Genomic DNA, 113,561 nt, shown 5'->3' with positions numbered 1-113,561 from the left:
ACTTTGTGCCTGGTAGGTGAAGGCAACTTCCCTCAAACAAAAGGACTTAAGAGTCTGAGAGACTGGACTTTTTCAGTCAGGAAGAGAAAAAAGGTTGAAAGGAGAGCGTAAGGTACGCTTTCTCAGCTGGGGAGAGTGGCTAACATTAGCTGGGATGGAGGTATGTGGAATCCAAGGGGTCAACTGGGAGCAACCTGAACCAGTGAGGGTAACAGTCAAACCCTAAGAGGAAGCTCTACGTCTGCAAGGAACACAGCAACTAGAGGGCAAGCAAGCCAAAACAGAGTAACCTGATTGTAATAGTGGTTTATGATAAGCTGTGAAGACAAGGATTTCTGTATTTTTCACTGATGATTCCTATCACCTAGAATAGAGCCTGGCCACAGCAGGTGACCAAAACGACATGCAGAGCCACTAGATTACCATGCCTTTCCCATTATACACCCCAAATTCCAGAGCCTGGCTATCCACTGAAACAATGGCACACGCCACTACCACAAAGCGCCTGAAGACTGGGGACACAAAAAGGCCTGGGCTCTATAGTGACTGCACAGAGGAAATTCTTAACATTTGTGGCAAGCTGGAGTGGGAGGCCTTCTGTGGTCCGTTTCTTTCTAGTCACCAGTCTGCTAAGTCTAGATCAGAAACTCAATCCTGTTCTACGTCAGAATGTGCAAGTCAGAATGTCCCCAAGCCCTGTTCAGCTGTGGCCTTGAATTTAACACGCACACACACCAGGAAAGGTTAAGGAATTTTCTTTATTTTTTACAAATTAAGACTATGTAGATTTCATATATTTCTGAATCAAAAACACCTTTGTCTTCACAGTATGAGTTAGAGAATGCAGCCTGAGCTGAAACCAAGGAACTAGAAAAGAAAGTGATAATTACAGTGATTACTGTATTAAAAACCTGTTAGGCATTTTCTTTAAAAGTCATTTTTTAGATCTTGTCATTCTTGGCACTGTTTCTAAAGAAAAACTCCTTTATCCCAAGCAAAAAAGCACAAGAGGTGGAGTCTGGCTTCAAGAGATGCAACTCAGATTCTCAGGCCTTGCAGAGAATCAACAAACGTATGGAGAGTGCTACTGGGCATTTAATGGAAAGTCCCTTTATTAAAAGTTCTCAAGCCAGAGGCTGGAGGCAGCAGCTAGGTCAGAGGGCAGCATCCTCTGCAGATGTCAGCCATTCCTGGCAGCACGGCTCCCCAGAAATACACACACCCTGGGGACAAACTGCTTCACAGGACAGCACGATGACATGGTGCACCGCGAACCAGCAGCCATTCAACCTGCGTGCTGCTTGTGAACAGGAGGAACCAAAAATGGTATCCTACTGGCAACAAGTTTTTGATGGCTCAGTCCCGTTCCACGGAAGCCCTGTGAACAGCCAGAAACATAACTGCTCTCCAGGCTGCCTAACCTTCTGTGCCAGCGGCCTGTGGCAGCTCCCTGGGAAAGCTCCAGGGATCCCTATTAGTACTGGCCTCCCACACAATGACCGAGCTGTAGGGAATCATTTATTTTGCAGGTTTGGTCACCTGTCCCTGGATGGAAGGCTGTGGATTCTGGGAACAGGTTGCAGAGACCAAAAACTAAAGTGCATCTGTAAAATGAACTTTTATCTACTGCCCGGAATCTCTGGCCTGACACTACTGGCATCCAGGCGGGAGAAGACAGAAATGCGCTGGACTGCTCTGAATGCGGCCTCCCAAGTCATCACAACCCAGTTCTGCAGCTCTCAACAAAGAACCATTCAGCTAGCAGCATCTCCTCCTACTTCCCTCACTGCCCCAAACAGGCCAACTAGGTTTGTCAGGCAGGATTAGTTTAAACTTACCCCCAGGCTCAACCATTCCCTTCCATATCCTTCCTGTCCTGGGATCTTCAATCAAGGCCAGGGGGGAGAGGCCACTCAACAACTAAGGTGATAAAAAGTAAAGACCGCACATTCAGGAATTTTATGCTCTGTCTTGCCATACAAAACCAGCCTTTTCGTAAATACCTGACAAGAATCAGTCTTTCCTTTGTGCTGAAATCCTCCAGCCCCAGGGATGGAAAAACCTGCAGATTCCCTGAGGGTGAGACCAGGGACAGGGAAAGGGAACACAACAGTCCACATTCCTTTTGAGACAGCAAGACAGAATGTTTGCCAGACCCGCCACCGCCTGGGCAGCTCAGAGGAAGCAAAGCATCCGCCAGAAGCAGCTCTTCATTTTCTTCACAGGGGTTGACAGCAGCTCAGATGTAACGAGCCTGAGGAACAAGAGGACCACCAAGCTCCTCTCCAACGGAGAACACACAGCCCAGTCCTACCAGGAACTGTGCACAAACCAAACGATGCTGAGGAAAGAGCCAAAGCAGCTTGACTGAAAGTTCAGGCGCACCTGGTGAAGCTTGGGTAGAAAGCGGACTCCTGGAGTTCACTCTGCTGTGGGTCCCACTCCTCATCATGGTGACCGGCTGCCCCAGCAGAGGGAGAAGCTAAGATGGGCTGGACAGACAAGGGAGTGGGGAAGAACCCCAGGAATATGAAGCCAAACTCCAAACTATATTTTGCTAATCAGTTTTTTGATCAAAAAATTCAAAATAGAGAAAACCACAAAGTACAAAAGCTTTTCTGATGCTTTTCATTATCACAGAACACACCACCTGCAATGTGTGCGAAGAGGAAATGAGGGGTGGAGGGAGAGGTCAAAATGGGAAAGGCTGCATGGTCATTTCACTTCTTCTCTTTCTTCTTGTCCTAGAAATGGAGAAAAATTACCCAATTAATTTTTGGCACCTGACATTCAACCTAAAACACTCGAGTGAGCCAACACCTGGCTGCCTTTGTTTAGGGAAAGAAAGGGAACAGGACAATAAAAAGGAAGGAGAAATACTCCCTCGGTGTGGTAGGAACTGAATCTTAACCACCTTCCACTGATGGTCCCTCAAGCTGTTGACAGACCTGACGGGAATAAAAGTTAAGCAGATGCTCCCACTTCGACCCCAAGAACACTCCTGGTTTACTCATAACCACCACAGCTCCAATCCCAAGCCATGAAGGCTCTAGACTGGCAGTCCACCCTAGAACAACTACACAAGAGGCCGAGATCAACTTTCCATTAGCCCAAGAAGTGTAAACCCCGGGCACAAACCAAACCCAGAAATAATCCGGCCCAGTGAACTCTTCATCCCATCCTAGTGGACGCCAAGTTGATTGCTTTGGCTGAAACCTGCTTGGAGCTCTGTCTAGTCATGGCACAGGTGAGACCGAGAGCCACCAATCCCACCTCCTCACCGGCTTCCACCGCCACCACACGGTCTCCTGTTCCCTAAGAAGGTCTGTGAAAAACCCTCATGGTTTCGTTCGTTGACCTGCTGCTGGAGTAGACTATGTGTGACACTCACTAACCATACACAGAATATTCTCTGGAAACAAGACCAACAAACGAATAAAACCAATCTACTTCTGACACATATTTATAAATGCCAGTATTAAACAAGTCCCCTAGAATATCTTTTCCTGAATCATAACTACCTTCACAGCCTTTAAATTCTTCATATACTAGATTGTTCCTTGCTGCCACTTAAGCCCCTTTCCCTTTTGATACTAATCTTAGGATTTGTTTTCGTTTTTTTTCCCCAATACTTTATTTGACAGACAGAGATCACAAGTAGGCAGAGAAGCAGGCGGCGGGGCGGGGGGGAAGCAAGCTCCCTGCTGAGCAGAGAGCCCGATGTGGGGCTTGATCCCAGGACCCTGAGATCATGACCTGAGCCGAAGGCAGAGGCTTAACCCACTGAGAGACTCAGGCACCCCTGGTTTTTTTTGTTTTTGTTTTTTTTTAAAGTAATCTCTACACCCAACGTGGGGCTTGAATTTATAACCCTAAGATTAAAAGTCATATGGTCCACCAACTGACCCAGCCAGGCAGCCCTTGTTTTTTTTTTTGTTTTTTTTTTTTTAAGATTTTTTTTCTTTTACTTGTTCTTTTTTCATCATGGGCTAAAAAAGACTTCTGGTTCACCTCTTACTTGGTGGCCTGCCTTACGGTTAACCTAGACCTACACACTATGTCAGTTTTCAAACCTGCAGTCTACACAGATGCTAAGTTCAGGTGCCATTCTCTCATCCTCAGGAGCAGGTGGACTAACCTTCTCATTCATAGCCAGGATCATCATGAGTTTTCTGAAGAGAGTAATGAAATCTAAGAAGAGGTCAACGCAGTGCCTGAAATAGAAAACCAGATTACCAACTGGCTCGTCCCACCTTCCTTTTCCACAGCCCACGGAGCAGCAGAGCATAAAAATCCCTCTTCCACCCTATGAGAGAGCTTCACCAATACTCCAACACCCACTAAGTAAACCTCTGAGGTCCGAGATTCTTTTGAAATCAACAAAGCCATCAGCCCTGGTAAAAGCAAGGCTGAGCTTTTAGACTCTGCAGGGGCCCGGACTACCATTAACTAGTTAGGAGGCTCAGAGATTACATTTTTTAAAAGTTACATACGAAAAAGAATGTGTATCTTTCATTATTAAAGGTTTAAAGAATATAAAAATACAGAGTAAAAAGGGAAAGATCCTTTCCCTCTCTCATGACTAGAGATAACTACTATTAAAAGTAAGGATAATTAAATGTGTCTTAGTTCAATTTTAAAAAAGAGCTGATGTCTTTCAGGAATTGAGGGAGACTATGCTATTTGGTTCCCATCCAAAACCATGGGCATCCTACCATATATGCTTCCAAAGGCTGGCCATGAAGTCCAGCCAGCACCATCCAGTCCATTCTCAGCCCTCCCGACAGCCACATAAAGGGAGGTGGTAAAGACCAGTTTTCACTCACCAGATGTAATCCTTATCTCCATTTTCAGCCTTTTCAATAATGAGTTGAGTATCAAAAAGGACAAAGCCACACATGACCACCAGCCCCACATACAGGTTTGCCTAGTAAGAGGAGAATGAAATGAGGTTACCATGTGGAAGACACCACAGAGGGGAAAAAGCCAGCTGTGCCTCTTTTTGGCTCCTGGTTGTTTGAAAGCATGACAAATGCTAACCCTACTGGCATTAACGTTCTTGGGAACAGAAGCCTATGGTAAAGACCACATTGCTTCCCTAGGCACAACTCTGCACTGCCAACAAAAGTGAGCATTCTGGAAGATTCTTAGCCACCTTGCTTTAGGGTGGAGCAAGTATAAGATGTGCCAGGCAAATGGCTGCTAGAAAGTTATAGCCAAGTCTCACCTGGAAAAGCCAAATGGATCCAAAGAAAAGGTTCCCCAGGGAAGACAAGAGCATCAGGCTCATGGCTGACATCAAGACACCTGTAAGAGATGACAAAAAGCCATGCTGAGAAAAACAAAAGTGAAGGAAGACAATCCCATTAAAGCCTTTCCTTACTTACCAAGCTTTCCCCGACAAATTAAGGCTTTCAATTTCAAACCAACAATCCCAAGAGAGTAGAAGGTAGGGAAAGAGTCTTAGCACAAATTCTGACTAAAGCAGAGACTCTGATTTCCAATCCACACTTACCTCCCAGAAAGAGGTAGCTCCGGCGCCTGGCATAGAGGGCGCTCAGGGTGAAGCAGGTGAAGATCATTGCTGTGCCCATGAAGGCGGTGGGAAGAATGCTGTGAGAGGAAAACACCATTAGACTGAGGGCTACAGGTCTGCAAAACTATATGGAGGACGTCTATTTGCAACGATAAAGAGACATAAGACGCTACTAGAACACTTACCTGGGGTTGATGGCAATGCACAGCTCCAGAGCAGGGCCCAGGCCAACTCCTAGAAAACAAAAGCCCCAGAACGCAGTATTACTGTCAACTCCTAAAAAGGACCCTCGTCCAAAAGCTGACCATCAAATGCACAGGCATGCCCCCGCTCCTAAAAAACCAAAACATATACACTGAAATAACTAAATCTCCACTCCTCTATCTGCCTTGTTTTCCAGAGAACATACACTTGACTGAATTATTTGTTTACAGACAGAGCTACAAAGCTGTTCTCTGAGCTGAAAATCATGCATGGCCCAGGATGGATACACATTAGGAAAAAGAAAGCAGGCAAGTCAAACATTTTTGAGCAAAGCTGTAAGGCTGCATACTCCAAAGAGGAATGATGTGAGACCATAATGTGGGCCAGATCAGGAATTAGAACAGAAGGATCAAGAGCAAACCAGTGCCTTGTGGCCAGCCTTTTGTAGAAAAGGCCCGAGTGGTTTTGCAGGTGGACGCTTGCCAAGGAGGGTGCAGTGGCAACCTGTTCCAGCCCCAGCATTTCCTCTACTCTTGCTACTCTCTCCTTCTGCTAATTCCACCCCTTAAAGCCTTCAAAAACTAGCTTTCCGTATTTAAAAAATCTTCATCTCCAAATCCCTTCCTTTCTATTTCAACACTACATAGATGAGACACACTCAAAATGAGCTGTACTAAGTCAAATGCTGCTCTGCAAGTATTTTTACTCTGTAGCTTGAGTCCTGTTTTCCTCAACGATAATTCTAGAAGGGTGGTGCTTTTTAATTCTTTTCCTGAGAATCAGCAAAGTGCTCTGCTGGATGGATTTCAATGTATGGCTTTAATTAACTGCCCACAAAGTTGAGAATAAATTCTCACAGGAGTGAGTTGCAGTGTGAGTCCAACTAAGTTAGAGTTTCAGGTCTAGCCCCACGTCGACCATTAACAAGTTATGCTACCTAAGCTCTTGAACCTCATTCATTCAAGAACACAAATGCTTATTTTTGGATACAAAGGTAGAAGTCACAGTCACTAGTCCTAAAGAGAAAATCCCCTGGGCGGAAAAGATGCACCTCTATGAGGTGAGAAAGCAATACCAGGCAAAATACACTCAAATACAAGACTGATTATGATTAGCACAGTGTGCCAGTTGGAGTGAATCAGAATACATACAAATCTGGGGCCCTAAAGAGATGCTAGATACAGTACCCCCTCCCACCCCAAATCAGCCCAATTTCTAACATACCTGTAAGGAAAGCAAATCCAGCAAGAAGTCCCAGTCTTTTTTGCTCGGTTTCATGGCTATGAGGCGTTGTCATCAGCCAGATCATCAACCCCAGAGAGCCCAAGGCAGAGAGCAGGCCAGCCTGTCAAATCCAGAGTTAATAATGAAGTACTGGAAATACCAAATTTATTCTGTAGACCTTACTGGGATCAAATATTCATCTGAACTTCCCAATATTTCCCTCTAACCTGGAGGTAGTGGAAAGGCAGAGAGGGCTAAAGAGAAACTAGAAGTCCTGCAGGACAGGGCTGGGACAACTGTGGTGGATACTAGAGGCTCTTCTTCTTCTTTTTTTTTTTTTTTAAGATTTTTAAAATTTATTTATTTATCTGACAGAGATCACAAGTAGGCAGAGGCAGGCAGAGAAAGAGAGGGAAGCAGGCTCCCTGCTGAGCAGAGAGCCCGATGCGGGACTCGATCCCAGGACCCTGAGATCATGACCTGAGCCGAAGGCAGAGGCTTTAACCCACTGAGCCACGCAGGCGCCCCTAGAGGCTCTTCTGACCCAGGTAGTCCATCAGCCACAACTTCCCAAGTCAAACTACAAATCTTGCCCAAGAAAAAGATGAATCAAAGTGACAAGTGTTTGAAGCACTTTCTAATCTGTAGGACAAGTAGGAACGATCCCTTTTTGATCACTTTAAAACACACACACAAGGGGCGCCTGGGTGGCTCAGTGGATTAAGCCGCTGCCTTCGGCTCAGGTCATGATCTCAGGGTCCTGGGATCGAGTCCCGCATCGGGCTCTCTGCTTGTCGGGGAGCCTGCTTCCCTCTCTCTTTCTGCCTGCCTCTCCATCTACTTGTGATCTCTCTCTGTCAAATAAACAAATAAAATCTTTAAAAAAAAAAAAACAAAAAACACACACACAAATATATATACCCATACAGAGAAAAATGACTGAGAGGCGCTAGAGACTGAATGCTTATGCTCCCCCCAAATTCATGGTTAAATTTTAACCCCCAATGTGCTGATATTTCGAGGTGTGTAGGGGGCGGAGAGGAGGGTCTTTGGAAGGTGATTAGGTCATGAGGGTGCAGCCTTCGTTAGTGTCCTTACAACAGAGATCCTAGAGCTCCCTTGCCCCTTCTGTGAAGATGCAGTGAGAAGACAGGCATTTACACGGGAAGCAGAACCTCCCCATACAACGAATCTGCTGGTGCCATAACCTTGGACATCCAGCCTCCCAAACTGTGATAAACATTTGCTGTTTAAGCTACTCAGCCTAGGTGTTCTGTTAAAGCAGCCTCAATGGACTGAGGCAGAGTAAGAATCAAAATGTTAGGTTATGTCCGGGTGTTTTTATTTCCTTCTCATCACTAGTCTGTTTTCTAAATGCTTTACAATGAACGTGCATTAGTTTTCTAAGAGAAAAAAAAAATTTTTTTAAAGATTTTATTTGTTTATTTGACAGAAAGCAAGACAAGAGAGCACAAGCAGGGGGAATGGCAGAGGGAGAGAGAGAAGCAGGCTCCCCGCCAAGCAGGAAGCCCGATGCAGGGCTTGATCCCAGGATCCTGGGATCACGACCTGAGCCGGAGGCAGACGCTTAATGACTGAGTCAGCCAGGAGCCCCAGGAAAAATATTCTCTAAAAAAAGAAAGAAGAAGAAGGAGGAAGTAGGAAAAGCTATAGGCAATTAGAAAGAGAAGAAAATCATGAAGGAGGTATGTACATACTGAAGTTCCTTCCTTCCTTTAAAAGCACAGCTGGTCTTCATTTCTCACAGTTATGGTCTATAAAGTTACTGTGAATAATGAATTAATAATACTGAACAACTGCTCCTGAGAAAAATAAAGATTTAAATTCTCACATACCTCTGCTTACATTTTATTCAACTGAAAAATACATGTTTTATGTGTGTTTATGTTTCAGGACACTTTATTTGATATATATTGTTGGTTCACCAACCTGTAACTCATGACCAACACACCATAAACTCAAGCCTGAACAAAGCTTACCTAATACACATATTTTCTCTATAAGACACATCACAGTCTCAATGTACTTTTTTTCTTTTTTTAAAGATTTTATTTATTTATTTGACAGACAGAGATCACAAGTAGGCAGAGAGGCAGGCAGAGAGAGAGGAAGGGAAGCAGGCTCCCCACCGAGCAGAGCTTGATCCTAGGATCCTGAGATCATGACCTGAGCTGAAGGCAGAGGCTTTAACCCACTGAGTCACCCAGGCGCTCCTCAGTGTACTTTTTTTTTTTGCGCACTCAGGAACACTAGACAGCACTCTAGCACTATGCCTGGGGTCCATTTTAAATAAAGACATCACCACCAAAATCACAAAAATGCAAAAAATGTAGCACTACATAGACCATGAAAAAGATCCTTGTTTATACTACAAGAGCTTGAAGCAGGACAGTGTGGCACCTTGTTCAACCTCAGCTGGAACAAGGCTGTATACAACTCAAAGTTTTTGCCATTCTGCTTAGGACTGCGAATGTCTGCAAAAGCACCGTAGGTACTGACTTTAGGGTTACAAACAGATTTTAGCAAGTAGCTAAATTCATAAACATAGAATCCATAAAAAATGATGATAACTGCATTTTACTACATTGCTTAAAAACAAAACAACAAAACGAAACCAAAACACACACACAAAAAAACCCCCCGAAAACAAAGAACACCCACAACCAGAAACCAAAATGGCCACTCTTGCCTAGAAATTGGAGTATGTTTTAGTCTAACCTCCAGGGATCAAAGTCTTATTCTCTAAGTATCTAGAGTAATTTTTCATACAACCCTGCCAGGAGATGCCTGAGCACAGGGACAGTCCTCAGTATTGCAAATGCCAACACAGACACACTCTCTGCACTTACACTAAAAAGGACATTTGCAAAGGCCAAGTCGTGGTTAGTGGGAACTTCAAACTTTCTGATTATTCATCAACTGTCCTTTTTATTCCTACTGGCCAACTGAAGGTCTCTTTCAACACAGGAAGGTGAGCTACTGAAGGTTCTCATGCAACCATGCAGATGTAAGTGCATCAGCAAATAAAATTAAGTCAAATCCCTGAAGGTCTCGACCCTGCCTCTCCTGATAATCGTACACTCAGTGGTCTGTATCTAAGAACCCCATAATCACAAGCAAATAGAGAAGGGAGGAAAAGATAAAAAGGCTACTGTGCAAACCCCAGCACACACACCATGCCACAACTTAAAGGGCTGGGGTCTTACGTATTGCCTGCACACCATTCAGTGTCCAGGTTAAGACATTGTTTTCAGCACCTAGAGAGGGCATATCTACCAGAAAATTTAAATGGCTCCGCATGTCCATAGTTACCAGCTGGCTCTGGCTGAGTTCAGATCACAAACTATAGAAAAGGATTATGAAGAGGTACAGGCTTGCACCACCCTGCTGCGCTAGTTTCTACATTTACTAAATTTATGCCACATACATTTGCCATCTACATTTACTAAATTTACTAAATTTATGCCACAGCAACACTACGAGAGAAAGTGCTCTTACCTGAAGGAAGTGAGTGACCACGTGGACATAGGCCCCCGCGGCCGCCACAAACATACAGAGGGCAAAACTGGCATAGACCTTCTTCAGGTGCTGCTGTGTCGATGGGGTTCTGGGAAAGAATGTTAGTAACAGCCATTATTCTAGGACCAATTTCATTTTTAAGCTAATAATCATTTCCCTCTCTTCTTCCCAGGGAGTATGTATAAGTTATAATCTAAAAAAAAGAATGCCTTGAATATAGATGAATTGAGAATCTTAAATGCTGGGTAGGAGCCAAAGGTCCCAAATTATGAATAATAAGTACCCAAACTAGAATATCTAAATGGTTTCTCAGTGACTACAGGCAGCCTTTAGAATCTAGGTGCTTTTTGGGGCGCCTGGGTGGCTCAGTGGGTTAAGTCGCTGCCTTCGGCTCAGGTCATGATCCCAGGGTCCTGGGATCGAGCCCCGCATCGGGCTCTTTGCTCAGCAGGGAGCCTGCTTTCTCCTCTCTCTCTGCCTGCCTCTCTGCCTACTTGTGATCTCTCTCTGTCAAATAAATAAATAAAATCTTTAAAAAAAAAAAAAAAAGAATCTAGGTGCTTTTATTAGATTCTCTGGATTCTAACAAAGTTAATATGGTAGTTAATACATATAAAAACTAATAAACTAGGAAAAAGAACAAGATATGAAAGGAAATATAATAAAGTCAAGATCATAACACTTACATGTGGGAAAATTTTAAGAGTGCATCAAAGTTGATCTTCCGATCAAATATGTTCATGATGCCAGAGTCTGTGGGACACAGCCACCGCTCTGCAGAATTAAGGATAAAAAGAAGGTTATTTTACAGATACAAGGACATACAAAATAACATAAACAACTTTCTCATGAAAAACAGCAACCTCCAAGTTTGGAAAATTAAAGTTACCTAAGTTACCTAAAGTTACCTAAAGTTACCTGACGCAGCCATTTTCATTTTTATGCATTTCCTTCTAGGATACATTTGCAATTATACTCCACCATTTTAAAGGACACAGAAGAAATGAAGCCGTCTTCTTCTCATGAACTATTTTCTTTCTTTTTTTTTTTTTTTTAAGATTTTATTTATTTATTTGACAGAGAGAGATCACAAGTAGATGGAGAGGCAGGCAGAGAGAGAGAGAGAGAGAGAGAGAGAAGCAGACTCCCTGCTGAGCAGAGAGCCCGATGCGGGACTAGATCCCAGGACCCTGAGATCATGACCTGAGCCGAAGGCAGCGGCCCAACCCACGGAGCCACCTAAGCGTCCCTCACGAACTATTTTCTTACTACCATTTGATTTCTATTCCTTCAGAAAGTAACTGTCCCTTTAATAGATAGTTTCTTCCCTTGAGAAATTACCAGTTAGGAGTTAGTTAAAGGAACCCAGTGATTGGAACATAAGGTGATATTTATTTTTATTCTATTTTTTTTTTAAAGATTTTATTTATTTATTTGACAGACAGAGATCACAAGTAGGCAGAGAGGCAGGCAGAGAGAGAGATAGAGGGAAGCAGGCTCCCTGCTGAGCAGAGAGCCCGATGCGGGACTCGATCCCAGGACCCTGAGATCATGACCTATTTTTTGACGGAAGGGAGAGGATGAGGAAGAGGGAGAAAGAGAATCTGCAGCCTCCATCCTGAGATCAAGACCTGAGCCAAAATTAAGACTGGAACTTAATTAAGCACCCCTACAACATAAAGCAACTTTATGTCACTGTATCGAGATGCTACGGAATTCTCTCAGCAAAGACAAAGAACCTTAAAAGGGGATGGAGGGGGGAGGGAGGAAAGAAGGAGCTGGGCCTGGTACTAGGTCCTGAGTTTAATTTTTTTTTTTAATTTTTTAATAGATTTTACTTATTTATTTGACAGAGAGAGAGAGAATGAGCAGGGGGTGCAGCAGAGAGAGAGGGAGAAATATGCCCCCTGCCGAGCAAGGACCACTCCCCACCCCACCTCCACCAACGTGAGGATCCCAGAACCCTGGGATCATGACGAAGGCAGGCACTTAACCGCTTAAGTGACTGAACCACCCATGCGTGCCAGGTCTTGAATTTTAAATATATGCATGTAGAAACTTTCCATCCAACGCATATTAAAACTGAACTGAAAGGGATTTACAATTTAAAAAAAAGAAAAGTTCCTCTGTGAAAAAGTAATTTGTGCAGAAATGAATTTTTTTAGATAATTTCATAAACTTTACCACAGAAGAGTTGGAATAGTACAAAGAATTCCTAGAAACTCTTTACCCAAATTTTCTGTTAATATTTCACCATAGGTGCTTTATCCCCTCTCTATGTAACAGTATATAGAGACTAAAATATTTTTCTCCCAACCTTACAGCACCCCTAAGTATTTGTGTGTACACCTGAAAACCATAATCAAAACCAGGAAATTAACACTGACACAATACTATTATCTGATATACACACCCTATTCAGATCTTGCCAACTGTCCCAATATGTCACAGAAAGGAGGTTTTTAACTGAACTATACCCAGGTTACATGCCATCAATACCATCAAGTTGAGATCTTAAATTTTGTTCCCTCCTCTACTGCACATGCAATCCTAAAAAAACAAAAACAAACAAAAAAACCCACACTCAATCTATAGATTTTAAAAAAAAACCAAAAAACCTAATCAAGAATTTTCATCTTTCCTAAATACCAATCTTCTGCAATCACCCAGATTCTTATTAGACCCATAATGCCTATTCATTTCAAATTGACCAAAAAACGGGAACGGGGTGATATCAAAACACAAAGCTAAGTTATGAGCACCTAGCTATCCTAATGAGCACCTAGCCCAATACTCAGCAAAACTAATCTGGGCAATAAAAGTTACAATCCCAAAATGACTCCTAAGAAATCCTGCGCCAGTGGAAAGATGCCAATCTTTTGGTTCACACACATCATTACCATTTGTTTCCTGAGGCTCGCTCTCTCACAAATGCAACCTTTACAATGGCTAGCTTGCTCTCTCTTGATTTCCTTTTTCCCTTCCCACTAATATCCTACTCACCTCAATTTTTTTTATTAGTTCTGTTCTTAAGGATGGATACAGTGAGAAGCTGCAGAATGTAAGCTGCTCACTCCTCTAAGTCACAGGGCTCCCGGCCCTCCTGATCTAGATGGTGCAATTATTGCAGTCTGTTGCAGGACCGACCAGTCTTTCATAACCATGATGAACTCACATCCTCTAGAGAGCGCACTTACAGGATGGCAGAATCCAGCACCTGGGAAGTGTCTTTGTTCAAGGCTTCCATTAACACCCTTAATGACATCCCTAGACAGAACTTGCAACAATTCTGAAGCAACCTTCAGAGCCAAGTTTCTCAGTATTCACAACAACAACACTGAAGCACCTCTTGCTTCCAATTTCAAGAGTTAAAAAAAAAAAACAAAAGGATTGGGGAGGGGGATTATGAATGGGTTTAGCAGTGTAAATCCTCAAATACCCAGGGGACTGTTAGTCAGAAAGGGGCAACACGCTGAAACCAGACCCCACTGTGTGGAAACAGTGGGAGGGAATAATGTCAGAAAGTCCTCTTTCCCAGTTTGCTCTCTGGCATTTCCCAGGGGGTACTGCCTCTTAAAACTGCTGATGGAGGGGCGCCTGGGTGGCTTAGTGGGTTAAAGCCTCTGCCTTCAGCTCGAGTCGTGATCTCAGGGTCCTGAGATCAAACCCCAGGTAGAGCTCTCTGCTGAGCAAGGAGCCTGCTTCCTCCTCTCTCTCTGCCTACTTGTGATCTCTGTCAAATAAATAAATAAAATCTTTAAAAAAAAAAAAAACAAAAAAAACACTGCTGATGGAAAAACCAAAACTATCAAAAGGTAGTGAGGACAGGAGAGAGTATCAAATAGCAATTTCTCCATGATTTAATATTGCCTTGTGGTATAAAATAAGTAAAAAATAAACCAAATAAAACCAGTTTTCTAACACCAGTACTTGTTCTAAAATTTAAGTGCAATATGTAAGAATCAAATTTTCTAGATACAAAGGCACACAGCAGTTTTTTTTGAGAGTGTGTGCATGTAAACACACAAGTGTTGGGGTAGGGGGAGCACAGAGGGAGAGAAGATTCTAAGCAGGCTCCAAGCTCAGTGTAGAGCCTGATGCAGGGATCAATCCCATGACACTGAACATTATGACCTGAGCCAAAATCAAGAGTCAGATGCTTAACCGAATGAGCCCCCCAAAAGCCCCAAGGCATATAACAATTTTGTAGGGGAAAAACACAATAAAGTATACATTTATTAAATGACATAATATGTACAGGACACAAGTTATTTCAGAACTGTTAAAACATGGGAAGGTGGGCGCCTGGGTGGCTCAGTGGGCTGGGCCTCTGCCTTCAGCTCGGGTCATGATCTCAGGGTCCTGGGATCGAGCCCCGCATCGGGCTCTCTGCTCAGCGAGGAGCCTGCTTCCCATCCTCTCTCTCTGCCTGCCTCTCTGCCTACTTGTGATTTCTCTCTGTCAAATAAATAAATAAAATCTTTAAAAAAAAAAGAAAAAAAAAAAAGAATCAAGGAAATGGGATAGTTCACTCTATGTTCCAAACAGAGAGGAACTACTATACAGATGAGTAAAGAGTCAAAAGGGTTCTTAAAGTTTTGCCAGAGGGATTAAGCTAACCAAGCTTCTATCTTAGCCTCTACTGCTCAACTGAGCCACCCAGGCACCCACAATTTTTTTAAGACTTGATTTATTTATTTGACACAGAGAGAGCATAAGTAGGCAGAGCAGCAAGCAGAGGGAAAGGGAGAAGCAGGCTCTCGGGTGAGCAGGGAGCCTGATGTAGGGCTGGATCCCAGGACCCTGGGATCATAACCTGAGCTGGAGGCAGCCGCTTAATCAACTGAGCCACCCAGGTACCCCAAAACAATCACAATTTTTTAAAAAACCCTTACCTTTGACAGATAAAAGCCTGCTGATTATTGAGCAGCAGGCTGCCTTAATGTATACAATTTAAAAACAAAAGCAGGAAGTCAGGGGCACCTGGGTAGTTCAATTTGTACAGCCTCCAACTCTTGATCTCAGGGTCATGAGTTCAAGACCAATATTAGGTGTGGAGCCTATGTTAAAAAAAAAAGTATTTTTTTTTTAGAAAATACAGCAAGTCAGGGGCACCTGGGTGGCTCAGTGGGTTAAAGCCTCTGCCTTCGGCTCAGGTCACCATCCCAGGGTCCTGGGATCCAGCCCTGTATCAGGCTCTCTGCTCAGCGGGGAGCCTGCTTCCCTTCCTCTCTCTCTGCCTGCCTCTCTGCCAAATAAATAAATAAAATCTTAAAACAAAAAAAGAAATACAGAAAGTCAAAGAAACATTATTCACACATTTAATTAAACATTTAGTTTGTGAATTATATGGTTCCTCATTCCTGTCATAATTCGACCATTTGGAGTCTTCTTCCCACATATCCAGAAGGAACCAACTGATACTTGAGAGAAGAAAAACCCTATATGGTTATTAAAAAGCTTGGGGGGGGTGCGGGAGAGGCAGAATTGTTTTTTTTTTTTTTTTTTGGAAGTTCTTCCTACTGAAAAGCTTTCAGACTCTGTATAACCAAGTATCTAGAATAGTAGGTAAGAGCTTGGCTTGCTGCAAGCTCTTGAATCCTAACTGGTATTTCCTTAGCTGTGTGACCCACACCAAGTTTCTGGCACTTGAACCTCACTGTGCTTTAGTTTCTTCATTTGCAGAGAATAAAATATAATAATCTCTACTTCATAGGGTTGAGATTGATAATACAAATAAAGTGCTTAGAACAGTGCTTCATACAGGGGTGCCTGGGTGGCTCAGCTAGTTAAGCATCTGACTCTTGACTTAGGCTCAGGTCATGATCTCAGGGTTGTGGGATCAAGCCCTGCATCAGGCTCTGTGCCAGGCATGGAATCTGCTTAAGATTCTCTCTGCCCCTACCTCTCCCTCTGCCTATGCCCTTCTTCCCCCCCAGCTACTATCTCATGCATACATGCTTCCTCTCTTAAAAAAAAAAAAAAAGAATAGTGCTTCATACATAAGACTGGCTTCATAAGTTAACTATTGTTGTTACCAGTGTAAATACTCATTACTCTTGTGTCTTCAGTGCATTATTCTCCCCTAGTTTTATAAAATACTTATTGTAGGTCTAATTTTCATATACCCTATATATTAATTTTTTTAAATATTATTTGACCACTAACTCACAGCTAACTATATCCTGAAGGCTTAATATTTACCCAAATAAATAAAATTAAACTGGGGGAGAGGGAAGAGTCTAAGAAACTTATGAACTAGAATTTAAAGGAATTTGATAAATCTTTTTACTAGCTGAAGTTACTTTTGTTTAAATGCCATGTCTCTCCTTGGGCACATTTATACTGCACCTGCTGTCCCACAGGGCACAAGGTGTTTTGAGACACCCTAATAACCACTAAGTGAGAATCCATTGTGAAAGAGAATTTGATGAAGTAAATGGTCATTAGCTTGATGCTTTCCTTGTCATCCCTAAAGGTAGGTCAGTTTGGTTTCAGGAAGTCCAAAGAACTGTTTTGACAGGCCTGGGCTCTGGTGGTCCTAGATATGAACCCTAGATGTCCCAGCCCCTCCCTTAATTTGGGCCCAAACTCCTGGGCTAGCTAGGTTAGCTAGCTAACACTGAATCCCGTCTCTCCACGGTGCTGCCGCAGAACCAAGCCAGTAACTCGAGATGGAATGCCTACAGCCTTCAAAACATTATTGGTTTTTAAAGATTTTATTTATTTATTTGACAGAGAGGGACATAGCAAGAGAGGGAATACAAGCAAGGTGAGTGGAAGTGGGAGAGAAGCAAGCTTCCCGCTGAGCAGGAGCCCCAACGTGGCCCTGGATTCCAAGGACCCTGGCTGGGATCATGACCTGAACTGAAGGAAGATGCTTAACAACTGAGCCACCCAGGGGCCCCAATAAATTATTTTTTTATATTGGGCTTTGACACTACTGAATCTCTCTATAACAAGTGTTTGACAGATTGAATCATAGAGAGGCCCCAGTGTCCTAAATATACTCATTTTCCAGTGTAAGCCAGTAATCCCTCCCTAATAACAACATATTTAGCCCAAGTGAGAGCAAGCATAGATGAAGATAAAGAGCACACCCATTCAATTCTCATTCCTGAAGATCTTTTTAAGTGTTCTGGAATCCAGTTAATTGTGCAGAACCTTGAGAGCAGAGCTTGCATCTGATTCAGCTTCTATCCCCCCATATTTAAGCACAACCAGGAGTCACCAAAGCAAATGCAGACCCCATTACCTAATCAGGAGTGTTGCAACCTCAAATCTACACTTCCCAGCTGGGTCAAAGGGGAACCGATCTTAAGGAGTAACTTGAGTGGCCCTAAAAGCCAATCTCTAGTCTTTCTCTCCGTGGTTTGAACACTGTCTTTGGAAATCAAAAATGTGTTTAATACCAAAGCTACTTCATGAAACTTGGTTAGAAACTCTGGGAGGGTGGGGAGCACCCGTGGCTGAGTTAGTTAAATGTCTTCTTAGTTAAATGCCTTCGGCTCAGGTCGTGATCTCAGGGTAGTGGGACTGAGTCCCACATCTGGCTCCCTGCTCTGCAGGGAGTCTGCTTCTCCCTCTCCCTCTGCCCGTGCTCACTCTCTCAAATAATAAATATATCTTAAAAAAAGAACTCTGGGGGAACAAAACAGGGTGAAGTGGAAGACACTACTAACATCTTCTACAGTCAAGTCAAAGGGGCAAAGGAAAATTTAGCAGACAGAACATCAAGAGAATACTCAGTATTTTCCCAAAGGAGACTAATACCCTTGGGTAGTTTATGAAATAAAGTGAAACTTCAGGTCAGCAGCAGTACTTTCTATAATACGACATTTCTATAAAACTTTACAACTTTTAAAGTGCTTTTATATACACTATCTCCTTTGATCATCACACCAATCCATAAAGAAAGGGCAAAAATGATTAGTCTCACTTTAAAAAGAAAGTTCCAAAAGGCAGTGTTAATAGTGGCAGGAGCACTGGCTTTGGAGTCACAAATCCTACCACTTTCTACCACGTAACTTTGGGAAAATCATTTCACCTAAGGTCATCTGGGCTTTCTTATCTGTATGATAAGGATGATTAAATAACACCAGCTCTACCAAACCTACTGAATGCCAGTAAAAAAAAAAAAAAAATCTGTGGGACAGATAAGAAGTACAGCATAGAGGAAAGCAGTCAACAATATTGTAACAGCCCCATATGGTGGGACCATAGCTACCCCTGCGGTGAGCACAGCATAATGTACAGACTTGTTGAATCACTATGTCCTTCACCTGAAGTAATGGAACACTGTGTCAACTATACCTCAGTTTAAAAAAAAAAAAAAAGAAGAGGAAGAAAGAAAAGCTGTGTGAAATCACTGTGAAGTGCTAAAAAGACATTAGTATCGACTTACCAACACCACAAAATTAAACAGTAGAGCCAGAACCACATTAGGGGCCTTATGACCTCTAACGCCTGGTGCTCTCCCTACTATTATGTCCTATAGTAGAAAAGCAAGTTTTCATGAAGGCAGTTCCAGCCACAGGCCAAGAGAAATTTTAAAAATATTAACACATGCTGATTCTTATTACACTTCTCTGTATTTTTCAGCGCTTCTATGATAAGCTTGAACTATATGCATAACCAGGAAAAAAACAGAAATGCTGACTAATATCTAGACTAATTTCGCCTTTCTTATTCTTAGAAGAGTAAGACTTCAGTCACATCAATAGCAGGGAAAGGAGAGGGGTTCCTGGGTGGCTCAGTCGTTAAGTGTCTGCCTTCAGCTCAGGTCATGATCACAGTGTCCTGGGATCAAGCCCCACACTGGGCTCCCTGCTCAGGGAGAAGCCTGCTTCTTCCTCTGCCCCCCCCCCCCGCCTCCGCTTGTGCTCCCTCTCTCTCTCTCTCTGTGGCAAATAAATAAATAAATATCTTTTAAAAAAAATAGTAGGGAAGGGAGAGAGGAAGAAAAGAGGGTTCACTAAGCCATGTTTCCACAAGATGAATAATGGAAGAAGGAAACTCTGAATACAAATTACAGAGAGTGTTTCTCAAGGATTTCACCACTATGTCCCCACTGGAAGAAAATGGTAGAAAATCTAAGTTACAAACATATTCTTGAAGACAAAACAAGAAATACTGGACAAGAGAAATAAACCACCAAAGAGAATAAACCTAGTAATAATTACAGAAGTAAGTGTTATCTGCAGAAGCCACAAGAACTCGGTTATGCAAGGGGAATACTCTTGCTTGAACTGAATTCTTAAACTACACATTCAACCAGAAGATAAACTAAACCTACATAACAATAAATAACTAGAAAAGTCTATTCACCATTAACTTTCAGCCTTATAATCTTTGTATTTCAGGCACAGTCAGCTCTTGTACTGAGTTACACATTCACAAGTTAACTATTGCTAGAACAGTCTCAAGTTCAAAGAGGTTTTTGTTACTGTTCTTCGGTCAGTGAAAGGCTGAGGGGGTAGGCAATGGGCTGGCACTGAGTAACAATTCCACGCTTGATAAATACACAAAAATACCAAAGCCTACTTACTACCGTAACTCCAACAAGTAGGTCCAAGAAAAAACCGTCCAACGACGCCCTTCCTGTGCTCACTCTGAGAAAGACGCCCACAAGGAGGCTCGGGACCAAGCAAAGCCAAGGCCACCTCACCTGTCCAAAGGTAATCAATCAGACCGGAACGGGGCTGGAAAACCAGGAAGGATCTTCTCACCTCCTGTCTCTGCTTTCGGCTTCCAAGGAACTAAGGAGCTTCGCGTGTCACAGAGGAGTGTGACATCACCCGCCTGGCCGTGACAGGGCAGCCTGCCTGACCAGGCCCTTTGTCCCGGCCCTCGCGGCTCACCCCCAAGGGGCCCAGCCAGAGGGCCCACAGCAGAGAAACAACCAGTCGGGTGAAGCAGGGGTGACCACAAACGCGGGAGGTTTCGCTTTCATTAGCCTCGGAAGGAAGGGGTGGGGGATGTGGCCTGAATTCAAGTAGTCGAGGCTGGGCCAAAGGGCCTCAGCGCCTACTCCTAGAGGGTGGGCGGGGGGAAGGGAAGAAAAGGAACGCAGAGTAGGAGGAAGGAAGACGGACTAACAAGGACCCTTGGCTAGCACTCGCGCTCACAGCGGGAGCCTCGATATCCCCCAAAACCCAGCGGACGCGCCCCAACCCCCCCCCCACCGCCAGCGCTCCGGTACGGTAAGGTTGCGCATGCGCAGTACCAGTTCCCGAGCTTCTCCCCTCCCTGCGCAGTCCAGTCACGGAGCAAGGCCCCATTCCCCGAAGGTGCAGTGCAGTCTGTCCGAAAACCGACACTATTCCCACTCTTGCTCAGACAATAATCGCCAACCCCCTGTCCATTTCTCCCGCCTTAAGCAGTCCCAGCTTCAGACGTACGTTCTTACCAGCCTCCTACGAGCCTACACAGCTCTCCTCACCGGATGTGCTTCTGACTCTCCCAGGGTCCGCTCTAGACTCTTTACCCAAGCGTCTGCCCCTCGAGGGAAGCTCCGCCCCTGCGTTCGGCTTAAGGCCAGTCCTCATTGGCCCCATGCCGCACCTCTGCCTTCCTATTGGATTTACGTGCGTAAACAACGGCCGCTTACTTCAGCACCATTAGCTGATGCTCTTGTCGATCAAGACTCGGGCCACCAACCGGCGTCGTGATAAAAGGTCTCCGCCTCTTCCCCCGTAGTTACGTAGGACCGTGGTCTCAAGCCGCCCCTAGTGGAGAAAGTGAAGAAGGGACAGGCCCCACCCAAGATACCTGGCATGTTACCGAGCCCCCGCGACGCGTGACAGGATAGCGCAACAAAGTCCCGGGATTCTGGTTTTAGCCTTCTCATGGAATGTTAAAGGGAGATAGAGATTCGAATAACGCGTAAAAAAGGCCGATCTACCTTGAATCTAGCGGGCCTGAGGCTTCAGAGCACTTTTGAGTCTCTGCGAATCGTCCGTGAATGCGAGGAGCACATAGCAGTCCCAGTCCTGCACGGGAAACACCGACACCCTCTAGCCCAAGAGGTGGTCTTGGGGCCGCGTTCGGGGCTGTCGGGCTTCCAGGGTCACCTTGCCTGCTTGGAGGAGAAGACAACAACTTCATAGTCACTCCGGCCTGTGGAGTAGGGTGGATGGGAGAGGCAATGAGGGCGGCAACTCGGCAGAACTGCCCAGGCCGCCCGGGAAGAAACTAAACCAAGGGAGATCAAAGGACTGAGCTCCCCAAGAGCTTGTAGGGGCCAAGAAGCACCACGGTGCGAGAACTTCACGTAAGGAGGTGTGAAGCCAATTAAAAAAAAAAAAAAGTTCCTACACTATCAATGTTTTAAATTACTTTTTTACTATTTTACCTAATATCTCTGTAAAAATAGTACAAAATTGACATATGAAGAGGCAAAGAGTATGTAGACCCAAAAAAATGTAGAAAAAGAGAGCTTATAGTGGTTGCCAGATAGTTAAAAATATTTTTGGGGTTTTGTTGCCTTTTTTTTTTCTGAATTGTGTGATGTTTTTCGTTTTGTCAGCATCTTAAAATGGGCAATGCTTCTATTTCTCATTATAAATAAATATTGACTATTATATAACTTCATATTCTATTTCTTTTTTTTTTTTTAAGATTTTATTTATTTGTAAGAGAGCACAAGCAGGGGCAGCAGCAGGTAGAGCAGACAGAGGGAGAAGTAGGCTCCCTGCTGAGCAGGAAGCCTGATGTGAGACTCAATTCCAGGGCTCTGGAATCATGACCTGAGCCAAAGGCAGATGCTTAACCAACACTCAAGCATCCCTCATATTCTATTTCCTGAATACAGCCCCACAATTGCGTATTTTTTAGGCTGCACAGAATACAGATTTACCCCTGCCTCTCATTTTATAGATGAGGAAACAGGCCTCTGACTGAAAAACTTTTGGCAAAGTAAGGGAAGAAATGTAGATTAAGCATTGGATGAATGGAGATGAGATCAGAATCTATCCTCCTAGAAGGATTAGAACAGTTATCCTTTCAGTAAAGAATACAAATGTGCAGGATATGATTCTTGGTACCCAAACTTGGGTATGCAATAAATATACTTCTACTTTCTACAGTACAACCTAATATTTACTCTGAATCTCATTCCATCAGAGTGGGTGAAAATAATTATTGTCTTCCTTAGGGTTTCTCTCCCCACCCCACCCTAATGACTGCTACATTTCTTGGGCTAAAGTGCTTGGGAATGGGGCCTACCTGCTTCTTGGTGGCCAGTCCACACAAGTTGCCGCAGAGGTTTTTAACCTTTATACTAGTGCAGCAGCTCTATTCCATGCCGTAGTTAAGGCATAAGAAACTTTTGTCATGCTAGTGTTGAATTCTCCGCCTAGAAGAATTAAGTTGCTAAGGAATTGTTCTGTTCAGTATTGACCAATAGAGGTTACTCATCCACTGGTGACAGATTATTCATTCCCTTCCAGCTCAGGGTCTCTCATGAAGTTGCAGTCAGCTGTCAGCAGGGGCTGTAGTCATCCAAAGGCTTGAGTGAGGATGGAAGAATTGCTTCCAAGGTAGCTCACTCCTATAGCTGACAGTTAGGTCCTAGCTGTTAACTTGAAGGCTGAGTTCCTCTGCATGTGGGCTCCTCCTTAGGGCTGCTTGAAGGTCCTTATAGCAAGAGAAGTGGCTTCTTCTCTTCCAGAGTGAGAAATCCCAGTAATGAGAATTAGATGGAACCTCTCTTTAAAACTTAGCCTCATAAATCACAGAGCAATCACTTCCTTATAATAACACTCTATTCCCAGGCTCTTGCCCTGGATCCTGTGCCCCAGAGGGCCTCAGTTTTGGAGGGCCTTCCTGTAAATATTCTAGGTGCCCCTTATGTGCCTGGGACCAGCCAGAGCCAGCAGTGCTATTAAGAGGATCCCAGACCAGTCCCTGAAAGAGCCCTGGCCCCACTTTCTCTCCTTCATGGCATTCTCTAATCCCATGTTGCCTGAGAAACTCTGGAACTCCTGTCTATGGGGTCATCCCAAGGCCCTGAGACCACGTCTCAATTTTAACAGGGCGTCCTGATGAACCAACTGCTCTTTCTGGCCAGCACAGTATTCCTTTTGGGGAATCAGGTGAGATTGTCTCTGGGATGGTGCTGATAACCCTATCTGTAGTCACATGGAAGATGAGGTCAGGCCTCTGGGCTACGAACAGAGTTTCCCCAGCCCTTGGATTTGAGTCGTATATGTGGGTCCCTGCCTTGACCCTCTCTTTTCAGTGTTCTGACTGTGGAGCTACTGGTGGTCCATAGTGCCAGAGGACAGTAGAGAGGCACCCGGCATCTTTTCTCTTGTATCACCGCATACCATTGCCCCAATGTCTAATCCACCACTGGCACCCAGGGCAGTAACTCCGTTCCCTCCAAAGGCCCTAGGACACAAATCAGGCAGTCATTTGGGAGCAGCCCCACCTTCTCCTCCAATATCATTTTGAGGTGCTTTTGAGACTGTCACTTCACAGTACCAATAGGCCCTTTCCAATTGATGTCCTCTTTTGTTTCAAAATGATGTGGTGAAAAAAAAAATGATGTGGTGATAAAATGCCCCTCCCATGTCAGTCTTAAGTTGTGCCATATGAGGCATGCACAAATGGCCTCAGCTGTCTTGTTGCACCTGTGGATATCCCCACATATATTCCCTGTTTCTGGTGGTGTATGGAAGATAGGGTTGCGGTCAACATTGAAAGAAATCAGTCTGGAAATGCTATGATTATAGAATACAAGAGAAGACATGGTGGGAATAGGTGTTGGTCTGTGTTTGTGGTATAAAATTCTGAATGAAAATTTAACGTGACCATACAAAAAAATTGTTGTTCAAAATCTCCTCATACTCTGGGTAAGACTTCCATTTGTGATCATCATCAATGGAGCACAGTAATAATTTTTGAGAAAGTCAAGGGCAACATGGTAAGTGATATGGTGTCATATAGTCAGGAGTAAATAAATAGTGTAGAAGAACTACCAAGACAAGAATATATTTATTGGTTCAATATAAAAAGTTTCCAAAGAGCCATGACATCATATTTACAGTATTACTATATCTTCTCCTGGTAGGAGATATAACATTAGCCAGGAATGACATATTTGACAAAGAACATGAAGAACATGGTGGGGGCTAGAAAATAGGTGAAGGGGATTAAAGGGTATAAGCCCGTTTTCCCAATCATCAAGCTGTCATTGTAAAATTGACATGTATTGTTAATATACTTTTGTAAAGTTGTGTGTGTGTATGTGTGTGTTTGTGTGTTAATTTAATAAAACCTTTGAAAGAAAATGACAGTTTCACCTGACTTGCAGCGCTAGGGATGTGTAAGATGATGGGGAGTAAGGTGGGAAGATAGCAATAGGTTCTACATTCCAGAAGTTGGGGAGGAGAATGTGATGGAGTTAAAGAGAGGGAAAGCAGCCTGAATTCCTCAGCCTAGGGCAAGGATGAAGAGGAGAACAGGAAGAGGGGGCAATCTGGGAATGACTTGAGCCCCTTGGTCTAAATTCAACCTTAGGGGAACCACTGTGGTTTCCCAGCAAGTAGAGATAAACATGGCTTCCCTGAAGTCATTTTTTCTGTATCTCACACCTCTCCTTGTCTACTTTTACAGCCTCCATACCTCCTTCTGATCTCAAATGCACCGACCTTCTTCTGCCCAGTGGTTATGAGAATAAGCAGTTCACAGGAATAAGGGACATTAAAATCCACACCATCACTTATAAGTGTGTGAGAGCATTTAATATTCTGTTTAAAATTCAGGAGGAGGCTTTTCACTTCCCAGATCTCATTTGCATATCCATTGACACCTGAAGGACAGGAGTGAAGACAACTGAGTTTTCTTTTTTCCAACCTCAGCATTATGGGCAATTATTACTGAAGACTGGCAGGAGAAAAGAAATGCCTAAAAACATAGCTTGCAATAATTTTTAATATTAATTCAGCCCCTTCTAATTTTGGAAAGCAGTGATAATAAAAGAGTATTAGAAGAATGTTTTACTCTTTTCAAAGTAATTTTCAGGGACGCCTGGGTGGCTCAGTTGGTTAAGCAGCTGCCTTTGGCTCAGGTCATGATCCCCGCGTCCTGGGATCGAGTCCCACATCGGGCTCCTTGCTCAGCAGGGAGCCTGCTTCTCCCTCTACCTCTGCCTGCCATTCTGTCTTCCTGTACTCACTCTCTCCCCACCCTCTGATAAATAAATAAAATCTTAAAAAAAAAAAAAGTAATTTTCAGTGTTTCACTTTGCATAATAGTAAGAAGATAATGTAGACATGATTAATTCCATTTTACAAATGAGGAAACTGGAACCCAGATTAAGTTAGTTTCCTTAAAGACCTATCACAGATGCTTCATTTTTGGAAGTAATTAGCTCTTTCCATATCACTGTGGGCCTCCTGCCTGAGCTTCAGGTCAATTATTTGAGTATTTCCCACCCCTCCAATGTCCACATTTTCCTCTTCTCTTGCTGCTTCCAAGCCACAAATCCTCTGCCAGCCTCTCCATCTGCTTGTCTTGGTCCTCCTCCTGTCACGTAGCACAGATAGGAAAGGTACTACACTTGTATAACAATTGTTCACTGCATTAACTCCTGTGTTGCTATTCACAACTGATGATCAAACCTTTTCTTCATCCTTAAGGCATTGATATACTTTTTTTTCTTGGCCTTATTGTGATGGTGTTTGAGTAGGTCCTGATATTCTTTAAGACTCTTCCCTTCAAGAGGTGAAATCTAATTCTCCTCCCCTTTGGTGTGGGCTAGATAGAAGGACTTGCTTCTAACAAATACAATAAAGTAGAAAAGATGATGGCCAGGAAGACTAAATCATGAAAAACATCATGACATCCTCTCTGCTCTCAGATCACTCATGGCCAGCTGCCATGTCAGGAGGAGACTCAAGCAGCTTGGTGGGATGGCCCAGGTGGTGAGGAACTAAGGCCTTTTGCGGACAAGCTAGCAAGGAACAGAGGCATCGTGCTGACAGCCCTGGGAGGAAGGCTTCTTCAAAGCAGTCCAGACTGCTGAGAACTAGATCCCCAGGCAGGAGTTTTATTGCAACCTTGCGAGAGAGGGTAAGCCAGAAGCACCCAGCTAAGCCTCTCCCAGATGCCTGACTCTCTGAAACTATAAGATCATAAAGTTTTTTGTTTGGTTCAAGCCTCAAAGGTTTGGGTAGTTTATTCGGCAGAAATATATAACTAAGAGTCTTACTCCATCCTCCCCTGATTCCAGCTGACAATTTGACAAATCTTTGAGGGCCTCGGAGTTTGAGCACAGGAGCATATTAACCATGAGCGTACAGGGGGAACTCGAGTCCATGGAAGAACGAGGCACAGGACCCGATTCATGTTTTAACACCATCATTCTAGCTGATCTGTAGCAAATGGATTGTAAGAGAATGGGAGTGGCACCCAAGAAAGAAGAGTCAGGCTATCAGAACAGAACAAGGGACAGAGAATGAGGGCTTGGACGGGAGTCCACTAGTGAAGATGAAGACAGAGTGAAGCAAACTGATACTTTTCACTGTACGAAGAAGTTATTGTTTTGTGTATGGGGAGGGGAGGGGAAGGAAAAACAACCTGGCTTCTGTCCAAAATCATTTTTTTCAAGGCCCCAATCCCTTCTAACTGCCAAAACCAAAAATCAAATGGGCTTTTTCTAATCCTTCTCCTTGAAACTACCACTTTCTTTGGCTTCGCTGCCACAGCACTACTTGGTTCTCCTTCTTCTTCGCCGCTTCCTTTCCATCCTTACGTCTGCTTCCTCCATATCTATCAGCAGCACATTCTCTCCTTTACGCAGGTTAAAACTGAGAAAACTTGGAGGTATTCTCAACTCTTCTCTCTCTCCTTTCTTCAGCAAATATGTGTCAAGTGCCTAATATGCACGAGATTCCATGTTAAACACTGGAGATGTGCTTGTGCAAAGAGGTACAGCCCCTGCCTCCATGGAGTTTTCATGCTAGTGGGAAAGAGACGTCAAACCAAAACTCACATAAGTGAATATATCCACGGAGTGTAGGGGTTTCTTTCCAGTCCAACTGCCTCTGCTTTAATTTTTTTCTTAGGTAAAATTGATACATAACAAATTGCATATATTTGAAGCTTCAAATTTCATGAGTTTTGACATGAAACCATCATCATTTTTTTAAAGATTTTTTATTTCTTTGAGAAAGAGTGAGAGCCAGAGAGCTCACAGAGGGAGAGGAAGAAGCAGACTCGCCGGTGAGCAAAGAGCCCGAAGTGGGGCTCAATTCCAGGACCCTGAGATCATGACCTGAACCAAAGACAGACACTTAACTGACCAAGCCACAGGTGCCCCAAAACCATCATCATAATCAAGATAATGGACATATCCAATAACCCCCCCCAAACTCCTTCATGCTCCTTCATCATCTTTCCTGCCTTTATCCTCCCTTATCCCTAGGCAGCCATTGATCTGGTTTCTATCATTGTAGATTAGTTTTAATTTTCTAGAATTTTATATCTGTATTCCTACTGTATGGTCAAATTGTTTGGCCTCTTTTAATCATCATAATTATTTGAGATTCAACCATCATTATAGTACTGTAGTATCTATTCCAAGAACTAAGAATATTTGTGTACCAATCTTTGTGTGCCCATGTGTTTCCTTTTCTCTGGGGTAAATATCTAAAATGACTGCATCACATGGTAAGTGTATGTTTAACTTTTTAAGAAATGCTAACCTGTTTTCCAAAGTGGTTTTACCATTTTACGCTCCCATCAGTAGTATGTGAGAAGTTAGTTTTCTCCACATAATCACCAACACTCAGATCAGACTTTTTTTTTTTACAATTTTTTTTAAGATTTTATTTATTTTATTTATTTGACAGAGAGAGATCACAGTAGGCAGAGAGGCAGGCAGAGAGAGGGGAAGGGAAGCAGGCTCCCTGCTGAGCAGAGAGCCCCGATGCGGGACTCCATCCCAGGACCCTGAGATCATGACCTGAGCTGAAGGCAGCGGCTTAACCCACTGAGCCACCCAGACGCCCCAGATGAGACTTTTTAATTTTAGGTGTATAGTGGTATCTCATTGTGGTCTTAATTTGCATTTCCCTAATGACTAATGATATTGAATATCTTTTCATGTGTTTATTTGTCATCCACGCATCTTCTTTGGTGAGTGATCTGTTCGATTTTTTTGCCCATTTTTAAATTTTTTAAAAGTTTATTTATTTATGACAGAGAAAGAGATGACATGTAGACAGAGAGCCAGGCAGAGAGAGAGGGGGAAGCAGGCTCCCCGCTGAGCAGAGAACCCAAAGCGGGGCTCGATCCCAGGATCCTGAGATCATGACCTGAGCTGAAGGCAGAGGCTTAACCCACTGAGCCACCCAGGTGCCCCTTGTCCATTTTTTTTAAATTGGGCTGTTTATTTTCTTGTTATTGATTTTTGAGACTTCTTTATATATTCTAGATACAAGTCCTTTGTCAGATATGTGATTTGCAATATTTTCTCCTGGCTCGTGGCTTGTTTTTCTCTTAACAATGCCTTTCAGAGGTACCTAGCTGCCTCACTGAGTAGAGAATGCAACTTTCATCTCAGAGTTGTGAGTTCAAGCCCCACATTGCTCATGGAGCCTCCTTAAAATTCAACAACAAAACAAAAACTAAATATCTTTCAAAGAGCATTGGTTTTTAATTTTAATGAAGCCCAATATGTCAATTTATTCTTTTACAGATTGTGTTTTGGAATCATAGCTAATAATTCACCCACATCACAGAAAAGGGTGAACTATAGCCTGAAGGAGCAGATTAAAGAGAACAAGACCAAAGATTAAACAAACCTTTAGGGTAGGCATTGGGCAAGGTGGGTGGGAAGGAAGGAAAGACCCAGTTGCACACTTTGGGTGAATTTCAGACCAGTAGTAGAATGCTGGATATGGTTATTTCACATTCATCATATATTCCCATCTCTTTCTGGTATGCTTTCCTGCACTGCAGAAGCTGAAAAGCTAAGGATTATATTTCTCAGAAGGCCTCACAGGCAGTCAGATGTATTTAGGTGAGATTTAGAAGGCAGAAGTGAAACAAAGGGCGTTGTACTGCAACTTTGGCTATTTCTCCCGGCAGACAAGTTCATGGAGATGTGATATATTTGTACAGCAGTGATTCAGTGATGTCTCCTGCTTTGTAAATATTGGGAGGTGGTTGCATCAGAGTGTAGCAGCAGCAACGTCCTGATCATCGCTTCCAGATCTCTGGATCACACTTGTAGCCACTTGTTCTTAGACCCAGTCATCGGCGGAGACCTCCAGATATACCACGCTCCCTGACTGTGGCAGAGGGAGCAGCTTCCTTGGCAGAGTTTCGGCTTGCAGTGGGCTCCTCCAAAATTTCCAGTTGATTTTGTAAGCACTGTGTCCTAGTGTCCTCACAATACTTGGAGGAATTTTTGTCTCCTGCATTGAACCCTGAATGATACGAGCAGACAGATTGTATCTGGGAAGAATGGTAAAGAATAAAGGGACTGCCGTTGTGTGGGAAGAATGTGATAATATATGAAGCCATTCATCTGTTCAATGAGCATGTGACAGACATGAAGTGGGTGGTATTGTTAGATAGTAGGAATATCTACCTGCCCTGAAGGAGCTTACACAATTTGATGATTTCATGGGATGATGATAGAAATACGTTGGGACACTATGTACTCATGGACATGTTCTCACTTAAACTTGGGAAGTCATGAAAGAAGTGATCTGTAAGTTTTAGTATTTTTTTTTAAGATTTTATTTATTTATTTGACAGAGATCACAAGTAGGCAGAGAGGCAGGCAGAGAAAGAGAGAGGAGGAAGCAGGCTCTCCTCGGAGCAGACAGCCCGATGCGGGGCTTGATCCCAGGACCCTGGGATCATGACCTGAGCCGAAGGCAGAGGATTTAACCCACTGAGCCACCCTGTAAGCTTTATTTTAATGGATGGGAGGAATTAGCCAGCAAAGAGGGAGGGAAAGAGCATTCTATGTGTAAAAGGGTGAATTATTAAGAAAAACTTTTAAATGTGCTCACATCCCCCTTACCCCCTCCGCACCTTCCCAGGAAAGAGAAGGAGAAAGGAAGTGTGTGTTTCTCAAGACTTGAGAAGAGGAGGCTAGAGATAATGTAGGAAATTCCTCAATGGGGAGGGTGCAGGTGGAAGCAGGAGTTTGAAAGTGTTTTGAGTAAGGAAATGAAAGCATTTGACCTTAGAGAGATTCTCTAATTCTAGAGGTTGTCCCTAAAGATTAAGGATACAACATCCTCAAGCTGGCCTCAACTTTTCAATCTTCTTTATTCCCTCACCTCTCACAAGAGAATCAGAATGGCAGGGGATTCCAAGGTCGAGGTCACGTTCAGCTCCAGGGTCACCACTTACTAGCATATGGCTTTGAACATACTATTTAACTTCATTTAGTCTTTTATTTATCTATGTAATGAGGATAATAATAATATCCCCCTCCTACATTGTTGTAAAGATAAAATCAGATAATGGATGTGAAAAAATATTGTAAATTATAAAGCACTGTAAAAATATTAGTCACTATTATATAATAGGTATAACTAAGTCTTCCTGATTCTGTCTCAGGTGTATCTCTGTTATAGATTGAATTGTGTCCTTCCTAAATCCATATGTTGAAGCCTAACCCCCATGGTGACTGTATTTGGTGATAGGGCCTTTAAGGAGGCAATTAGGGTTAGGAGGTCATAAGGGTGGGGCCTAATGCAATAAGACTGGCATCCTACTAAGAAGAGACTACAACCCTCTTTCTCCAAGTCTGAACAGAGGTTGAGACCATATGAGCACATAGCAAGCAGGTAGCCATCTACAAGTCAGAAGAGAGGTCTAACCAGAAACCAATACCAATGGCACCTTGATCTTGGACTTCTAGCCTCCAGGACTGTGGGAAAAGAAGTTTCTGTTGTTTAAGACAGCAAGTCTACAGTATTTTATTATGGCAACCCAAGCAGGCTAATTAATGTAATCTTTACCCATTGGGGAGGGTATGTGCTATGGTGAGTGCTGTGAAGTGTGTAAACCTGGCGATTCACAGACCTGTACCCCTGGAGCTAATAATACATTATACATTAATTAAAATTTTTTTTTAAATGTAATCTTTACCTACAACTATTTCTCTTCATTCCCCTGCCCTTATTTGGTTCAGGCCCTTCTCTTTTCTATATCATCTCTATAAACCTTTCTGTATTCTCAGTTCTTATAAAGGAACCTTTCCAAAGGGCATACAGTGGAAAACTATCTAGGATACAGAACTATCCACCGCATAGGACAAACTCCTCACTGGAGCACAAGTGTCCTCTTGAACTTGATTTGACATGCCTCTCTAGCTTTGTCTCCTGTCCTCCTGCTACACATACACATCCTATGCTTCAGCCTCACTGAAATCCTTACCATTGCTCAGACATCCATGCACTTTGATAATTCATGAAATTTTGGCCTATAATTTTTCCTCCTTCCTGAAATGCCCCTTCCAGTCCTGACCATCACTCCTTCCGTCACTTTCTCATCAGACTGTCTCAGCTTTCCCTCTGGCACATCTATTTATTTTTCAGCCCTGGCTCAAGTGTCCTCTGCTCTCTGCAGTTCCCCCTTTATAAACCCACCCTCAGTTCTCTTGGGAACATTTGGCACACCCCTCTCTTTCAACATTTATGGCATTGTTTTGTAAATATGTTGAGACTCTTTCCTAGGAGATTGTGAGCACCTGAAAGAAAGAAACCTAGTCATCATTGAATCTCCTGTCATACTTATGAAACAAAGGAGCTACTGGATACATATGTTTCAAATAAGCAAACAAAAAAATCCCACAGTCCAGACAAGACACGGACACAAAATTAAACAACAGAGAGCCGGAGAGGAACAAAGAGTTATGTATCCAGTATCCTCCATAGCACCCAACACAGTGTGTTGCATGTAGTAGACTCTCAGTAAATGTTGATCTAAATAAAAAGTAAAAGTTGTAAATGAAAAGTTAAGAAAATAAGAATCATGATCATTTAAATCTGGGAGAACTCCAGGATAGGACTTAAAAGCTAGTATCCACCACTGATTCCATCTGATGCCTTCAAACTCAGTCCATATTCCTTCTCCTCTCTACTTTGTCTCCCCTGCCTGTCAGCTCTTTTGAAGTCAGGGTGTCTCTTGTTCATCTTTGCATCCTGCTTTCTTTCTCTACTTACTAGTATCTAGCCAGACGCTTTGCACAAGACAGACATCCAGTAGATATTGGTTGCATTTTTGTTAAAAACCGAAGATTATGCTGAGTCTGGGTGAGATTTGAAGAGGCTGAGTAGAAGAAAGCAAGAAATCCAAAGCAGGGACCCAGCTGGGTTATATTCATTCTCTATTACTACTTTAACAAATTGCCACAAACTTAGTGGCCTAAAACAACACAGATTTACTATGTTACAGTTCTAGAGGTTAGATGTCTGAGAATAGGTCTTCTAGAGGTAAAATTGAAGTATTAACAGGGCTGTGTTCCTTCCAGAGGCTCTAGGGAAGAATCTATTTCTTTGCCTTTCCCAGTTTCTAAAGGCTGCTGCATTCCCTGGCCTACGGCCCTGCATCCCTCCAACTTCTGCTTCTGTTGCCGCGGCTCCTCTCATTCGGACCCTTTGCCTCTCTCTTAGAAGGGGCCTGGGGATTACATTGAGCAAACTCAGATAACCCACAATAATCTTCCCATCTCAAGATCCTTAATTTAATCACATCTGTAAAGTCCCTTTTGCCATGTAAAATAACATTCACAGGTTCTGGAGATTAGGGCATGGGCATTTGGGGGAGCCATTATTATGCATAGCACAGAGAGCTAAGCGGAAGACAGAAGAATGAACAACTGATTTTGGGGCTGGATATTTCCAGCTGAAGCAAAAGTTTCATAAAATATTAGAACCAGGTAAGATAAGAAAAATAGATTTGAAGGGGCAATGAGGTAAAGACGATATAGACCCTTGAATATCAGATTAAGTTTTGGCTTTATCTTTTTTATTTTTTAACAAGATCATGGGGTGTTCTTATTGCACATTAAAGTTTGATAACCGTTGTAATGGATACAATTTTCAGGTTTCTGCTTTTTTGTTTGTTTGTTTGTTTGTTTTATTAACATATAATATATTGTTTGCTCAGGGAGTACAGGTCTGTGAATCATCAGGTTTACACATTTCACAGCACTCACCATAGCACATACCCTCCCCAATGTCCATAACCCAACCACCCTATCCCCCACCCCCAGCAACCCTCAGTTTGTTTCCTGAGATTAAGAGTCTCTTATGGTTTGTCTCCCTCCCAACCCCATCTTGTTTCATTTTTTCCCTCCCTACCCCCCATGACCCCCTGCCCTGCCTCTCAAATTTCTCATATAAAAGAGATCATATGATAATTGTCTTTCCCTGATTGACTTATTTCACTTAGCGTAATATCCTCTAGTTCCATCCATGTCCTTGCAAATGGCAAGATTTCATTTTTTGATGGCTGAGTAATAGTCCTTTGTAGACATATATACCACATCTTTTTATCTACTAATCTGTTGATGGACATCTAGGTTCTTTCCATAGTTTGGCTATTGTGGACATTGCTGCTATAAACATTTGGGTGCACATGCCCCTTTGAATCACTACATTTGTATCTTTAGGTTAAGTACCAAGTAGTGCAATTGCTGGGTTGTAGGATAGCTCTATTTTCAACTTTTTGAGGAACCTCCGTATTGTTTTCCAGAGTGGCTGCACCAGCCTGCATTCCCACCAACAGTGTAGGAGGGTTCCCCTTTCTCTGCATCCTCTCTAACATCTGTTGTTTCCTGACTTGTTAATTTTAGCCATTCTGACTGGTATGAGGTGGTATCTCATTGTGGTTTTGATTTGTATTTCCCTGATTTGGCTTTATCTTTTATAAAGTTAGAAACTTTGAAGTTGTGTGACCAAGAGTTAACAGTGAAAACAGTCTCTAGCAGACTCCAGAAGTCCCTAAAGTATATAAATTTGATGGTCAAGCAAAACCAAAAATAAAAGACTGGGGGCCAAAAGACTACACAAAGGTAAATACTCTGCTATTTACTATCCTATTGAGTCTCTTCTTTCTGCTGGATGTTCTTCGAGCAACTGCTAAAGTGATTGATAAGTTATTTCCTCTATTGAATTCTCATTTTTTTGTTTAGTACAAGTCTTCAGTATATTATAACTCTTCTGCTTTAAGAAAGTCTATTATAGCAGTTGGGAAAGCATGTGTTCGGAGTGGAGGGAGAGGAAAAGATGGGATAAGATACGACTTGACTAATTTGTCCAACTGTTTGGAAGGAGCTGAACTTCATAGGAGAGTTTCAGTGGTCTGACGAGACAGGAAAACTCCTCCACTTTTGGGTTGTAAGCAATAGAAACAATGCAGGCTGACTTGCAAAGGAGAATTTACGAGCTTTAAATAGAATTTAACAGCTTTAAATGATGATGATTTCCAAACTGATACTACCACCCTGGATCGCCAGATTCATTTATATCCAATTGCCACGTGACTACCTCTACTTGGACGTCCATCAAATCAAACTCATCACAGCCAACACCCTGTTTCTAATCTTCCCTTTCTGGCTTTCCCTCAACAAACCTACTCCTCTCTCCATTTTGGTTAGTGAAAACTCCACCTTCCTAGTTGCTCAGGTCAAATAAAACCTTTGAATGTGGAGGGTGAATAAAAGATAATTCCAAAGTGCCAAACAATTCTATTGGTTCCACTTTGACCATTTCTGGAGCTCCTGCTTGGTTCAGCGAGTAGAGCATGTGACTCTTCATCTCAGCGTTGTGAGTTCACACCCCAAAGTGGGCATGGAGCTTATGTAAATAAGGAAGTAAGTAAGTAAATAAATAAGTTTAGAGATAACTATGTTTGTATCTATAGACAAAACATGGCAAGAAAAAAAATTAAAAAAAAAAATAATCTGAGCATTGCTCTCCACCTGTACAGCTACCCTGGTTCAAACCACCACCATCTTTTCACCTGATTTGTCTCACACTGGCCTCCTTGCTGTTCCTCTAACACATGACACATAGTATGGACTTGCCATCCTCTCTGTCTGGATCATTCTTCCCTCAGATATCCACCTGGCTTACTCCCTTACTTTCTTCAGATCTTTATCTAAATCCAAATGTGATCTTATTACCGAGGCCTTCTCTAACCATCTTATTGAAAATTTTAACTTCTCTTCCACCTCTGTCCCTTTTTAGTTTTATTTTTATTAACACTGATCATTAATGTTTGTACATTTTACTTGTTTGATTTTAAGTGTGAATTCCAAAAGGGCAAGGTATATGCCTTTTTTGTTTACAAATGTATCTTCAAAGCCGAAAACAATATCTGACATATAATAAGATTTTCAGCAAAAATTTGTTGAATAAGTAAGGCAAAAGTAAAGGTGATAACTTCGGGTGTGGTTAGATTCAGGTTTTCACCTTGTTGGTAGAACTCTGTCCCTGTCTCTAAGCTTTGCTTCCCCCAGCAGGCTTGAGATGTGATGTGTGATGTCATGATGGCTACCAGCAGCTCCAGATTTACATTCCAAAAATCCAGCAGCCCTAATGGAAACAGAGTGTCTCTTTTCTGGATTTGGGTCAAGTGCTGATCCCTAAAACATTCTCTGAGTGTAGGGAAAGAAAATACTGTGACTGGCAGGGCCTAGGACATAGGGCCCCATGGAAAGGGGGTGAAGTTCAGTTCCATTTGGACTAAGAACAGAGGACTGGTGGTTCCCTAAGAGGAAATGGGGTGCTATTACTTGAAGAAAAGGGATGGAAGCTAAGCTAGTAGAAACAACAGATGCTCATCCCATCAGCAGACCTAGCCCAGAATAGCATTCTTCTTCGGCACCTCCATTTTCACAACCAGCCTGATCAAACTCTGAACTTTGGTTAGATTCTCTCCTAAATGCCGTTTCACCTGTCTCTGTCACTTAAGGTCTTCCTCACCTCTCAGTGCCCAATTCAAATGAGTCTAACTCTTAACAGATGTGGTCTCCCTTCCTCTCCTGAGCATCCTAGTTGTTTCTACTACTCTTGTAGCTAGCTTTACTCACCGTGCCCTACATTTTACATATTTATATGTTTTACGAGCTCCTTGTGGAAAGGGTCTGGTCCATTTCCCGGATGTCCAAGCCAGCTCCTCACACCTTCAGCGTCCACGGTGATTCCATTCGCACTGGAGCCGCCAGGGCGCGCTAGGCGCCAGGCGCGAGGCCGCCGGGGGCGGGAGGCACTGTGATTGGCAGGTACGGTCGTCAATCAGGAGCGGGGGGCGGGGCGGAGTTCTCGGGAGGCCTGTAGGCGGGAGGCGGGCCCTGCATGAATGGGGCGCGCGGCGCGCGGGCTGCAGTCGGCGCTGGGGGGGAAGCCAGAGTCTCTGCCGGGAGTGGGTGGGAGGAAGCGAAGGGGTGGGGGGGAGGGAAGGGAAAGAGCGCGAGGGGGCGGGGAGGGGCAGCGCGGGAGCGTAGAGCCGAGAGCTGTGAGACGGCTGGCGTGAGCGAGAGCGGTGGCCGCCGGGTCTGTCGCTTCGGTGCCGCTGTCCGCTGCGCTGCCTCCGCCCTCGCCGCGCGCCACCGCCTGCGGGACCCGGAGGAGCTCCCAGCGCCCCCGACGGGGCAGAGGAGTGGGGACCAGGGGAGCCGACGCTGAGGGAGGAGCCGGGTCGGAGCGGCTGAGCCCAAGGCCCCCGGGCGTGGAGGTGGGGGGCTGAGGCCCCCGAGGGGGCCCCGCCGCGATGGGCAACCTGGAGAGTGCCGAGGGGGGCCCGGGCGAGCCGCCTTCGGTCTCGCTGCTGCCGCCGCCCGGCAAAATGCCGATGCCTGAGCCCTGTGAACTGGAAGAGAGGTTCGCCTTGGTGCTGGTGAGAGCTGAGCCCAGTCCCTTCCCCCCTCCCACCATCCCTGAGTTCCCAGTGCCCGGGGTAAGACTATGCTCGGGTGCCCCTATCCGGCCCCCCTACTTTAGGGAGGCTTCCGATAGACTCAGTGCCTTCTTGGCAACCTCTGAGCAGCCGCTGGCCGCCCGACAGCCCCGTCGGGGACTGGCCGACCACGGCCTCAGCCGCTGGACACTTAGGAGGAGGGGTCCTCAGCCTGGGACCTCCCCAGGATCCACACTTCTTCCTCCTTTCTCCCCCTTCTGCAGCCCTCGCACTTCTCCCTACTTCCCCGCCAGCCTTCCCGGGGCCCTAGAATTTCTAAACCTCTTGCTGGTGCCTGGGGATTCAGAAACTTGGGGCCGGCCCACTCCTCAGCCTAAGTCAGGGTTCTCCGGCTGGGGAGACCGCCTCTCAAGTTAACATGGAGGCTTCCCAGGGAGTGGGACCCACTTCCAGCCCAAACCAGATGTTTGGGGGAGAGGTGGAGGAATGGAGAGGGGGCTGGGAGCTCTTGAAGGGTGTGGAATAAAGAGTGATGCCATTCTACTTATTTTCAGAATGGCCTGCAGGCATCCTGCAAAGTTATAGTGGATTTGTCTAAAAGGCAGAACATGTGGATAAGCCATCTCACTAGTGTATTTTTCCAATTGAAACAATACACAAACCATCCTGCCTCCTCCCTCTTTATGTTAAGCCCTAGTGGCTGGTTTGTGTTCTTTGCCTGTGCTTCTTTTTACTTTCTGTAGGTTCCCAGAAGATCTGTGGAGATTAATTTTAAGCTAACTTTGGGATTCTCCTTTGGTGTGGGAGTTGGGCACTGGTATCAGTGGCCCTGTGGATAGGGAGGATCTGAGCTGGCATCACTGTGATGGAGCCGGGAAATATGTTGGAGGTAAAAATGAAGTTTTGGGAAAAGAAAGTGAACAAGGTGATGGAACATTTGCTGGCAGAGGTAAACCTTTGAGAAACTTGGGGAAATAGTTCCTCATTCCTCAAAGAACTCTCTAAAAGGACTGTGTTAATGCTGCTGTTATTGTTGGTATGGCCTGAAGGGCCCACTTTGCCTTTGCCCATGCGGAGGGAATAGTTGTGGACTTAGCAGGCTTATTGGATTTCATCTGCCTCGGAATAGGGAGATTAGATCTGTTGGCAACAGTGGGACTGTCTAGAGATCCTGGCCTCTCCAATGGTGGAGAGTCTGACATTAGCCCACTGGCACCACAGCCAGCTCAGAGCCTAGCCAAGGGGAAGCGATGTTACTGGAACTTCTCTGCCCACCAGCTCTGCAGAAGGCCAAAGGGATCTGGGCCACACATCCTGTGGCCCTCTGCATTTCCCCTGGCCTCCTCAAGGGGATGGGTGAGTCAGTGATTACTAACGTGCGGTGGCTAACTCAGAGGCTGAGGAGAGAATGGGATTTGATGTCCTTGAGAACAAGAGCTCAACTGTTGGGGAAAAGAGTGGGAGGGAATCTGCACTCCAGTGGGGGTGTGGACCCCCCCACCCCACCGCCACAGTATGTTGTCACGAGGTAGTTACAGAGATTGGAGAGAAAGGGATGGTTTGAGGTGGACTGGGTGGGGGACTGCCTTAGGTAGGGGCTGCCAGGCTTTTGGTCGTGAGAGCTCAGAACCAGAGTTGGTTGTGTCCTCATTGGAGCTTGGTTGACAAGTGTTTAGTTAGTTGGCAAACCGATGGCTTAATATCCACAAAATGCACATGGTGTCCTGATTACTAACCAGAGCACCCAGAGAGCACAGGTCAAGAGACAGCCGGGACCACCCACTTGCAAGTTATACTTTCTGTATAAAGTTTTGATTTGTTTCCTCTTGGCCTTTGTTTTGGTCTTGTTTCTGTGTGTCTGAGCTGCTGCCGATTCCGGGTTGGAACAGGGCAGGCCAGGGCTAGTTAACTGTTTTAGGGGAGGAGGGGATTTTTCCTCACTTTTCCAACACAGGGAAATCATGCTTTCTTGGGGATTTGATTCTTCTCTGCGGGCTCCTTCCTCTGCTTCTGAAACATGCCCTTTTTACTGTCCTCCTTTCTACTGTCCTGCTATTGGGGAACAGTACTGGCTGTTGGATGTTTGAGCCTGAAGCAAGCTCAGGTGTATTTCCTGAACAGTCGGGAGAAGTAGAGTATGTGTAGTAGAAAAAGGCAAGGGCTGTCTTAGTAGCTGTCTTAGCCTCTCTAAGCCTCATCCATACCTAGATTTCCTTACCTAGAAGATAGGGAAATAATTTCTGTCCTAGTAGGCTTATGAGAATTAGATGAGCCATGTATATAAAGCCTTTGGTACCCTGTAGATGCTCCATATAGATTAACTTTTTTTCTTGATAGCATTGAGTCAGACAAGCTGCTCCTTTCTTACTCTTTTCTTTCCCAGATTGTCAGCATCATTATGATTGATTTGGTTTTTGAAAAAGCTGTTTGGAAGTTTGTTGAGGTGACATACTGGTGTCCTGGTTAAGCATATGGACTTTCAAGTCAAAGTGGGGTCAAATACTGGCCTCTCCACAGTCTCTAGTTTAAAAAGTGCTTGGCCTTAAGCAAGTTGCTTCATCTCTTTGAGTCGCAGCTTCTTCTTATAAGTGAAGATAATAATAGTATTTGCCACATGAAGTGGCTGTGTGGATGTAATGAAACTGGAAGTCAAGTACTTAGATAGCAGAGTCTGGCAACTACTTTACGCTCAGTAAATGGTAGCTTTTAAATCTGTAGCTCTCAGCAGTGACTCAGATCTGAGATCCTTTGTATTCCCAAAAAGGATTTTAAGTTTAGCAATATGATGAAACCAATTACCTATCTTGTATAGCTAGTCTCAGGATATGCCTCCTGCTCTCCGATGGAGGGCTTCCCCCAGTTCCAGTGTAACTGTGGAACATCCCCTTCAACCCCGAAAACCACACTGGCTGGGGAAGTTGTATCATAGTGAGTCAAGACCACAGGCTCCCCGAGTTCTGGTAGAGACACATGGTCTGACACACAGCCTGACAGCCGAGGTTGGAGAGCTCAAGGTCTGAGGCCATGAGGTGATTTGTTCAGGACATTGATCCCAAGAGTCCTGATAGGCCCAGTGCCCTAATCCAAGGCTTCCCGGTCCTGTTCTGCTGGGATACTATCCCCTCATCCCGGGGGGCAGCCAAGGTCCCTGATTGGTCACCTCTGACTGGGATCACTTCCACCATTTTTCCTGTGTGCTGTATAAATAGTATTATTTTCTGGTGTGTCCTGATATGAAAAAAGGTTGTGAAGCTGTGTTCTGCTGTCTCTCTGGGATCCTTCCTTATTCCTTGTCTGAGCAGCAGCTCCTATTCTGTTGAGTACTGAGAAGTTTAAGGGATGGTGCAATTATTGGAGCTTCTTTATCAGTATCAGAATGAGCACCCATCTCTGGTCTGATAGAGCCCCAGTCTGGGTTTTGGGTCCAACTAGATTACTACCCACCCTCCATTTATCAGAGCTAATATCTGGACAGTACAGGCCTTTGCCAAGATAGAGACGGGAAGCAGAGGGCTTTAAGGGCTTTGAAAGGATAGCTGTCTGCCCTTGGTGTGTTTGCACCCTCATTTTTCTCTTTGCTGACTTATTATAGACTTGAAATGGAGTCTAAAGGTTCTGATGCTAGAAAAAGCCCTGGTTATCCCTCAGGAGGGGGCTCCCAGGGTGGGGTTGTATGACAGAGCCTGTCCCTGCCATGGGTCCTCCGCTCACATTTCCCTGGGTGATGACTGATGGCTTTGGGTTTTGCTGTAAGTGTAGTGTTGATGTGGGAGCTAAGCTGGTCTGGGTGCTAGCTGTCTAAGAGACTTTGAGGGCCTCCTATTACACAGAAATGGGCTGGGAAAACCTTGAGCTAAATATCAAGTTCCAAATGGCCACGATGGAAATTTTTTCCCAGCCCTGGGGATTGTAGTGAATTAGTTCAGGCTGGAATAGGACATGGGGGAGGGAGAAGACCCTTGATAGCAGCTGGTCAGAGGAACCCCCTTGCTCGGAGACCCCACCGAGAAGACCTGAGGCTACCAGAGAGGAACCTTATTTCCTTGACTTTACCATATGACCCTGCCTTAGCCTGGGGGAGGAGGTGGGGGGTGCATAGGACTGATGAAGTGGGCTTTTTGTCACTTGGGAATGTTTTCATTGCTCAGAGGGAGTTTCACCTTTTTTTCTTTTTTCTCTTAAAGTAATGTTCATTCCCTAAGAAAAGCATGGGCAATTTAGAAAGAAAAGATTAAAGGTTTATATCGAAGAAAAAATCCTTATTTTGTAGTTCCTTTACCAAATGGAGCCAGTGTGTTTTAAAACCTTTCATATTTTTTTTCTCTGCATAAGGTTTTGTACAATGTTGTAATATTGGTATACATTTTATAATCCAGTTTGGGTTTGTTTTTTTTCCCCTCTGGCTTTGTTATTTCACTAGTTTTCCCAAACCAGTCATTGTAAACACTTTTAAATGCTTACACAGTGGCCCCTCCAGTGAATGTACCATTGTGTACTTAACTGTTCTATTGTTGGACATGTATGTTGTTTGCTTCTCTTTGTCATTATAAACAATGCTGTGATGAACATCTTGGTGCACAAAACCTTTTCAATATTTAGAGTTTTCCTTAGGATAGAAACCCCAAATTGAACGTGCTAGGTTGTCGAATATAAAGGTTTTATGGTCCTCAATACATATTTCCAAATGCTTTTAATTTAATTTAATTTAATTTTTTTAGAGATTTATTTATTTTTTTAAGATTTTATTTATCCATTTGTCAGAGAGAGTGAGTGAGCACAAAAGCAGGGGGAGAGGGAGAGGGAGAAGCAGACTCCCCGCTGAGCAGGGAGCCCGATGTGGGACTCGATCCCAGGACCCCGAGACCATGACCCGAGCTGAAGGCAGATGCCTAACCAACTGAGCCACCCAGGTGTCCCTCCAAATGGCCTTTAAAAAGGGAGTCATGTGTGTGAGTATCCTCACAGGAAGGGAAGAGCATTGAGAATAGCTTCTTTTCTCCTGATTATGACAGTAATGCATGTTTATTAAGCAAATTGAGGTTAAACATGTAACAAGTATAATGTATATAGAAAAGTATAAAAAAGAGAATGTCCCCTCTAACCTCATTGTCTACTATTAACATTTTGAGATATATATATATATATATATATATATGAACAGTTAGCATCATACTGGGCACATTGTTTTATAAACTGATTTTTATTTTACTTTCTTAAGCATTTTCTCTTTGGTTAAACATTCTTTGTTTTCATGATTTCACAGCTGGATAATATTCCATCATATAATACTTTATTAGTGCTCTGTCTTTTATTTCTCTCTTTTTTTTTTGCTACTGAAAATAACACTGTGAAGAATATCCCGTGCATAAATATTTGTGTGCATCTCTGCTTATTTATTTAGGATAAATTGCTAGAAGTATAATTATTGGGCCAAAGGGGATATGCTTTTTAAAGTCCTCTGAGAAATATGCTTCTAAAAAAGTTGTACTACTTGGCTTTTTCACTGATAGTATGCATCTCCCCCTTTCTCTGTAAGCTAAACATTATTGAATGGATTAACGTTTTAAAAAACTTTTGCCAATTTCATTAATAAGAAATGGTGTCTTGTTTTGCTTTGCATTTCTTTCAACATTTCTTCATAAATGTTTTGGCCATCTTCTGTTGGCAATCCTTGCTCTCTGTTGGGGATTTATTACATGTACAGATTCCTAGGTAATAAATGTATACATTTCCACATTTTTATTATAAAATTTTTTCACATAGGAAAGAGCATATTATATAAGATTAAAATAATTTAAAAAACGGACGCTGGTATATCTACTGTGGAGTTCTTGGAATTGGCTTCATGTCCTTTAATTTCTTCTCCCTGCTATTTTATCTGGGACGAAGAAACTCTTGAGCTCAGGACTTGCTGGGCCTGGGACAAGTCCGCAGCTGGGACGGTCCAGGTGGCAGCCACAGCAGTGTTTCAGAGCTCTGTCTGGGGGGGAAACAACCGCTGCAGCTGCTGAGAACAGGAACTGGTCGTGGTGGAAATAGCTAATCTTCAATGAAGTGAAAAAAGAAGCCAAGGTGGAGAGGAAATGAGACCACAGATCCTCCCCTGCCCCCCTGAGGTTGCCTGGGAAGGCTGGTTGGAGCCAGGGCCTTGGTTCTGTGGTCAAGACCGGAGTTCCGCTCCAGAATCGGCTGCCGTGAACCCAGGGGACAGCAGCGCTGGCTGCCTGACGTCAGTGAGTTAACTGGTCCACCAGGCTGGTCACCTCCATTCTGGGGGAAACGTTTCTCCCGAATCCGAGCTGAGCTGAAGCAGGGAAAGGCCGGGGGTTCCAGTTCGGAAATGCACTTCAGAGAAGAGGAAGGACCTTTTACTTTGAAGATAAGAGGGGGGTGCCGTCTCCATATGGCAGCCCCACCTCCTGCTCTTTGCTGGGTACTTCAGGGCTCCCTCTTTGAACAGTACCAGTTGGGAACTTGTGGGTTTTAAGATCGTTGTCCATGAAGAAAAGTGTATTCCAGGATAGAGATGACCTGAGCAGCTAGAATTCCCAAGTTCTCAGTTTCAGGCTCTCTTTTGCCTCCCTCAGCAAAGGCACATCTTTGTGTGTTGTTTTCCATCCACATGAATCACCCAAGGAAGACATCCAACTGTCAAGCTTGTCTCTCTGCCCTTGAGATACTCTGGTTGTTTTTGCCTCCTACCTTGCTCTCTACTTCTCTTTTCACCTTTCAGAAATGCCCTCTTTCCAGATTCTCTCACATTTTCTGTCTTCCATCCCCTCCCAGCAAATCCACAGGCTGAGAAGTTGTGTGTTGGGCAGGAGAGGACCTGGGTAGGTAGGGTGTTTTGGAAGGAGCACCCCCCGCCCCCTGACCAGCTTTACGAATTTTCATATTCTTCTCAGTTTATTAAGCACTTTGAGGTCCTTGAATAGTGTTGTAAATAATATTCAGAACCACAAGGGGCTAGCAGAATTATTTACATGATGAATTTTGCCAGGAGAGGAAGGGTTTAGAGTGTTTACGATGTGATGGTTCAGTTCTTGTCCTCATCTCTTCCTCCTATCCACTCCCCATCTCTTTTACCACCTTCCCACCCTTACTCAGAGTTACCACCAGGGGGTCTGGAGTTGGGGCTGGGCATCTTGCCCCTGGGTTCCTAAAACCATGAACAGAGCTGGTATGTATTCTCTTCCTTCCCTACCTGCTCATCTACTCAGGTCTAGACTAGAGAATGTCTTCCCTCCTCCAGTTAACCAGTGCCTCTTTAAGGAAGAGCTGGGGATGAGTGTGGCTCCCTACTTTAGGTGATGGCTATCTTGTTTTAAGAACTAACTGCCTACAAGGGTGCCTGGGTGGCACAGTTGATTAAACATCCCTCTCGATTTTGGTTTATGTCATGATCTCAGGGTCTTGGGATCAGGCCCCATGGCAGACTCTGCACTCAGTGCAGTCGGCTTGAGGTTCTCGATCCCTCTACTTCTGCCTCTCCCTCTGCCCCTCCCCAGGCTCCTGCACACACACTCTATCTCTAAATAAATAAGATTTTTTTTTAAAGATTTTATTTATTTATTTGACAGACAGAGATCACAAGTAGGCAGAGAGGCAGGCAGAGAGAGAGGAAGGGAAACAGGCTCCCTGCTGAGCAGAGGCTGAGGCTGAGCAGATGTGGGGCTCAATCCCAGGACCCTGGGATCATGACCTGAGCCGAAGGCAGAGGCTTTAACCCACTGAGCCACCCAGGTGCCCCAATAAATAAGATCTTTAAAAAATGTTTCTTAGCAAATTTCATTCTTTATGAAATGGGTAATGATGATACCTATCTTACGGGGTTTTGATGATGTTTAAAGTAGAAAACATAGTGAAAATACCTTGTAACTTATAAAGGTTCTACCAATAAATGTTTGTGCCATACACATTATCCATTACACCAACCTGTGTTCCAATAAATAAAAGTGGTTGCTGTGTGGGGGAGGTATGATCCCAGGAGAAAGTTTTTGGAAAGAAGAGAGGGTGTTTTGATTATCATGCTGGCTGAGTGGTGCTGCTGGTACTTTGTGCCTGAGGGCAGGGCATATTAACTATCCTCCTGTGTTTGGGTCAGTCCCACACTGTAAAGAATGGTTCTGTCCACCTGCTGAGAATCATCTCCTACTAATCTGTACCTCCATCGTCCTGTGTCCCAGTTGGGGAACAAGCTCCAGGAGCAGTAAAAGTGAAGGCAGAACCGTCGGTTTTTGGTACTTTCTTGATTTCCCCATTTCCTCTTATACCTTCAGGCAAGAGAGGGACCTCTTTTATGACTTCTGTCTTTAGGTTTAAGGTCTGATTTCCTGATTCCCTCTGTACTTTGGGCCCTACGGTAAATGTTATCAAGGAGCAGTTTGGGGGTTGCATTCTCCACTTCTGGTCTTTACCCACTCCTGGTTAGCTCCTCAGGCCAAGGTAAAAATTCTTTTAGGTTGGGAATATGTTTGAGAGATCTTTGAACAATGCTTCTGAATCTTTCGGGTAAAATAACCTTCTGAAAATCTTTTTTTTTTTAAAGAATTATTTATTTATTTATTTGACAGGCAGAGATCACAAGGAGGCAGAGAGGCAGGCAGAGAGAGAGAGAGAGAGAGAGAGAGGGAGGGAAGCAGGCTCCCTGCAGAGCAGAGAACCCGATGCGGGACTTGATCCTAGGACCCCGAGATCATGACCTGAGCCGAAGGCAGCGGCTTAACCCACTGAGCCACCCAGGTGCCCCAACCTTCTGAAAATCTGATTAGACCTGTGATCCCTAATTCTCCCTGCCCTAATGCATATGTACACACACACACACACACACACACAGTATTTATAAGGGGTTTAAAGCTTATTGCGGGGCGCCTGGGTGGCTCAGTGGGTTAAAGCCTCTGCCTTCGGCTCAGGTCATGATCCCAGGGTCCTGGGATCGAGCCCCACATGGGGTTCTCTGCTCAGCAGGGAGCCTGCTTCCTCCTCTCTCTCTGCCTACTTCTCTGCCTATTTGTGATGTGTCTGTCAAATAAATAAATAAAATCTTTAAAAAAGAAAAAAGCTTGTTCTTGCATCTGCTGAAGAAATTTCTGGCTTTGAGCCTAGAACAGTGAGAAGGTAGAGCTGGGCAAGAAGGTAGCAAGAGCTCCTTGGTATAAGTACTCTCAATATTTTGTAAGGTGAAGCAGCCCTGGTTATCAGTTCAGATAAAATGATGTCTCTTGTTGGTAGTTCCAAACAAGAGAGCTTGTTGAAACCTGGCTGATCCCATTCAGAGGGAGATATTCTGGTCCCTGGTCCCTGGTTCCTGGACATTTTGATTTCATTCTGATTAGGGATACTTTGTGATGGGGTCTGCCCTTTTGAACTACACCCTCAACCTCCAGGAACATCTAGGTAGGGATGACAGGATGTACTTTGACAAGCCAGGGGAACCAGTGGCATCCTTGCAGTGAGACCCAAACGTTAGGTCATATCCTGTGTTTGGAGGTACCACCTCTCTCAAGCGGTAACTGTCTCCTGCAGGCCTAAATTCTCTGGGAATATCCAGGCAGTCCACTTCCCAGGGTGTGCCTGAGAGGGAACTGGGAACAACCAGTCTCTAGCAGTTGCTTTTATGCTTAAATCCTCTTGCTTTCTGCCTTACTGAAAAAAAAAAAAAAAAGTAATAATTTTTAAATGACCTGTATGTTTTTTGACTGCTCAGAATATTTCATACTGAAATTTTTTTTTAAAGGTTTTATTTATGTATTTGACAGAGAGAGATCACAAGTAGGCAGAGAGGTAGGCAGAGAGAAAGAGGAGGAAGCAGGCTCCCTGTTGAGCAGAGAACCCCATGTGGGGCTCGATCCCAGGACCCTGGGATCATGACCTGAGCCGGAGGCAGCGGCTTAACCCACTGAGCCACCCAGGCGCCCTCATACTGAAATTTTTGAAGGAAAATTCAGTTTTTAGGGGCCTTACTACAAAGAAACGTTTTCTTTCAAGACAACATTAAAAATGTTTTTTTCTGAGTGAAGTCTTCTACTTCATCCTTATAGGAATGGGTCAGTTTCCGGTCTCCACCAAATGCCTCAATTTAACTGTAGAGGTTAAGGAAAGAGAATTAACATTTGTTGGGTAGATGCCGCATGCTTCTACGTGTGTTAATCAGTTAACTTGTCAACAACTCTGTGAGGCCTTTGTGCCACTTCTGTTTTATAGGTGAGGAAACCAGGGCTCAGAACAGTTAACTAACCTTGAGAAGGTCTCAACTGAAATGTCACTTACTTAGGCCTTTAGCAAATATTTTCTGTTAGATTTTTTTGCTCATGCTAAAAGGACTGCTAGAAATAAAACTTCAAAAAAATGCTTAATCCTTGATTGCACGTATAGATTTTTTTTTAAAGATTTTATTTATTTATGTGACAGACAGAGATCACAAGTAGGCAGAGAGGCAGGCAGAGAGGGAGAGGAGGAAGCAGGCTCCCTGCTGAGCAGAGAGCCTGATGCGGGGCTTGATCCCAGGACCCTGAGATCATGACCTGAGCAGGAGGCAGAGGCTTTAACCCACTGAGCCACCAAGGCGCCCGCACACATAGATTTTTATTTCATTTCATTTTTAAAGATTTTATTTTATTTTTTTAAAATTTTATTTATTTATTTATTTATTTATTAAAGATTTTATTTATTTATTTGACAGAGAGAGATCACAAGTAGGAAGAGAGGCAGGCAGAGAGAGAGGAGGAAGCAGGCTCCCTGCTGAGCAGAGAGCCTGATGCGGGACTCGATTCCAGGACACTGGGATCATAACCTGAGCCGAAGGCAGCGGCTTAACCCACTGAGCCACCCAGGTCCCCCTAAAGATTTTATTTTTATTTATTTGAGAGAGAGTGAGTGAGAGAGAGAACAAGCAAGGGAAGGAGAAAATGGAGAGGGAGAGGCAGACTCCCCACTGAGCAGGGAGCCCGCTGTGGGGCTCCATTCCCAGGACCCTGGGATCATGACCTGAGCTGAAGGCAGATGCTTAATCAACTGAGCCACCCAGGTGCCCTGCATATATAGATTTTTAAATGCATAGGAAAATTTCTAGAAGTGTACAGCCATTACCTCTGGGATGGAGACTGAAGGAACCATATTTGGAGGAATAGGAAAGTCAAAGGGAATTTAATTTAGCTTTATAAAGTTTACATTTTTTACAAGGAGAAAGTACTTATGTATTAATTATGTAATTAAAAGTTAAAAATTATTTATTATGCAGCCATCAAAAGAAATGAAATCTTGCCTTTTGCAACGACGTGGATGGAACTAGAGGGTATTATGCTGAGCAAAATAAGTCAATTAGAGAAAGACAATTACCATATGATCTCCCTGATATGAAGAATTTGAGAGGCAACGTGGGGGGCTTGGAGGGTTAGGAAGGAAAAAATGAAACAAGATGGGATTGGGAGGGAGACAAACCATAAGAGACTCTTAATCTCACAAAACAAACAGGGTTGCTGGGGGGAGGGGGGAAGGGATAGGGTAATTGGGTTACGGACATGGGGGAGGGTATATGCTATGGTGAGTGCTGTGAAGTGTGTAAACCTGGTGATTCACAGACCTGTACCTCTGGGGCTAATGACACATTATATGTTAATAAAAAATTAAAAATTAAAAAAAAAAGAAAAAATTCTTAATCTCACTAGAAGTTAAGGAAATGAACATTTAAACTATGTACTTTTAATGCTGATCATCTAGGTGAAATTTGAGAGATTGATGTCTCTGGGTGTCTAATCGTACATTAATATACTATTAATAATGGGGCAATTCAGTACAGGCATTGTAGAAGGTATTTTATAGTGTTCAGCAATTTCGAATGTCCATATCCTCTGACCAGGCCATCTTCTAAGAAACTGTCCTACAAAACTGTTAATACACATGCATGGGGTGCATATAAAGGATCCTCAGGGCTGCATTATTCAACAGTAAAAAACTGGGAACAACCTGATAGTCTATTTTGTGCCCAAATACCAATTTCTCTCCATTCACCTACTCAAGGCAAATGCTGGGAGTGATCCTTAATTTTTTCCTTCTCCCTTTACTATGCCCTATTAGCAAGCCCTGCCAATTCCATCTCCAAAAACATATCTCAGATCTACTCATTCTCTCTATCTCTACTACCATAGCTTTAGTCCAAGCAATATCAGTTCTTGCTTCTATTATATCCAACCAACTGGCTTCCTCTATTTCCCCTTTCTCCATCTCCCCATTCATTCTCCACAAAACAAATTCAAAATAGAAATCACATAGCACTTAAAACCGCTTAAAACCTGTGCTTTTTATTTTTTCCACCAGCCTAAAACATTTAATGGCTTCCTTTGGTACATACAGGAGAAAAACAAAAAAAAAAGAGCAAACTCTTGGCCTTTGCCCTTAAGATTGTACATTATTTGGTCCTGCTGACCTCTTCAACCTCACTCACCCTCCTGTTTACCAAGCTCTACATTAGCCTTCTTTCATTTCAATACAGTCTCCTTTCTGTCTCAGGGCCTTTGCACAAGCCATTTCCTCTTCTGGAATGCCTTTTTCCTGGATCTTCAAGTGGCTTTACCCAGCTTACACCTCAGGTCTCGGTTAAAAAAAAAATCCCACCTCTCAGGCCTCCCTCACTTATTATTCTCTATCTTAGCATGCTGTTTATTTCTTTTGTATTATTTTTCTTTTTCTTTTAATGCCTCTCTTTGGAGAAGATAGGTAAGGATAGAGAACAGTTTCAGACATTTTGTAAGTTGTAAAGAGTGAGGACATGTTTGAGGAGAAAGTACTTTCTCAGCTTCCCTTTTTTTTTTTTTTTTAACAAAGATTTTTATTTATTTATTTGACACAGAGAGATCACAAGCAGGCAGAGAGGCAGGAAGGGAAGCAGGCTCCCTGCGCAGGGAGCCCGATGCGGGGCTCAATCCCAGGACCCTGGGATCATGACCCAAGCCGGAAGGCAGGGGCTTAACCCACTGAGCCACCCAGGCGTCCCCATAGGCACTCAGTATTAATGGCTGTGGCTGATGGGAATCTCCAGGACACGTGTGTGTGTGTGTGCGCGTGTGTGTGTGTGCGTGTGTGTGTGTAAATATAATCATCTAAAAAAGCAATTAAAAGAAGAAGTCTACGTATAATGCTTTTTAAGCCATATATGTTTATATGTAAACATATAGGAAAAAGGCCTGGAAGAATCCACAACAAACTGTTATTTGTGGTGACCCTTGGGGGGGGAGCAATGGATAGAGTTGGGGGCTGAAAAGTGACTCATTTTCTATTCTGTAAGCTTTTGCATTGATTGAATTTTTTCTAACAATATATACTCATGTATTTATTCCTCTTCTGAGAGAAAAGGAGGGGAAAAAATAAGAGAGAAGGACTGCATGTTTTTGCGGGGAAGAAAAAAAAAGGCTCCTCTTATTCTCTGCACTGAACCAAGAGAGGAGAGCAAGAGGGAGAAAGGACACCAGTGGGGTCAGCAACTGGCCATAGCCCATTCCCTGCCCTGTGCTGAGCTGGCCCTAGTTTTTGGAGTAGAAAGAATCCTAGGAGATGCTCTTCTGCCCTGAGGCTGCATTTTAAATTCTTTAATGTGGGCATGATCTTGGTCCCCCAGACACAGGTTGTATATTTTTAGCCCCTTTTATTTCTAGGCCGATGAAAGCCACACCTCCAGCCTTAGCAGAGCTGTAGCGGGTCAAGTGAGCAAAGAGAATAAATGTGAGCTCTGGGCTTCACTGCTGTTAAATTTCTCAAAGTCAAGTCCGTTTAGCAGCCCTGATCCCCATGGAAGCCACATTCTCTAGATTCTTATCTCCCAGGAATACAGCTGGCTAATCATTTTCACAGCCAACATTTCCAGTGCTAACGGTATGCCAGGCACCCTGCAAAGCTCTTCACATATTATCTCATTTAATCGTCACAAATTTATCAAAGTAGTTTTATTATCTGCATTTTGTAGATGAGGAAACCGAGGTCCAGGAAGGTTAAGTAGCTCACTTAGGATCACACAGTTAGTAAGCAGTGAAGTCAGGCTGTGAATCCGAGCCATCTGACTCCAAGCCCACATTGTGAGCGAGGGTTTCCTTCCCTCCTCGGGGTCAGCCGCCTTGCTGCTTTGGAGGGGATTGTGTAGGCTATGGCAGAATAGACGGGAGGTTCCAGAACAACTCTTCCTTTGCCAAGAGGTGTGGTAGGAAGATTTGCACTTTGGAGTCAGCCAGATTTACCCCACTAGGACATGGGCTATTCAAGAGTTTTGGTTTTGATTTTCGGTTTTTGGAGGGGTTTTTTTTTTGTTTTGTTTTGTTTTTTACTTACTATGTGCCAGCAATACCACTGGGTATACAATGGTGAAAAAATAAATAATCACCTCCGCCTTTTTGGAGTTTACAGGGAAATACAGATATTAAGCAAATAAATACTTCATCGCAAATTACGATATGTCCTTGGGAGGCAAAGAACAAGTTGTTAGGAGAGAGCATAACAAGGCCTCCCTCTAAAAGAAGGCCAGAAATAGCCTTGGAAGTTTATGAGAGGTTTTCTACTTTCATTTCATTTTTCTTCCTTTCTTGATTTATTAAGGAAATAGGTCTTAGGGGCCTGTTGTAAACATGCCACTTTGCTGAGTACTTGGGAGAATACCAAGAAATAGAAGGCAGTGCTCACTATCTAAGTCGGAGAGACAAAACTATATACTTAGAACTGTACTTTGAACAGCCAGAGAATTAAAACAAGTGTGTGTTTTCAGACTGTCTATGAGACTCCTTGTGTACCTCAGTTATCTTATCCGTAACCTGGGGATGCTCTTTGTCTCACCTCATCCCATGCATTTGGGAAGACCAAATGAGATCCCGAAGTGATGGGGTGTCACGCAGCTATAAGCACAGAAGGACTGGAGAGTTAGGGAAAAATCACTGTGACAGAGGACTGCTGATCAGGCAGTGCTCTAAGGAGGACATGGACTTTCCGTCGGGTCTTAACGGTGGCAGCTGTGGTTGAGGAGGCTGTTGCGGGCCAGAGCATAGGGGAGGGAACTGAAGAGAAGAATGAGCCAGCTAGGGGGGCCTGGATGGCTCAGTGGGTTAAAGCCTTTGCCTTGGGCTCAGGTCATGATCCCAGTGTCCTGGAATCGAGCCCCACATCTGGCTCTCCGCTCAGCAGGGACCCTGCTTTCTCATCTCTCTCTGCCTGCCTCTCTGCCTACTTGTGATCTCTGTCTGTCAAATAAATAAATAAAATCTTAAAAAAAAAAAAAAATGAGCCAGCCATGTAAGGGGCAGCCAGGAGCCCTGCTGCTGGGACAGAGGAGCCCAGGTGCAGACAAGGGAGGTGAGCGTGGATCAGGACAGATGGGCAGTTCACAGAGAGTTTTCTCTGATTGTTAGAAAAGGCCGGGGAGGCCTTCTTGCCCGACTTCCAACACGGAATAGAGATAGGTTGGTAAGAGGTTCATGGCCATTCATGGGTTTGCTCTTTAAATTGAACGATGGTAATATAGGAGAAATAGATGCCAACTCCGTCCTTAAAGGTTACAAAATCAGAATAATTTGATGTAAGCAAAACTGGGTAGATGATCTGGACATTACCCTGAACTGCAGGAGTCCAAACATTTAGGAGACTCTGCTTCTAGTTACCAGGTTCTGGGCTAATTCTTTCCTTTGCCAAGACTGCCTTGCCTTCCTTTAGGGTGAAATATTGTCTTGCACTAAATAATTTGTGTTATTAACAATGCCTTGTTCATGGTAGGGGCTTAATAAATGTCATAGTAATAGTGTCACATAGTAATAGTGTCCAGTGTTTGTGAGCCCCTTTCTACCTGCTACTGGCGTAGAGGGCAGAAGGATGACACTGCACCCTTTTTCAGTGAGTCGTCCAGGCCAGACCCCCAGGAGTCATGCTAGGCTACTGTTCCTCCCACCTTCTCTCCATAGTACTACCACCCCTGTAGTTGGTCCTCGTCACTTGCCTGGGGTATTGTCACAGATCCTTTTGTGGTCTCTCTACTCTGGTTCTGCAGACCCACCTGCCCTGATCTATCATGTAGCCATATGCAAAGACCTCAGGGAAGGGTTTTCTAGGAAGAGAGAACAACCCGTGCAAAGCTGTGGAGTGGGAAGGAGCTTTGCACAGTTCAGGACCTGAGGGAATGCCAGATTGGTTGACAAGGATGCTGGAGAGAGTTGAGCGGGGCCCAGATCATGGGAGATTGTATCAGCTTTGGTAAGGAGTTTGGATATGATTGTCGGGGGAATGACTCTATCTGCTTTATAGTATGAAAAGTTCACTAAGGTCTGTGGCCATACCACCCTGAACGCACGCGATCTCACTGATCTCAGAAGCTAAACAGAGTCAGGCGTGGTTAGTACTTGGATGAGAGAAGAGTTCACTATGGCTGCTGTGTGGGACCCCTGGAATCCTGTTCCCCTCTGGGCAGCACAGTGGCCTAAGCGAGGCCAGGCTCCTCACTCAGCTTAGCACAGCGGAGTGGTCATGCCCTCTGCCTTTTCAGGTTTGACTGGTGCTCAGTCCTCACTCCTCTACCCACCCTCAGGCCAGAAAGGGCAGTGCCTCTACTGGCCCCAGTGTTTGGCGTGCCTACCAGTGGCCCGAGCCTATAATTTGGCGGGTTGGCTGGTTACAAAAATAAAAAGTACGACCTATAACTAAAGCTGAGTGGATTCAGTAAAGAGGGAGCTTTTAATTTGCAGAGGTCCTGGGCTGTATTTAAGTGGAGGAGAAATGTGTCTCCTCCCCACATGCTGTTCCATTTTCTCCCTTTAGTACCTGCTCTGGGCAGGGTTGGGGTTCATAGGCCTGGGCCTGAGCTGTGCGGGACTTTGGGGAGCTCTTTGGGAGGCATGTTAGGATCAAACAAGAGTTTTGTAGGGCTTCCTGTAAAGTCAGTATTATTCAGTCTTGTTATTTATGTAGCCCACTGGGATAGAAGTAGAGTTTTTAAATACTTGTCTTTCCACGGCTCCTCAAGCCTGATGCTCTCAAGATCTCCTGGAGTCACTCTGTGTTCTTGGCTGGTGGAGGAATAAGAAGTCTGGCCTGGGAAACTGCAAGGAGTTCAGGGATTCCTTTTGCGTGTTCAAGAGCTTTGGGACTCTGCGGGTCTGGATTTGAATTCTGGCTCTGCTGTTTATTATCTCTGTGACCTTGGGCCAGTGCCTTCATTTCCCTGAGCCTTAGTTTCTTTATCTGTATAATCAGGATAATAATACTTGGCTTCTAAGGACTTTATAGGATGTAAAAAATCCAGGGCTGTGTCTGGCATAGTGGGCACTTAGTAAATTTTAAGTAGAAATGTTCTAAGACCACTAACCTCTTCAGTCAGGTATCTAGTATCAAGGAGCCCAAAAAGAATAGTCAAGACATATGAATTTGCCATTGATGAGTAGGGACTGGTTTTATGTGGCACAAGTTGTCAGATCACTGAACTAAACACTGCACTGTCGTCCCCTTGTTTTCCCAGTTGACCTACCGACAGGCTTTAGGGCCCTTAGGAACTGGTGTAACCCTTGGCCCACCGTTTAGCACATTTCATTTCTTGTATAGCCGTGGACAGATTGGACGTTAAAGATTTTATTTTAATTGACAGAGAGAGAGAGAGAGCAGCAGAGGGAGAGAAAGAAGCAGACTCCCTGCTAAGCAGGGAGCCGGATGCAGGGCTCAGTCTCAGGACTCTGGGATCATAACTTGAGCCAAAGGCAGACTCTTAACCAACAGAGCCACCTAGGCGCCCCAGAAGGATTGGATGTTAAGAGGCTTCTGGACTGGGGCATTTACCAAGGCCAGAAGAGCTAGCATAGGCCTGCCCAGGTCCAGACGTGTGCTCCTAGACAGTAGTGAATCCTGCGGTGTAGGGGCCACTCTTATATGGGTTCATTTGCAGATTGGAGATCACATACTCCCCTACCCTTGATGCCAGCCTTAGGGTGAGGTCCAGACAATGTCCTAGAAGGGATGGATGGATAAGAGCTAACTGGGGAAGTGTGTCTTTTTTGAACCTTATGTGTCCAGGATATGCCTGAGCCCCTTACTTTGGACAGGCCTCTTGTTTGTGGTTGTGGTTATTTTGTTTTTACTCACTGCTCAGCGGAATCAGCATCACACAAGCGCTCATTATCCTCAGGCCCTTGGCAGCCAGGGCACTTGGTGAATCCCTTGTAAAGTGCTCACGTCTGCAGATTATTTTCCAGTGCATCTGGCACGAGTTCCAGAATGATGGTCCAATAGCAGCTCTTGCTTCTCCCTTTGGGTTGGCTAATTACTACTGGCATCGTGGGTGACTAAGGAATTAAGAATCTGTGCTTTTATGGGGCAGCTGGTCCTGGTGGGCTCCCAGAGCACTTATTTGTCATTGCTCCAGAATATCCTTGTTAGATGTTTAGAGCATAACCTCAGGAGGTGAGGGGTAGCCAGCTAGACAGCGTGTGGTGCCATTTGGCTTCTCAGTTGATTCTTTCCAAGAATCATAAAGAAATCCTCTCGTACCTGTTGCTGCAGAGGCCCAGGGAAATATCACGGTGGTGTCATAACAGTATGAAAACACCACCAGTTGTTTCTGATTGTTCTGGAGGCAAGAGGGCAGACAGTTACTCCCTTCTTACTCTATGGTAGGGCAGGTGACAGTCACGTCAGTACTCTGGAGAGCCTGAGGCTGTGAGCTGAGAATGCTTAAGGTGTCGTCTTCCCTGGCTGGAGAGGGAGAGAAGGACCCAGCGCCAGCCCTCGGAGACTTGCTGACTGCAGCCTAGACCTTCATTCACTCCATAAGCACTTACTGAGCACTTAGAATTATGTTAAGTGCCAGAAAAGTAAAGATGACTAAGACAGTGTCTGCCCCCAGGAGTGTAGTCTAAAGAGGGAGACAAACACACTAAACATGTAATTGCAATCTACAGTTTGGGAAGTGCAGCGGGATCGATAATGCAGGAGCATCTGGGGGCACGAGGAGAGGTGGGGATCGGGGACTCCTGCCTGTGCAAGGAAATCAAGGTTGGCTAAAGGGATAATTAGGAGTTGGAGAGACATGTCGGAGAGAAAAAGCGTTCTGGGTAGAGGGGACAACTTGAGTAGAGGCAGCAAGGTGAGGCAGAGCAGATAGATATGTCAAGAATCCTTGTGCAGTGGCTCAGTGTTGTTGGAGTGTGAGGTGTCAGGCTGAGTGGTGGCGGGAGGGGGGGGTGCGGCGAGAGTGGCCAAGGAGGCCTGGATGTGGTGATGACAGTGGGAGCCTGAACAAGGGCTGGAGTGCATGATGGAGACCGTGCAACACAGTCGCCGGGTGGTTATGAAAAGAAATGTGGGGGACTTGACAACTGATTAGATTTGACCTTGGGAAGATGAACATGAGGCATATGGGGGGAATGAAGGATGGCCCCCCCACCCCACCGCAGGTTTCTATCTTGCTGGGACGAGTTAAATGGAGGTTGAGAATGCAGGAGAGAAAATAACATAGAAGGAAACCCGATGAGGCTGGTTTGAGGCACGTGAGGTCATGGAGATTATGGAAGTCCAAGGGGAATGTCTAATGGGCAGTTGGGTATTTAAAGATTTTATTTATTTAGTTGACACAGAGAGATGGATCATAAGTAGGCATAGAGGCAGGCGGGGTTGGGAGGGGGGAGCAGGTTCCCTGCTGAGCAGAGATTCCCAATGGCAGGGCTCCATCCTAGAACCCCGAGACCATCATCTGAGCCGAAGCAGAGGCTTAGCCCACTGAGCCACCCAGGTGCCCCTGCAGTTGGGTATTTAAAGCTGAAACTCAAAGGAGAAGTCTGGGTTCGAAAGAAATACTTGACAATCATCAGTGTCTATTGGTCAAATAAAATTGGGGGCTGAAGCATTCTCTTGCCTTTTTTTCTGTCCCCACAGACAGCATAGCCCTTCAAGTGACTGGGGGGGCAGGTACAATCTCAAGGAGAGGATAGACTTGCTAGAGGAGTCGTTAGTTGAGGGGGCCAAAAATAGAGATTTGCGGTAGAAATCAGACCTCAGGTTTGCAGGCGCAGATTTAACCTGAGGAAGTCAGGAGACAATGGGGAAATAAGGGATTTGCGATGAGATCCAACACTAAAGACAGCTTAGCAAAATCTATAAAAGGTTAGAGAAGTTGTCCCAGATCACTCAGCAACCCTTCGTCAATGACTCATTTGTGTCTCCCCAAGTTCTAGTCCCAGCTTTCCTGTGAATCTCCTGAGTGGTCGTTGGTATCTCGGTCTGATCTTTCAAAGGGGATGTGTGTGCAATTGCTCTAACCTAGAGAATTAAGAAACATATAAATAAATATATTTAACCTATATTGTTCCACTCTATCAATATACTCTCACCTTGATGTATTTTAAAGGACTATGACACCTCAAGTCAGCTGTGACTCACCCCAGGTGCTGTTTATAGAGCCCTTCTCCCATGCCAGGTGCCATGCAAAATCCTTTTCATTCATTCATCCCTTCACTTAATTCTTATAAGGGGCAGATACCATAATTTGCATTTTTAGATGAAGAAACTTTGGTTCAAAGAAATTCAGTAATGGGCGCCTGTGAGTGGCTCAGTGAGTTAAGCCTCTGCCTTCAGCTCAGGTCATGGTCTCAGGGTCCTGGGATCTTTTGAGCCCTGCATCGGGCTCTCTGCTCAGCAGGGAGCCTGCTCCCCTCTCTCTCTCTGCCTGCCTCTCTGCCTACTTGTGATCTCTGTCAAATAAATAAATAAAATCTTAAAAAAAAAAAAGAAATTCAGTAACTTTCCCACTATCTCTTAAAAAGTACCAGGATTCAAATCTAGGTCATTGTGATTGCAAAGTCCTTGCTGTTACCCATAGTACTCTGAATGCTTAAGATGCTATTTATACGAGGGCATTGTCACCATGTGGTGTTCAAGAAGGCAGTTCCCTTGTCTCTTTGCTCTGCAGGGTCTCCTTCTTACTTTGAGACGGAAGCCGTGAACTTGAGGTGCCTGGCACACCTTGTTTGGCTGGTTTTACCCCAGTTATGCTGGGCAAGGAACCACTGTTTAATGATCAACCAAAGCCAATCTGATGAATCCAGGTGACCTTCCCAAGTTAGAAATGGAGATTTTATTTATTTATTTATTTATTTTGGTAAAGAGATGGCAGGACATGGTAGAAAGAGCCACATTCTGGCAAAAGTTATGTTGGAGGCCATTTATCTGGATTTGAATCTGTGTTCTGCCATGTTCTCTATCATCTCGAACCAGTTTGTTTCAGATTTTACATCCTCTCACCAATTAAACAGGCGTAACAGTTCCCTGCAGAGGTTGTTGAAGGCAGTAAGGGAGATTATGGGAGTAAAAGTGCCTGGTGTGTACGAGATGCTCAGGAATGTTCTCCTCCACATCTGTGGCCCTGAGTGGAAACGGTTCTGAGGGGGCCAGACGTTGTAAAACACAGAGAAGAATCAAGATCTCTTTGGGTCATGGGGTGGTAACTCTCAGAAGGCTAACCCCAGAGAGATGCTGTTGTTGCTGTTTTTCTAGGGGGACGGTCAAACGAGACATAAAAAATCTGGGACACTCAAAGATGGAATTGGGGTGTGGGCACCCATGACACCTGTGTCAAGCTCTCGCTGTCCTTAAAGGCATGAGGGGGACCGTGTTGGGAAGACCGCTCATGGGGAAGAGCAGACTGGGGTCATTATGGTTCCTCCCCTAAGAGGACAGGAATATGGCAGCCCTGAGGACAGACCCACATTTGAGAGCAATTGAGAAAGCAAGGAGACAGAAGACTTGGAGTGCTCTCCCGGGCTCATATCATTTGTGCCCATGCTGGGCCTCAGTTTATCCTTCCATAAAGGAGGAGTCGTGCCTGTCCCACATATCATCTGGAGGTAGGAAGGGATTCATTAAGTTTTATGGTTTGATAATAAGCTCCTGGTTTTATAATGAGACTCCGGGAAAGCCAGAGCTGGGTCCCTCGCCCGTGTACTGGGTGAGATGGCGTGCTGCCCCCCAGCTGGCCTTTGCTGTCCACACGGCTGACCCTCGGTGTCTGTGGAGCTTCCTCTGGGAGCCAGACACTCTTGTCTAGGAAAAGTGTGTTCAAAGCAAAGTCTGTGCCCTCATGGAGCTTACAGCATAGTTTGGGAAATAGCACAAAATATGAAAGGTGAATAACAATATGAGACAGAAGTGATTTTTTCCATGACATCTTGTAATTAAAGGATCTAGTAGAGCACCTGGCCCAGAGCAGGTGTTTATAAACTGCAATTTCCTCTTTCTTTATAAATATATGGGAGTGACCACAAAGCAAAACGTGTCTTCCCGTTGGCACAGTGTGTGATAACATAGCGTTGTTGAAGGTGTGATTGAATACGATTGCCAATAGGAGGTGAAGGGCAGTAAACCTCGTACAAGTTCAAAAGAAGGAGCAAATTCAGAGGAAGGAGCAGCGTGTGAACTCTGGGTGGTTTGTGGGGTGGGGGGAATCCGTGAGTTTGATTGTGTTGATCCTGAAGGGTGCATGCAATTTGAAAAGGCACAGAGAAGGCCTAATATAATTCATTGCCTCATTGTGTTGGGTTACAAGCTCAGGCTTTGAAGTCAGACCTGGGTTCAAATCCCGTCTCCACCCCATATTTGCTCTGTGAATATGGGCAGGTTCCACAGCCTTCCCAAGCCTTTGCTAACTCACCTCTAAAATGGGAGTAATGATAGTCCCAGCTTCATAGGCTTGTTGTGAGAATTCAATGAGATAATTCATGGATAGCTCTTATCACGGTTCTGTGAATAAATGGTAGCTTTTGTCATTATTACTATTTTCATTTTAATAGCGGCATCATTATTCTCTTCATGGCCACCTGATTACCTTAGCTCCTAAGCCCCTTTGTCTTCAGACTGTTCCCCGCCTACAGTAATTTCCTCCTATACACTGTCATTCCATCTCTGCAAATCACTTAGGGCCTTCTGGACTTTTTAGGATGTTTTGCACTTCCATGTCATAGAGATGCTGTCTCCTTGCCTAGAATATCACCATCTTCCCCTCCTTCATTGCCTTTGCCTGACTCCCCTCTGCCTGATGTTTAAGATTAAATCCTCCAGGGCGCCTGGGTGGCTTAGTCGTTAAGTGGCTACCTTCGGCTCAGGTCATGATCCCAGGGTCCTGGGATTGAGGCCCACATCGAGCTCCTTGCTCATGAGGAAGCCTGCTTTTCCCTCTCCCACTCCCCTTCTTGTGTTTCCTCTCTCTCTGTCTCTGTCAAATAAATAACTAAAATCTTAAAAAAAAAAAAAAAAAGATTAAGTCCTCCAGGGTCTCTTCCGGGAAGCCTTCCATGATTCCTCTGTCCAGTTAGATGTTGCCTCCCCAGGTCCCCACAGGGCCATGCACCGCTCTCTCCCAGCAGTGCTACCTACACTCACCCCTGCTTTGCTCATCTACCTTGCTCTCTGGATACAAACTTCCTGAATGGAGGGATCCCACCCTATTTATTTTAATATTTCTAGCTCTTAGCTTAGTGCTTGGTGTATGGTTGTTTTCCAGCTATGTGCCAAATAAAAAAAAAACCCAAGCAAAAACACATTGCTAGCATTCTATGTAACATTTACTACCTAGGTTCTGATTTAAATGCTTTACATATAGTAAATAAATACTTTACATATATTAACAGATTTTATCATCAGAGCAACCATATGAAGGAGATAGTATTTCTACCTCCATTTTATAGATGAGGCAACTGAGGCTCATAGAGGTTAAATGATTCTCTCAAGGCCACATAACTAGTAAATGGTAAAGTCAGGATTCATGCCAGGGTGGTATGGCCCATCAGTCACTGCTTTAACCACACTCAGAGGTTATGATAGGATATTTATTGGATGTCCAAGAAAAGGCAAGAAGACATTAGCCATAAATCACAGCTCTCTGACTACATTTTTAAAGGCTTAGTACGTGTGTGGAGAACTGTTGGGGGTGGGGGTGGGAATCTTACCACTTATGAAAGATTTGCTGGCAAAGGTAGGATCTCACCTATTTTGAATTGAAGGCGAGGCATTGCTGACAGTTGGGAATGATCTCTGGGGTGTCATGGAGCAGAACACTTAAAAATAGGAGGAAGAGGAATATATGCATAGGGAAATTCAACTTGCCCAATATTTATAGAGCACTACTGTGGTAAATAATCTGGTGGTAATCCCAGGGCTGGAGAGCCTAGGGTCTAGCAGGCTCTAAGATGAGGCCGATTAAAAAGAAGGGCAGGAGGGCGCCTGGGTGGCTCAGTGGTTAAGCCGCTGCCTTCGGCTCAGGTCATGATCTCAGGGTCCTGGGATCGAGTCCCGCATCGGGCTCTCTGCTCAGCAGGGAGCCTGCTTCCCTCTCTCTCTCTGCCTGCCTCTCCATCTACTTGTGATTTCTCTCTGTCAAATAAATAAATAAAATCTTTAAAAAAAAAAAAAAAAAGAAGGGCAGGAGAGTGGCTCAGATTTATGGCATGAACTGAAGGACAGAGTTGAAATTCTGAATGAGGAGTGGGAGCTTGCTGAGGGAGATGCAGCATATAAAGAAAGTGATTTGGGCTATATTAAATTAGATGATAGGAGAGAGAGCCCAGAAATAGGAAGGACAATAGTGAGAAACTGGGTACTCCCCTCCAAAAATAACCAGGGGCCAAAAAAGAACTTAGTGGTAGGAGGAGAAGTAGTAGCAGGATAAATCAGTTACTCATTAAGCACCTGCACATGATTCAAAAAGGGATAAGGCATGACCCCTACCCTCAAGGAATTCATGTTCTCGTTGTGAATGAGGAAACACACACATGAATGACACTACAGGGAAGACATTTAATTTGGGCTAAAGTCTATGATATCGGTGACCAAGTATTTTCTTTCTTGTTGCTTCATCTATCTGGACTTCATTTCCAAGGTCACTTCATGGTCCAGAATAGCTATTAAAGTTCCAGCCATTACCTCTGCATTTCAGAGCTCCTTCCCCAGCTGGAAGCAGAAAGGGGAAAAGAAGGGTATGCTCCTTCCCCTTAATGACACCTGTCAGAAATTGTACACACTACTTTTGTTTCTGTCCTATATAGTCACATAGCCGTACCTAAATTCAAGGGAAGATGAGAAATACATTAATTCTGGGCTGCCAAGTACTCAACTGAACATTGGAGGTTCATTACTCAGGAAGATGAGGACAAGAGGGTGAGGGATAACAAGGTCTCTGCCATTTCATTCTTCATGGATGATTAGGCTTTGGAGCTCACAAGAGGGGCTGATGATTTAGGTTGGGTGGTCACAGAGCTGATGAATTTTGAGTCAGTAATAGGTAGGGATTCAGAAGATTGGGGAAACATCAGTTACAAGCAACTCCTATGGCAAGCATGGCTGTTCCAGGAGAAAGTCCAGAAAAGGACAAGTCTGGTCAGAGGACAAGGGGCCAGCCTGCGGGACAATCTTATCTCTGAAGCTCTTTCTTATTTTAAGATGCTAAGACCAGCAGTCCAAGAAGTTCAGACGGTTTTTTGTGTAAATGATTAAGGAGTCAGAAGAGTTCTGTCAGAACTGAGAAGAGAGGTGATTTCTCTTAGAAGCTGAGAAGTTGAGAAATTTCATTATGTGCAGGTTGGTGGGAAAGAGGGCTGGAAGCAGGAAACAGGGATGCTAGCTGGAGGATTATCCTAGAAGATCAGGAGTAAACAATAAGGGCCTATCTGATGGTGACACTGGGAATGGAAGGGAAGGTATGGATGCGAGACCCTGGGAGGGGCACATATTGGGTCTCAGTGAGTAACAGGTGATGGTCTGGGGAGAGAGGAAAATGCTCGTTGTGGGATGTTGTGTCCTCTGAGAGGCAGCGCTGCCTCTCAGGGCTCCCCAGGCAGGAGGGGAAAATATCATGAGGAGAAGGGGGGACCCTGGTTGGCCACAGAGAGAATGGGAGGCTCTGCCCCAAGCCTCCTCAGCTTTGGAAACCCAGCTGCCCCCAGCAGAATAGTTTCCATTTTGCGTAACTGGGGAGTGTGTGGGTCTGGCTAACCGCGAGGAGGGGCTGAGGAGCCAGCAGACAGATCAGGTTGCTGTGGCAGTGGCTGCTCAGCAAGGGCCTGGGGGCTCAGTTGGGAAGAGCTAACATGAGTTCCTCTCTGTGAGCTTGTGTGCATCCTGATGGAGGAGGCCAGAAGGGATGGCCTCACCTGGCGGCTGGGGGCCAGGTTACCTACAGAGGTTATCTGATATCAGGTGTGAGGCCTCCGGTGTGATAGAGGTAGACCTGGGGGTTTTGCTGGCATCCGGGAGATGGCCAGCTTCCTTTGCCTTCTCAGGATCCACTGGAAGGGTCCTCCAGGGTGAAGAAGAGGCCTCCGGGATATGGTCGTATTTGGGAAAAAGCCACCTCTTTGATGCTGGCCTTCAAGGGCCTCTCCTTCCTCGGACTTCCCTGGTGTGAGTTGCAGAGTTCAGCCTGAGACATCTGGTGAATCCATCTCTTTTTCCTCCAGGCTGCTCAGGGACTTGGCCCATAACTGCTCAGCAAGTCATTTCTGGTTATAGAGTCATCAGTGACCACAGAAGCACGTTCTCCAGACAGGGCTCTGAGACTATGCAAGCTGGCTTTCCCCTGGCAGCTTGTCCTGAGTGACAGCTCCAAGTCAACAAAAACAGGAGGCTAGGCATAACCACTGTGGACACTCAAGTCAAGGAGCACCCTCTTGTGATGTCTTCTGTCATACGGTACCCCAGCACCTTTCCCATAAGTGTAACAGGGCAGCTCAGGCCTCGAGGAAGCTGTGTGTGGCTAGAGTTGGGTCCTGTGCAGGGGCTTGCAGCCAGAAGGAGATGAGGAACAGAGGGAGCCCTGCTGCTGATGTTGTGGGGTGCGGCAGCACCGGGGCTGGAGGCCTGGAGCCCATCCCTTTCCATCCTTGAACTGTCTGATGTGCAGGGGCCGAGGGAAGTGTTCGCCCCCACTCCATCTGGATGGGGAGGGCTGCCTCTCCCTCCAGCCAAGTGTCCTAAACCCGGTTTAGGTTGCCTTTCTGCCACAGGATATGGTTCTTCTCCCGGAACCTTTCACAGTTGGCTCCGGTTCATTCCAGGCTGTCTCAAGCGATCATCTCCGAACCGAAGGTCTGGAAAGACGGACCGGAGGGAGGGAGGTCAGGATAGCTGTCCTGAGCCTCATTTTCTGGCTGGCAGGGAAACCTGGCCCCCTCTCGCTCCGCTTCCTCCCCTGCCCGACTCCTGCCAGTCACGGGACTGGGGGAAAAGAGGGGGCGTGTTTGGAGGGCCTGCTCTGCTTCCCAGATCCGGACATAATGAATGTCAGCTATTGGATCTGTGATCAAACTCTCTGATTTTTTTGGTTTCTTTTACACAGGATTACAGTTTGACCCGGGTGGGGGGTGCGGCGGGGCACCAGGAGGAGCTGCGCGGAAAGGAGATAAACAGTGACGCCGAGGCGGCCTGGGCGTAGGCAGTGGGCGGGGCCAGCGACTGCTGTCTGGGCGGGCTGGGCGGAGGACTCCCGCCCTGCACCCTGGCCAGCTGGCTTGTGTTAAAGCGCTGGCTGAAAATAACTCTCATTGTCTGGGAGCTGCTACTGCAGCAGGGCTGGCTGTGGCCACCGAGGGGGCCGAGGCGGCAGGAGCTGGTACCTCCCACCTCCTTGAGCTCTTGCCCTTTGGGAGCAGTGCCCAGCTGGCCACAGCTGTGCCTCCTGCCCACCAGTAAAGATACGTGGAGGGTAGGGCGGGCTGGGCCACTCCCAGTATTCTGTCCTTTTGGCAACTGGGGTCCGGCCTTTGTGCCTGCTGTTGCTCGCTTTGCTGTTGGCTTGGGCAGGACTGTTGGTTTGTGAGGGAACGCAGGGCAGGATCGCAGGGCAGAGACACAGGGCTCCAGCTCCACCTACAGCCATCTCCTGGGCTCCCCAACCTTGTGCCTCCTCACCACATTCTGCTTCTGCCCATCTGTACCATGGGCTGATGTGTAGGTGCCCAAGAGGACTTGATGGCAGCTGTGGCCAGGGCCTCAGCAGCAGGTGGTGCCCAGGACGGCATCTCATTTAGTCTCTGGGGAAGTTCTAGATTCAGCTTTCCAGGCTCACCAACCCCACAGGCTGAGTATGGGGACTGGGCCTACCACACGTGGGAGACATGTTAGCCATAAGGGACCTGGTGGGAAGATGGTTTTGAGGGGGAAAATACGAAGAAAACCAACTCACATTCTGGATTTGCTCAGAATAAACAGTCCCCGCCTGCCTTCCCTAAATCCTCCAGAATCCCCTTCACGGGAAAATTTCACACATCCCTCTTCCTGCCTCTCAGCAGAGCCGTGCCATTTCTGTTCCTAAGACTCATCGTGATTGACTGGGACCAACAGAAACAGTTGGGAGTTTTTGGTGGTTCCTATTTCTGTTGGTTGGGTTTTCCCCAGGCCCAGCCGGAGGAGGCTGACAGTCAAGGTTGAGTTCCAGAGCAGGGACCCACACCTTCTAAGGAAACTCCAACCCCACCGGCATTTCCCTTCCCCTGCGATGGGAAGGAAACGAGGAGGGGCTAACGGGCTATGGGTACAGAGCAGGAAAGGGAAGGGAACCTCTGTGACCAGAGCTACCTTCCTCCTCCTTGACTTCACGGGGTCTGACAGGGCTTGGGTGGGGAGTAAGGAAGCCTTGTTCCCACAGAACCCAGGAGGGGTTTAGGCACTGAGCAAGGCTCTGTGCCTGACCTCAAACTGGCAGTAAACCTAACAGCCCTGCTGGAGAAGCGTCAGATTCTCCCCTTTCTGCTGCTTCCCATTATAGGTTTTTATTATTAGATTTCTGGCTGGTTGTTCTGATGTAGGAATCAGTCTCAGAGTTGCTTTCAGTGTAAGTTCATCTTCCCTTTCACCCCCCCATCTCTCCGGGGTCTCTTTTCTCGAGGATGTTGGTATTTAACTACCTCCTAGTCTTAGGGTTGGTGAGAGGTGTGGGGGTTGGGGGTAGGGGCAATGGGTGGCTGTGTCCTGAGTGGTTGAGAAGCAGCGCTGAAGGAGGGACAGAGGCAGAGACTGAGACAACCCAGAAGCAGGGAAACAAGAACATTACCCGAGATTTTCAGGAGGAAGGGGAAGAAGACAGTGGAACACCCACGGTGTTCCAGACACATCCAGATATAAAATATTTATCATTTAATCCTCATAAACCCCTGTGAAATAGTGAGATTATCTCCATTTTATGGATGAGCTCTGAAGAGCGCACAGTTGATCTTGGGCCCTCTGACTCCCGTTTTCAGTGCCTCTGCTTCAAGACAGTAGCGCCGCCCCCTTCTGGTCAGCAAGGGTCTCAGTGAGCAATTAGCAAGGACTGAGCCTGGCTCCTCCCTTACGAGAGCTCACCATGTCTATGGAACCACTGAACAAAAGTGTCAAGGAAACGCACCTTTGATGGAGACAGGAATGTGTCACGTTTGTCCCCGTGACACTGGCTGTCCCCGGAACTCAGGATGTCAGAACCCTGCTGGGCTCATGCCTGTTATCAGGTAGCTGCAGAAGCCCCAGGGCCCTTGTCTGTCACCGAGAGAAGTCCGTGGCGGGTGGGTACTGACTCTGTGTGCTAGTGCTGGTGGCAGGGGGGAATTCCCCTCCCCACTTCCTTCCCCGTCACACTTGGGCCCCAAAAAAACAGAGAAGCCAGCATCACTGCCCAGAAAGTGCCACCGAAAGCTCGAGCCTGGAGCTTGTGGGCCTGTGGTCAGAGCTGATTCATACTTCTGCCACCCCTGTCCATACTCCTGGAGGGGTGGGCGTCTCTCCTGGGCATCTAAAGGTTGAACCCTGGTATGCCTTTTCCTCTTTTCCGTGCTCTTGGGCTAGGGCTCCCAAAGGGGGTGACTTTGTTCCATCTTCAAAGCCCCTGGGGCACCAGACGTTTTCTCCCCAGTTCGCCTTGTGGGGTAGTGTGAGGCTGCAGCAGCTGACAGCCGGTGGCTGAGGAAGTTGGTGTAGACCGGATGTGATGTCTGCCGCAGCAGCGGCAGGCTTCCCCCTTCTCCGCCAGTCTCTTTCTTCCAGGGGGGACAACTATTTCTCTTTCCATGGCACAGACTTGGGGAGAAATAGGCAGAAGACAACGAAGGGCTTGAGATGTGCACAGAGCCAGATCCAGGCCCGAGGTCTTCTCTGCTCTCACTTGGGCTTAGCCAGCAGCAGCTTGGCTACAGTTGGGAGGGAAACCTTGGTCTGGGCTCACCTTTGACTTTGGGGTCCCTGTTTTGTTGTGGCTTCCTGACCCTGTCCTCTTCTCCACACAGACAGGCTGAGAATGGCCCTTAGCCAAGTAGTTTCAGAGAGAACAGAACATTTGGGATTGTATTTGCCCAACCAGCCATCCCTACTGCATCAGGAGTGGGGGGGATTTGATTAGCCCCTCTTTCCTGCAGGGGTGCAGGCGGACTCACAGGGCAGCAGAAACTGTGAAGAGGGGTGTGATGCAGGATCCTCTTCCCCTTCTTGTCTTCTCTCCCTTGCCCCATTTTGGCTTATACCTAAAAACTGAGCAAAAATCCAACTATTCTCCTTTTTTGAGCTTTAGTGACTGGGTTTCTGGCCCAGAGCTGGGCCCATTCCTCAGAACCAGGATGCCTTAACCGTATATATACCGTCTACTTCCTCGCCACTAGACGACTATCAGAGTATTAGACATCATCAGGGGTTGGAGACCATATGAATAGACACCGTCCTTGGGGGGCTAGATGAGTGTCTAGCTAGTTAATAGAGTGTGTGTAGACAAATGCATAATATGTCTAACAGAAATAAGTGATATTTAAGGTTTGTATCTCAGATTCTTAGAAAATGCAAGGCCTACTCCTAGCATGTTTCCACTTCTGGAATAACACAGGGCTTGTGTGTCTCCTCGGAATCCTGGGTGCACACAATTCATGTCCCCAGGGATGAGAATGTCAAGGAGTGGGCAGATGTAAACATTGGCCATGCTTGGGTGCCCGGGGAGTTAGAGCTGTGAGTAGTGGGGGGAGAGAGAGAGAGAGGAGGGGAAGGCCTTCCAGGTGGTCTGCCGCGGGCTCGGAAGAGAGGCTGGATTTGTGGGAAGTCACATGGGTTATCAGACAGCCATCCTACTTCAGGTAGGAGATCATATTTGATTCAGGAGTATGGGCACTAGGGGCAGGTGCAACAATCCGCCTTTAGAGGCAAAGGCTGTGACCTGCAACGAAGGCAGCCCCAGTGGCTAGAAGAGAAGCTTGGCTGGGTGTGGATCAAGGAGGGGAAGGTAGGGCTGCTGGCCTGCATAGCACTAGCCCATGGGTGCCTTGGGCTTCCCTCACTCATGCCCGCTTTTATTCCTTTATTCATTCAGCAAACAGTAATGAGCAAAATAAGATAACTCTTGGTCTGCCTTCTGTATTCCAGGTTAGAGTGTCTTTCAGGAAGGGATTGGGACACTTTCCTGTGTCTTCATTAATTAGGAAGTATGTCATAAGTAACTTGTTACTAAAAAATTAAAGAAATGAAATTTTGTAAATTATTTCCTTAAAAAAATGAGCTGTTATCTTTATGTCAGTATCCTTCTCATGCACTTGCATCCTGATATGGGGCAAAGGGGTAGACTCGTGGCATCCACATAGGCTGTGGCTGGCTCGACGTCCACCCATGGTCGTGTATGATACAGGAAGGCCAGGCATCCCTCTGGCTGTAGGGGAGAAGCAGATTGAAAGTTGCTGTTCTAGACAAGTAGCTTTCAAACTTTTTTGCTCTGTCCCAAGTTAAGAAACACATTTTATGGCACGACTGGTGTGTGTGCCTATGTATATGTATATACTTAAAACAGAAAAGAAACAAAAGCTTTGTGAAACATTGCATTTCCTACTTGGAGGGATTTCTCCTATCTTCTAGCCTCTTCAGTTTTAATGTTTGTTTTCATTCAAAATAAAGTTAATCTTAACTCACCAAATTGGAAAACACTGCTCAACCAAACTGAACTAAATATGAAGGGGGGAGGCAGGAACGTCGCGTCTCTCGGAGCCCTCCTTATCAGCCACAGAGTGTTAGGGTGAAGCCGAGGGCCCAGGAGGGGAAAGGCCTGCATGCTCTCCCTTTCTCTCCTCTGGGTGTAGGGAGTTTTCAACCCTGTTGACTCAGGTTCTCTCCTCAGAGCTCCATGAACCTGCCTCCCGACAAGGCCCGGCTCCTGCGGCAGTATGACAATGAGAAGAAGTGGGATCTGATCTGTGACCAGGTATGGGGTTTGGGGCGAGGCCCAGGAGTAGGGGTTGTGTCTTGGACTGGACAAGGCAGCAAGGCCAAAGGCACTGACCGCAGCCCTGGGGTCCTTTGAGAAACCCTGGCCTGGGCTTGGCCTCAGTCCGTGCTCACTTCTTGTACCAAGAGGGTTCTCTTCACAGACACAGGGCTGGCAGGCCAAGTTCCCCTCTGAATCCTGCAAAGAGCGGTCCTGGTTTCCTCCTGATGGGCAGCAGCCTGAAGGAAGTTTGTGTAGGTCCTGCTGGCTGTCTGCAGAGGAGTTGGGTGTCTTTCCCAACAGAGCCTGTTTCTGCCTTTCCCCAGGGTGAGGGCCTGGCAGGGTAGACCAAAGGAACTTCTCTCTCTCTCGATCTGCCCCAGCCCTGGCACCTCAGGTTTTTCTCATTATTGACAGGCATCTGAGAATGAGCAGACCGAGTCCTCTGTTATCTTCTGTTCCCAAATCTCAAAATATGAGGATTGGAAGCTTTCCCTACATGAACAGTGTTTCAAGCTGGAAGAGATTACAGAGATTATTACTTAGCTCGGAACTGAGACCCAGGACCCATGGCCTGGCTCTTTACCCTGCATGCATTTGAATTTCACAAGTCATGAGTTTCTGAACTTGGACAGGCCTGTCTGCATAGCTAGGAGAGTCCGCTTTTACTTCCTTACCTCTCTGGAGGCATGGAAACTTCACCTGGCATGCTCACAGATTGATGATTTCTTTTCAAGCCCCGAACAGAACCAGAATAGCTAACATTTATTAAGTACTTACGGGGGACCAAGGACGTATATATACTGAAATATCTCATTTAATCCTCACAAAATCCCCCTGAAGAAAGTGCTGTTACGTTTTATGGATGAAGAACTTGCGGCTCAGTTCTGTGCCTGACACTGGCACCAGGGCAAAGCAGCCAACCCCATCTGTGCTAGCTGTTATGTTCCGCTGCCCCCCAAATCAGGCTGCTTGACCTGAGGTGGAATTATGCTTGAGACCTCCTTGTCCCGTTCCCCACCTCTTCAGGGAAGGCCCGTTTCCTCGTGTTCTGCATTAAGCAGAGCTGGCAAGCTTGATGACCCTTGCTTGGGATTGGTAAGATGTGGAGATTAAAGAACTGCTAACACCAAAATAAGTCGCCTTTGGCACTGAGTTTCTTTAATTGATGATCTTTAATTGAGTTTCTTTAATTGATGATCTTTGGCACTGAGTTTCTTTTCCAGGTCGCCTAATTTTGACTCTTATTCACACCTTACTTTTTGTGTTTAGGTTCTATTTGCTAACATGAGATCATTCTCCCTGAGCCCCGTGTCGCTCCCTCCACCCCTCAACTCTGCAGATATCTCAGTGGTGAAGGCCCTAATAGGACCAGAACGCTGAAGAGTTTTCCTTGAGTTTTCTCTTGGGTCTGATGCAGGGGTTGGACCAAAATGGGGAAGGCAGAGTCCCATGATCCCGTGCCCTTCGTGGAAGGGGATCGAGGGATGACCTTGCCAAAAGCAGGTTTAGCATTTGAGGTTGCCTCGATGGTTGGGGCCCGGGGCCTGAGGTCTGGGCAAGGAACAGAACGTGTGTTCCAGCCCTGAACGTGTTAGTGCTACAAAGCCAGTGCGCAACCCCAAGTGTGGGTTTAGGGCTGAAGAGGTTGCATTCTATGAAGCCTCGCTCCTCTCTCCATGGCCCTCCTAGTCCTGGGCCATCAGTTAGTTAGGCAGTGGACATAATTTCTCAATTGTTCCAAAGAGCAGTTCTTTAATCTCCACATCTTAGCAAGCAGCAGGCTCTTAAAATAATTTTCAACGTAGAAAAATATTTTAGGCTCAGAGATCACTAATCAGAGAAGGGGAAGATGGCAGTAGATGAGAAGCGCCTGAAAATAAGTCAAGGAAGAGAGCCTCTGGCTTGATGATGTTAAGGGCCAGCTGACAACTTGAGGAGTCTGGGTCCCCTCACACTGAACGCCATCAGGGTTTGACTTCCTTGACACTCTCCTCAAACTGTGGGTGTCTGTGCGCACACGCGTGTTTCCCTCACAGGAACGGTTCCAGGTGAAGAATCCTCCCCACACTTACATCCAGAAACTCCAGAGCTTCTTGGACCCCAGCGTAACCCGGAAGGTGAAGTGTGAGGCAGGGAGGCCCCACCTTGCTGCCCCTTATAGTCCTGTGGGGTTTGGGGTGCAGACCCTGTGACTGGGGGTGGGACATCCGCTTCTGAGCAATGGGAGTTGGGTTTCTGGGTTCTGAGGCCATGGGCCTAGAGTGGCTGGCTCCTCACAGAGGGAAGGCTTGTACCTGCCCTCTCGCGTTCCCTCCCTTTCCTTTTCTACCCCTTTTGTTTGTGCTGTAAACTTGGATGGGGGGGGCCTCCAATAGTGACAGGAAATTCCATGTTTACAGAAGTTCAGGAGGAGAGTGCAGGAGTCAACCAAAGTACTGAGGGAGCTGGAGATCTCACTTCGCACCAACCACATTGGGTGAGTCAGAATCGGCCATCAGGATCCGGCGTCTCTGAGGATGGGTGGCTTGTTGATCTCCCGGCCATGAGGCACAGTCGCCCCTTTGGGTTCCCCAGAGCTTCAGAGTGCTCTTTTTCTGGCTTTTCTCCCTTTTGGCTCTGCCAGCTGCTGACTAGATGCTGCTGGCAAGCTTGGGGCCTCTCCTGGGGTCTTCAGCCTGTGGCTTTAAGTAGACGACATTCCTGTCGCAGCTGAGACTCAGTCTGCTTGTGGCCTGGGGGTGGGCCACGGGAGGCCCAGAGAGTGCTGGGGATGGGGGAGCACATTACATTGGGTAGCTGAGACCTTGTTCCCAGACTGTGTGGTGCCCAGAAGACTATTTTCTTGATTGCAAGACCATCTCAGTTCAGGAGCAGAAGCAGCTTCCTAGGGCACCAAGAAAATAATCAAAGGCAGTGGGGGCCAGGAATCGAACATTTCCTGCATCTACAGACCGTGGTATCGCCGGCCTATTAACAGGTCCCTAGGAACGCCGTGGGTCTTGTTTGCTAGTCTCTGAGTGGGGAACCAGAACTTGCTGAACAAGCCGGAGGTACAGTGACAGATGGCAAGTGGTCTCGGTTTTCTAAAACTGTAACCAGTCAGAGTATATGTAGTGAAAGTGAGACCAAGATAGACCCAGAGAGAGTGTACACAGAGGATAGCAAGGGAAACCTGATGGAGGACGGCAGGCGGGGCCACAATCCTGACCGGGGGGGCCTGGCACAGATACTGAGAGCTCACAGGAGTGAGAAGTAGAGCCTGGGGTGGAGGAGAGGGTGGCTGGGCAGGTGCCGTCCCCAGGGTCCTGGGCTTCCTGAGAGCAGGGGTAGAAAGAGCCAAATAACGTCATCTGCCTTTCCCCTCCTGCCCACTTGTCCACACTGGGCTGGGCCTGCCTGGGCTACCTGTTTGCAGCCAGCTGCCGAGGCAGCAGTCATGGGGGAAATGGCACAGGACAGAACAGGAAAGGGATAGTTCCTGGCCTCAGCAGCTGTGCCTGGTGGCCAGAATTGGCTTCCACACCCCATCCATGAACCAGAGTGAAAGCTGACATGCTAGCAAACGTGAAACTCAGCCTCCTGCTGTATGTGGTGAGTCCTCACAGAAGGAGTGGCAGGGCCTCCTCAGCTAGCCTGTGTGTGAGAGGGGAGGGGATGGGGCAGTGAGACAGAGAGTGACTCCAAATCCCACCTACTGCCCTCCACACCACCCTGCAGGGCCTGCTACTCCCCTCCCCTCCCTCTCAGGCCTTCTGTTCTTTCTTAGTAAGTCTTGGTCACAAGAGGATGGAGCCCATTCTTCACAGGACAGGACCCCAGAGCCGTGTGCGACACTCCCCTCTGCTCACCCTTTCTACCTGGGGCCTGCCTCTCTGGCCACCGGCCAGGAGCTGGGGCGAGAGCAGCGTGGTTCCCAGGCCTGGGGCCTCTTGGCAGCTGGCACACGAGTTAGAGGTCTGGACCTGGCCCTCGGTTCCCAGGGAACAGTTTGGCGTCTGGCATTTTAGGAGCTCCTGTCGTCTGAACTGTGGCTTCTCCGGGCAGTTATGTGGGAGGGTCAGGCTCCTTCCCAGATTCCTAGGCAAGAAGAGTTTGTCAGGCTGTCGGGCCAGGGTGTGGGTGCTCCCGGGTGGTAGGAGCCCAGGGCAAGGGGGGGAGAGGAGGCTCCTGCTTCTGTCCCAGCCTGATCCGCCCCACGACCTGCCGAAGCCTGGTGTATAGGGCCAGCCCAATGGGAACTCCGGCCCTGGAGCTGGATGGGCTGAGAAGTGGGATTCCAGAGCCTCACCAGCTCCTCCTCTCTCGAGTTTGTATTGGTTTCTCTGCCTTGCTGAAGTGCCCTTTAACCTCTCCTCAAAGTGTCAAGATCCCGAAAATAGCAGTGTAGACTCAGACAGGAAATGAGAAGGGGGTGGGGAGCTGGAGAGCAGACAGACAGGAAACGGGAGGCCTGTCGGCCCCCAGAGAGGAAGCTAACTTCAGGCAGCTCCGGTGTCAGTCAGCCTCAGCTGAGCCTGGTGCTCCTGGCCCAAGCTCTCACTGTGTCCCAGGGTGTGGCCGGCAAACATGGCGCTGGTGTCCCAGCCTCGGGGGAGAGGCAGCCCTGTTGGGCTGTTGGGTGCAGCTGCCTCTGAAGACCCCCCAGACAGCCAAGGTAACGGAGCACTGAGGAGAGTCAGGGTTTTATCCTAAGAGTTTAATGTGCTGTGGAATGAACCTGTTCTGTAATAGCCCTCCTGGGATTGGCTCTTGAATTTCCTTCCAGGCATATCTCAGGCCAAGAGGCCTGAAGGCCGAAGGGTGGAAATGCCCAGGGCCATTGTCTTTAGGGTCTTTCTTGTCCGCCTTCCTGCCTCTCTGGCTGAAGGGGCCTGAATTCTCAGTCTGGCTCTGAGTGGTCATAGTCATTCTGGAGTTACTTGAGCCCCTGACTCTTCTCCCATCCTTTTCTTATTCTGTCAAACTCACTCTGACCAAACACAGAATTGCCGCATATCCCTCTTAGCTCACTGTGGCCCAAACTATCTTTCCTTGAACTTGGTAGAAGGGCCCTTTGGCCCAACATGTCTCTGTTCCAGAGCTCTCTTTGGCCCTTCCTGCCTGTTTTCCGACAAAGACTTCAGTCCAGTTGGAGATGCGCTAGGCCTCGTCAGGCACAGCTGTGCACAAGGGCCTGTGGTAAATGCTCAACCTCCCCACCTCCCCACAATTCCGCCAATGAACACCAAGCGGGGACAGCACACTCAGTGTTGTGTTAGACACCAAGGACACCGAAACTGAGCCGAAACTCACCGAGACTGAGCCAGGGCCCTGGCTGTTTAGGAGAGCGTACCTGAAAGCTTGGTGTCTGACATGGTATTGGAAGGCCTTGTACCTTTCCCCATCCCCGGCTCCCTGGCCTAGCAAAGGTCTAGGCCCATGATGTCACCATGGATGGGTCTGCCATGGGTTTGGAACCTCAGAGTTTTCCCAGCTTGGTGCTAAGTTCCAGAGGATTCAGGAGTGGGTGTTGGGTCAGAGGCCCCTCACTCTTCTCACCCTCGACCCCCTTTAGCAAACCCCTCCACTATGTGTCCTCTATCCGCAGGTGGGTTCGGGAGTTTCTGAATGATGAAAACAAAGGCCTGGATGTGCTGGTGGATTACCTGTCCTTTGCCCAATGTTCGGTCATGTGAGTACCTCCCTGGGGCCAGGGTTGGGGACCGGCGAGGGAGGACACAGTCCCATTCTGATTTGCTGAGGAAGGGTGAGACTGCAGTATGGGAGTCCCAGGCCAGGAGGGAAGAGCCCAGGCAGTGGTGTGGGAGTGGGCAGGCAGCCAAGGAGATGTCTGGGATCCGTGAAGCAGGCCAGGTGGCTGGAGCAGAAGGTACATTTTGGGAAGCAGAAGGAGGGAGATATGGAAAGGGAACTCAGGATTAGAACCCAAAGGATCCAGACTCCAGGCTGAGAGCAGTCCAAGGAAATGTCCTGGCTTCTGGGAGAGACGCCCAGTGGGAGTCATTCATTTGCCTTTGGAGAGTTGAATCTCCTTTGGGTCTCCAGATGTGAGAGGGTTACTCCAGGTCATTGCTGAAGCAGAGCCCCGGGAGCAGCGGGCATGACCTTTGACCCAGACTGAAAATGAAGTATTCGGAGCCTTTTTCAATCAGTTGGGGGGATGGGGGGATGAGAAGGTGGCATGAGGTAGTGAAAAGGAGCACTTTCGACTAGGACAGCCACAAAGCTGGTTGTGGGTCTCAGTTATGTCCTTGACTCTCAGGGTGACCTTAAGCACATTTGCATCCTCTTATAGAAAAGGGGATCCGTGTTCCAGGGTTGTTGTAAGGTTGAGATGATAATGTGTGTAAAGCAACTAGTAGTGTTGGGAAGTCTGTTCTGCCCTAGCTGCTTTATTAATTATTGTTATTCAAGGTGGTGTAACCTACCGTAATTACCTGAATATAGGGAAAGAGATTTTATACTCATCTTTCACGTGATGACTGGGGAATACTTCAGACTTAGAGCCAAGACTTCAATCACCCCTTGGCTGACTGATCATCCCAGTTTGCCCGTGACCTTTCCCAGCCTTGGCACCAAAAGTCCCACGTCCTGGGGAACTCCTCAGTTCTGGGACTCAGTCCTCGCCTTGGCTTTCACTTTTACTATTACTGCCCTTACCCCTGGCCCTTCTTTTTTGTCCCCAGATCTTCAGTCTTAGCTCTTTAGGGGTTTGAAGTAACGCCTCTTCAAAGGCGTTAAAACCAAGAGTTTTAAAACCAAGAGTGGCGGGACGCCTGGGTGGCGCAGTTGGTTAAACGACTGCCTCCGGCTCAGGGCGTGATCCTGGAGTCCCGGGATCGAGTCCCACATCAGGCTCCCAGGTCCATGGGGAGTCTGCTTCTCCCTCTGACCTTCTCCTCGCTCATGCTCTCTCTCACTGTCTCTCTCTCTCAAATAAATAAAATCTTAAAAAAAAAAAAAAAAAACCAAGAGTGGCCTACTCCCTGTTCCCATCCCAGCAGAATTCAGGCCTCGTGATCCTCCTCTCCTTTTAAAAACGACTCTTTTTATAGAAAGAAATGAAAAACATTTGCTGAAGTGATTTTTTAAAAAAATTCAGAGCTTTTATAGTAAAAAGATGTAGATCATTTTTCCAAATAAGCCTATCTTTCTCGTTCAAAAAGCAAACAAATCCCAGCTGCTTGAAACCAAAATCCGCTGGATCCTCAGTCTTCCAGTGTCCACAGCTGCGCTCTTGACTCTGTTTTCGAAAGCAAGATCCAGGGTAGAGAGAGGGTGTGAAGGGGAGAGAAAGTGTGTCTTGGGAAGGGTTGGAAGGAAAAGGGTGAAGCCAAGCAGAGTCTGGGTGGACATTGATTTGTAAACTGTGTGTACCGGTGCTAGGGAGTTTTCTTACTGACTGAGGGAAGCCGCTGGCAAGGTTCCCTGTCAGGGAGCCTCCTCTGGTGTTTACTTGAGAACCCCATTAAACTTCTCATCCTCGGGGCTCTGTAGGCTGCCCTGGCTCCTTTGGAACATTCAGTCATCTGCAGATATCATTTCCTATTTCAGAAAGCCTTGGCCTCTGTGCCTTTGACCTTGGGGTTATAAATGTCTGAGCAGAAGGTTCCCCAGAGGAGGAGCCTGTAGGAGGGCCCCTGCTTGTTCAGTCCTTAATGACCTACTTGGGCGAAGAGGACAGGAAAGAAAAGTGGGACTGGTTTCCCAGAGTGGGTATACCCTGATGTGGGGATTCGTAATGGACTAGGCCCTGGTGATCTCAAGCCATCCTCCTTGTTCTGGCCGCACTCCCAAATGGCTGGTGGCAGTCTTAGAAGTACAAAGTGACAGAGAAACCATTCCAACTCCTGTAGGAATGAAGGACCCCAGTCCACACCCTCGACCTGTGATTTCTTCCCGCAGGGAAGCTGGAGCCCAAGGAGCCTCTATTCCAGAAAACCTAGCAGTCTCAAGTAGAACCACAGAAAACCCAGCCATTAAACCCCAGTGCTGGGATGGGACCATGGTACTCTTGAACCTAGTGGCCTCTCCCACTCTAGGTTGGCTGGGACCCCCATTTCCTTTCATTCAGACCTGCCCTTGTGAGCCCAATCCAGAACCAGCCAGGCCCCTTCAGGGTACTGAGAGACCCCTTTGGCTGCTGCCATTAGCCAACCAGCAAGACCAGCATTGGCCAGTTCTCTACCACACTTCCACAGAGCGGATTCTCCACAGGGAGCCATGGCTTCTTTGAGACGTGGTCTCTAAGGCTGGGAGTGCAGAAAGATTCCCTTGGGGCCCACCAAGAGATCACTCCTGGAGTTGCCTGGTCAGCGGGGAGCCAAAGCTCACCCCTGTCAGCACTCCCATCCCTGCAGGTCCCTCTCCAGGTTGCTCCCTGTGCCTCCGCTGCCCTTGTCCTGTGTTAGTGGCTCTTTCGACCAGGGTTGGGTCTCTGCTGCCCAATTCCGCTTTCTGTTCTTGCCATCCTTGCTTCTTACTGCCCTCGAGGTCTACAGGGTGGGGGTGGGCAGGCCAGGGGGCTTAGCACTGAAGTTCTCCTGTGTGTGCGCTTGTGTGTCCTCTCCTGCTCCAGGTTTGACTTTGAGGGTCTGGAGAGTGGTGACGATGGTGCGTTTGACAAGCTCCGGTCCTGGAGCAGGTCCATCGAGGACCTGCAGCCACCCAGCGCCCTGTCAGCCCCCTTCACCAACAGCCTCGCTCGCTCTGCGCGCCAGTCTGTGCTCCGGTATGTGTGCTCTCGCTCTGCGCGCCTGCTGCCTAGCCCCCCGTCCCGGTCTTGGGGGCCAGGGGTGAGTGCTCATTGCTCCTCCCTCCACTCTTGCTTCCAGGCTCAGCTCTCTTGCCCTCTGCCTGCCAGTCTGTCTCTGGTCTGTCCTCTCTGTCTCCTTGACTCTGCCCAGCAATCTGTCCTGGGTAAGTATATCACCCTTGGCTGTGCCTGCCCCGTCTGGGGTTCCAGCTCTCCCCTCTCCACACCCCGCCTCGAGAGGCTCCCCCCATTCCTCTTTTTCATTCTACCATTCCTGCTGGCCTCCTGGATGGGACCAGCCCTCCTGCAGCTCCCTGGTCGTCACCGGTGATCCAGCTCCTGCCCTCATGTCTGTTGCCTTCCGGCTCTGCATTCTGCGCCATCAGCTGCTCCGAGACCAGCTCCCACCCAGCCTGCCCGCTGCTCACCTTCCCTTCATTTCTTCCTTTTCTCTCCAAGCCTGCCTTGTGTTCATATATACATATATATTTTTTTTAATTTAATTTAATTTAATTTTTATTTATTTTGGTACTTTAGGAGCTGTCCTGCCTGGAGGCAGGTGGACAGACCAGATGACTTTTCAGAGCCCCTCCTACCCAGGGAGGCTGTCCTCTGGGCCCTGTGCCCCTTTCTGTGGTCTGTGTCCCTCTTGTGACCATGCTTTTCTCTGGGTTTCCTTTGGGTTTTGTCCCTCTGACACTGCTCATCATTCTCATCATTCTCATCATGCCTGAGCACACATCATTTGTGCGTCCTCTTTCTTTCATGAAACATCTCTGGGGGCCAATCGAGAGGTAGCCCCTGGCCCTCCTATTGTCTTGGGGGGGGCTCTGGTCTGCCTTTCTGGGACATAGAAGTGGGATGGGCGCCAAGATGCTCCTGCCCCAGGGAATTCATGGAAGATGCAGCAACTGGAAGGAAGAGGAGGGAAGGCTCAGATGAACATCTCCCTGGATCCATCTTGAGGCCCAGGAAGGCCTGCATACCTGCCATTGTATTTCGGAGGGCTCCTGGGCTCAGGACAGTTTGGGCTCTGATTATAAAGCTGGGATCCTGGATATTTATTCCCAAAGGTCAATGGCAGAGTGATGAAAACAACTGAGCACCCTGACTGCCCCTCCCCCATCGCTCTCAAGGCTGTCAGTTCAAGGCCCCCTGTTCCCCTTTCTGGGAGCTGCAGAGGCACAGCCAGCTGTTGGCTGTCAGGGTGATGGCAAGCACTCCTAGACCCTTACCAGCAGCTCCCTCTTCCCCAGGTACAGCACTCTCCCTGGGCGCAGGGCCCTGAAGAACTCCCGCCTGGTGAGCCAGAAGGATGATGTCCACGTCTGCATCCTTTGCCTCAGAGCCATCATGAACTATCAGGTAAGTGGGCAGCACTAGCCACGGAAGCTCTACCCGTCCTGCCTCATCTGCTGAACTCAAAGAGCAGGGAGGGCACCAGGCCAACAGTCCAGGAGGTCCAGCAGGGAGCTGCCTTCCCCACCATCAAGGTCTTCCTTCCTTCTGTCCTTTCCTCTTATTACAGTATGGCTTCAACCTGGTCATGTCCCACCCTCATGCTGTCAATGAGATCGCACTCAGCCTCAACAACAAGAATCCAAGGTGAGTTCCTTCCTTCCCCTCTCCTCCTGACTGTGCACAGGGCTCTAGAGATCGGGGCTCCACTTGGCCCTGACATGCAGTCACGCCTGCCTGGCCTCCGGGGGCCTGTGGCTTGTGTCAGAGCCTTGGTTCTGCTCCCTCACCTCCCCGCCAGAGGATGGGGAATGTCCCTGGCTTTCCTCTGGTCTGCACAGCTCAGTGAGGGACAAGCCTTCCTTCCCCTGCTTTCTTTTTGGAACCCACTCCCCTGACTCCTGAGGCTGTCTCTGCTCTGAAAGGGCTCACCTCCTCATGGAGGCAAACTGTGTGGCAGCCAGGGTGGGGAGCGAGGAGCTTAATCCTTTTTCTTCACCCCTTAGGACCAAGGCCCTTGTCTTGGAGCTCTTGGCAGCTGTGTGTTTGGTGCGGGGAGGTCATGAAATCATTCTTGCTGCCTTTGACAATTTCAAAGAGGTCAGTCTCCTACATTTGTGCGTGTTTTGAGGAGGTGGGGAGCCAGCCAGGGAAGCACCCCTTGCTCTGATCTCACACAGCCCAGTGATGATTTTCACAGCCTGTGCTTAACTAAGAAGCCTGCCCTGTCTACTTTTTTTTTTTTTTCCCGCACCAAAACTGGAACTTCTGCCTTACCAGATCTTATGGCAAGACAGTTCCTGAATGGCCCCCTGAAGAGGCCCTCACTTGAGGGCTGCAGTCCAGTGGCACTAACCTAGCCATGCATCTGCCTATCTGAGGAGCTTGTTAAACTTACTTCTGCGGGGCTGAGGACCTGTGCTTTAACAGGGCCCCCCAAGTGGCTCTGAGGCAGAGAACCCACTGGTAGAACCCAAGGCAGGCATGTTCGCAGTGTAGGGAGAAGACAAGCAAGGATTGTGTTGAGTTGTTGGCTGTTATTGGTGAGGGGAGAGGAAGCTCCTACTTGGAATTTCCCCAGCTTCTGGGCCTGACTCTGAAACCCTCATCTGCTTGAACATAGGATTCCTCGATGTCCAGTCGCAGCTGCTGGTCCCACCCCTTCCTCCTCTTTGGACCTCTTCCCTAGCATCCATTGTTCAAGCCAGGAAATGGCTCTTCCTCCTTGAAGCCAGAGGCTCAGCAGAGTCTCTGGACCCCTCTCAGCACAGGAGCTTTCCTGCACCCTGGACCCTCTCCTGTGTCCCCACTAGGACCTCAGCTATGTCTTCCCACCTCCCTCCTTCCTTCCTCCTTCCTTCAATAACTGAGCAACTGTGTTTCTTCGTGGCCTACCCCCCCAGAGGCTCCTAAAGGCCAGAACTAATGGCCCAGGCTTTACTGGGTACCCTTGGCAAGTTGATGGGAGACCAGTGACCCAAGGCAATGGCAGGTCCCAGGTTTTCTTCTACTTGGAGGGCTTGTTATGCTTACAGGTTTTCTTCTATGTGTTGCAAATGTTTCCTTGCCTAGAAAGAGTCGTGGTTAAGCTTAGTCTGAACAAGTCCCTTTGCTGTGATGTTCCTGGGAGCAGGGCTCCAGGGCTTAGGTTCTGCACGGGCTAGAGCTTCTCACTGAGAAATTTGCTTGGCAGGTATGCAAGGAGCTACACCGCTTTGAGAAACTGATGGAGTATTTCCGGAATGAGGACAGCAACATTGACTTCATGGTGAGGAGCTGGGCCTGGGTCAGGCGCATGCCCAGCAGGCTCCCATGCTCCCTGAGAACAGGCCCAAGCCAACAGCTTATCTTGATATTCTGTCTAGAAACTAGAATGATTCTCTCCACTCGTAAGTGCTCCTTGTCTACTTACCTACCCCAGAGACCTTTTAGGAACTTCAGGACAGTAACATTTTTGTGTCTTGGGTTCCCCTCCTTTCCCCCTTTATGTGGCCTTACTGCACCTGATTTGGCTCCTTTCAAGCTGCTTTGCTTCGCCCAACCTTTTCCTCTAGCCTCTCTTCCCTTCAGCCTCCAATCTTTAGTTACGTAGTGTTGTCTCCAGAAATACCTGTTGAACTTTAAAGGAAATCAGTTGTATCTTCATTTCTGCCTATTTCTCACGTAATTTACTTCTTTCCGTACACTGAATCTTAAGTTTGATATTTTTTAAGCTAAAATACTCTTATTGTTCCCAGAAAGACTTTTTTAATTCACTCTTTTGAGTACCCCCGTGAGGATAGTGGTTCAAACGCCCAGGCTCTGCAGTCTCTTCTGGCCTGCCCTGCCTCTGACCCTCCGGGCGGCTTCTCCCCAGGTGGCCTGCATGCAGTTTATCAACATCGTGGTGCACTCAGTAGAGGACATGAACTTCCGGGTGCACCTGCAGTATGAATTCACCAAGCTGGGGCTGGAGGAGTTCTTGCAGGTGAGCTGGACTCAAGCCTCTGCCGGGGACGAACTTGGGGGCAAAGGATCGGCTTAGTCCTATCACCAAGTGTTCCACGAGAGCCTAGTCGTGGATGCTCTTGGAACCCTGCCTGTCTTTCCGTCACCCAGGGGCCTGGGGCCCTCCTGCAGGGGGCGCTGTCTAACTTGGCAGCTCCACGGGGTGAGAATCTGCATGGCTGCAGAAGGAACTCCCTGGGTCTTCCCGTCTAGGAAGTGGTCATGGAGGGTGATGAGGGCCACGTCTCTGTCGGAAGGCTCCTCCAACTACTACCGTGTCTGCTCTTCCCAGAAGTCAAGGCACACAGAGAGCGAGAAGCTGCAGGTGCAGATCCAGGCGTACCTGGACAATGTGTTTGATGTGGGAGGCTTGCTGGAGGATGCGGAAACCAAGAACGTGGCCCTGGAGAAGGTGGAGGAGCTGGAGGAACATGTGTCCCATGTAAGTAGTCCTCTTTTGCTGCCAGAACTACCACTGTGGGTGGGAAGAGGACGAGGCTGTCTCAGTTCCATACTGAGGCCCAGGGAAGCCTCAGAACCTGACACACTCTGGCCGAGGCCCGGGATAATTCATAGGTTAGGACACACCCTGACCTCTAGGACTGGGTGTGAGGTGGCCTCAGGCTTGAGAGAGTCAGATGTGGTCTGTTTCACAGAGTCTCAGACCCTGGGCCCATGGGAGTAATGCAGGAAAGCCACCGGGCCCCTCAGCCTCGGGAGCCCCGCATGCGGGGGTTGGGCCCAGGTCCTGACGGAGGCTCCAGCTGTGCAAAGCACCCAGGCTTTAGGGCCAGCGCCAGACCTGTTCTTCCCATCCTGCAGCTCACGGAGAAGCTTCTGGACCTGGAGAATGAGAACATGATGCGTGTGGCAGAGCTAGAGAAGCAGCTGCTGCAGCGGGAGAAGGAACTAGAGAGCGTCAAGGTACCAAGTAATCTGGGGGGAGGCCCTGACTGGTGCTGGGCACTAGGGCATGGGGACCTGGCTTGGCTTGGCTTTTCTTTTCTTTTTTCCTTTCTTCCTTTCTTTCTCTCTCCCTTTCTTCCTTTCCTTCTTCTTTTTTTTTCAATATTTCTCTTATCAATTTATTTTTTATCTCTTTGCTTTTTCATTTCTTTTCTTTTCTTTTTGAAGATTTTATTTATTTGACAGATCACAAGTAGGTAGAGAGAGTGGGGGAAGCAGGCTCCCAGCTGAGCAGAGAACCCGATGCAGGGCTCGATCCCAGGACTCTGGGATCATGACCTGAGCCAAAGGCAGAGGCTTTAACCCACTGAACCACCCAGACACCTCCTCTTTGTTCTTTCATACAGTCAGCTCCATCCTATTATAAGAAACGCATCTGAAAATCAGTTTTTTATTTGGCTTTTTTGTCTTGAGTCATGTCAAGTCTTTGAAAATCCAGATCTTGGTTCATACTTGAGGCACTCAGAGGAGGGTGGGCAGATGACTTCACCCCATTTTTTAGTTGGCGAAGGAACCTGAGTCCAGAGTGGGCCGGATGCTCACAGAGGAGGGTGGGAGCAAGGGGGTACCCGCAGGCACCTCTGGTATCCAGGCCTCCTTCTATCAGCCCCTCTTACTGCTTTTCCCTCCCCTGTGTAATGGGCAGGCTGAGTAGCTCCGAGGCTATCCACCAGGTATCCTGAGTTGGGAGGCCAGGGGCTTGATACACATCCGTCAGGACCCTACTGAGAGTCCGGAGTGCTATTCTAGGGAGTATGGAGGATACAGAGATGGCTAGGGCAGGGTATTGTCCACAGGGGGCTGCCCAGGAGTGATTACACAAGGTGAAATGCAGTGGGAACAGTGGAGGCCCAGAGGGCTGAGGGTGGTGTGGCCGGCTGGAGTCAGGCCCGGGAGACGTGCCCAGTAGCAGCTTCTGGCCCTGGCCTTGAGGAACCAGTGAGTCTAAGGCCGGGTCCGAGAGGAAGCACCCTGGAGGGTACACTCTGGGCCAGCGGCCCTGTAGCTCACCTCTCATTCTGTGCAGTCCAGGCTCCCTGGCCCCCATCTGGGTTCCTGCTGCTCTCTGCCTCTGGGTACCCTCCCAGAGACCCCAGTGGAGAAACCTGGAAGGGCCACTCTCAGGGGCAACTCCGGCTGTGCCTTCCACTTACCCTTTCCCCACTGTCTCCCACTAGGAGACTTACGAGAACACGAGCCACCAGGTACACACGCTGCGGCGGCTCATTAAAGAGAAGGAGGAGGCCTTCCAGCGCCGATGTCACTTGGAGCCTGGGGCACGGGGCCTGGAGTCAGTGGGCAGCGAGGCTCTGGCCCGGATAGGCCCTGCAGAGCTGGGTGAGGGCCTGCTGCCCTCTGACTTGGACCTCCTGGCTCCAGCCCCACCGCCCGAGGAGGCCCTGCCGCTGCCTCCACCGCCAGCTCCTCCCCTTCCCCCACCACCGCCCCCGTTACCAGGTGAGGAAGACTGTGGGAGCCCCAAGGGGAAGCCCCATCTCAGGGCCACACTGAAATCCCAGGTGGCGGTGCCTCCCTTAGGGAGAAGCCAGGGACATGGGTGGAAGGATGTGAAGTTGGGTGGGAAAGCGTTGAGGGAGGGCAAGAGTCTCAGGTTACTGGGGAAGGGGTATATAAAAGTAGACATGGTCTATTGTAAGGATCGTAAAGGAGCCATTCCTGATTCTTCTGAGGATGGCCACGGAGAGGGCTCAGACTAGAGCAGGAAATAGTGGGCCAGAGGCCAGCGAGATCTGCCCTACCAGAGTTAGGACCCCTGGGAGCCACAGGGTCAGGGATTCACACATTCTCTTTCCCCTGGAGACTTTGCAGACAGGTGGGGTGGCATGAGGGAAGGGATCTCTGAAGAGTCTTTTGGGCCCTGGGTCACAGTGGCATTTCTTTTCCCCCAGATAAGTGTCCCCCAGCCCCACCTCTCCCTGGCGCTGCTCCCTCTGTGGTGTTGACAGTAGGCCTGTCAGGTGAGTGGCCCCCGAACTCTGGGCAGGGCTAGAGGGACGGAGGAAGAGTGTCCTCAGCCCTCACTGATCTTCCTTGAAAATTAGCCATTCGCATCAAGAAACCCATCAAGACCAAGTTCCGGTTGCCTGTCTTCAACTGGACAGCATTGAAACCCAACCAGATCAGCGGCACTGTCTTCAGTGAACTTGATGATGAGAAGATCTTGGAGGTAGCAAGGCCTGGAGCCCTTAGCAGTGGGGTTGTGGGTTGGGGACCAGATCATGCTTTTAGCCAGATCTCCTGGCCTCAGAAATGCCGTCAGACTCAGGCATCTGCGCACCAGAGCTGAGCAGACATTGGGTGCACTGTCCAGGGGGTCTTCTAGTCAGGTAGCCCACTGCATTTTCCCTTCTCGTTACCCCCTGCCAGGACCTAGACCTGGACAAATTTGAAGAACTGTTCAAGACGAAAGCCCAGGGCCCCGCTCTTGACCTAATCTGCTCTAAGAACAAGACAGCGCAAAAGGCCGCCAGCAAGGTGACCCTATTGGAAGCCAATCGTGCCAAGAACCTGGCCATCACCCTCCGCAAGGCTGGCCGCTCGGCAGAGGAGATCTGCAGGGCCATCCACACGTGAGGCTCCCGCTGACCTCATCCTGGTCCCAGTCAGCTGGCAACCCAGTTCTCTACCCAGGATCCTGGCCTTCCCTGGATTCCAGGGCATCAACATCTCACACCCCTCAGTCATCCCCTGGTTTGGCCAGAACTCAGTGCATCTGTGCTGTGTGCCAGGCACATAGAGAGGTGCTGGAGATTCAGCCCAGACCTTTACTCAAGTTGCTGCCAGTCTCTGGGGAACAGTCCAGTAACACTGGGTGATAACCACCCAGGTGGTGGAGGTATAGGCAGCTTTGGGGGAACAGAGCAGGCCAGGTAGCTGAGCCTGGTGATCAGGGAAGGCTTCCTGGAGGAGGTGAAATCTCACCTGTGACCTGACCTGAGGAAGTAGATGAAGTCCATTTCAGTGCCTGGAGGGAGAACATGATGCCCTAGGGACTGGAAATTGACTATGACTTCAGTGTAGGAGGAGAGTAGGAGAGACAGGGTAGACCCAGGTGGGCAGAAGTCTTGCAGGCTGAGCCTCGTAAGCCTCGCTCAGGTGTAAAGATTTCTCCCTAGGGGTAGAGGGGAGACACTGAAGGGTGTTTAAATAGGCCATGGAATGTTCCCCTAGGATAGTTAGTCATGCTCTGATAGTGAAGCAATGGGCGCTCAACCTCTGGCTGTGTCCTGCTCACAGAACCCACGCTTAGGCCTTCCAGGGCCCAGAGAATAAAGGGGTGTTGGATACCAGGCAGACACAGACCTGAGGTGGCTCCTTCTTCCGACACAGGTTTGACCTCCAGACACTGCCTGTGGACTTTGTGGAGTGCCTGATGCGCTTCCTGCCCACGGAGGCCGAGGTGAAGCTGCTGCGGCAGTACGAGCGGGAGCGACAGCCGCTGGACGAGCTGGCGGCCGAGGACCGCTTCATGCTGCTCTTCAGCAAGGTGGAGCGGCTGACACAGCGGATGGCCGGCATGGCCTTCCTGGGCAACTTCCAGGACAACCTGCAGATGCTCACACCGGTACAGCCTCCGTTCAGGTCCCCCAGGCCCCAACCCCACTCGCGAGCCCCCTCCCCTGCCCGCCCTGTCAGGCGGGACCTGGGCTGACTCAAGTCTTCATCTTGCCTTCCAGCAACTCAACGCCATCATTGCCGCCTCTGCCTCTGTCAAGTCCTCCCAGAAGCTGAAGCAGATGTTGGAGGTGGGGAGGGGTTTCGAACACCTACACGCGCCTGTAGGCTTGGGTGGAGGGAGGAGCCTGCAGGGCCTGGCCTGACCTCCTCCCCTGCATCTCTTGGACAGATCATACTTGCCCTGGGGAACTATATGAACAGCAGCAAGCGAGGTGCTGTGTACGGCTTCAAGCTCCAGAGCCTGGATCTGGTAAGACGGCGGGGGCAACTCGGGGGCCAGGAAGCCTGAGGAGCTGTGGCGTTCGGCCCTCTCTCTCACCACCCCTCACCCCCCTCTCTCAGCTGCTGGACACCAAGTCCACTGACAGGAAGATGACACTGCTGCATTTCATCGCCTTGACGGTGAAGGAGAAGTATCCAGACCTGGCCAACTTCTGGCATGAGCTACACTTCGTGGAAAAGGCCGCGGCAGGTGAGGGGAGCCTGGCCTGGCCAGCCTGCCCACGTGTCTAGCCCAGGACAATCCCAGGAAGCTCAGCAGAGGGAACACTTGGGTCCCTTCGGTTCTGGGTTTCGTTGTCTCCTTTCTGACCCCTTCAAAGCTTTCCGCTGGGGCCATGGTTAGGGGCCACCTCAGAGGGAGTCTTCCTGCAGGCCCCCGTGGGGCCCAGGCAGAGGGACAGAAGCAGGTCTCTGCTCCCAACTCCCCTAGGCTGGCCCTGGACACTCTGTTTCTCTGTGATGTGTGAAGGGCTTAGAAAAACCATAAGGTCCCCACAGACTTAAGGCAGCTGATATTTCTGCCCCAGGCCTGAGGCAGCTCCGTTTTGGAGACCAGCAGCCCCCATTACCCTTACCTCTGTGCAAGCCCCGTTAGCTGGGTCTATGGTTCTTGGTGGCCACCGGGTGGCTCAGGAAGCAGGGGCATGAGAACCCGAGGCTGCCGCCAAGCAGGCCTCAGCCCAGGCTCTGGTGACCACAGTGTCCCTGGAGAACGTGCTGCTAGACGTGAAGGAGCTGGGCCGGGGCATGGAGCTGATTCGGCGGGAATGCGGCATCCATGACAACAGCGTCCTTCGGAACTTCCTTAGCACTAACGAAGGCAAACTGGACAAGCTCCAGCGTGACGCCAAGACGGCCGAGGTGGGCGAAGGGTGGAGGCAGGCGAACAGCCAGGGCCAAGGCCCTGTGCCCCTCCAGATGGGCTTTGTTCTGCTTCTTGGACCAAAGAATAACTTAATTATTATTATTTTTTAAAGATTTATTTATTTGAGACAGACAGAGGGGGCAAGTGCATGCAGGGAGGAGGGGCAGAGGGAGAAGGGGAGTCTTAAGTAGACCCTGAGATCATGCTCTGAATGTGACGGTCTGTGCCACAGGTGCCCCTGGACTGAAGAACATTTCTCACGTGGTTGACCAACTGCATGTGGGGGAGAGGGGATTTGAGCGTGGCCAGCAGCCACGTCTGAGGACATACTCAATGCACCTTGGGGAGCCCCAGGTTCTTTTTCCTCCCACAGGGGGCTGCTGGCTTTCCTCCTTTGGCCCCAAGCACTGTATTCTGTGGGCCTCCTGTCCCTGCTGGAGAGCCAGGCTTGTCCTGCTCTGCCAGACCGACCCCCTTCTGTCCACCCCTTCCCCAGGAGGCCTATAATGCAGTTGTGCGCTACTTCGGCGAGAGTCCCAAAACCACACCCCCTTCTGTATTCTTCCCAGTGTTCGTCAGATTCATTCGTTCTTACAAGGTGAGCGGAATAGAGGCTTTTACAAAGGAATCTAGCTGAAAGAAAACTGGTAGGGGGAGGGAGGGCTGGGTTCCAAGTCTGGGCCTTTTCTGTCTCCTCCTTGGAGTCTTGGGAGGGAGCAATGGAAGCTGGCCACAGGCCTCTCAGCTGTGAACTGGTGGGCAGGGTGGGGGCCCAGGCCCTTCCTGTCATTGTTTGGGGCAGGAAGTGCCCCTCCAGAGGGTGGCCACCTGGGGTTGCTGGTCCCACTGCCACCCATTCTCCACCCTCGGTGGCAGCCCCGCCCCTCACAGCCTGTGTGAGCCTCACCACCCCACCCCCCACGGTTCTTAGGAAGCAGAACAAGAGAACGAAGCTAGAAAGAAGCAGGAGGAGGTAATGCGGGAGAAGCAGCTGGCTCAGGAAGCCAAGAAACTGGATGCCAAGGTGGGTGGGACCAAGAGCTGGGGCCTGGAGGAAAGGATTAGGAGGGGGTGGAGGGAGAACTAGAGAGATGGAAAACTGGAGCCCAGAGACCACCCAAAGGGCCCGAGACTGGAGTCTGAAGCGATGGGGGGCTTTGGGAAGGGGTTCCCGGGCCGTGATCGGGGATGGGCTGCTGTGTACAACCAAGGGCATCCTCAGACCGTATCTTAGGGCAGGAGCCAGCCATGGTAGGTAGGGATAACTCCCTTCCCCTTCAATGCTCGGCCCTAGACCCCATCTCAGCGGAACAAGTGGCAACAGCAGGAGCTAATCGCAGAGCTGAGGCGGCGCCAGGCCAAGGAGCATCGGCCTGTTTACGAGGGGAAGGATGGTACCATTGAGGACATCATTACAGGTGGGGCCCTCGTCCCTCCCTCAGGCTTGGCCACTGGGCCTGGCTCCCCAACTCCAACCTCACCCCTCTGGGCCCTCCTCCCACCCCATCCCCACGAGGCCTGACCGCTGTGTCTCTTTCCTGGGCCACAGTGTTGAAGAGTGTCCCTTTCACGGCCCGTACTGCCAAGCGGGGCTCACGCTTCTTCTGCGATGCAGCCCACCATGATGAGTCAAACTGTTAACCCCCAAGGCTGGGGCTCTTGACAGGTACCGGGCACCACAGCTGCCCTCTCTGCATGCCCACCTCCCCGGGTTCCTCCTGGGCCCGCAGGCACCTCCTCCCCTGCATGACTTGGAACCGTCCTCTGGCAGCCTCACGGTGATGGGGGCACATACTTCTCCATTTGCATGCCCAGTGCTCTGAGAAGCATGGCTTGTCCCCTTGCATGTGCCTTTGGGGAAGTGGTGTCTCCCACTAATGCTGTCCTGGCTTCTACTAAGCCCCGAGGGGTAGGGAGCTTCCACAGTGGGCAGGACCTGGACACCACCTCTCCATGCTGAGGCCGAGGCCCCCTCCATTCCCAGGCCTGGGTATCTTTTGTGACTTGTACCACCCCCTCCCACCCCTGCCATAAAGAACACTGGCAGTAGCTGTTGCCCTGCCAACAGCAACTGATGTCCCTTAACTGGTTTCCTGACACTCAGTCCACCTGGGGGCTCTCCTCAGCATCTGGCTATCACCAAGTCTACTTTGTCTCTGCCGCTGCCCAGCGGCCTCTAGTCACAACCTGGTCCTCCGAAGATGCAGAACCCTGGCAGGCTCCCTAACCATTCCCTCTGGCCTCTCTTAAGGCTTCTCCTTCCTCGGCCTCATGACTGGCTCTTCTTTGGCCCTGCCCGTGGGGCTGCTCCTCAAGGGTATGTTCTGACAGAGGGTGGGCCTGGCCCAGCCTCCTTGCCTGTTTACAGGCCTCTGTCTTCCCCACAGGCCTGCACCACCAGCCCATTGTCGTTCGCCACCAAGCCAGGAGTGCCGCACCACCCAGCGGGCCCCCGCGGGCTCCAGGGCCCCACTAAGAATACCCTGAAGGCAGAAGCACTTCAGCTCTCCAACCTGTGGACCTGGGGCCCTGGAACTAGCCGAGGGTGCAGCGCAGGGCTGTGCTGCTCCCTGCCTAGCATCCACCCCAGCTCTCAAAGCTGCACGTGCCTGACACCACCGGGGACCCTGGGTCTCCTGGGGCCTGGCACTTCCCTGGTGCCTCTAGGACTGCACTTCGGCCCCACGGTCTTCAGCTTCATTTCCCAACTGAAAGGTCACCAAAGGTCAGCTCAGAGCTGGGAAAAGGCATTTCTAGCTTTAGCCTGTATAGGGGCCCACAGCCCCCTTTGTCACTAGGTCAGAGGAACAAGAAGGGAAAGCAGATACCCCTTCTTTTTTTCCCCCCTTCCTTTTTGCAGGCTCTTGGTCAGCTGTGGTCTGTAAGTATCCAGACTCGGGGGGCTCCAGGACCCTACAAGTCTCAGATCATCTTTTACCAGGGGCAAGGCCCACCTAAGCCTGGTCCCCACCCAGCTGGGCCCTGGTAATAAGGGTAAAGGAGAGATACCATGCTTATTGCCCTTAGCCCCTTCCACTCTAAGCTGGCTCTGTCCTTGTTGCGTGGGCAGAGGGTAGAGGTTCTCCCGGGACTGCTAGAGAAAGGGCGCACCATCAGCACCGTCGCCCCCTTTCCACAACTAGGGTATTTTGGCAGGGGATGGGGGCACAGCGGTCTTAGCTGTTTTCTCAGTCTTTTGCAAGTTTGTCCCAGCCCCCGCAGGGGAATACAGGGACCCAATTCTTTCTGTACATGTACCACCTCCCTTCTCTCATGTACATAAATCCCAGACCTTCCTTCTCCCAACAAAGGCTTGAAGCACTAGGCCTGACTTTGTCTCCTCTTTGTGGGGGGAGTGGAGGCAGGGTGCCTAGGGTGGCCGTTTAGTCTGACCTGAACCACAGGGACAGAAAGGAGGCCACACGGAGCCTGCCGTCTCCTTGGGGGAGGTAAGCATAAGAGCCTGGGGAAGGGGAACCAGGCTGGGTGGGCTCCAACCACACAAAAGGAGGCCGGCCTGCGACGGGACACTAGTGCTCTCTGCTGGCCACACATGCACCTGCCCAGTCTCCAGCATGCCCCAGCAGGATACGGCGAAGAGAAAAGAGCCACTGGCCATGTTATAAATATTATTTAAAAAACAAAAACAAAACAAAACAAAACACACATACACTGGGTCCCGGGGCTGAAGGAAGGAGTGGTGGAGCCCAAGGGCCCAGGCAGGCAGGAGCAGGCACTGATGCTAGAGGCTAAGGACCCCGCCTGTCACCAACCTGTCATTCTTCCCTAGAGGCCCCTTCTCACATTTTCTCTATTGGCACCACCCGCTCCACATGGCATCCCAATCTCTGGTCTGGGGCTGAGGGCAAGGACCGCGCTAGTTGCCTGGGAAGTGGAGGACCCTGGAATACCACGAGCAACCTGGGGAGGTGCCAGTCGTGGCGCGTTGGGGGCAGGGCTATTTGAGGAAAAGTGGACACAGACCAGACTAAGAAAGGAGTCTAGTGCAGACAGTGAGGGTGACCGAGGATCCACGGCCTCACACAGACCCGAGGCAGAGTGGCTCGCCGGGTCACTGGTGGTCATCCAGCTGCTGCAGGAGTGTCCGCCGCCGCCTTTCCAGCTCACCCTCGCTCAGCTCACTTTCCGACGTGTCCCAGCCCGTCTGGTGGAGCAAAGGCACAGCTCACCCACAGCCTCCGCTGAGGGCCACAGAGGTCTGTGGAGGGTGCGGACTGGGCTGGGGCCAGGTGCCTGCCTCTCACCTTCTCCTTCTTGATTCCAAAACCTGGGGAGCGGTTAGGGAGTTCCGCCCGCCGCAGCTCCCTGTCCTTGTCCTGTTCTGGTTCTTTCTCATCACTCTCCTTGCCAGCTTTCTCCTCAGGGTCTGTCTCGCTCTCAGGACTGTTCTGTAAGAGCCCAGAGCCCGCCTGCTCAGTTCCTGTGAAGGATAGCCCGGGAGGCGGCTGAAGAGCTCCCTCAGCATAGCAGGGCCCTGAGTAGCAGTCCCTTCTCTACGCACCGACTTGTGTCTTCTCTTCTTAGTTTTCTTTTTTGGTTTCTTGGCTTTCCGAAGGCCATGATCTGGAGAGAGAAAATACTCAGTAAGTCCCATGGCGGGGATGGGAGGGGCTCATTCTTTAGACAGGGAGCTAGATGGGGAAGTCTCTGTTGGTACAGTTTTCCTTCCTTCTCCCAGTTTCTGCCAGGGCAGGGCAGGGAAGTTCTTCCCACTCCAATAGGTACAGACCTCCTCATCCCCTCCACCCTCAGGGTGCTGTCTCCTCTCAACCAAGTCAACCACTCCAACTCCCAATGGCTCACCTGATCCAAGGAGAAGGCGAGAAGATGGGGAGCCCCGTCCTCCAAGGGCAGCTCCCCCACTTTCAACCGAATCAAGTGAGGAAGAGGGCTCAGAGCCTGACTCCGAGGGGTTCCGCCTTCTCCGCTTTGGGGGTCGGAGAGATGGCGGGGGCAGCTCCTCCTCTTCTGACTCCGAGCCCTGGGCAGATCAGCATAGACATGTCAGCGTACAGGTTCTCTGGCCTCCAGAAGCCCTCAAGTCTGGGAACTGGGGACAGAGAGGAGGATCCAGGGCCAAAGGAATTTTCAAATCTCACTCCGAGGAGAGGCGGTATAGGGAAAAAACAAGCAACGTGGTTCCTATTTCCCCAAGACAATCCAGCCTCCCCCCACCACCGGCCCGGCATCCCTTTTGCCCACCAACTCACTGAGGGCGAATGGGAACGCTTCCGATGGTGCTTCTTGCCCTTTCTGCCATGTTTTCGGCCTTTGGTGTGGAGATGCTGGCATTCAGTCTGGTAGAGGCAAAGGGAGGGGTGAGGAAGGCCCCAGGGTTCGCCACAGGATGCACCCTGCACCCAAAAATCTGGTTTTGCCTCAAATGAGGGCCTCAGGCCTCTCTCCAGGCCGTCAGACCTCACGGCAAGGACAGCCCCTGGGGGTAGGAGACCACTGGGGTCTCTGCTGAGCTGGACAGGCTGCTCATAAGCCCGGCACAGACACATAGAGTCAGAAGCTCTGTCTCACCTCCAGTACCTGCAGGTACTCGCGGAAGAGCCGGATCCGCTCCGACTCCAGGGTGATCTGCTCAAAGGCTGAGTCGCACACAAAGCGCTCACGGACCTTGAACGGGAGAGCACTGCTGATGAGACCAGCCCCGGGCAGGCACGGACACCGCCAGGAGCACAGGGCAGGGCTGGGGCAGAGGAAGGAAGGGGGCCGAAGCTGGCTGCGAGCTGTGCTATGACTGGGGCGGGCCCCCAGTGGTAGAGAAGCACCGCTGCCCTCAGGACCGAGGGGGTAGTGTCTGGTGCCAGGCTGCAGCCCTGACCTCTTCCCAGGCAGTGCCCAGCTCCAGGGCAGGCACAGCCTGTCTCAGCATGCTTCGGAAGGCAGCTTCCCTGCGCCGCATTCTTCGCGCCTCCTCCTTCTCCCGCTCTCTCTCCCGCGCCTCTGCCTTCTCCAGCAGCTGAGGACGGGAAGGAGGCAGAGCAGGGTCACCCAGGAGAGGGGGTGGCCAGGCCCCACTCAGGCACACTGCAGGACGTGGGAAGCTGGGGTCTGGGGGCTCCTGCCGCCACCCACTGAACAGAGCAGGGGGGCTGGGTACAGTCACACTGGGGCAGTGAGAAGGGACAGAACAAGATAAGGGGATAAGTTGGAGACCAGAGCCCTGGCTGCAGCCCCGCCCCGCCCAGGCCCTCACACTATTGAAGGTCAGCTTGATGTTGCCCGCGTCCAGCGCAGCAGCCCTCTTGTCAAAGCTTATGACGTGGGCGAAGTCCTCAAAGGCTGTGTTCACCTCCACGCAGAAGCCCCGGTCCTGTGGGCACAGTGGTGTGTGAAGCAGGGGCCGCCATGGGCCCGACGCCTGAAGCTGGCCTCCGGGGCAGGCAGAGGGTTGGACTACAGGATGGGATGCTCGAGAAGTCCCCCAGTCCCCAGAAGCGACCCATAGGACTCAGATGCACTTCTGAAACCAGGCTGTCCAAATCCTCACCATCTGACACCTAAGCCTCCCACGCCTACCCTCAGTCTGGATGTCGCAGGGAGCGGAGGGGGGCACTGGATCACATGGGGGGAGGGCAGAGGGCATGTGTGTGTGCCATGTCTGCTGACGGACGCCTGAGCTTCCCACAAGTAATTCTTTGTTCCTTTGGCTTCAGGCTGGGCCCCACTCAGGCCCTCCTGCTGCTCAGTGACTTCCTTGCATTCTGTCAATATCTGCTGGTCCCATCCTTTGGCTTAGTTCTTGGGTGCTTACTAGGCTGCCAGACACTGTGCTTAGTGCTTCACACACCTTATTTCTTTTAATCCTCAGAATCGAAATATAAGCATAGGTCCTGGCCTCCTAATTTTATACGGAAGGAGAAACCAAGGTTTAGAGAAACTTGCACACTTGCCCGCGGTCTCAAAGCTCATTGGTGGGTGACTGAGAACTCTACCCCGGGTCCTATCACCACAGCCATAGTTTGAAGCACTACACCCATGCAGATCCCTCACTCCTCTGGGGAATTCAAGGCCATCAGGTGTGCAACTCCAGAACACTTAAAAATACTTCCCCTTCTTGAAGCACCTTGGGCCTGGCTCTGAGCTGCTCATCTATGCCTCCCAACACCTCAATAAAGCAGGGGCTTCGGAGCAGTATCTCACTGGGCCCAAGCCGATCTGGAGTTTGTGCCAGTGGAGGCACCGGCCCGGTTCCCTTCCCCTCCCTCCACACAGCATGAACTTGCTCTGGCCTTCCACCTGTGGCAGAATGTGCTCTTCTTGTCGTCTTCGAGAGCATTTCCTCAACCCACACTCTAGCCCTTCTCAAACAGCCCAGTTTCTGTCAGGAGAGTGAAAGCATCCATCCCACCTCTCTGCTGGCTACTCCCCTCAAACTCGTATCTCACTTGACTGGGAACAGCCTGTCCACCTTGCTTTCACCTTCTTCAAGCTAACAACTTGTGCTGCTTTCCCTTTGGTGCAAAATCTTTAAATGCAGCACAAAGGAAAACGAATCAACATTTAGTGAGCCTGCTATAAGCCCGGCACTTTACAAATATTAGCACTTCCCACAACCATGTGCATAAATTATTCCTATTCTACAGATGAGGAAACTGAGGCTCAAATTTGGTTAAGACTTGCAGAGGTCTAAGCCAGGAGTTACCTGATTCCATTCCACCCTCTTTATAGACACTACTTTCCTCGAAGTGCTCATGTGCTCAGAGACCACTTCCACGGGCCCCTTCTCAGTCCTCACTTGACTAGTCTTTGCACGTGTGCTGCTCCCTTCAACAACCGCCTCTTGTCTCTCTGACCTCTGACTGCCTCTCTTGCTTGTGCTTGCTCCCCTGAGAATAGCACTTGGTCTTTTCAATCTACATTGTCCCTAGCGACCTCAGCCCCACTTCCCTCCTGATTTTCAGACCCATAATAGGCTGGATGTGTCACAGAAATTTCAAATTCGGCAGACCCCAAGAGAATTCATTCCCTGTGAGCCACCCCTCTCCCCACTCCCATGGATCTCGCAGGCCCAGATCTTCTGGCTTCCAGCTGTTCCAAGTCCAAGGCTCTTGCCATTATCCTATAGGGTGAGAGGTGCCCTCACAGTCTGCCCAGCTAGTGGGTGGCCACAGGGGCTCCTGGGCTCATCGGCCTTCTGTAAGCAGGAGCCCAAAAGGGGGAGTGGTGGGGAAACCATGTAAAGAAGCTTCTTTCTCAGGAGATGTGGAGAGACAGGACACAGCAAGGATGAGACTCCTGCAGGCCAGTGGGCAGGACCAGCCACTCTGTGGCTAAAATGTAAGCATCCAATAAAAACACAGCTCTCCTGGGATTAGATATTTATACTTTACACAAATGTCCTATTTAAAATGTGGTCTTTGCTGTATTCCTCCCTGCCCCAGGTTACTTTTGAGACTAATTCCCTAAATGGAATTTCTATTCTCTCTCTAGCCCTGTTCCTGCCAAATCCTCCGTAATGGTACCATTGTCCCACCTCCGCCAACTTCAATTCACTTGACTTCTGAGTGACTCCATCCTCCTGATTTTAAAGTTCTTTCTCCTTTTTTTTTTTTTACCAGCAGAAATCTTTTTTTTCCACAAAAATCTTACAGAGAACCTCAGTATATAAAAGAAAAGCTGCTATACTTAAAAACAGACGAAGGAGGGGTGCCTGGGTGACTCAGAGGGTTAAGCCTCTGCCTTCAGCTCAGGTCATGGTCCCAGGGTCCTGGGATCGAGTCCCACATCGGACTCTCTGCTCAACAGGAGCCTGCTTCTTTCTCTCCCTCTGCCTGTCATTTCCTCTGTTTGTGCGCGCTCTCTCTCTCTCTCTCTCTCTGGCAAATAAATAAATAAATAAAATCTTTAAAAAAAACAAAACAGATGAAGGAGCATTAGCTTCCCCCTTTCTTGTCCCAAGGCTCCCCTGAGGAAACTCAGGGGAGGGGATGGGGGTCTCAGAAAAACACAGCTAGAGCACAGCTCTCCCTCATCTGCTGTCTCTGCTGCCTCCGCCGAGCTCATTCACCACCTAGACTGCCTCCCGACTGGCCTCCCTTCTCACCTCCCGAACCTCTAACCTATCCTCCAGAGTCCTGTGCTGCTCCGACTTTCCTACCAAAGGGTCCTAACAGCAGGGGAGAGAGCCTGGGGGTGAGTCAGAAGAGGACAGCTCAAGTTCCAGATCTGTTTGAATCACTTGCCACTGTGACTTTTCAGTGTCCTGAGGCTTCAAAAACTGTCCTCCAACTACCTACCTCTACAGACACAAGCACTCAGTCTGAGGGATGCTACTCTATACTCTTACCCCATGGTTCTTCCAAGACATCCTCTGACCACAGCATTCCCTGGCTCCCTATTACTTACAAGATAAAAACCCAAGCTTCTTATTTCAGTATTCAAGGTATTTTACATCTAGGGCTCTTTCTTTCAGAGAAACAGGAAGCCACAGGACAATAGGGCACGTCTTACCTAATGGTAAGGACTTTTAAAACATTACGTTTATATTAAACAGAAAAGTGAAGGGTGTGAAGATGCAACACCTGAATCTGTAAAGCAAAATACAGGACTTCAAAGAAATGCTCTGTGTGCAGTGGCCCATTCCTAGCTTTATTTCTGACCCTTCTTGCCCCAGGTACCAAGTTACTGCCCTTGGTAGTTAGGTGTAGGTTGGTAGAAAATCCTCCATTTTTCAGGTGAGGAAACTGAGGCTCAGAAAGGTTAAATAGTCTGCCAAAGGTGACACAACTAATAAGTGGTTAAGCTAGACTTGTGTCCCAAGCAGTCTGTCTCCACAGTGCTGCTTCTAACTGCTGGGCGTATTGCCTCCCCAGGGCCTTTGCACGTTCTTCACTTCCACCAAGAAATACGCTTTCTCTTTGTTTTTTCCTTCTGAAACACAAGGCTCTCTTAGTGCAGCAATCCCTTTTCCACCTTTCAAGGACGTAGATGTTGAGAACTCTCTCTCCAGTCTAAGCAAGGTGCCTGCTCAGCGGTAAGGGGCAGCTGCTTACTGCCACACCAGATGGGTGGTGGGAGCATGAAGTTAAGGATGGCTTGCCCCTTCTAAAAAGCAGTGGCATCTCAGTCTGAGGCCCTGGAATGCTTTGCAAAACCAGCCCAGTGGTGCTAGATAAGCCATAATTTTAAGAGAACTAAAAGACCCCGATTTTTCTGTACAATCTCCTAATTTTAAAATGTTAACAACAAAGTTGAAATGTTTCAGGACACTGTACGGGCCAAAGGAATATCTGTGGGCCACCAGCTTATGAGGAGCTGTGCCCCTTAATGTTCAGACCTGCCATGCCCTTCTCACACCCTTGCCTCTGCTCCTGTAATACCCCATACCCAGGACTGTCAGCCTCCTCCACCCGCTCATTCTTAAAGGCATAGTGCGAAGTGTCAATTCTGTCGATTCTCGTCTCTAATAGCACTTGCCCCTCTATAACAGGTTTCATGTTTATCTTCCTATTAGGCCATGAGCTCTTTAGGGACAGAAACCGCATCTTTCTTATTTGTGTGTTCCCAGTGCAGTCAAGGATCACAGCAGATCTCTGCTGAATGGAGCTACACTGCTTCTGCAAAACAGGGCTTAGCAGAGAGTCCTGTCCGGAGAGGCGCCCTGCACCCAATCTGCATCCATCCACAACCCTGGGCCTCCCTCACCTTAAGAATGTCCTTAATGATCTTCTTCTCATCATGGAATCGTGCCTTCAACTCCTCCACATAGAACTTGAACAAGTCCAGAGGGGTGGAGCCTGCGGGGGAGGGAGGGAGGGGGGGCCTGGCGGGCGGCAGCTTCCCAAGGCCTGGGGGAGGGGTCCAGGACAGGGAGTGGGGGTGCAGAGAGGCTGGCAGGGCAGGAAGCCAGGCCAGAGAAGGGGGAGCCTGGCAGCCTTACCCGGCTGGCCCAGCATGTTGGCAAAGCGGACATCAGTGCTGACCGCTGGGTACAGCTCCATCCAGGTGGACATAGAGTGCAGCTGCCCTGTCTCGTGCAGCTCGTCCAGGAAGGTCTGAGTGGGGAGAGGCCAATTACAGGGAGAGGGAAACATGGAGAGAGGCAGAGGCAGAGACTAGGGAGGAAAACAGGGGATGGGAGGGACAATCCCACCTGAGGAAATGCAGGCGAAGGAGGCAGAGATGAAAAGCTACAGATGGTGAGGCAGAGAGCAGTGAAAACAGAGGTAATGTAAATACAGAGAGGGACAGACTCAAACATGACAAGCAGCTGGTCTGGGAAGCAGAGAAATAGGAACTTGTCTGCAGCATGTCCTGCTTGAGGTTTGCTCTCAGCTTCCCAAAGTGTTAGAGTTAAGGAACCCCCACTGCTGCCACCTCCAAGTTGAGCGACAATCGAGCTCTGCCTGTCTGGCTCCCCACCAAACGGAAACGAACTTGGCCGAACTGCCAAGCTGTGCCTTTAGGGTGCTCTCTGCTGGCAGTTTCTGGGTGGTGCATACATCCAGTCTCCCTAGAGGAGCATGGCCCCCAGTTGAAGGGACACAGCAGAAGCAGAGTGGCCTCGTGGAGGTGGCACAGGACCAGGTGGAGATGAAACAACAGGCCTAGCCAAGAGGAGGCAGGGCACAAGCGAAGAGATTATGGGCCCCGCCGGAGATGAGCACCTAACCAGCAGGTGGCAAAGATACCTGGAAGGCCTCCCGGTTCTTGCGTTGCTGACGCCGCTCCCGAAGGCGGGCCCGCTCCCGCTCCTCCTCCTCCTCCCTCTCCAACGCTCGGATGTGCTCCTCAAAGCAGATCAGTGCATCTTCCTTGTCCATGTCTAAGCAGAGAAAGGAGGCTCAGCAGGTGCTGCAGGAGTGGGACACCCTCACTGACCCCAGCACCCACACCTCTACCCCGTGTTTGAGGGTGCTGCCTCAGTAGATGCCAGGGTCACCCCGGGTGGTGGGGCAAGGGAGCAGAAGCCTCTGTGGGAGAGGAGACTGGAATGGTGGTTCTGGAGGAGGGTTCATTAATACATGAGAACAAAACTAGCAAGTATTCAGCTCTTGTGAATTCAGTTACTGGAAAGAATCGTATGAAACCAGCAATCTCGGGATCTAATGTTTTATGTTTTACGGAACTGGGAATGGATCAGGCTTTGATGAAAGTTCAGGTCAATTTCTGACATTGCCAATGACTGCAGGCCAACAAGAGTTCATCGTGACAACACATGACCAGTGGAGGCCCCTGGCATCAAGACAATTTAAGACCATATTCACAGGAGTTGGAAAAATTATCCTCTCCTGGTCCTCTGTTGCCTATCCTAGAGCTCTTCCTCCAAGGATACAAAATGTCCAGGTCAACAGTGGACCCCAGAGGGAGGGGAAGGGTGTCCCAGTATTCCAGCATCTCTAGACTCTGGAGAGATACAGGGACAGAGTGAATGCAGAGGACCCCGGACATCCACAAGGGCAGTAAGTGCAGGGGAGCAATAGAAGGCAGGCCCTGGGCTCTCAGGTCAATGAGGAAAAGGGAAGGAATGGGCGGGAGTGGAGACCCAGGCTTACTCTGCAGCTGGTGGTCCTGAGCAAAGCTGGGGTTATCCATGAGGTACTGCTGGGCCTGGGACCATGTAGTTTGGAAGTTGACACTACTCATCCCATCCAGGATGCTCTTCAGGGCCTGGATGTTGCGGCGCCGGAGCTGCTTGGCCTGTTCCTGGGGAGCCACAGGGTCAGGGTCAGGGTGAGGTAGGGCAGGTTGGAGCTACTCAGGTGGGCCTGGGCAGAGGAGCATTTGGGGAAAAGCAGGCAGCTAGGGAACCCTAGGAGGGCCAGACTCAAGACTTTCCCGTCCCCAGAAAGGGGAAAGAGCACGGGTTACAGACCAACCCCTTGCAGATGCCCTCCTGCCCTCCCACACCGAGGTTGTAGGCCCTGAGCCCCGAGCAAAAGCGGGGGGTGTGCAAGTGCCACACTAGCTTCCAAGGAAGGAGCTGAGACCCTGGGGCAGCTGAGAAATGACCAGGCTCCACAAGGACACAAAGACACAAAAAGCCTGAGGACAGACTGACGGATCCAGCCAGTGACTGTTACCTTCTCCTTCTTGGCCAGGAAGAAGAGGACATCATCATAAACCTCTTTTCGATCCCTCTCAGGGACCACAGCCCACACCTCCAGCTCCCCAAAGGTCTGTTCTGCCCGCCTGTGGAGCATATGGGTCATGGGTAGGCAGGCAGGGGACAGAGACCCTGGGCCCGTGTGTTCTCAGGGTTCCCAGACCCCACCCCAGCCCGGCCCCCTGACCGGTAGCGGGTGGTAGAGGTCATGCGTTCGTGCTGCTCCAGGAAATGCTGCAAGGTCTGCTTGGCCTCCTTGGCCCTTAGCCGGGCCTCTTCCTTCTCCTCCTTCTCCCGCTGCGCCTTGTAGGCATTGAATGCCTGCTTTTTCTCACTCAGTTTGGGCAAGGCACTGGGGTGGAGAGGGTGGGAGTTGGGGGCAGGGGGGGAATAAAGGAGTCACCCTGCACAGCCCACCAAGCAGGGTCACGGCACACAGAACTGAGTGAGGGGTCCATGCATGGGAACGGCAGGCTGCAGGGAGGCAAGACGGGTCTCTGGGATGAGGGGAAGGATGGGAGGCAGTGAGGGGAAGACGGGGCTCCAAGACACTAACACCGAGCCCTTTGGCTGTGAGGTTGGTTCTCAAGGTGCATTCAGGCCTCCGCCCTATCCAGCCCCCTTACCCCAATTAATTCAATTCGAATCAATTCAATTCAACAAGCATTTATTAAATGTCTCATATCATATACCTTTCCCCTCCTCCTCCCGGAGGCCCTCCAGCTTCTTTTCCTTGTGCCCTTGCCCTTCTATCACTCTCCTGACTCGGGCCCCCTTGGGGTCAGAGTGTTGAGCTGGGGCTTCTCAGGGAGGCCCTGGCCCAGCTGCTCACACACAGTCTGGAGGGCCTGGCTCCCTCCGCCCAGGCCTACCTGTAACGGGGGTCGGTGACCACCATCTTCATGGCCTGTTCCCACGAGGCATTGGAGGGGACAGCCTAGAATGGAGCAGGCAGGGGTCACGGGGCCTGCCCACCTCCAGCCCCCTCCAGGCCTACCCTGGGAGCCCCACCCCCGCACCTTGTCCCTCAGCAGCTCCTTGAAGGCCTGCTTTGCCTTCTCCCGGTTGCTCCAACTGAGGCCAGACCTCTCTGGTTCTGGCTTTGATTCCTCTTCCTCCTGCTGTGGCGGCTGATGCTGTCCAGCAGCACTGGGGGGCAAAGGGGACTCAGCCACAGCATCTCCCAGGTCCCCCAGCTTTCAGTGCCTATGTGGTCAGAGTACAGCCTGGCTCCCCAGAGCAGCCCCCTTCTGCCCTCCAGAGGCTGTGCCCAGATCTTCACACCCTTCCCAAGAGGCCTGGCAGAAGTCAAGGGTTGAACTAGGCAGGGAGCCCGAACCCAGCATCTGGAATGTCTCAGAGGGGCAGCCCTCACCTGCTGGGGCCCTCCTCCGGCTGCTGCAGAAAACCCTGCTCCACAGGCTGGGCGGCCTCTGACATATCACAATCTTCACTCCCACCTGGCTCAGGCTCTAGAAGGCCCAGGGGCACAGGGGTGGGACCAGGCGGTCCAGGTGGGGGCTCAGGCTGGGGCTGAGGTGGCTGCGGCTGCAAGATCTGGGGCTGCTGTGGCTGTTTCCTGCAGGCGGACCGGAAGAGCAGTGTCCAGGAGCGGAGCAGATAGTGGGACAGTCAGGGACCAGCTGGTCTCTCTGTCCTGCGAAGGACGGGGGCCAGAGCAGGCCACTCCACGTACAGACTGAGAGCTGGCTCTTCCATGGAGTGGGGACCACAGACAAAGGGTCCACTCCCACCCCTCTGCTGGCCCCACGTATAGGGAGATAGGTGGGCAAGTCACTCACCCTGCAGCCTCTTGTTTGACTAGAGCTGCAATGGGAAAAAAATAACATGGTCACAGGGTGGCAAGGGCCACCCCCCAGAAGCGTAGCCCGGGCCCTACCCACTCCTCACCCTCCAGGTCATCCAGGTCCTTGGGCCGGGTCCAGCGAGACTCCTTACTCTGGTTGTTATAGTAGTAAGGTTTGCCCGTGTCTGACTTGTACTCTTTCCAGGGGCACTGGGACAGCAGCAACTGCAAGAGGATGGGTCAGAGGACATCAGTGGGCTGGGCATGCCCCCTAGTGGAGGCACAGTCGGGGGAGCGAAGAGGATCCTGTGAGCAGGGAGTTTTTAGCTATCACCTAGCCTGGCTCAACATGGGGAAAGACAGACTTCCTGAGATCCTAGGGAGCCTGGGGCAATGGTCAAGGATCTTGGGATCAGAGGAACCATGTGTATAGTTAAAGACTCAGGGGAGGCCAAGGACTTGGAAGGGTCAGGGAAGCTGAAAGGAAGGGCCAAAGAGCCCTGTTCAAGACCTCTGCCTTGGACTTGAGAGCGCTGGGCTTCTCCCACACAGACTGCTTGTCGTCAGCATTGTAGTAGTAGACGCGTCCATCAGGAGCCACATGCTCACTCCACAGGGCCCTCTGGGAGGGGAGGGGGCACAGAATGGTGGTCAAGGCCCTGTCCCCAAAGCTTCTCCTCCTTACCCCAAAGATTTAACCATCAGCTTCCCCAACTTTCAGCTTTTCTACCCAGAGACCCCTGAGCTGGAAGAACTCACCGGAGGGCCTGTCCCAGCCACAGCAGCTAGAAAAAAAAAGTCAAGGGAAATGTTAAGTCCTTGCCCCAACCCCCATTTTATCCCACCTATTCCTCCCCTACTCCATCCCCAATAAATATCCCCTGGTCCCATCAACATCCCAGGCTCCCTGGCATCCCAACAGGCATGATCCAGGGTGGGCTCTAGTCCATGGTCCCCTCTCCCCTGTACCCCCCAACCTCCGAGCCTGGGGGGAGCAGACCCCCAGAAGACTCACAGCTGGCTGTGTCCGCACCCGGAGCCGTCTGCCGAAGAAAGAGGAGGGGGAAGGGTTGGGGCCAAGCCCAGCGGCCCCCAGGACCCAGGCCATGGGGGATGAAGAAGCAGGCCAGGCCAGGATCCGTGTGTCCTGCTCCCAGGGACATTTGCCCCCTAACAGGCATCCCCCACCCTCTGGGGCCGTGGCTGTAGGATCCTAAGGGGAATCGCACAGCAGCTGTTCTTGGTTTTCCTCAAGTGAGAGCATTCTGTCGAGTCCACCTCCGAGGCCCCTCTTCCACAGCGGATGCCGACCGCTACATCCTACCCAGACTCTACTACAATGAGCAATGGCACCAGAAGGTTCGGTGAGATCCCCAGGTGCTGCTGCTTCCACCAGAGACAGAGAAGGTGTGAGGGGGGACTGTATTCAAGTGTCCGCAGTGCCAGCTCTGTGAGGGCAAGCAGTGTCAGCCATGAATGTGTTCCTTCAGGGAGCCGGGCCCAGCAAGGAGGACAAAAGAGTAACATGCCTTTGGGGGTGAGTGAGAAGCTACAAGAGCAGAGTATGTGGCCAGAGAGGAGGACCTGAGTGTGGGGAGTGCTGCTGGGACCGGGACGGAACCAAAGAGAAGAGGGAAAGGATGGAGGCCGCATCCCTGTCCTCCAAGTCAGACCCGCAGGGCTGCGGGGCCTGCTTCCTGCCAGCCCCCCTCATGCTTACCGCTGCAGTGACAGGCACCGCTGGCATCAGCATTCCTGGCATCATGGGAGGTACCATTCCTGGTATCTGGGGACACAAAGAAGATAAAAAACAACTACCGAGGTGAGGGCAGGCAGAGGCAAGGCAGGTTCCCGAGAGATACCCTTTGGGGCCATGACCTTCGCATGGTCCCCTGCTCTGCCTTAGACAATCTCTAGGTTCTAGGCTCTCAGCCCCACCACAGAGTTTCCTCCCGTCACGCAGTGGACAAATCCACATGGGCCTGGCCAAAGCTCCCTCCCTTCTCTCCCTACTTCCTGAAGTCCAGATGCCCCTTCTCCCCTCTACCCCTAGCTGGACTCACGGGGTCTTCTGAGGCACTGGGGCAGGAGGGAGGATTACCTGCGTGAGTGGTGGTGGCGCCCCCATTGGTGGAAGTATTGGGGGCATGATGCCAGGCGGCATTGGGGGGATGGCTGGTGGTCTCTGACTCATGGGGGGTAGTCCCATCGGAGGAAAGGGTGGGGGAATTCCTGGAGGGGGCATCTGAAAGTGAGGAAAGGAAGGGACACTGAGTAGAGAAGACCCCACCTTGGACCAGTCAGGGAATATCCACCTGTCTCCCGCCTTCTCAACTCCCCGCACCGCCTGGCTCTGAGGCAATTCCAAGGCTTTAGCTTAAGAAGAGCAAAGCATGAAACTGCCTGCTCCCCACCACTGAAAAAGACTGAAAATTGCCGGGGGGGGGGGTCTTCTGGGTCTAAGAGGCAAGCACCACAGCTTCTTCAGAGGTAGGGAAGGGAGAGGGGAAACGTCTAACTGCCACCAGACCGTGGCTGGAAGGCTCCATCCCTTGAGCAACTCTCCCCAAAGAGGCCTCTCAGAGGCAGGATTCCAGGTCCCCAGACCCCCCAGTTCCCTGCCTCCCATCCCTTTTTCTCCAGTTCAATGACCACCAGCTGCTACTTCAGCCTGACTTCAGTGGCATGTTGAAAGAACAGAGAAGGAGTAGTGAAAGAGAAAGGCAGCCCCACCATGCGCTTACACTAACAGGGTCTCTTCCCTTCCACTTCTCTTACCCCAGCCCGTGTGTCCCAAGGACAAAAAGACAAAGGGGGAGCTGTCAACTTGACGGACAGGGAGCTTGACAGCAGCTCCTCCCACCCCCATGCCCAAGCAACACTACCCCTTTTCCAAGGGTGGCAGAGGAAGCAGGATACAAAACCGTGCTGGCAATGCAGCAGTGCTAGGGACCAGGGAAATCGGGGTGCAGGCTGGAAAAGCCAAGCCCAGGGAAAGACATAAAACTTACGAAGGGTGGTGGCATCATGGGGGGCCCCGGTGGGAAGGGGGCAGGCGCTGCTGGGGGCCGGGGACCAGAATCGGGAACCGACTGTTGAGGGAGAGAAAAGTCATAGGACCCAGGATGGGCAAAGAGATGGGCTTTTGCAAAAGGGAAGCAGAGCGATGAGGATGAAAAAGGAGCACAAAGTTCAGAGGAAGGGTCTCCTGGCCCGGTTTCCTGCCCACACCCAGCTCCGAGCCCTGGCTAAGTCTGCTCTCTTCTACCAGCCAAGAGTCAGGCTGCCGGTCCCCTTCTACATGGTCTTTATCGCCCCAGAACAGATGAGGGCGGCTGGACTATAGGCCCAGAGTGGCTTTTCCCAAGACTTTGCATCCATTCTCCTATCTGTGGGCAAGGCTGGGCCTACCTCAAGCCTTAAAGAGAGGTCTCTCATTCCCAAAGTAGCCAGGGAGGAAGTGACCTCCTTTCCCATCCCCCTACCTGAATTCACTGTTAGAGTCAACCCCAAAGCCCTCTAAGCCCAAACAGTCACCACACCTTAAGCACTAGCCTCCCACTCTCTTCACTGCGGGCACCCCCCAAATGGCCTCATCTTTACTCCCTTGCTCACTCTGACACCTCCCACTCCCCATCACCTGCTCCTCGGCAGCTCTACCCCTTTCCCCTACAGATCCCGACCTCCTCTCCCTGTGGCTGAGACTTTGAACAGCTTGGTCTCCCTGCCCTACGCCTACTAGCCACCACATCCCATCCTGCAGTTGTTGCCTTAAATACCACGTGCTCTCAAGAGCGTTCCCGACCACTGAATTTATTCTCTATCTGATGCCCTTCTTAGTTTCCTGGTGTATACTTTCATAATTATTACGTTTCCCCTTACATGTGTAATAACATTCCATGAGGACAGGGATGTATTGGACTTGTTGAAAGCTGGACTCCTGGTACCTGCCCCAGTGTCTGGCACATAATGGGTACTCAATAAATATTGAATGAATGCAAGAAGGGACAAAGAAAGGATCAAACACTCCCAATTCTAACACCTCATCTATAAATATAGCCAAATTCATCCCACAGATATGGTCAGAATGATGCATATACAATGTTTCCAGTCCAGCATTATTCGTAAAAACAGAAGAATGGCATCAGCCTATATACCCATCACTAACTATGAAATTATACACAAACATAAAATGGAATACTATGCAGTCATTAAAAAAGAATGAAGCCATTCATGGTCTTGATAGGAGCAATCTCTAAGATCCATTAACAAGCGGAAAAAAATGCAAAGTGCAGGAAAGTGTGATCATTTGTACGAAAACTGGAGAGAAAAGAGGACATACAAGAAAGAAATCAGTAGAAGGGAGACAGAGGTGGGAAAGGAACCTTCTCGCTGTACATATGCCCTTTTGTAACTTTTGAATATGCATCCATGTGACTATATTACCCATTCAAAAAAAAAATCTTTTTAAGTAAACTGAGGCTTCAAGATGCAGCTAAAAGGCCCTGTCCTTGCTCCTTTCGCTTGATGGTTAGAGGGTATCAGGGAGGAGTTCTAGGGAAAGGTGGTAGCCGGCTGAGAAGACACCCCACTGATGCCCAACTTCCCTACCTTCCCAGTGACCCCCTCCACTGAGAAGGCTTGGCATTGGAAGATGCTTTCTAATCTCCACCTCCCGTAGTATCTGTCCTGCCTCTGTTCCCACCCATCTTGTCCTAAGGAGAGAAGGGTAAGCCACACTATTCCACCCAGAATCACCTTTCTCAGGGTTCAACTGCTCCAGCCCTGTATTCAGACTTGCCCCAGCCGAGACTGTCTTTAGCATGGGAAGTCAGAAATTCACCAGTGTGGGAGGAAATCCAATTCTCTGTGCCATGCTTACCCACCTCAAGCTGCCTTAGGGTCCTCTCTGACCTCCCAGATGCTACGTAACCATCTCTCTGGGTCCTACCAGGTTCCAGAGTTGCCCATCTGAGGCTGGCACCACAGTCCATACAGCTGTCTAAGTTAGAAACTGGTGAGTCATTCTCCACACACCTCCCTCTTGTCAATACGTCACTGAGTCCTGCTAATTGTACCTTGCACACATTTCTTGAATCCATCCACCCCTCTCTCGTTTTCATTTGACCTTCTGTCGTAGTCTCCCCACATCCACTACAAGCTCATCAAAATGCACCTCAGATCATGTTACTCCCTGCTTAAAATTCTTCAATGGCTCCCACTGTCCTTACGGTAGAGACCAAAACTCCTCCCCAAGGCCTGGACGGCTGTGGGAGGTCTGCTTCTCAACGGCCTTGCCAGCTTCATCCATGTTGAGTTCCTGAGTGTGTGCTCTGGCCACACTCACCATCTCCCAGTTCTCCCACCTCCGGCCTTCATCTCTGCCTGCCACAATTTCCTGCCGACCCTATACACCTAACCTACAGGTCTCACATCTACCAGCCATTACCTCCTCAGGAAAGGCTTCCTCCCAGGCCAGTGGTATAGGCTTAAGTCAGAGCCCTCTTTTATAGGCTCGTGTACCACGCACCCTTCCCTTTAGCAATTACCCACTGGAAGTTTACAGTTACTCCCACGGTGCTGACTGTCCCATTATTTTATGTGGCCACTAATAAAAAACAATTGCCACCACTTAAATTATGATACTCCAACGATTTTAAGAGGTCTTGACAAGAAATGTTAAAATGTGAGTCTTAGGGTCAATGAAATTGCTGCCTCCACCAGATCTTACATTTAAAGGGGCAGGGACTTGGCCTGTTTTGGCTCACCCTGATCTCCTAGCCCCACTGTATTTTCCTCACTGCCCCAGACTGGAACATAGAAGGTGTTAGTATTTACTGACTTGGCAGGTCCCACAAAACACAGCCACTGGTAAGGCCTAGGAGTTATTCAGAGAACATAGAATGTCAGAGATGGAGGGGACTCTGGTGACCACCCAAGGGAGTTTCCTTTTTCAGATGAGAAAACTAAGGGAAATTATCAGTCCCAGGCTCCACCGTGGTCAGGGACAGAGCCAGGACTGGGTCCATTCTGCTCTTCAGTCATCCTCAGCACTGTCCTTGCCACAAGGAAGCGGTCTGTTTTTTTCACTCTGCATATTCCCTGCTTCCCATGTGGTAAAATCAGCAAGGATCCAAACCCTTCCTTGAGAATTAGTGGTGGCTCCCTATCGCTCACCCTACAGAATCTCACCTAACATTGCCTTTCAACAGACCTGTCTACTCTTGGCTCAGCCTGACTCAGTGGCTTCCCTCCTCCTCTCTGCACAGCAATTGTTAGATTACACCCTATGTCCCTCTTACTCTACTGTCTCTCACTTTGCTCAAGATGATCCAGTATTCAGCCCCTTCAGATTACCTTTATGATTATCCTCCACACATACACATACTCCTACCTCCTTGTGTCCCCTCAGGATAAAGGCAGCACTACTAGGCACTGATGACATGCTACTCTGTGGATGTTTGCTGGGTGTTTCCCACAGGTCCGCCTGTCTCCCTACTTGGGAGATTTCTCCATATTGGGGGATTATGTTTTCTCCTTTTAAGCCTCCTCTTGAGTGTCTAGTCAGGACCCTGCATACAAAGTGCTGTGATAGAACGCAGACTCATCCTTAACCTTACTCGATTTTTGCATCCTGGAATATCCCAGAACAGGCAACGTGTGCAGGTGCACCCATGTGCCCACGTACAGTTGTATAAAATTCTCTGGGTAAAGGTGGCCTGTAATGAGATGGGACAGCTCACCAGAGGCTGTCTGTATAACTGGGGAAAGAAAACTGGAATCAAATACTGGCACGGGAAAACCTAAATAGTGAAAAACTCACTGTATAGGACATCTCTAACTTGACGTATGTGCCGCCGAAGCAAGCACTGACCATCTTTAACTTGGAATGGAGACCCCTGGCCAGGATCCAGATGCTGGACTGTTTTGGACAGTTCCCGCAGAGGACAGAGCAAAGGAATGAACATAAATTACCATGGAACTTCCGCTGCCCTCCCTTCCCTGAGCTTCCCCTGTGCAATGTGTATACTTTTCTTCCTAAAACACCCCTGCCCCTCTCTCATTTGCTGCAGTGCCTGGACAAGTGCGGGTCTCATTACACTTTGGGGCGAGACTGAACTCGTGTGACTGAACTCGTGTGACAGGAAATGGGCTGAAAGAGCAGATCTATGTCTTCCCTGGAACAAAAACACATCTGTGGGCTGGAGAGAGATGAAGAAACCACTGATCATCTTATCATCATGAGCTCACCTGTACCAGTGGAAGGACACAACACCCCCCCAACCACCAAAGGTGCAATCAATTCTTCTTCTGAGCCTTTACATCTAAGCTGCAGCTCAGAATTAGAGACTCAGAAGAAAGAATAAAGGGGAAAAGAACAAGAATGGAGAGACGGAAGAAAGCAAGGAAAGAGGGAATAGCTAACTAATATTTATTGAGTGCTTATTATGGGCCAGATATCATGCCACTCATTTAATCCTTGCAACCATCTAAAAGGTTATTATTGTCCCCGTTTTATAAATAAAGAAAGTGAGGTTCAGAGAGATTAAATAATTTGAGCAAGGTTCCAAAGGATTAAACGGCAGAGGCAGGTTTGGAATCTACGCAGCCTGACCCCAAAGCTTTCAACTACTCCACAAAGCTGTCTCCCAGCTAGGGTGATGGTGCCACAGCTATTTCTCACAAACTGATTCTCCTGTTTTCTTTTCACCCTAATCCACACACTATCCTGAAATCCTCCAGGTGATCCCAAGGATGGTCTGGTCTGACTCATTCCCTAAAGGGATTTGTGTTGGGACAATGAAAGCTGGAAGGCACACTTCTCAGAAAGGTGAGAGAAGGTACCTCTCAGAAAGGGTACCTGTTATCAAAAAGAAAAACAGCATGGAGGCCAAGAGACCAGCTAATTCCCCTGCAGTCAACCCTTACTTGTTGCTCTGCTTCTGCTGCCCCAAACAGTGCCAGGCCCTCCGTTTTCAAGACCATCCTAATCCCCAATCCTCTACATCAGCCTTAGTATATTCCTCCCTCTCCCCAAAGATACTGGCTGTCTTACTAGAAAAGAGCTTCCATTGCTTCTCTCTGTCCTGCCATCTCCTCAGAATGAAGACCTCATTCTGGTCTTCGTTTTCTTGGGTTAGGTCTCTACCTCCTCGGCCACTTCCAGAGTTCTTCCATCCCTCCAATAGGATGCCAGAGGCGCTGGCAAGCCTGCTCCAGCCCTGCAGGCTTTGTGCCTACCATCCCCCACATCCCTGGGGATTTTCTGCAGCCCCAGCTGAAGGCCTCTCCTCCATCGTCAGCCTGCTTTCCCTTGCTTCCCCACATCCTAGAACCCATTCTCCTGAACTCTTTCCTGAGGAACCACCCCATTTCGAAGCTGGAAAGGATGTGTGGTATCATTCTCATGCATTTTCCTTTTTTTTTTTTTTTTTTAATCGATGGGGCATCTGAGGCCCAAAGAAAGGTAGTGACTTGCCCAAGGTCACACAGAGTTGTTAACACAGTTTGTTGATGGCAGAGCCAGGGCTGGGATCAAGGGTCCTCTGTTTTCTCATTTCTTGGGCTATCCGGGACTAGATGGGGACCGTAGCCTCTCTTTCCTCAGGAGACAATGCCCTCTCCTCACCTCACGACACAATGAGGGGAAAACGAAGGAGGGGGTCTCCAAGTGATCTTATGGGGCGTCCAGGGCTTCCAAAGGAAACAAGCACTGGGTCTGAGGAGGGGCGTGTTGCACGCCAAATACCCAACAAGGGGAAACTGGCCCCCCAGCTCTCCCCTTGTCCCTCGGTTCCCACATTCCCGCCCCCTCTCCTTTCCTGACCTTTCTTCACAAACCCACCCTTATCTTCTTCCCTTCCTCCTCCTCAACCAGTCCCGCAACTCTCGCTCCCCTGAACCCCCCTCTCCCCCACCCCCGCCATCCTCCATCATGGCCTCCCCGCCCCTTCTCCCCCAAATCCTCGCTCCCCTCCCCCTCCCGGGCTCCCTTTCCCAACCCCTCATACCCCTCGCCCTCCCCCGGGGTCCCGGGTACCCCCGGCGGCCTCCCCGGCCCCCCGGCCCCAGCCCGGGCCGCCGGGGGCGCTGTGGGACCGCCCCGGGCCCCTCCACCCCCGCGCGGGGACGTTACCATGCCAGAGCCTCCGAGCAGCTGGGCCGGCTCGGCCCACCCGCCAGTAAAAGACGCTCTGATTGGCCGAGCCGCAACCGGGAAGGCGGGGCCAGTGGGGGGTCGCACCCCTTGGTGGCCGGGGCTCCGGTAGCGCCCGCGGACCAGCCGGGCCCTGCACCGGCCCGGAGCGCCCGGGCCCGGCCCCGCCCCCGGCGCGGACAGCTAGACCCCGCCCCCGCGCCTCCAGGTCCGGGGCCCGCCCACGGGGGGCGGGGCGCGCTGCCGGGCTCTTGACGGGCGGCTAGAGCCGCAGAAGCCTGGCATCCCCAAGCGGCTAGAGCGCGCGTCCTGGGCCGGCTCCGCGCCCGCCCTTCCCACCGGCCGCCTCCAGACCTGGGCCCCCAGCTTGCCCGGCCTTTGCGGATCAGCTGGTGCGTCCGCCGCGCATGGGCTCTCGGAGCGCCTGGATCCCGCGCACTCGTCCCCGGGACGCAGGGGCTGGACCGATGTGTTCATTCAGAATGTAGGGGTATCTTTGCACCTCACTGAGAGTTTTTTTATTCGTTGCATAGTTCTGTTTTAGCACTTTTAAGTTCATTCATTAAACAGGTGTTTGTTGAACATCTGATAAATGCCTCAAACTGTTCCAGGCACTGGACAAACGGCAGTCGAAAAAAAAGCGGATAGAGCTCCTGAAACCCTGCCCTCGGAGGCGTACGTGCTTCTTAGGTGATCCCGAAGTTAACTTCTTTTAAGATTTGGCTTCCACCAAGCGGTGAAAGCGAGCCAATCATTTGTAGGCGTTAGAGATATGAGCTAAATACTATGTTGTGCAAATAAGGGAATTACAACCCAAAATTATTTAATGAATATGCCGAAGGTTTAGGGCTAGTAACTGACAGGGCTCCTGATACCGATGCAGGGTGCAGAAAGGGATCGAGCACCTTCTCTCCAAAGCCTGGATAAAAATGATTCCTTTTTTCTTTATTCGTCAACAGTTGAGCCTGTACTCTGTACTCAGTGCTATGCTAGGTGCTGGAGATTGAAAACTCTGTGAGTCGGGTCTTAGAGTCTTGCAAGCGTCTTAGAGTCTACCGGGAGAGAGGTAGGAAAACAACTAGCAGGAAGCGGAACACCTGAATTAAAGGGAACAAATGGGAGAAAAGGAAGAGGATTCGTTCTTGGGGACGATTGTAAATCACTGTCGTTTTCTTCACAATACCTAGATAGCCTCAAATGAAGGCCTAGTCCCATGGTTTTCAAACTTTATTACTGAGACCTCTGGGCATAGCAGGAGTGGTCAGAGGTTCCATAAACTTTTACCAGTCACATTTAATTTTTTTTTCCCCCAAATGAAGTATTTCTTAGCCTAGGTAGGCACCTACTTTAAAGAGTCAAATAACTGTGTACGGTTTGTTAATATAAACAGCAGAGCCCTACCTCT

At 48.8% G+C, this 113,561-nt stretch overlaps 3 protein-coding genes across 14 annotated transcripts; 1 reads left to right on the top strand and 2 right to left on the bottom strand.

Moving 5' to 3' along the window:
* Positions 1-739: 739 nt before the first annotated feature.
* Positions 740-21,019, bottom strand: TMBIM6 (transmembrane BAX inhibitor motif containing 6). Of its 3 annotated transcripts, none has more exons than XM_044229288.1 (10): positions 20,913-21,019; positions 11,191-11,278; positions 10,484-10,592; positions 6,965-7,085; positions 5,722-5,770; positions 5,516-5,613; positions 5,228-5,307; positions 4,827-4,927; positions 4,139-4,214; positions 740-2,744 (listed from the first exon to the last, which is right to left on the bottom strand). In XM_044229288.1, the coding sequence occupies exons 2-10, from the start codon at positions 11,244-11,246 to the stop codon at positions 2,721-2,723; spliced, it is 714 nt and encodes a 237-aa protein (XP_044085223.1). In that variant the 5' UTR covers positions 11,247-11,278; positions 20,913-21,019; the 3' UTR covers positions 740-2,720. The 3 variants fall into 3 exon arrangements, with proteins under 3 accessions (XP_044085223.1, XP_044085224.1, XP_044085225.1); XM_044229289.1 differs by having other exon boundaries at positions 20,905-21,014; XM_044229290.1 differs by lacking the exon at positions 20,913-21,019 and adding an exon at positions 20,052-20,132.
* A 15,996-nt stretch (positions 21,020-37,015) lies between these two features.
* FMNL3 (formin like 3) lies at positions 37,016-91,435 on the top strand. 6 transcript variants are annotated; one of them, XM_044228709.1, is made up of 27 exons: positions 37,017-37,384; positions 69,510-69,593; positions 71,636-71,716; positions 71,999-72,075; positions 75,187-75,270; positions 78,178-78,330; positions 79,611-79,719; positions 79,883-79,959; positions 80,319-80,412; positions 81,506-81,580; positions 82,169-82,279; positions 82,595-82,741; positions 83,122-83,223; positions 84,444-84,723; positions 85,176-85,244; positions 85,329-85,453; positions 85,654-85,856; positions 86,617-86,851; positions 86,964-87,032; positions 87,134-87,214; positions 87,307-87,436; positions 87,947-88,107; positions 88,608-88,709; positions 89,043-89,135; positions 89,406-89,529; positions 89,661-89,777; positions 90,499-90,583. In XM_044228709.1, exons 1-26 carry the CDS (start codon positions 37,259-37,261, stop codon positions 89,750-89,752), a joined length of 3,084 nt encoding a protein of 1,027 aa, XP_044084644.1. In that variant the 5' UTR covers positions 37,017-37,258; the 3' UTR covers positions 89,753-89,777; positions 90,499-90,583. The 6 variants fall into 6 exon arrangements, with proteins under 6 accessions (XP_044084643.1, XP_044084647.1, XP_044084644.1 ...); XM_044228707.1 differs by having other exon boundaries at positions 82,592-82,741; XM_044228708.1 differs by lacking the exon at positions 89,661-89,777 and having other exon boundaries at positions 37,016-37,384; positions 82,592-82,741; positions 90,499-91,435.
* A 291-nt stretch (positions 91,436-91,726) lies between these two features.
* On the bottom strand, positions 91,727-112,218 carry PRPF40B (pre-mRNA processing factor 40 homolog B). Of its 5 annotated transcripts, none has more exons than XM_044228717.1 (26): positions 112,136-112,187; positions 106,011-106,091; positions 105,101-105,244; positions 104,720-104,785; positions 104,015-104,042; positions 103,759-103,784; positions 103,511-103,621; positions 103,104-103,224; positions 102,995-103,019; positions 102,568-102,771; positions 102,212-102,341; positions 102,065-102,129; positions 101,380-101,544; positions 101,170-101,278; positions 100,642-100,792; positions 99,778-99,911; positions 99,027-99,141; positions 98,792-98,883; positions 94,341-94,457; positions 93,966-94,103; positions 93,662-93,757; positions 93,343-93,429; positions 92,936-93,113; positions 92,634-92,695; positions 92,377-92,520; positions 91,727-92,276 (listed from the first exon to the last, which is right to left on the bottom strand). In XM_044228717.1, the coding sequence occupies exons 1-26, from the start codon at positions 112,136-112,138 to the stop codon at positions 92,184-92,186; spliced, it is 2,685 nt and encodes an 894-aa protein (XP_044084652.1). In that variant the 5' UTR covers positions 112,139-112,187; the 3' UTR covers positions 91,727-92,183. The 5 variants fall into 5 exon arrangements, with proteins under 5 accessions (XP_044084652.1, XP_044084649.1, XP_044084653.1 ...); XM_044228714.1 differs by having other exon boundaries at positions 103,152-103,224; positions 112,136-112,165; XM_044228718.1 differs by lacking the exon at positions 112,136-112,187 and adding an exon at positions 111,056-111,079.
* Between the last annotated feature and the right edge of the window lie 1,343 nt (positions 112,219-113,561).

This window comes from Neovison vison, chromosome 12 (genome assembly GCF_020171115.1).
Source record: "Neovison vison isolate M4711 chromosome 12, ASM_NN_V1, whole genome shotgun sequence".
NCBI classification, from domain to species: Eukaryota; Metazoa; Chordata; class Mammalia; order Carnivora; family Mustelidae; genus Neogale; species Neogale vison.
The sequence above is the reverse complement of the archived record's forward strand: the minus strand, read 5'-3'. Positions and strand labels throughout refer to the sequence as shown.

What these genes read in the sequence shown, in the direction of transcription:
- PRPF40B (XM_044228717.1), bottom strand. An exon ending in CCGGAGGAGGGCCCCAGCAG is followed by an intron (nt 102,342 to 102,567) that starts GTGAGGGCTGCC and finishes TTTGCCCCCCAG; the next exon opens with TGCTGCTGGACAGCATCAGC. An exon ending in AGAACCGGGAGGCCTTCCAG is followed by an intron (nt 99,142 to 99,777) that starts GTATCTTTGCCA and finishes CTCCCCACTCAG; the next exon opens with ACCTTCCTGGACGAGCTGCA.
- TMBIM6 (XM_044229288.1), bottom strand. Translation starts at nt 11,246, where the DNA reads ATGAACATATTTGATCGGAAGATCAACTTTGATGCACTCTTAAAATTT. An exon ending in GAGCTACCTCTTTCTGGGAG is followed by an intron (nt 5,308 to 5,515) that starts GTAAGTGTGGAT and finishes CATCTCTTACAG; the next exon opens with GTGTCTTGATGTCAGCCATG. An exon ending in GATCCATTTGGCTTTTCCAG is followed by an intron (nt 4,928 to 5,227) that starts GTGAGACTTGGC and finishes TCCTCTTACTAG; the next exon opens with GCAAACCTGTATGTGGGGCT.
- FMNL3 (XM_044228707.1), top strand. Translation starts at nt 37,259, where the DNA reads ATGGGCAACCTGGAGAGTGCCGAGGGGGGCCCGGGCGAGCCGCCTTCG. An exon ending in TTTGCCCAATGTTCGGTCAT is followed by an intron (nt 75,271 to 78,177) that starts GTGAGTACCTCC and finishes CTCCTGCTCCAG; the next exon opens with GTTTGACTTTGAGGGTCTGG. An exon ending in CGTGGAAAAGGCCGCGGCAG is followed by an intron (nt 87,437 to 87,946) that starts GTGAGGGGAGCC and finishes TGGTGACCACAG; the next exon opens with TGTCCCTGGAGAACGTGCTG.